The following is a 144,179-nucleotide window of genomic DNA, read 5'->3' as shown; positions in this document are numbered from 1 at the left end:
GAGCCTTTCCTCCCTTCTCACGGGGGGCATTCCAAGTCCAGTGACTTACCCAGACTCACAGGAGGTTGACTCTTCTGTGGATGGATAATTCTTACTTGTTGGCAACCTTCAGTCTTGGAAGACTATGGTATCGCGCTCTGAAAGGTGGTTCTGGCACAGCGTCTAGTGTGGCTGAAAAGGTCAATCCCTTCCACACCGGGAGCAAATGCAGTCTGTCCCTGGTCTGTCTCTCTGGCTATGGGCCTTCCTTCTTTGCCTCTTAGCCTCAGACTGTTGGCCAAGTGTCTCTTCAAACTGGGAAATGCCATGCTGCACAGCCTGCCTCCAAGCGGGCCACTCAGAGGCCAGGGTTTCCCACTTGTTGAGGTCCACTCCTAAGGCCTTCAGATCCCTCTTGCAGATGTCCTTGTATCGCAGCTGTGGTCTACCTGTAGGGCGCTTTCCTTGCACGAGTTCTCCATAGAGGAGATCCTTTGGGATCCGGCCATCATCCATTCTCACAACATGACGGAGCCAACGCAGGCGTCTCTGTTTCAGCAGTGCATACATGCTAGGGATTCCAGCTCGTTCCAGGACTGTGTTGTTTGGAACTTTGTCCTGCCAGGTGATGCCGAGGATGCGTCAGAGGCAGCGCATGTGGAATGCGTTCAGTTTCCTCTCCTGTTGTGAGCGAAGAGTCCATGACTCGCTGCAGTACAGAAGTGTACTCAGGACGCAAGCTCTGTAGACCTGGATCTTGGTATGTTCCGTCAGCTTCTTGTTGGACCAGACTCACTTTGTGAGTCTGGAAAACGTGGTAGCTGCTTTAAATAAAAGTTGGTCAAATACCTCTAATTCTTACTTGAGAATATAGTATAAGAATATCATAGAAAGTAGTACTGTACAGCCCCAAACGTTTGCTACCATATTTGTTTCATATTCTACCTCTTCCTTAGCAGAACTACATACATTAGTTAAACAGTTTCAGTCCAAGTAGTATCCAAATCTAGATTGTTTGGCTTCAACAAGTTTGCTGTATCATGCACCTCAGTCCATGTAAAGCTGTTTGCATTCCCAGCTGTAGGAGCAGCACTCACAGTGGCCTGCTTAAGATACATGTCATGAGCCATCTCCTATCTGAGACTAAACCATCAGCTAGTCCAGCATAAGCTGACAAAGATCTCAGGAATGCCATGTGTCCAGGCAAATCTGGAGATTCACAGAGATCCTGAGATCACCTAGCAAAAGAACCTCACTGATCTTCCAAAGGAACACTTGGCAATAAGATCCCAATTCTCTGATTACTCAGTAAAAGAAGGGCACATCCTTTCTCCACTCAAAACCCCAGGGGACGTTCCTCACAACGTGACAGCTGTACCATGGAGTGCTGGAACAATCAATATCTGTCGCTGCCCCATTGCATGGTCATCTCACAACAGTAAATTAGATGATCAATGTACCATATTCTGGTTCTGGCGGGAGGGGGATTGGGGGCTTCTTGTAGTGGGGGATTCGATTATTAGAAACATAGAGAGGGGGGTTTGCGACGGATGTGAAGACCGCATGGCGACTTGCCTGCCTGGTGCGAAGGTTGCAGACATCACTTCTCGTCTAGACAGGCTGGTAGACAGTGCTGGGGAGGAGGTAGCGGTTGTGGTGCATGTCAGCACCAACAATGTGGGCAAGTGTAGCAGGGAGGTCCTGGAGGCCAAATTTAGGCTATTAGGTAGGAAGCTGAAAGCCAGGACCTCAAAGGTAGCATTCTCGGAAGTGCTACCTGTTCCACGTGCAGGGCCAGCTAGGCAGGTGGAGATCAGGGGCTTCCATGTGTGGATGAGACAGTGGTGTAGGGAGGAAGGGTTTAGATTCATTAGGCACTGGGGAACGTTTTGGGACAAGCAGGGCCTGTACAAGAGGGATGGGCTTCACTTGAACCAGAATGGAACCAGACTGCTGGCACATAACATTAAAAAGGTGGCAGAGCAGCTTTTAAACTGACCCCTGGGGGAAAGCCAATAGGAGCCGAGAGGCATCCGGTTCGGAACACCTCATCCCTATGGGAGGAGGATGGGGAGGTTAGAGAACAACAAGGTAAAGGCAGAGTAGGAGAAGAAATTGGGAATGGTAGCGTGATGGGATGTGATAGATGGTTTGGCACAGTGAGAGGATGCAGGGTCAAAGGAGCTAATAAGCAGCCCATCCTGGGACATTCCATGTACAAATGCTTTTATGCAAATGCCCGAAGTCTCCGAGCAAAGATGGGAAAACTGGAATGTCTGATGACAAGGGAAAACATTGACATAGTGGGCATAACAGAAACCTGGTGGAATGCGGAAAATCAGTAGGATACCACAATCTCGGGCTATAAACTCTACAGGAGGGACAGGGAGGTGCGTGTTGGAGGTGGGTTGGCCATTTACATTAAGGAAGGGATAGAATCCAGCAAAGTAGAGATTGAAGGCAGGTCCAACTCCACCATAGAATCTCTGTGGGTTAAATTACAAGGCCTGAGGAGCAATGTAATACTGGGGGTGTACTATTATCCTTCAGACCAGAAACCGGAAGGGGACCTTGAAATGAGGAAACAGATCAGGGAGGTGACAAGGAGGGACAGGGTTGTAATCATGGGGGACTTCAATTATCCTCATATAGACTGGGTCAATTTGTGTTCTGGTCACGAAAAGGAGACCGGATTCCTTGACGTGCTAAATGACTGTGCCTTAGAGCAGCTAGTCATGGAGCCCACCAGAGGACAGGTGACTCTGGATTTAATATTGTACAGTACTCAGGACCTGGTTAGAGATGTCAATGTTACGGAGCCGTTGGGGAACAGTGATCATGCTGCGATCCATTTTGACATGCACGTTGGGGGAAGAATACTGGGCAAATCTCTCACAAAAACCCTTGACTTCCGACGAGCGGACTTCCCTCAAATGAGGAGGCTGGTTAGAAGGAGGTTGAAAGGGAAGGTAAAAAGAGTCCAATCTCTCCAGAGTGCATGGAGGCTGCTTAAAACAACAGTAATAGAGGCCCAGCAGAAGTGTATACCGCAAAGGAAGAAGGACTCGACTAAGTCCAGGAGGGTGCCCGCATGGCGAACCAGCCAAGTTAGAGAGGCCGTAAAGGGCAAGGAAACTTCCTTCCATAAATGGAAGTCTTGCCCTAATGAGGAGAATAATAAGGAACATAAACTGCGGCAAAAGAAAAGTAAGAAGGTGATACGGGAGGCCAAGAGAGACTATGAGGAACACATGACCAGCAACATTAAGAGGAATAATAAAAGCTTCTTCAAATATGTTAGAAGCAGGAAACCCGCCAGAGAAGCGGTTGGCCCTCTGGATGGTGAGGGAGGGAAAGGGGAGATAAAAGGAGACTCAGAGATGGCAGAAAAATTAAATGAGTTCTTTGTATCTGTCTTCACGGCAGAGGACCTTGGGCAAATACCACTGCCTGAATGGCCCCTCCTGACCATGGAATTAAGTCAGATAGAGGTTGAAAGAGAAGTTTCAGACCTCATTGATAAATTAAAGATCAATAAGTCACCGCACCCTGATGGCATCCACCCAAGAGTTATTAAGGAATTAAAGAATGAAGTTGCAGACCTCTTGACTAAAATATGCAACTTGTCCCTCAAAATGGCCACGGTGCCAGAAGATTGGAGGATAGCAAATGTCATACCAATCTTTAAAAAGGGAAAGAGGGGGGACCCGGGAAACTATAGGCCGGTCAGCCTAACATCTATACCGGGTAAGATGGTGGAATGCCTCATCAAAGACAGAATCTCAAAACACATAGACGAACAAGCCTTGCTGAGGGAGAATCAGCATGGCTTCTGTAAGGGTAAGTCTTGCATCACAAACCTTATAGAATTCTTTGAAAAGGTCAACAGGCATGTGGATGCGGGAGAACCCGTGGATATTATATATCTGGACTTTCAGAAGGCGTTTGACACAGTCCCTCACCAAAGGCTACTGAAAAAACTCCACAGTCAGGGAATTAGAGGGCAGGTCCTCTCCTGGATTGAGACCTGGTTGAAGACCAGGAAACAGAGAGTGGGTGTCAATGGGCTATTTTCACAATGGAAAGAGGTGAAAAGCGATGTGCCCCAAGGATCTGTCCTGGGACCGGTGCTTTTCAACCTCTTCATAAATGACCTGGAGACAGAGGTGAGCAGTGAGGTGGCAAAGTTTGCAGATGACACCAAACTTTTCTGAGTGGTGAAGACCAGACGTGATTGTGAGGAGCTCCAGAAGGATCTCTCCAAACTGGCAGAATGGGCAGCGAAATGGCAGATGCGTTTCAATGTAAGTAAGTGTAAAGTCATGCACATTGGGGCAAAAAATCAAAACTTCACATATAGTCTAATGGGTTCTGAGCTGTCTGTGACAGATCAGGAGAGAGATCTTGAGGTGGTGGTGGACAGGTCGATGAAAGTGTCGACCCAATGTGTCAACAGCAGTGAAGAAGGCCAATTCTATGTTTGGGATCATTAGAAAAGGTATTGAGAACAAAACGGCTATTATTATATTGCCGTTGAACAAATCGATGGTAAGGCCACACCTGGAGTGTTGTGTCCAGTTCTGGTCGCCAGATCTCAAAAAGGACATAGTGGAAATGGAAAAGGTGCAAAAGAGAGCGACTAAGATGAATACTGGGCTGGAGCACCTTCCTTATGAGGAAAGGCTACGGCGTTTGGGCCTCTTCAGCCTAGAAAAGAGGCGCCTGAGGGGGGACATGATTGAGACATACAAAATTATGCATGCGAAGGATAAAGTGGATAGAGAGATGCTCTTTACACTCTCACATAAGACCACAACCAGGGGACATCCACTAAAATTGAGTGTTGGGAGAGTTAGGACAGACAAAAGAAAATATTTCTTTACTCGGCGCGTGGTCAGTCTGTGGAACTCCTTGCCGCAGGATGTGGTGACGGCATCTGGCCTGGATGCCTTTAAAAGGGGATTGGACAAGTTTCTGGAGGAAAAATCCATCACAGGTTACAAGCCATGATGTGTATGTGCAACCTCCTGATTTTAGAAATGGGCTATGTCAGAATGCCAGATGCAAGGGAGGGCACCAGGATGCAGGTTTCTTGTTATCTAGTGTGCTTTCTGGGGCATTTGGTGGGCCGTTGGGAGATACAGGAAGCTGGACTAGATAGGCCTATGGCCTGATCCAATGGGGCTGTTCTGTTCTGATGGTGTCCAGAACCTAATGCTTGACTCCATGCTTTCTTTCTGTGAGACAACAGAGTCTAGGATCAGTCTGTTTGCATAACTTTATTATGGTTCATAAAATATGAGCAATTCTTATAATTTGGCATCAGTCTGCAAGGTTGCTGTTTCCAAGATCTAATTCACTGGTCACTGCCTGTGGTCGGTCTGTGGAACTCCTTGCCACAGGATGTGGTGCTGGCGTCTAGCCTAGACGCCTTTAAAAGGGGATTGGACGAGTTTCTGGAGGAAAAATCCATTATGGGGTACAAGCCATGATGTGTATGCGCAACCTCCTGATTTTAGGAATGGGTTAAGTCAGAATGCCAGATGTAGGGGAGAGCACCAGGATGAGGTCTCTTGTTATCTGGTGTGCTCCCTGGGGCATTTGGTGGGCCGCTGTGAGATACAGGAAGCTGGACTAGATGTGCCTATGGCCTGATCCAGTGGGGCTGTTCTTATGTTCTTATGTTCTTATGTTTAACAGCTGAGCCCTAAACCCCTAGGATAGCCAGTTTTCCCCAAAATGACCCTGTTTTGCCAGCTTTTTGCTTTTCTCTCAGGTGGATGGGTTGTAAAGGTTAATTTCATATGGGGGGGGGAGCTCTGGTCTCCACCCCTTTACCATTAGGCCTCTTCTCTTTCTGCTGAGCCTTGTCCCAGGATCAGATCCCTCCTCCATTTTTCAAAGGCTGGAAGTCTTGGGACATCACCCAGCCCCACTGCAGAACTCTTAGATTTGTGGGTTCATTCAACCCTACTGATCGTATTTTCTTGGAAGTTAGATTAATTAAGTTAGATTAATTCCCAGATAATGGCATTCTTGTCCCCTAAGCCTACACATATATATATATATACTCTGAAGATGCAAATGTCCCTGGAGGCAATGGGACTTTTAATTCCCAGGTAAGTATGCATAGGTTCTGCAGTCTTAGCTCCAAATCCTGTTGAGTAGGTTGGATTCCTGGGTGGCCCCAGACAATTGCTATTCCAAACTTTATCTCTTCATCTGCGACATGGGAATAACAGTTTCTCATTATTACGGAAACACAGGATGGAGCTTGGAGAAATATCAACACTGAGTGGGAGCTGCCAGGTAGGTGCCTTGTAGCACCACCCAGTCATTGCTTTTCAGTTTGCAGTCACTTGAGGAATTGCAGTGCTCCTTCTATACCACAGAAGATACAGTGTATTTGGAGGACATGATAAACTGACCCTCCTCCTTTCACCCCTCCTAGTTCTATTACATTGTGCTGGATCTGGGCATGCACTTCTCCAAAAAGGCAGAAGAGTAACCCTAACATGTGGTCATTTCACAACTCTCCTGCTGTTGTCAAAAAAGATGGATTTTTCATGTTGCTTGTTCTGTTTCTTGACTGTTAAACACAGAGAAATTACAGGTGGGCAATGGATGGGTGAACCCACGCTAAATCATCATGTGAACCCACCATAAAGCATGAATCAACTACATATGACAATCCCAGACTAAACACCCCGTCTGGAAGTGTCTGCCATTTGTCTGCTGAAAGCCTTGAGAAATCCAAAGGGGAGCCAGCGGAAGCTTCTAGTTGAGTGGATAAGGATCGCAGTGTCTCTATTTTTGCTTGCTTCTCTGCTTGCTCCCTACAAACTCAGCCCTTTACCCCTGCAAATGTTTTGCCCCACCCAAATGGCCCAAGTATGTGCCTCTCCCTCCCCCACACCAGGCTCTGCCAAAAAATGCCCAATTGTGCAAAAACAAAGCCACACCTTCTTCCAGCATGTGTCCAATGAAAATAGGCACAGTTACATTAGGATTGTTTAAGAGACTAGCTCCTCACAGTGGGGCAACACGCACTTGGCATGAACAAACCACTTCCAAGGGGCCTGATGGCTGGCATTTTCCACTTGTAGGGTTGCCAACTCTTGAACTAAGCCCGGTTGCTGCCCCTTTGGCAGCAGTTTGATCTGCAGTAAATGTAATTAGTAGTTGATAGTGTTTGCCTCTGTGGCTTGGAAGACTTCACTTGCCAATTTCTGCATATCAGACTATACCTAAAGGGACATAAGCAGATCAGACCAGGTTTGTTTATTTTTTTCTTTCTGGCCACTTGGCAACCCTATACCAAAGAAGTGTGGAAAACTTGAACTGAAATACTATGTTTCCCTCCCACCAAGCTGACATAATTTTACATTTAGTTTTTACAAACTGTGCTTGTGTGAGTCATACAAAGTTAGCTTTCTGAAATAACATCATTTGGTATAATGTCATAACTCAGCTTATATAAATAAAGTTACTGGATCCATACTCAGAGTTAAATGGTAATTGGTACACATGGCCAGCCCCAAGATGTCCCAACACCTGAGGCAGCATGCCAGTGCTGCCCATCTCTTATCTGGTGTCAGTCAAGGTGATCTACTCCACCCACTCTCTGGATTAGGGGACAAAGTGGAAGAGGAAGTGTGGAGGAGAGTGGTGGACTCTTTACTTTTTGCATTCCAGGAAGCAGGAAGAGGAGAAGGAGGAGCAGTGAAGGCAAGTGGACAGATGGAGATGGGCACTCCTGCCAAACTGCTGCCTGAGGCAACCATCTCAGTTGGCCTCATGGATAGGCCAGCCCTGCTGGTACATATAGAGGTCTATCCTATGCTTCGTTGTATAGCAACTACTGGAAAGTGTAAGATAAAGCAATAAGGCCCAGCACTGGTGCAAGGGAACACTTGGCCACACCTTTTGTACTGGTGCAGTTGCTGCCATTAGCATGCTGCATGGATTCAGCTACATGGCTCAGAGAGCTTTTGTGAAACTGAAAGGAGGTGGAATAGAACACATGACAAGCATCCTCCTCTGTGCTTGTAGCCAAAGGCTTTGTCCACACAGTTTTGCAATGCACAGCCCAACTTTTTTTTTTTTTAATGCACAACGATTTCCCTCCTCCTCCTCCTCCTCTCAACCAATATGTTGCTGTAGGTGCCACTGGAATCAGTGTATCATTCATGACACACTTCTGCTCCTGGAGATTGGTGGTGATATTTCTAGCCTCGTCAATGCTCAATTGCTGGTTCTTTAGGTCTTCCTCAATGTGTCTGAGCCACGTTTTCTTCTGTGCTGCCTACTGAACCCTCTAGCAGGCACATTGTTCTCACCAAAGGAGATTCTGTGGCAGCCGACTGGTATTCATACTGCAAACATGGCCAAACCACTGCAGTCTTCATTTCTGGATTTGTACTTTGGCTTATGATCACATCTTATCCAGGTTGCGATGGCAATCTCAATGAGAGACACCCAGCCACTCCACCAAATGAGATCCCAAACCCGGCTGCAAAAGGAGGAGGGCCTTCAAATGCTGATAAAGTTAAGAGGTCCTCAATTCCTTCTGAAATGGTGAGGGGCAGTTGTCCTTCCAGTATAGTGTAAATCTTCTATCTACAGTAAGGGCCCAAAACAGTCCACTTCTTATATCCTGCAGTTAACTTCCATAATATAAGCAGATAATTCAAAAGAACGTAAGTATCAACAATATCAATTTTTGTTGTAATGCAGAATTAATACAGCTAATAACTTCTCCAAAAAATTGTATCGCTGTATATCATGTGCTTGAGTGATGCTTCGGGCAAATTACAATGCCAGCAATTAGATTCTTTAGTTTAGTCAACCCCTTAATATAAAGTCCAATAAACTTTAAACATAATATTTTGTTGAATTATTCGCAATTTCAGATCCATAGATATTGCAGTTATAGTAGTTAAAGCCATTTTCCATTGATTATAAAAGACAGTATGATCCAGCGCTGCATTCTATATCTCTCTAAGGCTTGGATATCATATTTAAGCAACATCAGATATGTATAAACAACTATTGCAGGCTTTTTTCCCTCCATTAAATCAATAAGTATTTCTAAAAGCACAGGAGACTGACATGGAATAGATGGTGCAAAGGGGAAGGGATGTTTTAACTCTTTCCCTAACCTCTTTGCTTGGTTCCCACTTGTGTACTTGCTTGTGTACTTCCCTTGCAAACATGTGAACTGGTTACTTCCCTTCCTGAACACCAGGGGCAAGCAGGCTTAAGCACTTTTTCTCCCCGACTGCTTCTCTGCTTCAACTTTGTGTCCGGCCAAAGCTGCTTTTCTTAGATACTTAGAAGAAGTATCTTTCAGAATTTTGCTATGAACATTGGCCTGTAATGTGTACCTCTGTCCTCTGCCATGAAGCTCACAGGGTGGCCTTAGCAAGTCAACAGCTTTCCTTTTAGCCTGTTGTACATAGTTGCTGACAAAGATTACAAAATCATAGATGGCCACACTAGGCCATTAGTAGAAAAATCCACAGCGTAAAGTAGGGTAATGCTTTTACTAGGATTCTTCATCAGTTTAGAGATAGTAAGAAAAATAGGAGCAAGGGGGATAGTGGGGATATGTTGTAGGCTCTCCAAAAGCAAAATATTGGGTTTTGGAAGTGTTCAGGCAGACTTGAATCTGCATCTGAAAGGTGTGCAATGGTTTTGCTACACAGATACAGGGCTGCCAAAAAACAAAACAAAACTGTGCACATTAACATAGTCCAGTCTCCACTGCTAATATGACACTCACAGGTTAACTTTAGATTCTCAAAGCCAGAGACATATTTAAGGTGTTATAATAGGCTGAAAGTCAGTGGCAGCCAACTTGGGAATGTTACCTTGAGTTGGAGGGCATTTCTCCTCTCAAATGTAGAGTCCCATTCTCTGATCGTATAAACATCCCTGTGTTCAGTTCAAAAGCCTCCCTCCTGGACAGCTAATTGCGGCATTCTCACAAACACAACACTGTAGGTGACTGTGATCCATACAAAGAAAAATCCACAGTTCAAAGACGATGCCTTTATTAGGACCAACCAGAAAGTAACTAGGTACCAAACAAATGAAGCTAAGCTTAGATGTTGTAACCTGCTTTGTCCCCTTGGGATGAGACATGAAATCCGGTCTCATTTGTCCTGATAGCATCTCTGAAAAACGAATCCCCTTTAGATAATCCAGATAATGGGGCTACGTTTATAACACTAAGTGCGCAATCCTAACCCCTTATGTCAGTACTTTCCAGCACTGGCATAGTGGTGCCAATGGGATGTGTGCTGCATCCTGCAGTTGGGTGTCACTCATGGAAGCCTCCTCAAAGTTACCCTGCACATGCCTGATCTCGTCTGATCTTGGAAGCTAAGCAGGGTCAGGCCTGGTTAGTACTTGGATGGGAGACCACCTTGGAATACCGGGTGCTGTAGGCTTATACCATAGTCATTCGAGACTGAAGGTTGCCAACCAACCAACCAACCTCAAAGTAAGGGAATGTTTGTTCCCTTACCTCAGAGCTGCATTGCCCTTATGTCAGTGCTGGAAAGTAGATACTGCGCTGGAACAGGCAGGGCAGGGGGCTTGTGCTGTATTCAGCGCAGGATTGTGATCATATGCAGCTCAGCCAGAGGCAAGGGGAAACATTTCCCCTTACCTCTAAGGGCTCCTGGCCCCAATGGGTCTCCTCGGACTTACCTCCTCTGGAGGTAGCGTAAGTCCAAGGAGAGTGGAGCGGCTTCAAGCTGCTCCGTTCTCCCCGGAAACAGGGGTTGGGATCCAGCATAACCACTGGATCCCAGCCCTGCCTCCTACTGCCTGCCTGCCCACCCCCTGGGGCCGCCCACTGCCCACCTTCCCCCCACCCAGGAATGCCTCCCCCCCAGCTACTTTTCTTTTTTCTGTCGGCCTAGCCAGGCCAACACAACGTCCAAGGAGGAAGTCAACATGGAAGCTTGCATTGGCCTTCACAGGCCAGCACTTCTTTGAGCACCGGTCTGGCTTTCTCCTGAGGAGGCGCAAACGTGCTTTACAGCATGGTTGTGACCCTCCGAGGCCGGTGCAAGCTGAAGTGAATTCTAGGATTACGCCCTAAGGGCAATTCTGAAATGATGAGGGGCCGGCGTAAGTGCCGTGGCACTTTCACGCCACTGGGACAGGACAGAGGCAGACGCATGGACATCGGGCCGGTGGTCCAGGTAAGTCCGTGCCGGCTGAGTCAGGCTGGCGTAGGGGTCTGGGGGAGGCGCAGGAAGAGCACGGAGGTGTTTCAGGGCAGGAGAAGGGCAGGCAGCAGGTAGGCCTATGGGCAAGTGGCGGGTGAGCAGGGGCAGGGCTAGGATCCAGCACTTGTGGATGCTTTTCCAGGCTTTTCCAGTTAGCTGTCAGCTATAAATATTTGAGTTTTCAGACGAGTCTGGTGTGTACCACTGTTCTCTCACCTATGCAATATACACCTGCCATGATTTTGCTGCTGCCCTGTCTGAATCTGAAACAAAATGCCCCAAGAACACTTGGAGAGGTGGGAAGAACAGCAACGAGAAAAAGACAGGACTGCATTTGGTTGGAGGTGACATCACCCGAATTCTCTGGAACACCTGAGACAGCAAATGATGTCAATTCCAGAAGAATTGACGGCTAAGCAACCTTACCTGCATTTTCATAGTTTTGCATGGAGTGGGAGGTGAGAATGGGTTGCCTTCTTTACAAAAAAAAGGGGGGGCTGCAACAGCTAGAGTTTTTTAGCAGAGGCAAAATAAAACTGAAGAAGCTCATGATGAAAGTGTATCCGCAGGAAGGATGAACGTGTAGGGCAGGAGGTCTGGCTCAATTGGTAGAGATGCCGCCTTGTATGCCTGAAGATCTGAGGCTGCCAGTTTGAAACAACCGGAAGTACCTGTAAACTGACGACACGCTGATATACTGATGAGCTGACCCTCGGTGGCAGAGAGGAGTTGCCGTCAAGTGAGGCGAAGGGCCAGAGAGAGGCCAGACCGGGAAGGAATCCAACTGGAAGGAGGAGTTCTATGAAAGACTAGAACTATTCAATTGTAAAAATCCCTACGGGGGTTTAGAACAGCCTGCCTATGTAAACCGCCTTGGATTAAAGTCCGAGGAGAAATCTGACAACCAAAGAAAGGCAGTATATAAATACCTGTATAAATAAATAAATAAATAAATAAATAAACAAACAAACAAACAAACAAACAAATAAATAAATATCTGATGATGAGTAGCGTGATGAGAGAGAAGGAATGGAGCAAATTAGGCACACTTGCAATTAAAAAAAAGAGACATTTGCTGAAATTAATCAGCAGAGTTTAAGAAAGAACAAATGGGTACTTGTTCACACAACCTAGGCCTCTCATTGCCACATGTTATTGTCACATGTTATACTGAATGGATTTCTTTAAAAAAGAATTGCATGGAGGGTAGAATATTTGGTGACTACACAGTAGCCTGAAGCTCTTCCTCCATGTTCAGAGGCTCTATAGTCTACTTATAGCTATAAGATATTAGGAACTAACAGCACAGGATCGCAATCTTGAGTTATTGTAAATCAATTGTAGGCATCTTTCTGGTCAACACTGAGAGGGATAGAAGCTAAATATGCTCTTATCCCTCGTCTTAAATATGAACATTGGGGAAACAGCAGAGAGTTCCATTGTTATTTGTTAGTGTGCATTAGTCCACTTCCCAATTTCTTTAATTAGTAATACATCCCATTCCGTCAATACTTCCCAGAGGCTTTAGATCCAATTCCTAGTGTGACTATTAGTTTGCATTATTCATAGAACAAACCATTTTTCACAAGCCTTTTAATTCTCTATGATGCTGCCCATGGGGCCTTAAAAATGCTGCAGTTTCATGTGACTCCACACACACACACACACACACACTTTGATACACATTCTAGGCTGAGGATCAGAGTCGACACTACAAGCCAACATTTCTCATCTAGAGAAGCATGACATAGTCAGGGAGCAGAGTAGTAAACTATGAGACAAGATTCTATCTAGACTGAGATCCAATGTGAATTTGGACTTGTATACCAGCGGATCTGTGAAGACCCACCAGCACAGATTGGATGGCAGGAGAGGCAAGGAGAGCTGGATGAAGGCAGAATGGGGGTAGGTGAGGGCAGGATGGGGGGAGAGCAGATTGGGTCTGGGAAGGGAGTGAATTCAGTGGCAGCCACCAAATCCAAACCCCATTCCCAGGCTCAATACCACAGCATGGGTCCATGCGCAATTTCGCTGGCACAGATCCAAGTGGATCCATCTGTGCTGCAGAATCTTAACCAGGGTAAGGGAATAAAGGAGACTTCTGTGACTGCCCCCCACCCCCCGCAGGATGCAATGGTGGCCATTTTGGCATCACTGCATCAGTGGGGGGTGGGGAAGGATAAAATTGGGCTGTAAGTCTAGTCTATCATAGCTCCCACTAATTGTTTGGTAGGTGTTAGTATAATTACTCCAAGCATTGCCTATATATGGTGTTTGTGTCCGTGTGTACACACACACACCAATTTTGTATTTTGGGCAGGGTTTGGAATGAGCAACACTGCAATGGGGATTTCACCTCTCTCACCTCTGACCTTTTCCTGTGGAAGAAGAGTAGAGGAGCACGAGGTTGAGGTCTCATCCAGGTCAGAATCCCATGACTTCTCAGGTATTAATGTGACAAATCCAAATATTTGCCATTATAACTCTTTGAAAGTGTTCATTATAACAGTAGTTCTCAAAGAAGTTTAGCACCGGAACCCACTTTTTAGAATGACAATCTGTCAAGAGTGATGTCATGGCTGGAAGTGATATCAAGCAGGAAAAACTTTAACACCACTGCCATATGACAAAATCAAGTCAAAGGCACAATCCTGAAAGCGCACTGGGCTGACACAAGTGCCTTGCGCTGGTCCAAGATGGTCGCAAAAGTGCCATAAAGCATTTTCGTGCTGTCTCTGGAGGATTGAGGCCGACACGAGCCTCACTCAGCCAGCCTAAGAGATGAGACCGCGTCAGCTGAGCTTGGCTGGTACATGGGTCTGGAGGAGCATGGGGAAGGCATTTCGGGGCGGGGGAGGGTGGTGGCAAGTGGGCAGATGGGCAGGTGGGCAATGGGTGGGCCCATTGGTGGGCGGGGCCAGGGTTCAGCAGTTATGCCAGATCGTAACCCCATTCCTGGGCAGCCCTGGGCAGCCCTGGGTTGCTTAGATCTGCACCACATCTTTAGATGGCGCATATCCAAGTAGCCCCATTGAGGCTTCTGCAGCGCAACTTGGGGTAAGTGGAAGCGATTCCCCTGCTCCATGCTGCACCAATTTCAGCCCCAACCTGGCCTTGGATGCTCCAGGGCAGGTTAGGATTGGGACGTGAGTAAAGTAAAAGGTTACAATAAGTATAATTTTAAAAAATTATTTAAAATAAAGAACCACCTTCCCAAGCAGTTGTTGATCTGTTTGTTTTTTTTAAATCCCAAACATCTGCAATCCTATCCTCACTTACCTGGGAGTAAGCCCCATTGACTATCATTGTTAAAAGCATATATACATAGCTTGTTAAAAGAACAGATCTGTAACATTTCCCCCAAATGCTATCACATATCATGGTAGCATCAAGACTAATATACTAAAAATAAATACACATGGAAATGAATGGGGACCCACCTGAAATGGGGTCGCGACGCACCTAGTGGATCCCAACCCACAGTCTGAGAAACACAGTGTTGGAACATCCTTAGGAAGCCCTCCACATGTATAGTTGTATGCAGGGGGTCTCTTTTCATGAGATCAGGAACCTTGTAAATCCTCTGCACACACTGCTATATACACAGGAGCCCCCTAATGCACACACAAAGATCAGAGCCAACTGCCAGGGTGCACCTCCCTCCACCACAAAAGGCCCACTTATTGTACCTTAGGAATGTCTGAAAAAGGCTACAATGTTGTCATACCAGTATGTTCATCAGGGAGCTGTAATCTGCTGCTGTGCCTGTATACTCAGAGGCAAACCCAGGTTTGCCTTGGTGTCGCGTGTGAAATGTTCTTCTCTGAAGATGACTTGTTAGCTTAAAACGGTGTGGCAGAGGCAGTGGTCACCTTTTGGTTTGGGAGTTTCAGATGAGCCTTTTGCTGCTGATACTACTGTCTCTGCCTTGCACAGAAGAAATCTCCAATGGCCTCTGGAGATCATCGCCTCTGTTCTACTTTACCTCAATACTGTAGGGATGTTTGCAGCCTCACCTGGAACTTGCCTTGCGGGGGGCATTGAAAAATGTTATAAAACATGCCCCAACTCCCCCAGTTGCCAAGAACAAACGCATTCCCTGCTGGCCACGCCCCACCCAGCTGCTCACACAGCCGCAGCCAGATGCAGTTTCAAAGGGTGAGCTCAGACCTCCCAAGGAGCAGCTGTCAGGGCTTGCATGATGCTTCACTGATTGATGGGGGAAGAGAATAACCGTTCCACCCCTCCATAGAGAGGCAGCAGCCCACACTTCTCTTACCACTGTCCACTTCATCCACTAGCCCCGTCCACTGATTTTGATTAAATGGCTTTTTGGTTCGGTTTACGTACATAACACTTATGCTTCATAACAGACCTGGGCAATGCGTGGCCAACCACAGTGAATGCAGCCTACCAGTCATGTATCTGTCAGGTGCTTGGTCAGGCAGCCAAGGTGGGAGGTAAATCAGGCCCTTGGTGGAAGGCTATCAGAGCTGGCCTTAGGAGCTACAGAGCCCAACTGGAGCTGTGGGGCCTCATTAGAAACATTTTTGGCGGGACCCCAAGTTCACAGCCAAAGTCTGTAGAATCTTAGAAACATAAATAAAATTTATTACAGACTTTATTTCTCTATGGTAGAATGGAAAGCAATCAAAACGTGCACATAAAACGTGCATTTGAGTTAATGAACCAAATGGATCTAAGCACATTTTAATATAAAATTGCATACAAGATTAGATTGCCCTGTTAGGCGCAGGACCCAACTGGGAACAATTGGTCCAATTAGCTTAAAGCCGGCCATGATGACTATACATGAATGGTGGATATAGTAGCCAACAAATCAGATGAAAACAGTCTGACCTGCTCTTGTGCCTTTACCAGTAGCTTGATTTGCAGATATGAACAGGTGAATCACCAAGTCATGGTTGCGCATCAGGTTGCTGCTAAAGGCACATGGACAGGGGTTGACAACCCTACAGGTGACTGGTCTTTCATTTGGTGGGTCACAAGGTTTGCAAGCCTGAGAAAGGTAGGGGACCCACTGAAGATGAGGAGCACATAAAACCTCCCTCTGGTTAGTTTCATGGTCTTGTCCTGCATTATCCATTTCCCTGGAGCCAGGTTGCTCTAAAGCTTGGTCCAAAGTGAGTTCACATATGAGTTCATCACCCAATAAATACAACAGCAGATAACAATCTGCATGTTTCAAAGAATTTAAAACCAAACAATGCAGTACCGACAGAAATGTCCCTTCAAACCACAACCAGCTACCCAGCGTGGCCCTTCAGTTAGGAATCCAGAGTGGATGGAGAGGAATAGCAAGGGAGAGAGAGAAGGTGGTGCCTTACAGTGAGTCAAAGTCTTTGTCCAACTCGGCCAGCACCACATGCTCTTCAGAGCCTCTGAAGGACTTTTCTAGCTCAAATGCTTAAGATCCCCGAAATGAGGCCAAGGAGCAACACAGGGACATTTAGGGATGTCAACCCTCTTGGACTAGCCTGGAGTCTCCAGGATCAGTATCAATCTCCAGCTGATTACTGAAAGCAATCCTGGAGATGTTAACAGGCCCTCCTTGGCATAATGACATTCAGTGCAATCCTAACCCCTGGGTTAGGCCAGCACAAGTCACTTGTGCCGACCCAGGGGTGTCACAAACGTGTCATAAGGCACATTTGCATCAACTTAAGAGTTGGTGAGGCCAGTGCAAGGAGTTGTGCTGGCTTCCCTGCGCTAGATCCAGACCTGGTGGGGTATGTTAGCATCAACTGAGCTCGGCCAATCTAGAGGACTAGGGGGGGAGGGGGGAGGCAGGGAGGAGGCATTTTGGGGTGGGGGAGGGTGGACAGCAGGTGTTCCTGGGGGTGGGTGAGGAGTGGGAGGTGGAGCCAGGATCCAGTGGTTATGCTAGATTGTGATCCTGTTCCCAAGTGGTGTGGAGAAGCCTCTGGATACTCCAGTCTACTCAGATTTGCGCCACCTTCTGAGGTGGCGCAGATCCAAGAAGACCCATTGGGGCCAGTGCTGCATGACACAGGGTAAGGGGAGAGTTTTCCCCTTGCCTCGGGTTGTGCCGATTCTGGCTCCAAACTTGTGCTGGATGCAGCGTAGGCCCACCTGCCTTGCTTGCCTATTCCAGCGCAAGTTAGGATTGCGCCTATTATGTCATGGGGGGGAATCTTCAGGAACAGTTTCAGTCAAAGTTGGCAGCCCCAGGGGCATTCTGCTTACAGAGTATTGTGTTCTATACCTGAACCATGGTCTGAACGTCTAACTTAGTGGTGAGTTCTGCCACTGACTCAGAAAGTGATCTTGGGCAACTTCCTTCCCCTCTTCCCCACTGCAAAACAGGGTTGCTACTTTTAACACCACTGTTTGGTGGGGGAGGGGTGAGAAAGAGTGAGATTCAACATAACAAAAAGCACACCCTTGAATTCTACATGAATTCATCTGAAATGCAAGCCATGCTGGGTTTTTTGTTTTGTTTTTTAAACTTTCTGTACTGAAATTCCCATTTCAGCCATTAGTAAATATCAAAAAGGTAGTAAGTGGGTGGGGGTAAACTTGACAGTTTACTCAACTATCTTACACAAGTTTGAATGATGTGGCCTGTGACGCAATGTCATTTTACAGAGCCAACACAATCCAGTGGCAAAGCTTTTTCAGGACTGTACCACTTCAGATTGTGAAGGCCTTAGGAATGGACCTCAACAAGTGGGAAACCCTGGCCTCTGAGCGGCCTGCTTGGAGGCAGGCTGTGCAGCATGGCCTTTCCCAGTTTGAAGAGACACTTGGCCAACAGTCTGAGGCAAAGAGGCAAAGAAGGAAGGCCCATAGCCAGGGAGACAGACCAGGGACAGACTGCACTTGCTCCCGGTGTGGAAGGGATTGTCACTCCCGGACTGGCCTTTTCAGCCACACTAGACGCTGTGCCAGAAAACCACCTTTCAGAGCACGATACCATAGTCTTTCGAGACTGAAGGTTGCCAATACAAATACAGTATATACCATGCTAGTCTGTAGTATAGTCTGAGTAAATCCCTGCGTGGATTTAATAAGCCTGCCTGTGTAAACCGCCTTGAATAAAGTCTTGAATAAAGACCAAGAAAGGCGGTATATAAATACTGTATATTATTATTATTTATTTATGTACATAGGAAACTATTTTTGCATGGGCAGAACAGATAAATCCAAACACTTTGAAAGGGAGAAGGGGGATGAGGGTACATGCAATAATAATGATGGACACTCCTCACTGAAACAGACACATTAGAGACATTAGTGTCTATAATGGTTTGTGTGCGTATACAGTGTTCATGTGAGCAGTCACTGTAGCTTAGTAACCCCCCCCCCCAGCCATGCTTCTCTTCCTTTTCACCAAGAGACAACTGACATGACAAGCTGAGATTTCAGCATGCTTCTACAAGCACCCTAAGAGGGTGGGGCAGCGGTATTCTGAATCATACAGAGAATGTTTTACAACCTCTTCACCACAACCACAGTTGAATTCAGGCTGATGAAAAGCCTCAGTTGGAGAGAAACTTAGCAATCTGCCAGAAAACTGGAGTGTCAAAAGTGACAAACTCTAACCCAGCCATTTTCAACCACTGTGCCAGAGCACACTGGTGTGTCATGAATGGTCTGCAGGTGTGCTGCAGGAGATAAATGGGGGAGGGTCATTTATTATTAGGGCCATAGGGGAATGTGAACCCCCCACCAACATCATGGTGTTCCTTGTCAATTGTCAAAAAACTGATAGTGTGTCTTGACAATTTCAGTACCTTGTCAGTGTTCCGTGAGATGAAATGTTGAAAATCACTACTCTAACCGCTCAGGACACACAACACAATTCTTTCTTGCACAGGTTCCATTGAAATGTGCTACTATGGTGTCCCTGCATTTCTCCCATGCACTTCAATGGGGGCTTAAATAGATGCAACAACAGCTCCAGGCTTCAGTGTTCTTGGCAAGCTGCCCCCCATGGGCCTCCTTCTACTTGAGTGAACCCTGAAAAGGTCACTCTGTCACCACCACACAATGACTATAGGCACAGAGGTAGTCTGGGGGATCATCAGTGGACCCTCCATAGCTGGCCAATGATGTCAACCTCTGCGGCTAACCCAGCACAGGATAATTGTCCATGGGATTGTGCCTTTGTGTTCTCCCCTCCTCAAAATGCCAGATTCCATGCCCAACACCAGGTTCTATGCTGCATTACATTGCATTTAGCAGACTCACATGCTTGCGTATTTTCAAACCTTTTCAGCATTCGTGAGAGCTGCAGATCCAACACTGCATTATGAAAAAAATCATTATACAGGCATGTGCCACTTAACAACCGTTCACTTAACAACAGACCACATATGTGATAGTGGTCAAAGCACAATAAAGATGCTCTTAATGAGGCAATTGCATCTCCCATAGCCTGCAGCAGAGTGTCTGTTTACACAACAGAGAGGCTCTTAATGCAAAGAAGAGTCAATCTATCTCCAGTAGCCTGTGCAGCCAGCTAGTGTCTGGCAGGGAGTGTCTGTTTACGCAACAAAGGCAATAAATTGGACTGAATGTTCACTTAATAACCTAATCGCATAATAATAGGGATAGGAGAATATATCCCCATTGTTAAGTGGTGCACACCTGTATTTAATTTTATCACAACATTCCTCTAATGGCCACAGGGAAGTATTTAATTTTGTTTATTATGTGTATATTCTGTCTTTCACCCATTACGGAATTGAAGGCAGAATCCTTGGGGTTCCCAGACACTCACCAAAGCTAGAGCTTCTTAGCTTCAGTCAGGTGATTGTGCCCTGTGCCCTCACACCATGTCCTGGGACATATGCATGTATTTGCTTCATTTTATCCTCACAACAAAAGTAGATAGATAGATACTTTATTAACGGTCATCCGACCAGCTACTCACAAAACAACAAAACAAAATACACAAAATTAAAACCAACATCCCTTTACACATATATAAAATCATAAAATCATCGAACAAAAGTAGGTTTGGCTTAGAGACAGTGACTGGCCCAAGGTGAGTTTTGTGGCTGAGCTGGGATTTGAAACCAAGTATTGTTACTTTAAGTGTGACACTAACCACCATAGCACATAGATTCTCAGTAACCCAAGAAAGTGAAGACATGACTCAGCTGCCAGCAACCAGCGAGTGGTTGCCCAGACACTGCCCAGAGTTTGGTGGTACAAACTGCACCCGATTTTACTGGAATCTATCCCAGGAAAGTGGCAAAGATGAAAAGCTCCACCCAGTCAGCAGCTATCAGACCGTTTTGATAACGACCAATTGCGTTGACTGATTCAATTCTGCACAAGTGTCATCACTATCTCTCCGCTCCTCCCCACCCCCTTGTTGACCTCCTAACAGACTCTACCAGGCAGTTTGCTGGTAGCAACCACAGCATGTGTGTCAAACAGACTCTCACTATTACCAACTCTGGGCAGGTTCACCCACTTCTTCAAGCATGGCACTGTCATTCCTGGAGTGTTTGCAAGCTCCGATCTATGGCAGGCTGGCATAAGGCAAGAGGAAGTGGTAAGAGTAGGTGGTTTGCTCAGGCCTGGGAACCCATCTAGTTTGGATACTCTCACAGGCACTAAATGACACACAAAAGTCCCGGGGGTGGATGTTTACCAGAGACTGCAGCTTTCGCAGCTGCAGCTAGCCAATCTGTCAGTATGCCCTGCTGCAGCCTGTGATCCACCAAATCAAATCCAGCCTTGCACATATTGTTGCCTGCTGTGTGATTGATAACCCTCCTGTTTTTGTAGGCAGCACAAACAGGAGGCTTACGGTGTGCCTTGGTATGCTGCCATACATGCCTGGTGAACTGCCTGTATTCAGCTGGGTAGGTCAGGAGTAGTGCAAGTCTGTTCTGAAGACACCACTGCAAGATTGAGAAGGTCGGAAATGCATCCAGCACATATCCAACTTGGGAGCCCATATAAAAGGGTCAGAGGAATCATTATGCCAGTTGCCCTGCACAAAAGTATGACAACCAGCAGGTCTCTCTTTCAGCACATTTCTATGTATATCTACTCAATGGGCCTTATTCTCAGGAAAGTGTGCATAGGATTGCAGCTTTTGAGTCCTGTACTGTGAAAAACAATGGTAACTCAGGTTGAAACTAAATGAGGAAAAAAAAAAACTTTATAAGGAGAATGAATTCAAGAAAGACTGGCGAAAAAGTGGGGGGGGGGGGGTCAACCACACATGACCCAAGACATCCTAAACTGAACCTTTCAATATGTTCATTTTACTTAAAGGCTGCTGTAGGGAGCCTCAAACTGGATTGGAACAGCAGGGTGTGTGTGTTGATTTCAGGGTTTAAAGAGATTTCCTGAAGTTGCTATTACTACTGTACTTGCATTTATTGTTGCACTATTTGCACAGATTGATTGCAGCTTTCCAGGGTTTCAGAAAGTTTGATCCTTTCCTACCACCTGCGGATGCTTGGGACAGAACCTGGGACCTTCCTGCATGCAAAATAAATGCCCCTACCCTTAAGCTATGATGCCAATTCCAAAGGCTTTGGGAAGGTGATTTAGACCAAGGGTCTCCAAAACCCAGCCCGAGGCCCAGATGTGGCCCGCGGCAAGCCTCCATCCAGCCCGCGGCCAGCCCCTCATCCCCTGAAAGCCTCTGGCCAACTTGACCGAACATGACTGGCGCCGTGCTCTACTTGCATCTGGAGGGTGTTCTGAGGGTCAGAGAGATTGAATAAATCTCTTCCTCTTTTACATAAAAATGAAGACACCGCAAGAGTCCAGTTGGGGACTGCCTGCATCTTGTGTAGTGTAGCCCCGAGTCAAAAGGGAAAAAAGGGGAGATCTCTTCCCAAGGAAAAGAGTCATTTGTTATGTTTCAAGCATTGTAAGTCTTCGCAAGGAGTGATGCTGAAGCCTTGTCAAATGTGTGCATAATTGTATGTGTAACTAGGTCAGATAGGAAGTGCTTTATGGGTAAATAGGAAGTGAAAGGGTGGCAAAATGGGGTAATATAGCAGTGGAAAGAAGGGGCAGCTTATAGTTTGCCTCTGTTGCAGTTTGGAGCCCAATTGCCCCCCTCCCCCGCTATGCAACCCCAAGGTGCTTTTAGCCTTTAGCTTACTCACAGCTCACATTTTGCCTCACACCTAATTGCAAAATTGCCATTGCTGCATATATAGCTGGTATGGTCCTTCTCCTTTCAGGGCTCTCTCCTTGGGAGCTTTGATGGCTCACTTGTTCAAAATGTCAGCCAAAATGGATCTCCACCTCTCTAACAGCTCTAAACAGTCAACCATGCCGGGCTATTCACCAGCAATGTACTCAACAAGAGTAATTTCCATTTGGAAGTACACCACTTTGTCATGTGTGGCGTCCAAGCTCAGTGGATTGGGCACTGGCCAGGGGGCCAGCCCAGCTGACCTCTGCGGCCTCCCAAGCAACCCACTTTATGTGAGGGAGTGGTGGAGCAACACACTTAGCCAAGAAAGTCACTTTGTTGCTAAGTGTAAATGAGCTTCCTCAAAGGTCCCTGTGACCATGTAGGGATGTCTAGAAAGCCCATCCATAGATCCAAAGGGTGGGTGGAGATTGCAACAGAGTGATTTGCTCAAGAGAACAACTGTTGTCGTCCCTGGGGGAGTATGTAGATGCTCCTCTCTCAGCGGCATTGAGGAAAAAGTGTCCACCTGTCCCAACTTCATTACCTTTTTCAGGGCCCAATCCTGATCCTCATGCGCTGGCTCCCCACTGGCGCACTCTGTTGTGAATGTGCCGTAAGGCTTACAAGCCTTACTGCAGGCCTAGCACAGGAGCTAGACCAGTGCAAGCCTGCGCTGGGCCAGCTCTAGCGCTGGGCCAGCGATCCGTTGCCCAGCAGCTTGCCTGGACTGTCAAGAGGTGGAGAGGTGAGTGGGGACATGGGGGGAAGCAGGAGAGGTGTTGCAAGGTGAGCAGAGGGCAGGTGAAAGGCCTGGTGGGGAGGGAGCAGAGGGAGCTGGGGGTGGGAGCGGTGGAGCTCAGCTCTACCAGATCCAGAGCCCCATGTCAGGCAGGGTGGCCTTGATTCTGTGCCAGCTAAAGAGCCGCCGCAAAATCGAGTAGCCCCCTTGTGGGGCTACTTACCTAGGGAAAGGGGATGAATGTCCCCTTCCCCAACAAGCAGGTGGAGGCTGCCCAGCATGCTTTGGATGTCGTGGCAGCCATTTTGGGAGCCCTGTGTGCCAGGCAGCTCAGGATTGGGCTGTCAGCTGCTGGGTAAGGTAAAAGGAGGGTGTGGGGTTTGCAGAGAGAGGAGCATCTATCTTGCTTTTGCCATTCCAAGCCACAAGAGAGAGGTGAAAAGAAAGCAGATGAACACTCCTCTCAGTGCTGCTGAGGGAAAAGCATTCCCTACTTCCTTTTTATATTTTCTGGCCACCAGGGGAGGCAGAGTTTATGCACACACCATAGAAGTGCATGCATGCACCATAGGGCTGGGTTGGTCAGAGCATACTATAAGAGGCCCAGCGAAGGTCCTTGAGACCTGGCTCCAACCCTGCTCTTCAGCATGCATTCCAGTGATTGTCAGGTTCACTCTGTATCTGAGATAAAACTTGGAAAATGAATGAAATCATAAAATATGACAAGATATAAAACGTGAATGTAATTATGAACAAGAACTATAATTCTGAAATCTAAGACTGTGTAGAAAGCCAGCAAACCATACATAAGAAGGAAATGCACAACTATTTCTGCTCTCCTTGTAAAAAAAGAGGACAAGAAAGAGACAAAAAAAGAATACATTGAATAACAGCAGCAGGAGAACATGAAAGAAACTCTGTCATTCCTAAGAATTAAATAACTGAGGCTGCAATCCTAACCACACTTTCCTGAGAGTAAGCCCCATTGAACAAAATAGGACTTACTTCTGAGTAGACCTGGTTAGGATTGTGCCCTAGGTGTACAATCCTAACGGGTCTGGGAGGGTTGCAAACATGCCATAAAGCACATTTGCACCTTCCTCCGAGTAAGCCATGCCACAGAGGCCAGATTTAGCCTCTGAGGCAGTGGTGGCGGCAGCGGCAGCGTGAATTTGCGCCAGCCAAGCTTGGCCAGTGTGGGGGTCTGGAGAGGGCATGGGGAGGGCGGGGAGAAGGAGGGAAGGAGGCCTTTCAGGGCGGAGGAGGGTGGGTGGCAGGTGGTCCTGTGGGCAGGCAGGTGCCAAGCAGGAGGCGGGGCCAGGAACTGCCAGTTATGCTGGATCCTAGTCCTATTCCCGGGTGGTGCAGAGTGGTTTCAGGCTGATCTGTTCTCCTCGGATCTGCGCCACCTCTTTAGGTGGTGCAGATCTGAGTAAACCCATTGGGGCTGCTGCAATTCTCTCCAGGATAAGGGGAATGTTTTCCCCTTGCTCCTGGCTGAGCCTCAGCCAGCCCCAAACTTGCACTGGATACAGTACAGGCCCGCTGGCCTGCCTGTTCCAGCGCAAGTAGGGACTGTGCGCTAAAAGAAATAAAAGCAAATATTAAAAGCAAAAAATATTTAAAATATTAAAAGTAAATATTACAAACATTAAAAGCAAAAAATTTCAATTTGAAATATTCTGCATACAAAAAATATAAGTTATGCTCAGCAAACGTGTTTGAAAAGAGTTAAGCAGAAAAAGTGCTGGCTTACCAAAAACAGGAAGAAAGGGAGGGGAGAATTCTACTCCTCTTTCAATAAGAGAAGATGGCATTTATGGCATCTGGAACTCTGAAATATGGGTAGAATATTTGAGGGATGTTGTATTATTATTTTATACAAATCTGAGCAACCATGTGTGTGTGTGTGTATGTATGTATGTACCTACCTACCTACCTACCTACCTATTTGGAAACCCTGATGGCCCAATATTATGGGTCACTTACAGCACAATCCTAACTGCACGTTAGGCTGTGCAAGCCTTGGAGTGTCACAAACGTGCTATAAAGCACGTTTGCGTCTCCTCATGAGCAAGCCACGCCAGCACATGGAGGTGTGCTGGCACATGGAGACTGAATCCAGCCTCTGTGGCTTCTTGTGGGGCAAGACTTGCGTCAGCCCAGCTGGGCCAGCGCAAGGCTTTGGGGTGGGTGGGAAGGAGGCGTGAGGGAGGTGTTCTGGGGCAGGGGAAGGTGGGCAGCCCCAGCAGGTGGGTGGATGGGCAGCGGGAGGTGGGGCTGGGCCCCAGCAGTTATGCAGGATTCCAACCCCTGTTCCCTGAGAGCTTGGAGTGACTTGAAGCCTCAGGAGGTGGCACAAGTTCAAGGAGACCCATTGGGGCCAGGGTGCCTTACCCCTTATCTCTGGCTGAGCCACTTTGGGCACCTATCCTGCACTGGATACAGCACAAGTCTCTTGGCTTGCCTGTTCCAGCACAAGATAGGATTGCACCCTTACAGAAGCAAATCTAGTGATCTGCTGCTGCAAACCACTTTGCAACGGCAGAAACGTACGTCCATCGTTGCACACAGAGCTGCTGATGGAAATGACCAGAGGTTCTGTACATACACCAGAACCATTTGTACACTCCACCAGCGCAGTGGTAGAGAGGACAGTTCAGGGGAGAACTGGGGCAGAGAGTAGGCTGAACGGTGGGAGGGGTGTGTGATTTGGAGGTGACAGAGAGGGGGGGAATATTGGCAGTAATCACACACACTGAATCCCATCCCCCTTTCTTCACCCAGATCTGCCCCCTTCCTTTCCTCCGAGTTACACCAGCAAAATAGTAAGCAAATGTCCAAGGAGAGCCATTGGTGACCAGGCGGCCTACCAGGATAGCTATCCACTGATACTCTGAAGCTTCCCATTGCCAATTCAAAGGGGTTCACTCTAGTTCCAGGCACCCCTTTTAAGGTCTCTGATGCCTTGCTGAGGGTCTCCACTGCTGCAGATCACTTCAGGATGGCCGGGGATGGCACAGAGACTGCAGATAGCTGAGAACACCCTGTGAATACTGAGAGGTAGGGGGCAATCCTGCTCCTTGCAGATAAGCAAATCTGCAGGTAGCAAATCCATATGTAGAGAGAGATGACTATTTTTAAATGAAAAATGAAAATTAATGTTATGGATTGTAATCTAAGTGGAGGTTGTCGAAGGACATTCCTGTCAGGGATCTTCCCCACCCCATCCTCTTGCAGCAGCCCCCTGAAAACCTTCTCTGAATGGCAGAGGACTCTTAAGAATAGAGAGGCAGAGCCTGGAGTATGAGAGGCTGCAGGAGAAGGAGCAAATAACTGTATACCAGGCGGAAGCACCTTCCACAGTTCTAGACTGTGGGACTGTCTAGAGAAGGGACTGTTCTAGAGAAGAGGGGGGCAGAGAAAATCCCTTGAAGGATCTTCCTTTTGCATTCACTCCATAGGCTACAAACCTATAAAAAGAACTATGAATGTAAGAAGGCAAATGGAACATTGAATTAAACAATGTTTTCCCTTCTTTGGTCATTTTGCAGCAGTTACTATGACAGTTTTATTGCAATTAAACCTTTTTTTTTCTGACCTTGCCAATATAACTCATGGGATTTCAATTAAGAATATGGTAGAACTTAATCATGCATTTCATATGGAAGCAAAAAAAAAATATCTAGTATCAAAAAAGTCATCATGCAGAATTAAAACATGATGCAGTATACATATATGTATTTATTTCCAGTAGGGTTAATAGCAGCATAATATGAGGCTATACATCAGGGAAATGGCAGAGAGGAAAGAGTTAAGCTCCCTTTCCCCCACATCAGTAGTCAGATACAATTCAGAGCTCTTCTTCCTTCATGGTTGACTTTAAGTGAAAATTAAAACTCCATGGATGTCTGTTTTGGCCTTTAGGGTCTTGACTCTTATCTCTAAAAATGATGACATCTCGCACTTATAGTGCAAGCCTACGCATGTTTACTTAGAAGTAAACCTCAGTGAATTCAATAGGACTTGGCCCAATTCTATTGTGTTCAGCACTAACGCTCCTCAACTGGCTCTGGCCCAGCTGTTGCAAAAATGCCATAAAGCATTTTTGCACCAGCAGAAGGGATGCTGGGCTGGTGCTGAGGCCGTCGCCAGTAGGCACTGGGTTTCATTGCTGGAATGAAGTGTTGCTGGAGTGCTAAGTGTTAAGTTTCCCATTGGTGGCTAATGAGGCTTTTCGGGGCAACGGAGGACAGAGGGAGCCACTGGCTTGGTCTATGCCATGCTGCAGTGCCACCCAGATAATCGCCAGAGAGGGTCCTGCAACTGGTCAGCAACTGATCTGGGAGCCAATATGGGGGTAGTTGCCCTATATACCTGTTGTTTCAGGCTTGATTCCTCCATCTGAGCAACTTGTCAATGCAAAGTTGCGATTAACAACCCCCATGAGGTGTTTCCCTCCATCGGCTGCTGCCTGTTGGAACATGACCATCTATCTGACCATGTACACATACACATGCATGCCTCTGGCCCTTGTTTGCTGCTCTGGACAGCATACATACCTTTGGCTCTTGCAACCAGTCAGCTTACAGGCCCGACCCACAGGGCCAGGACATTTGCACCAATATGCCATGTTCAAGTGACATTGGTGAATCCAATCCTATCCAACTTTCCAGCACTGATGCAGCTGCAATGCAGCCCCACAATAAGGGAACAAACCTCCCTGAGGAGGTTTTCATGACTCATAAACTATAAAAATATAGAGCAATAATGCAGACCAGCCTTAAGAATACAAACAAGGGTAACTAATAGCCCAATCCTATTCAGCATTGGTATAACGGGGCCATATGGCCTAAGCTGTATTCAGCACTGAATCACGGCGGACTGGAGGTCTCATTGCAGTAAGTAAACATTTGTTCCCTTACCTTGTGTTGGGCCCCAGCCTGCCCAACTGGGCTACTTGGAGCAGTGCCAGCTAAATTGTTGGCGCAACTCTGAGCAGTCCAATGTAGAGCTTTCAGGCTCAGGACAGGGGTTAGGATATGGTGAAGGCCTGCTTCACTGTCCCCAGCCCCTTCCCCTGAACAGCCCCTCCCCACCCTCAACCATCCTGAAACATCCCCTCCCCATCTCCATTCCACCCTCCTGCCACCTGCCTCTCCGCCACTAGGTACAACCCACTTACCTGTGGGACACTGCAGGCCTTCCTGCCAGTGCTACCTACGTGCAAGTTGTCTCAAACATGCTTTGCAGCATGTTTACAACGGCTAGCACCAGCACCGCACCAGATGCGCCAGCGCTGACAAAGGTTAGGATTGGGCTGCGAGACTCAATTATTGCCTGTGGCAAAAATTTATGAACTTAAATAGCATAATTTTCACCTGGCACCTGAAGAATAATAGGGCGAGAGCTGGATGGGCCTCTGGTATAGAGACTCCTTTTTTTCTAAGTTTGGATTTTATGTTATGGATTTTGTTTTTGCACATTTATTTACAAATAAAGAAGAAAAGAGGGGGAAAGTCTGTTATAATAAAGATCTTGTTCTGCATAGCCATCAGCTGCACCTCTGACAGTGGTGGGGTGTGAAGTAGGGCTTCTACTGAAGACCTGCATGGGCAGCTAGGATTACTTGGGGTAGATGGTCCTCAGATCCTAAATCAGAACCTGATTTCAAACCAGTTAGGGCTCTAAAGGTCAGCACTTTGAATTGGGTTCCAAAACAGACCAGAAGCCAATTAAGATGATGCAGTATCAGAGGGGCTTGATTCAAAGATTGGACTCCAGTCAGAACTCTAGCAACAACATTTTGTACCAGCTGAAATTTCTGGACATTCTTCAGCAGCAGCCTCACACAACAGAGCACACTGTAGTAATCCAATCAGGTTTGAACAAGGCTTGTGTTACAGCGCAATTACCAGATATGCATTTTCCAGGAAAAAATGCAGCTGTCACAACCCCTAAGTTGTGCAAAAGTGCTTCTGGCTGCAGCTACCACCTGGTCATCTTAAGCAAGGCTGAGTCCAAGAGCATTTCCAAAATGCAAATCTGATCCTCAACCAAGGCATTTGTGACTGAAGCCCTTTAGAATTCCTTTTTCAAGTACCTGGGGGTTCTAACTACAATGTAACAAGCTGCAAGCTACAAAACAGTCTTTGGCTTTTAATACTGTAAATAAGTTTGGGTGAGGTAGGGTGGGGTGGAGTATAAAGCAAAGATATTGAAGTTATATAAGAGGAAAGGAGGTGTCTACAATGGAAGAAGACAATGGAGTGGTGGAATGTGGTTTTGCTGCAACAGACTAATTCAGCTTCCCATCTGGAATTTCTCATTATGAAAAGCATCAGATTTAGCTGCATTAAGTGGAAATCCACTAACCTCATGAAAAAATTCCGCCTTCTGACTAATAGTCCAGGATGCCTGGTATAACTGCTTTGAGTACCGTGAGGGAGATAAAGCGGGGTGTAAATTTGTGAATGAATAAATGAATAAAATATTTTCTTGGTGAGAGTTAGTGGTTGCAAGATAGTTGGTGACCTCTCTTGAGTGTTTGCCATCAAAACTTGGAGAAGCCTCCCCCTCCCCAATTTTTTTTTTTAAGGGGAGGAGCTGTTGTAAGGTATTTAAGAGTGGAGAAAACAGCAGTTTGCAGTTTGGGGAATGGGAGAGAACCGAGAGTTGGCTGCCGATGCGATGCAGAGGTGTGTCACTTTATGGGTACACTGGCTCCTCAAGTTACAGAATGTTCGGGTTACTGATGGCCGAGTCAGCGCTTTGGCCCAAGCACAGTACAATTTGTCCTTTAGTGGTGCTTTCGCACAGGAGTTATAAACACTTGGCAGGCAAGAGCTGGGTGTTTCGAGCTTCATACAGTTCAGCTTCAATACAGTACAGTTCAGAACGGAATACAGTACAATACAGTACAGATCTCCAGAACGGAAGTACTTATGGACCAATCCTATCTGGTGGCAGAAATGAGGTTCTGCTAAGCAAGCAAAATGAGGTTGCCAGTGCAGGTGGGCGGAGAGGCCACTGCCTGGCACCAAGTGAGTTGGCAGTGGTGGTGGGAGGAACGGAGGCATTTCTGAAACGGGAGGAGGAAAGGGATTGGGGAGGAGGCAGGAGAGGAGGAATCTGGCAGCAATGGCACATGCTCAAACTTAACCTCTGTTTTGTAAACCTCCCTATCTCTTTTCCCTCCTCAGACTTATGCCACCAAAAATGGTGATGTATGTGCACCAATCCCATAGCAGTCACAGGGCTTAAAAATGATTTTTGCTTACCTCCCATTGTCTTCAGATGGCACCCCTATAAGATGCAGCTTGCACCTTTTGGCACAGCTGCATTGGCACTGGTGGGGGGGGGATAGGATTAGGCTGCTAGCAATTTGTTTTGTTGCCCTATAGAAGTAAATATAGTATATATGCCATGTACTGTATGGCCATCACCTGATGTTTCACTTGCTTATTTGTAAATGAATATTGCTAAAAATCCATTAAGACTGTAGTGATCTCTCCTCTAAAGAAAGTCAAATCCACATAGCACTACCCCAGGACATCTCAGCGCTTAGAGGGGAACACATAATAACACTTAGCATTTGTTCAGTGTTTTTGAAGGTGCAAAAACCATCCCACATACAATGTCAACAGAGCCTTTACAGGTAAGCATTGTTATTCCCACTTTGAAGCTGGAACTGAGAGGAAGTAGCTTGCCCCAAGAGGTCATGGTAGAGGTAGATTTGAACTAGAGAAGTCTTGATTCATAGCTCAGTTTCTAAGCCACTACAATCACTCTCAAGCACAGCCATAGCAGCCTACATACGTATCCCCTTAAGGCAACCATTTCATGCATCTGGGGGATCATTTCATGCATCATGCGTTTCATCATGCAAAAAACAAAACAAAACTTATGCTATAATAAGCAAGGATCTTTGTTGCTTGTGCTGCAACAGACTGACACGGACATTTTCCCTGTGGAATGCTGGGACTCCGAGGTCAGGGGAGAGAGCAGTCTGGCTGTAGTGGGATGGGACACCATTGGTCAGGATGCTGTGGAGTTGGATGTACAGCATTGGCCTGACAATCTGGGAACAAATCTGTTTCATGACCGCAACATCTGCAGCCAAGTTAGTTCATTTCATTAGAGACAGAGAATCCTGTCATGCTGGTCTAGATTACTTCTGTCTGCTCAGGGCCAGAGGCTCTTCTGCTGTACAGGCAGACTGGAGGCCTGCCACCACCCAGCCTGTGGTCTAGCAGGATTTCCCCTGCTTCTCTCAGCTGACAGTTCTTTCACACACAGGAGAGACTTTTAAAGGTCCAGGATTTCACGTTTGTTCTCTCCTGTCCCTGACTTCCTCCACTTTTGCCCAAGAGACAGGGGAAGCCCCCAAAGCTTTTAATCAAAATAGATAAAAGTTGCCGGTGTGATGGCAGATGGGGAACTGAGAAGAAAAGTGACTCGCTTCAGTTGCACAGTCGGTCTCTAGCAGGAGGCATCTGAAACCACAACTCCGGCTGCCTAAACCACAGTTTGATTGTTCCTCCCTAGATACAGTAAATAAGAGCTGTAGCTATGTGGAGGGGGGTGGCTTCAGGGGCTTGATGCCATGTAGAATTCCAGGCCCCTTCCTTGGTAAATCTTTTTTTAAAGAACATCTTACAGAGATACAGTATAAGGAAAAACATGCAGATGTGTGTTCTAGCTCAGCAAAGAAATCAGTCAGTCCCTAGCTTCCAGTGTTCAGTCAACGAATTGCAAAAGCACTAGGATGGTTGACAAGCACACTGGCTCTTGACAAGTATTTTCAAATGTGATCACAGTGAAATTCTTTTAAAATTATATACATGCACTAACAATACAATCCTATGCATGACTACTCTGAAGTACATCCCATTAAATTTAATGGAACTGACTCCCAGATACGTGAGTTTAGGATTGCAGCTTTAATAGCTATTGGGCACAATCCTAACCCCTTATGTCATTGCTTTCCAGCACTAGCATAGCAGTGCCAATGGGACGTGTGCTGCATCCTGCAGTTGGGTGTCACTCACGGAGGCCTCCTCAAAGTAAGGGAATGTTTGTTCCCTTACCTCAGAGCTGCATTGTCCTTATGTCAGTGCTGGAAAGCACTGACATAAGGGGTTAGGATTGCGCCCTTAATGCAAACTTGTCAGAGTGTTTGGATTTAGGCTTTTGCATTGACTTTGTATGCTGTTTGCTCTTGAGCTCCATCATCTCTGGTGTGCTGGCTCCAATGAGCTTGCAGTCAAGGTACACATTCTGCCTCTAAAAACAGGAGCTGTGTATAAGCTCAGTGGCAGTGGCAGACTTACCCAGCCCCACACTTGGGGCTAAGGTCCATGATGCCGCCCCTCTGCAAGATGCCAACCCCCCCTCCCCCACTCACTGCAGTGAAACGGAGCCTTGTGCAACTCCAAGACCAAACAGGAAAGCATTCTGAGGCTTCCCCGGGGTCCTAAACTATACTTCCGGAAAACTGGAAGTACAGTTCCTGACTGTGTCAGGAACCTCAGTGAGGCTTCCCATGCGGTCCTAGAGGTGTGAGGACTCAGCACCTGGGGCATTTGCCCCATTTGCAAAGCGCTAGGTCCGCTGCTGCTCAGTGGAACAGTGCCTGTTTTGCATACAGGAAGTCCCAGTCTCAATCCCTGCCATCTCTAGGTAGGGCCAGAACTACTTCCAGTACAAGCAGACCAAAGTGAACTAGATGGACCAGTCAATGGGCTCAATAAAAGGCAGCAGCTTCATATGGTGTCACAGTGACTGCATGTCTCTGCTTATGGTTCAAAAGCTCTGTCTACACTACAGTAACTGGATGGCCTTTGTCAACCATTTCTGACAAGACAGAATTGTGTGCCTGTACAAGCTTCCATCAATACTGCCTTCAGTTTCTAAAATAAATGTTTGGAGAAAAAAAGAGCTTCTGAAGGAAGTGGTTTTGGGAGCTCCTTGCCAAAAATGGAGATAAACTGTAAAATAAATAAATTTTCCTTGAAAAGAATATGTAGCAGAGAAAACTTTTTCTGGACCTCCACTGCACAGCTACTTTGTCCCTGTTTGAAAAGTGAACTGACCTGTAGGTGAGTAAGGCGTTCTCAAAATCAACAGGCATTTATGACCTACTTTGCAACACAGTTCGCGTAATCCTAACCAACTTTCCAGCACCGAGGTAAGGGCAATGCAGGCCTGAGGTATGGGAACAAACATTCCCTTGCATTGAGGGTGCCTCCAAGACTGCCACCCAACTGAAAGATGCAGCACATGCTCCTTTGGCACAACTATGTCAGCGTTGGAAAGTTGGTTAGGATTTGGGCCTGTATTTATTAACTAAACCAGTGGTTCCCAACCTGTAGTCCGGGGACCTTAGGTGGTCCATGAGACCCTAACAAGTGATCCGTGTGGTCTCAGGAAAAGAGGACGATCACCTTTGATCACTTCCAGTGTCTTGCCAAGTGAGCACTCCCCCCATAAGAACATAAGAACAGCCCCACTGGATCAGGCCATAGGCCCATCTAGTCCAGCTTCCTGTATCTCACAGCGGCCCACCAAATGCCCCAGGAAGCACACCAGATAACAAGAGACCTCATCCTGGTGCCCTCCCCTACATCTGGCATTCTGACTTAACCCATTCCTAAAATCAGGAGGTTGCGCATACTCATCATGGCTTGTACCCCATAATGGATTTTTCCTCCAGAAACTCGTCCAATCCCCTTTTAAAGGCGTCTAGGCTAGACGCCAGCACCACATCCTGTGGCAAGGAGTTCCACAGACCGACCACGCGCTGAGTAAAGACCAACCACTAAAGTGTCAGCTGTGGCTGTAGGTATTCCGTTCTCTGCCCTCTCTAATGGTCCAGTGCTTGCTGAAGTGCCAGTTGAGAGAGGGTTTGTTCTCCACCCTTTCTGGTAGTTTGTGGAGGAGCGCTCACTTGGCAAGATGCTTCCCCATGGACCACTAGAAAGGGCGGAGAATGGACCCCCTGCAGCTGGCATTTCCAGTGTCTCGCTGAGTGCTCCCCCTTGGGCTACCAAATTGAATTGTATTTTTGTGTGCGGTGGGGATGGAAGGGGTTGCATGTGGTCCACAACAATTCCAATGTTTGCCTTAGTGGTCTGCAATCTCCTAAAGGTTGAGAACCACTGAACTAAACTAAACAATGTTGCTATAGGTACTCATGATTATGTCTCAATAAGGTCATATGTACACTATTAGATTCCTTTTCCTCCATGGACATTGTGACTCAAGCTGGGCTGTCCATACTATACCAGGGGAAAAGGGGGATACCCTGAGTGCGGTAAAGATTATGAGGTCTAAGCCTTTTTTATGGACAAATTGGTATGTTATGATACTTTTTATCCTACCCTTCCTCTGCGGAGCTCAGGGCAGCATACAGTATATGGTCAGCTGTCCGTTCCCTTTTATACCCTCAACATTCCTGTAGGTTGAGAGAGAGAGAGTGTGTGTAACTGGTCTCAGGTCAAGAATTGCCTGGACTAGAGCTAGCGGCTGCCCCGTGTGGTGAGATGCTGGAACTGCAGTTGCAGTAAAAGGTTCTCAAGTTCTGGACTGCCCTCCCTTCCCTATGAGGGTAACTAAGTCCCCTTGGCCAGGAAAACTCAAGCAAGTGGATCCTTGCCTGAGCAACAAGGTCTCGGTACTTCTGGAGTGTGCACTCTTATGATTCGTGGCTTGTCTCTTCTTCATGGCTCCCTGCTTGCTTACCAGTCCTGACATCTCACCTCCATGAATGCTGCCCATGGCCAGCAGCACATCCACACTGTGCGTTTTCACAGTAAAATGGAGACTTGAACCCAAGTCTCATTGGTCCTAGTAGTCCAAAACTCTAACCACTACACCATTCTGGGGAAATGAGCTTCAGAGATAAAATAGTACCATACCGACTTCACTGCTAAATTTCAGGAGGAAATTCTTGACAGTCAGGGCGGTTCAGCAGTGAACTTATTGCTGAGTGAGGTGAAGGATTCTCCCTCACTGAAGATCTTCAAGCAGATGTTTCATAGGCACCCCAGGAGATTTCCTGCTACAGAAAGGGGGTTGGATTAGATGACCTTGTGGGTCAGTTCCAACTCTATGATTCTATGAATTAAATTGTAAGCACACTCTAATGAACACCTGTGACACAAAGCCTTCGACCTCAATTACACAGTACTTTGCAATAACGTTAACTGCAGAGGGAAGGGAACTACAGGACTACACCGTGTTCCTTGTCAAGGATCAGAAGGTAGTACAAGTGTCACTTACATCAGTGTTTTTCAAATTGTGGGTCAGGACCTACTAGGTGGGTTGCAAGCCAATTTCAGGTGGGTCTCCATTCATTTCAATGTGTATTTTATTTTTAATATATTAGACTTGATGGTATGTGACTTCATTTGGGAAAATGCAGATCTGTACTTTTAACAGGTGACTATGTTTATGTTTTTAACAATGATAATGAATGGGTTTACTCCAGGGTAAATGTGGATAGGATTGCAGCCTTTGGGATGTATGGGGGAATTTTTTTTTAAAAAACCGATCAGCAACTGTTTGGGAGGGTTAGGAGGGTTCTTCTTGATTTTAAATAAATTTTTATACTTATTGTACTTTTAATTTACTTAATTGTTTGATTTTGTTATATTAAAAATGTTAAAAATTTTCCTGCTTGGTGATGTCACTTTCCTCCATGACATCACTTCTGGTGGGTCTCAACAGACTGTCATTCTAAAAAGTAGGTCCCAGTGCTAAAAAGTTTGAGAACCACTGACTTCCATACATTGGTGAACAAAGGCTGTTAGCACAATTACAAGCAACCATCTTCATAAAGTGTTATATGGACAAGACAGACACTGCAGCTCTGTGGAACCACAGCTAAGAAAGTTTTCTATTGTCACAGATGACCTCTCCAAACTCTAGACTAGATTTCAGAAACTGGGAAGGAGTAGCATTCAGGAGCCTAAAGAACTGGCAGATTTCCCTTTGAAAGCTATAGAAAGGTTGCTAAGCTCACCTGACATCATAATTATGCTCCTGCCCCCCCCCCCCCAAATCTTCCAAATGTAAGCAGAGGGTGAAATGATGCAGTATTTCCTTCCTGAGTCTGCAGACAGTCTGGGATGATGGCTCCAAGCAACATAAATGGGTATGCCACCACAACTTATATATTACAGCTGAGGCCTTCCTTACTATATGAAAGCAAAGAACTTATAAAAATTACTGGTGCTGTCCTTCATTAAGGACAGCTCAGCACATCGCATGACATCACAAGTTCCACACCTCCCCCATGGGAAGATGTGTGACTCCCCCTACATCATCTGTCAACCCAGAAGCATGGAAAGAGGAAGTGAGACCCATTCGTGGTGCAATAGTGTCCTCATTTCACAGGAATGATGGGAACTATAGACTGAGATAGTTTTCAGCATGTACTTGTGGACTGAAGTGGATCCTTCAAGGAAGACACATTAAAAGTTCCAAAAAGGGGGATGTCCAGCAGCCTCTTTCAAGTCCTAGGGTGAACCTGTGGAAATAGTTCCCAAGAAACGTAGGAAGTGATCAAGGGTCATACCATCCACTCTTTTTCTGGAAAGAGGAGAGACAGGCTATCCCACCTTATACTGTCCTTTCAGCTACCTGTCTTTGCAGGTGGATAGCTTTACTGTCACAAGGAAGGAGCAGCAGGCTGGAGTGCTTACTCATGAAAAATTTTGTTGGCTGGGAAGACTCCAGCCCATCATTGCAAGTAGGATGCTAGATTCCCCACCCCCCACCCCCCGCCAGCCACCTAACCTGCCACAATGAACGGCTTGATCCCTTCCTGAAGCACAAATATGTATTTGACTGTACAACACCCAATTGAAAGGGAGCAGGGAAGACTGCACTTTGCTTAATGGCAACATATAAAATGGCTTACTAAAAACACACACATACGTGTGTGTTATATTTTTATGTATTTTTTATTATTTGGAATTATATTTTTAATGTTCATTGTGATTTTTATTTTGGGTTGCATATCACTCCACTTCTTTCTAAAGAAGCAATTCACACAGCAAAGTCAATCACATCGTCAAATTCAACAACAGAAGATCAAAAGAGGAAACAACCTTGATGTCAAAAACAGAAGACAAAACAACCAAAGGAGCACTCAGCTCAGCCCTTCATGGACACAGATATAAATACAGTACATGTAAAACAGGCAGTTTCTAAGATTAGGTGAGAAAGATGGAGTGCATATTTAACTGTTATAGGGATACCACACAGTAAGACCTGTACAGTTATATATAGTCAAAGGTAGTTTCATTTTTGTGTAAGTCTGTCTTTTGACTTCCTTTTGCAAGAAATATGCCATAAAAAGTTGTCTTTTCATTTATTTATTTATTTTGTATTAACACAGACATACAAACATATAACATACATTTAGGAGTGCTAAATACCATATACCATTACTAATTAATCATACTATATCTTCTACTTACTCATCTATTTCTACCTCTTATTGATTTATCCATTTATTTATATAATATACAATAAATTTTCCCTAATACCCTATACTATATTTTCTAAATATTCACTTTCTACCAAGCGTAAACTAACTTCAATTGCTCATTAATATTAAAACAAAATAATCTAATTACCAAAATTATCACCTCAGCTATTTCAACTCCAATCTAATTACACTTTTTTTCTTTGACATAATAACCACATATAAAACAATTCTTCCACACGCTTACATTTCCAGCTATTTTTTTAATACATTCTAATTCATATTTATCAGTTTGATACATATTCTTTTTTTTTTTCTTCAAATAAATTTGGGCCATTGTTATTTGCTGAATAAATCCTCCAGTTTTCTTTAACCCTCAGATTACCCCTCAGATTACCCCTCAGATTACCCCTCAGGGTTCTTTTTCTTTCTTACTTTCCATTTTTTCTCCTTTAATAATTTATCTCTATAATAGAATCTGATAAATCCACACTTTCTTATATAGGGTGTGTTCATTCTTCCAGTTAACTGGGATATATTTTCTCCTTCTTGTTCCAACAAATTTTGTGATTTGTGCACTCCTGTTACTCTGTTCATCTTATCTTTCTTGATCTCCATCAGCGCCTCTCCTTCGTCCTGTTGATCATCCTGTTGATTTTCCTCCTTGTCCGCTTTTTCACTCCCTTGTTTATCTTCTGCTTGTTTCTTCACATCTTCCAATTGTTCCTTACAGACATCTATCTGTTGGGAAAGAGTCTCCAGACTGGCTTGAATCTGCAAGGACCAATTCAACTGTTGTCGCTCCATAACAAGCAATCTCTCCGTATTAATCAAGATTTTCTGTATCCACATTTCTGGAACAGAGTCCATTTTGCAATTTCTCTCTAGTCCACTAGATGTCCACAACATATTATTCTCCTCACTTCCACCACGTCATTACTACTCTGCCATCCACATTCCTTACATACCTCTTGCAGATAACAGTCCAGTGCAGTTAACGGAGAGAAAAACAAAATGAAAGAAAACAATCTCACCATCTCTGGTGCAGAGAAAACAAAGCTCTCTCAAATCTAATGAGAATTATATTTATATCCAATTATGTCCAAGAATAATTCTGGATTTTAGTTCACACCCAAGTTATAGTTGTAATTATAATCCACCACCAATGTATTCCACAACAGAGAAAAAGAGCACTTTCAACCTTCTTAAAAAGTCTCTCATTAATGCCTCCATTATATCCAGGGCTTTTAGCCAAATCAGTCAATCAGAGCCGGGGACAATATTAACACTTGCTTATCTTAAATTTCCAGCTTAAACTTTACACTTCACGCTTTTTTTTTTCTCCATATGGCATTTCAGCACGGAGCCAGCAGCTTGATTGCAGAGAAAAAAGTTCTCTTGGGGAGGGGGGGCGAAGATGTGTTGCTAAAACAAACTAAGCTGACTGAACCTCTCATTTTGTATCTCAGTTTTAAGAGTACTTCACCAATCTTATTTGCGAACATGTTCAAACATGACCGTGATAACAAAATGAACACCTCTGTGATATCAGAATATGTAAAATATGCATCCTGGGTTGTAGGGAAACATACATTTTGAAAGGAGTAGCTGAAATATTCTTTGGAAAAAGTACGTAACACTTAATGTCTTGCTCAATTGGTTTGCCCACTATGCTATTATGAAACCCTTCTGCTATACCTATTTTCATCTGTCAGTTGTCAGATCTAGAAGCAGACAAAATGCAGATTGCAATGAAGGTCAGAAAGGGGCTTGCTTCTCTCCTAGCTACTGACCAAATCACTTTAGAAAGAGTTGCTTCACATCCTATCACAGAGACCTGCTTCACTTCACTGCAATTCTTTGACACGAAAAGCATCTTTTTCTCATCATTCTTTTAATCAAGTCCAATGAAGGAGACACTGAGTTATGGTGGCAAAGTGACCCAAGTCCCTATTTCTTAAAAGAGGATGCAGCTGATGAACCAGCTGAAGCTTTAAAAGGTGTATATCACAAGAAGGACAATCAGGTTAGACAAACTGAGCTTGTCTAACCTCATCTAGTAGCATGATCATATCATGGTTTAAGGATCAGGGACCCCTCACAGGTAAGGAGGTGACAGCATGAGTCAATGGAAAGTCAGTACAAATCATAGGATGTGGGGCAGGAGGTATGACCTGATGGTTGAGCTGTCATCTGCCTGAAAAAAGCTAAGCAGGAATAATTGTGGTCAAGGCTTACAAGAGAGACTGAAGCTGACAAGCTGTTAGAGTGCGGAGAAGTGTGGAGGTCAGTTTCCAAGGAGAATGATTTATACCTTGGCTTATCTGTAGTTGCTCATGCTGAAAGCTCAGAAGGCATACCCAGCAAAAAAGAAAGGATGACCACACCATGAAGGGGATACATCTGGAAGAGTTCTATGAGTTTCTCCTGGAATAATAACTATTTTTAAAAAATGGGTTTGGTGAGAGCCTGCCTATGTGAACCACCCTGAGACTGTAAGACTTTCACTCAGGGTGAGAGTCAATGAGAAAGGGGGTATATAAATACAGGTCTCTGTTGGCAACCTTCAGTCTCGAAAGACTATGGTATCGCGCTCTGAATGGTGGTTCTGGCACAGCGTCTAGTGTGGCTGAAAAGGCCAATTCGGGAGTGACAATCCCTTCCACACCAGGAGCAAGTGCAGTCTGCCCCTGGTCTGTCTCCCTGGCTATGGGCCTTCCTTCTTTGCCTCTTTGCCTCAGACTGTTGGCCAAGTGTCTCTTCAAACTGGGAAAGGCCATGCTGCACAGCCTGCCTCCAAGCGGGCTGCTCAGAGGCCAGGGTTTCCCACTTGTTGAGGTCCACTCCTAAGGCCTTCAGATCCCTCTTGCAGATGTCCTTGTATCGCAGCTGTGGTCTACCTGTAGGGCGCTTTCCTTGCACGAGTTCTCCATAGAGGAGATCCTTTGGGATCCGGCCATCATCCATTCTCACAACATGACCGAGCCAACGCAGGCGTCTCTGTTTCAGCAGTGCATACATGCTAGGGATTCCAGCTCATTCCAGGACTGTGTTGTTTGGAACTCTGTCCTGCCAGGTGATGCCGAGGATGCATCAGAGGCAGCGCATGTGGAAAGTGTTCAGTTTACTCTCCTGTTGTGAGAGAAGAGTCCATGACTCGCTGCAGTACAGAAGTGTACTCAGGACGCAAGCTCTGTAGACCTGGATCTTGGTATGTTCCGTCAGCTTCTTGTTGGACCAGACTCTCTTTGTGAGTCTGGAAAACGTGGTAGCTGCTTTACCGATGTGCTTGTTTAGCTCGGTATCGAGAGAAAGAGTGTCGGAGATCGTTGAGCCAAGGTACACAAAGTCATGGACAACCTCCAGTTCATGCACAGAGATTGTAATGCAGGGAGGTGAGTCCACATCCTGAACCATGACCATGACCTGAATCATGAAACATAAATACAGGTAGTGTATAGTAATTATAATAGCTGGCCAGATACCACAGATAGGTGATTACATCCTTGAACCCCTTCCCAACATTTAAAACAAAAAAACCTGCAATGTGAAAATTAATGCAGCAGGAAGCTGGGCTAGACTAGAATTTTTGTTCCTGATTAGCTAGTTTTTCAACTTGCAGGGAGTTTCTTATATGGAGCAGCATTCAAAAATGGCACTCCCCATCTAGAGTCTGAAGTGTACAGTCCATTTTACCACCCCAGAACTCTTCCATCTCATTCTGTTGCATGCGTAAGCTAAGCCACCTTCCGAAAAAAATTGGCCTATGTGCTACCACTAGAAAAATATGCTAGAATAGCTGGCAGTTCATACAATAGGATGGCTATAAGAAGTCTGAGATTTCAAAATCCTCAGTTGTTTACAGTGCTGGGTGGAGGGTTTGACTGATAGGGCATTTCCGACTTGACTTCCCCAGAAACAGCTGGGAGGGCGGGTAATAGTGAATAAATAATTTCTGCAGAATCATGCTGCACACATATATATGCTACACTCATGCATATATGGTTTGGAAAGGGAAAAGGGGGGCAGCAGTTCTAGCTGTAGAGAAAGCAAATCAAGTCAAATAAGAAGCTGAGGGAAGCAATTGAGTAACAGGCAAAAAACTAATGCATACGCCTTCAGAAAGCATCACAGATGTTGCTAGGTGTGGTTCTACAGTTACACAGAGGAAGGAGAAGACAGAATGCCTTTGCTCTGCCTGCTGCATGCCCTCAAGAGGGATAGTCCCAACTTTACAGCGCTGGGAGGATAACAGTACCAGGATTGGGGAACAGCTGTGAGCAGCCATATAATCCCCCACCAAGTTGACAAGCAGATCAGAGCATATAATAGAGTGGACAGTATTTTATTGCCTTGAGTCAAAATTCTCAGTTTGATGCTATTTAGCAGAGTAGATTCCAGAATGGAAAAAAACCTGTTGCTGTGACTCAAATGTATACAACCGTATGCATTTGGACCAAAACAAATGAGACATGGGAGACTTGTGATTGGATTTTCCTACTTTCTTCTCCTTCATCTTCATCTTCTTCATCATCATCATTCCCTTTAACACCAAACTTAGTCCCATGCCTTTGAATTTGGAAGTGAAATGGAGAGTCACCCAAAAATAAGATAGTGGTTTCTGCAAACAAAAGGAGCTCCCTGGTACACAGAAGTATACAAGTGTATAAATTAAGGGCAAAATAAATTTTTTAACCTGAGTTATGAGCTTGAAACAGTTGAACCATAGGATGCTAGAGTGCATGTAGGGAAGAAAATAACACATATAAAAATGGAGCCAGGAGAGAAAGAGAAAGAATTAGCCTCCGCATGACTGCAACAGTTTATTGTATATATCGAGGAGATAGGAAATGGGGTAATAAAGGGGATGTGTATTATGACGTTAAAAAAAAACTCCCTTCACTGTATGGGGAATGTCAAGGGGGGGAGAATACCATTTCCCTTTCCCATTGGCTAGAATCTCCCCCCACCCCAAACTACATAGCAATTAAGTGCCCAGGTTGGAGGGTAGTAGCTAGCCCCAACCAAAGCACATTAGCACTACAGAGCATGGTAGGAGGCGGCAAAACAGGAAAAGGGGAACCTGAACAGTACCAAAAAGTGCTTCCAAGCTGGCAGAACAGAAGCACTTCTAGAAACTGGGATACATTGCAACATTTTATCACAGGTCTCCACTTATCTTTAGTCTATAAGCTGTTGTCAGGAGCTCTGATTTTGAAAGGTGGTGGGGGTCATAATTCCCACACACACACACCCCATTTTCCTGATCCAAATTGCCCCCTGAAGCATGAATTAAGCCCACAGTGGAAGATGTGTAATACTTGAATGATAGTTGATTAACTGATGGAGGCCAATTTTAATAACTGAAAAGCAAAATTAATCAACGAGATTGCAAGTTAAGGTAATATCTTTTCCCTTTTAAAGGCTATTTTAATGGTAACTGTAACTGCAAGGGAGAAAGAAACTGTTAAAGATGGTCAGTATTTCTAACAATTAACTTGTAAATTCCTATATCTTACACTTCCTTCAATATGTCAGAAAGATACCTGTGCTGATGCTTTAGTTGTACACAGATGTATTTACAGTCTTCAGTTTGTCTACCAAAAGGCGTGTGACAGATCAACTCTAATTTTTTAATCGACTGAAACAACAACAGTTGTTGAAACAGTTGTTGAACAGTTGTGAAAGTTCTTGTTAAAATGAGTTGCATCCAAAGAAAGCCAGTTGAAACTGAAATTAGTGGGGCTTCAGTTAGTCACAACTATGGTAAGTGTTCTCATTGATTTTAATGATACTTAGAGCATGACTACTCAGAAGTACCATATATACTCACCTATAGGTCAAAAAATTTATGCCTAAAAATGGAGCCTGAAATCCTGGGTTGCCTTTTACCTGGGTTAATGCAGTGGGTGCGGCAGGGTCCTCTGGGAGGTGCTGGGAAGCTTATGGAAGTTCAGAGGCTGTCTGGTGAAGTGGGGGGGGGGCTGGAAATGGGCTGAGAAACAGGAAGCAGGTGGAGAAAAAGGAGAATTTTTACCAGTAATTACGGTATTCAGAGGCAGCCTCTTCTCCCAACAGGAAGAGAAGTGAAGGTGCTTCTGGGAACTGTAGTCTGTATGGAATGCAGCACATGCTCCCACAAAGTGTCCCCACAATTCCCAAAAGCCCCTTTGTCTCCCTTCCAGTTTGGAGAAGAAGGGAAATGCCTCCTTTTCTTCTTTTGCTGCTGCCTCTGAACATTCCTGGCAAGTCATTTGCAAAGAATTTCACCCCCACCCCCAAGCTTAGGGGTCTGGTTTTTTAAAACCCCAGGATGGGATCCTCATTTCCATCAGAAACAAGGTCCCAGGCTGCAGTGCACCTTGCTTAAGAATAACACCCATGTAAAGCAGTGGGTCTGCTTCTGAGTAAAGAGGGTTGCAACTGTGCGCAGCTCAGTCCTTGTTGCTTGTTTCCCTGCTGTGAACTGAACTGCATACTCCCAATTGCATGTTTTACGTTGCATGTTATATGTAGAGCCTCTGGCTTCACACACCAGTCACCTTAAAGAAGGATTTGACGAATAGTTCTACTGGTATGTTGTTTACAGGCACTTACCCTGACAGTGTTTACACAAATGTTGTGAAGACCAGAATTTTAAAATTTAATGAACAAAAATGCATCTTATGATCTTTTATTGTATTTTTAATAAATTAGAAACTGTACAGTTTTTAGGTAACAATTACTGGAAGGTTATTTTTCAGGCTCTGGCTTCAGGTAAAATCAGACAAAATTATAGTCAGACCCCCCCCTAAGTTTAACCCCCGACTTATCCGAGGGTCATAGAAAATTCCATGATTTGGGGCTCAAAACCTGCCCTCGACTTATCTATAAGATCAACTTATGGGCGAGTGTCTGTGGCAAGTCCCATGAAAGTATGGGCCTTACTCCCAGGTAAGTCACCACTAACAGCCCAATCTGTTTTCTGGGAGTGCCACTCAGTGTAAACAATGCAGGGGATTTCTCTCTCCTGCACAAGTTTCACAGTTCTATAGCGAAATGCAGTGACCTGTGTACAACTCAAACTAGCTAGCAAAGGGGTAAACAACCCTTGAATAGCTGAGTTTAACATTTCACAGTCTTCTGATATTTGAGGCATATCTGCTTTTCTGCATTAAAACCCTGGAGGCACACATTTCACTCTCATACTGGAAAAGAGTCATCATCTATATGTTCTTAAACAGCTCCTGGAACAACAGGCAGACATTCTCTGTGCAACTGCAGGATAGTCCAGTTAATATTGCCTCCTGGTGGCCCAACCCTTTGTCCAGAGATGAAATTATGCTTTCTGGGCAAGGAAGAGTGATGTTCCTGGGATTCCTCTGCGTTTGTCAGCTGTCACAAAGTCTGCATCAGAGAGAGCTGCTGCTTTTGCCTCCCTATCTTTACTCCCTCCCTTGGGATGATGCTACTACACCCATATATTAGGAAAGAGTTAGGGGAATCAGTGTTCCACAGAGTCTTTCCACTCAGACAAGCATCAAACACAGTGGCTTCATTTTTCATGGCACAGTTCAAACCACTTGGGACACACAGTTTGAAAATTAATTCCCAGGCCCCTGTTGATTAGAGTTTTTGCCTAAGGATAACAGCCCTGATAAGGCAATAGTAATAACTTCAATGAACAATTTCAAATTTATAGTGGACACATCAGGAATTATATCACTCTAATTCACAAACAGCATTTTTGTTAGTACTCCAGGGCCTTTTCTGCAGTGGCACCAATTGGATACATGAGTCCAGCAGATCTCTTCCAATAACTCAGCTACTCATTACTCACTGGGAAAGCCTGGTACTTAGACTGGCTTTAATAGATTTAATTGTTTGTTGTTGCCTATATGTTTGTTTATAATATTATAAGCCATGCTGTGGACTCATTACAAACTGAAATGAGTCAGAAATTTTAAATAAATAGAATTTTTGTTTACATGGTATCACTATGGTAACACTCTTTTCTTCAAGAGTTACGGTAATCTTGGTCTTGGTAGAAACATGCAGGCAGCCATTCCTCCCATGAGTAGGGTTAAAGGTGGCAGGCTGTGTTTGTCTTTGCATGAGGTGTAGCCGTGTGCCTGTGACACTGGCAGGATTTATGAGACCCCATAAAGCCAAGAAGATCACACCCCCAACAGAGAGAAACAGCTGGTTGGTTCGCAGGCCTCAGGGCTCATCCCTCAGCATGGCAGGTTCCTAGCTTCAGCCTCTAACTTTCCAGGTCTCTTGGGATCACTTCTCAAATTACTTTTAAACAGTGTGATTAATGCTGATCCTTCCAGTGCAAAAGGCCCAGCTGCTTCTCATTCACTGAATTGTCAGTAAAGGTACAGCTGACCAATGACTGTGTTTGGAGGTAACCTACATCTTCCTTGCCTGCTTTCCTACACTTGCCCTATCTTCCCTACCTATCCTGTCTGTCCATACTTTGTCATTTGTCTCACACACACACACACACACACACACACACACACACCTCTGTACAGTACCTGACACTCTGTAGCAGCAATTCTATGCACAGTTTTCTGAGTGTGCTTTGCACACTTTTTATTCTTTATAAACATGCATAAAATTGCTATCTGTGTCTATGAAATTAAAGTTAAAATGTAGTTGCTGTAGCAACAGGAGAAGCAAAACAAATAGTGACAAATAGTTTCATTGTTTTTGCTGCAACAGCAACACAGCTACCTTTCTGGTAGTAGCAGAATGTAACACTCATGCTGCCAAAGGCATTTGTGAGGCCCTGTAATCACAGTTCTCCTTCAGACAGCATGGAGTGTAAAAGAGCTTGTTACTTAACTGTTATAGAGCCAATGACTTTATAGTTCTGGCTGTAGATGGAGCATTCTCTCAACCAGCCTTAAAATCAAGTCCCCCCAGACAGTGGCCTGATCTAGACAGAGTAACCAATAGCAAAGACCAGCCAGGTGCACAGGAGGCATGAGCACATACACACACATGCAGAGCAAGCAAATATCCCTCACAGAACAACAACAACAACAACAACAGTATTTATATACCGCTTTTCAACCAAAATGTTCACAAAGCGGTTTACAGAGAAAAACCAAAATAATGAATGGCTCCCTGTCCCAAAAGGGCTCACAATCTAAAAACAGAACTCAGAGAAATAGTGTTCTAAGAAGCTTTAGGGAACTCTACAAAATAATTCCCAACTCCTTCACTAAAATACACTTTCCAAAGTTGTTTAGGGGAAAGCCCTGATCATTTAGCTAGTTTCAAGCCAGTTTACATTTGTAATGAGATATGCCCTCTTAAAAACACACACACACACACACACACACACATACACAACACACACAGAGGCAGCCACTTTGCAATCCTTTGGGGAGAAGAAAAACACTTTCAGTGTTTATTAGGGGTGCTTATCAAACAGAAGGTAATTATGGGTGTTAATTTAGATTAATAAGATACAAAGCTGTAATTAGAACATTCTGTGCTACACTATTAAAATACACTATTAGAAGTATTTTTTGTATTTCTCAGTTTTTTATATTCTTTATGTATCTTTAATGTTGTTTGCTTTTTCTTACTTATTGTGTCTTTCCTTTTTCTTCATTATTTTAAATAAAGAAAATTTTTAAAAAATTTAAAAAGATCAGAAGATAAGTAAAGGCAGACGCATTTTCCTGAACAGCTTGCTCTGCTCTACCACTGCAGTATGCACCCATGGGAGATGCTACAGCATACTCCCTCAGTTCATGCAGGCAGAAGTCAAGCTCAACAGGTGTGTTTGTTTGATGCTCTGGATGATCTGGGCTTGCCTTGGAACCATTTCCAGAATCCTCTCCAGCATGCAGAGATTTTATGATAGTTGCAAGGCAGGGTTCCTCAGCAGTACGACTGGAATTATTAGGTGGCTGCCAAGGATCCAGGAGCCTCAGAAGGGCCCACTGCTGATCCCTGAGACCATGTTTGTGCGCATAGTCTTTGTACATTGGTGGTGGAACAACTCTTTCAGGGTCTTCCTTGCCGAAGTTCCCCTGAAATCTGGAGCCAGGCTTGCTCAATAGACAAGTAAATATAAAAAGAGTTTCAAAAAGCTTGTTACCTTGCACATGCCCAATCTAGTCTGATCTTGGAAGCTAAGCAGGGTCAGGCCTGGTTAGTACTTGGATGGGAGACTGCCGGGGAATACTGGGTGCTGTAGACTTATACCATAGTCTTTCCAGACTGAAGGTTGCCAACCATTTCTTACCTATAAAAAAATGTGAAATGTGTTGTGCACTGCTTTAGTGCTTTCCAAATTACAATATAGTTGCTTTTTTTAAGCCCAGCACTTTGTCCTAATGCTTCTTCTCTAACTGTCACTGTTGTCCCAAGAGAAAGGAACACACTACTGGCAACAATAGCAATTCCTGGATAAATAATAGCCACAGAGGGTTTAATCTGGACCACAGTGTGGGGAAAGGGTGAAACCCCTCCCTCTCCTCCAGCATGCCAATGCTTTAAAAAAAGAAAACAGTGCAACACTGACACAAAGTCATGTCTAGTTTGATATTAAGATCCTGTATAGCGAGATTAAAAAAATCTTCTTCCTGTCCCCAAAGGTGATGAACAGCTTTGCTTCTCCTAATCATTCAGGTAAATACTGCATCACTTTGGAACATCATCATAAACACATTGCCTGTATCACAAAAAGTCACATAAAGATGGTTTATAGCCTTGGGACAGCACAGGAGACCGGCATGAGCAGAGAAGAGTTTGTTCTGCTTAAAATTCTCCAGTTAGGTTCTGCACTTGACAGATTCCTCAAGCGCTCATACTGCTTAACTGATTAATGCTATCAGACCTACTTCTTACACAAGGGCTATGTTTGTTTTGTTTTTCCTCAATGGGTGGATTCTTCATGGTTGTCAGTGGAGGAAAATTGTAAGTTGATTTGTGGAGCTGGAGGAGGCAAGGGGGAGGGGGAGATTATTGCTCTCCTCCACTGCTATTGAGGCAGCTGATAAAATCTGAATTCTTCTCTGGAGGACCAGCATCCTGAAACCAGCCCCTCTAGTGTGGAGAATGGAGTGTCATATGAAGGGAAAAGAGAGACCTCAGTTCAAATCCTTGTGACTGACTTTTCAGAAAAGGAAACTGGAGTAGGAAGAAAGATAGGCAGGATGACCTTGGGTCTGGCCCAAAGCATTCTGGTGCTAGAGGTGGATAATTTTATCTATCCTATTTATTTTAAAGCTCTTTAAAGGCTGTTTTTCATCCAAACGTTTCCAACACAGCTTGCAAAAATATGGTTGGCAACCTTCAGTCTCGAAAGACTATGGTATAAGCCTACAGTACCCGGTATTCCTGGGCGGTCTCCCATCCAAGGACTAACCAGGCCTGACCCTGCTTAGCTTCCGAGATCATGGTATAAGCCTACAGCGCCAGGTATTCCCAGGCGGTCTTCCATCCAAGTACTAACCAGGCCTGACCCTGCTTAGCTACCGAGATCATGGTATAAGCCTACAGCACCTGGTATTCCCAGGTGGTCTCCCATCCAAGTACTAACCAGGCTTGACCCTGCTTAGTTTCCAAGATCCGGCATGTGCAGGGTAATTATTTAAAATAAATCAAATAAAACATAGTAGTGAACAACACTAAAACAGCATCAATAAAACGACAATAATATTACATCACAAGTAGTAACAAAACACTAGAAAAGCAGCAGCACAATTTAAGTAAAACCAGAACAAGACAGGAATCAGGAAAAGCAAAATTAGCTGATAAAGCGGAGACCAGGGAGAAAAGAACGACAGGAACTATATTTTCAACTGATGCCATAAAGATAGCAAAGTTGATGCCAGCAAAATATAAATCCAATTGGCACTTCACCACATACACATTCATTAACATGAGGTATGATCCATCAGGAATTCTCCTGGGCAAACCTCATTGGAATGAATAATATTCATTCCTTATTATCTAATAATATATCTCAAATAATATCTGCCCTTAATATCTCAAAATGGAGCCCCTCTCCTGTCCATTATCGTACCCAAAATCTACCTGCTGAAATGACCATCGCATGGTAGAGCTTCTACCTCCTTCAAGGTGGAACTACCTGGGTTCCACCTTAGGTTGTAAAACAGTTGTGCATCACAGGAAATATGAAAAACAGCAACATCCCTGAACATATGAGCCATCTTTTCTCACTGGACATATCCCTTTGGCTTGCTCTGCCATACTATAAAGCCTTGGGCAGCTTGAACTGCTTGCTCCATTGGAATGCCTGGCTCCCATGTGCTCCAACATGAAAAGCCTGCAATCAGGGAATCTCTGTCAGAAGCTGAACCCAGTATTCAAGCCTGTGGCTTTGCTCATGAGATGGTGGGTCTTGTGGTTAAGACATGGGACTGTCTGCTGGTAGCCCTAGGCTCTGTTCCTTTCATGGACACTCATTACAATTGTAGTGTGATTTCCTGTAAACTCAATGACCCATTTAATTGCTCTCTGCATTCCTGTTTCTCTACTCCTGGGCTTGATGGAAGGTAGAATAAGGGAAGGCAGGAAAACTTTTTTGAGTAGTTCCAAAATACCATTCCTACCACAGCCTATTCAGCCGTGACCTATCAGCCCAAAGATTATTAATGTCAATGTCACCATTCCTTACCCTTTCACTCTGTGATTTTCAATCTTTTTCATATCATGGCGCACTGAAAGGCACGAAAATTGTCAAAGCACACCATCAGATTTTTGGCAATTGACAAGGCAAACCATGCTGTCAGTGGGGGGCTCACATCCCCTATTGGCCCTACTAATAAATGACCTCCTAAATTCCTGTGGCACACCTGTGGACCACTCGTGGCACACCAGTGTGCCATGGCACAGTGATTGAAAATGGCTGTTATTAAGTAAAACATAAGTGAAAGCATGTTCCTTCAGAAGCAGGCCTTCTGGGGCATACTCTCAGGAAGGTGTGCCTAGGATTGCAGCCTATGCAATCATGACTAAAGGTACATTCCAGTGCATGTCTCCTCAGTGCCATTGAACTCAATGGGACTTACTCCCAGGTAAGTACATATAGGATTGCAGCCTATAACTGCAATCCTATACAAACTTTCCTGGGAGTAAGCTCCATCAAACAGAATGGCACTTTTGAGAACACATGCATAGGAATGTTCTGTTAAGTCTCGTTGAAACCAATATTGTTTCTTAAGCAATTAAACAACTGTTATATTAGTATTTTGTTAAATTCTATAATACTTTCCTCCCAATTATTTCCAGGGGGAATAATAGAAGTACTACCGATTCTGGGCTTCCAAAAAAAAAAAAAGTAACGTAATGGGGAACCACAGCCAACAGCCAGTAGGTCAAGGGAGTCACATGTCAAAAAAGTTTGGGAACCACTGGCCTAAGCAATGTAGAGAGGTGTTTCAAGCACCTGCCTCCACTAAACTATGCAACTCCATTCCTAGAATCTCACTGAGGCTTGAATTTCTTTCAAAAATGTTGTAAATCTTGTTTATTTGCTCTGGCCATCAGCCAGTAGAGGACTGAGTCTCATAATATTTCGAGTTTACATCCATGGTTCTCAAACTGTATTCCAGAAACTTATCACACGTCACTCAATAGCACTGATGGAGGACAGGCATTCGACAATGAAGTATACCTGCCACAACTGAGCTTTCCCTAAAAGATGCAGGTGAATGTGAGTGCTTCTGCCAAAGGGGCAGCTCAGGACATGGAAATTTACAATGTCGGTGTGGCTGCATTGTCTTTTGCAAGGGGCCTTTTGATGTTGTTCACAAATACTTGTGACATTGAAATTTTACGAGTGAGTGACGATTTGGTGAGTGAGTCCATGTGTGTAGATAACACCTCCCTAGATCTGCAGGATTAAGTAAAAAGTAGCACAGTATCTCAAGCTGATAATTACTCATTTAGTGTTCTGTCACTAAAGTGGCCTAAACTGATGGTACCTTAACTCTTCCTGCCTGGGAGGGATCAATGAGCAGTTTGGGCAAGCAGAACCAATCCTGAGCTAAGAATATTTCACTGCAGCTGCATATATTGCAGAGGGATGGCAGTTACAGTTGGGTAGTCTGCCACATGTCCAACTTGAGCCTCAGTCCCTTCCTACTTCTGTAATACAGAGAGAAGTGTCATGATCTATCTATATGGCTGTCTGAAGATTGCCAAATAATTGTGAAGTGGTTTAAACACATTGAACCCAATCCTATCCAAATTTCCAGCACCAGTGCAACCGCAATGCAGTCCCGAGGTAAGGGAACAAATGTTCCCATAACTTAAGGAGGCCTCTGTGACTGTCTCCCCACCACAGGATGCAGTGCATGCCCCACTGGCACGACTGCACCAGCACTGGAAAACTGGAAAGGATTGGGCCCATTGTCTATACATTGGAACACAAAAAGGAGTTTTGTTGAAACCTCTGGCTGCCACAGCTAGACATCCTAAACAGTTACAGAGAAATAAGTTTGCATAAATATTTTTAAGGAGAAGCTACAATTTACTCTAATCCTCCCCCTCAGTAGTGGGTTTACAGCCCAGAACAGGCCTCCTTGGATGCCTAAATCTGGATGAAGTGTCCGCCTTTCCCTTTCAATGCATGACCCTTTATTAGAGGTTTGTGTAAAACTCCAGCAATGTGTTGAGAACTGATGCATAGTCCTACACCAGTTCATCCCTTGGGAGAAAGGACTGTTGGGGGTGTGGGGGCTACTTGATCTCAAGGCTAAATATTTCTCTCTGAGCTCACCCTGCCCCCCAGAAAAGGTTTTTTTACAGTTCTCTTTCCCAGACTGCTCCAGTTCCACAACATCTTATTAGAGTGAGTAGGAGGGCTTTTGGCAAGGAGGAGTGGGGATTGATTGTCTCTCTTTTTATGGTGGCAGATACTGTGGGCTGATTGGGTCCACTGCAGGGAGCCTCCCAGGTAATGAATGGATAATAGGATTACCTGGAAGATCCCAAGGGATGCTGCCACCTGCAGAAGCTCCATCTATTTATATCTGTTAGTCTGACTGTCCTGACAAGAGACTGAGGTCATTGGAGGGCCTTGACCCAATCAATGATCAACGCAGGAGGAGAGGGGTTTCACTTTATAGACATGGCCTGAGGCCTCAGGCTCCCTGCCCCCACCAATTTGCTCTGTTGGGAGTGAGGGGAGAACCAGCAGCAGGGCATGACAAGAGAAAGATGAATAAGCACAGTCATCAGGTAACTATGCTAGCGGTAAAGGACTGCAGAGTAACGTTGACTTGTGCTGTTTATAAGAGGAAATCTTCTTCCTCTTTGACTTTCCATTCCAGGAGAAAGATGTCCTGACAAAAAGTACTCTCCCTGAGCCAAACTGGGTGAGATATGGTGATAGGTGTTCTATGATTGAAGAGAGAGGGAGAGAGTATGTGTAAAAAACTTATGGGCACCCCTCTTCACATACCTCAAGATCTTGGACCACCCCTGAATATAACTTGTAGGTAGATGTGCAGAATCTATCAGTCAGTATCTCTGAGAGCACATTTAGCCAAATCATATGGCAGAGTCCTTGAAATGCAGTGCATCTGAGGAGTGGTGTTTGTTAATACCTCTCCTCTCTCCCACCTGCCATGAAAAAACTCTCTATATGCAGAAATATAGGGGGCTAGGCTATAATCATTCTCCCTAGTGGTAGATTTCTACTAGCAAAGGAATGCTGATGTGGGGGACCATTGCAAAACATCATCCTCCAGCTGTAGAATATCAGGGTACACTGTCATAATCACACCATGATTTGATGAATGTGCTGGTCAACTTTTGAACACATACTGCCACTTCCCTAATATGTTCATTGTGTTTGTTCCCCTGGGGGCTGGGGATAAGAATAGGCCCTCAGTTTGGCTGTACTTGTCGTAAGAGGCGACTAAACAGCCACCGGGTAGATGGGACTCGTCAGCCTGGGAAGGCAGCTCATCTGAGAGAAGGAAAACTCTGATCCCAAACCTCCACTGCCTTGTGGCTACATCCAGTTATGGAAAAGGCTTCAGGAGTCAACCTCGAGGCAAAATCCGGAGCCGGAGTCCCTGAGACAGTTCATGGCTGAACACAGTCACGTTCTGGCAACTCCTGCGACGCCGCTGGAACCAACTGTATTGGCCTCTGCCTTTCCATTGGACCATTTCAGCGATGTGGAGAGGGGGGATTTGCTGCATGGGTAACAGCCTATCCTCCATACCTGCTTTACCCAGGCTTCGCGCACTGGAGAGGACACTCTGTTCCAGAACCACCATTCAGAGCGTGACACCATAGTCTTCCAAGACTGAAGGATGCCAACTCTCATTGTGTTTGACCCATTGAACTCACTTGGTCTGAGTAGACATGCATAGGATGTGCTGATATTTACACTTTGTGCACAAGCATTGCTTTTGGTCTTGGGTTAGGGAGATTTAAGGCATGCCAGCAGGAGTAGAGACTTATTTAAAGTAAAGATCTCTTCTCTGGAATATCTGATCTCTTCGATAAAGGCATAAATTACACTTAACACATAAGTGTGTGTAACAGTAGCCTGGCAGCAGCTTTAGATGAAGAAAAGCCACTTACAGTGGGGGTGACTGGGGGCAAAGGAATGGTCGGGAAGGGGGTCACGTAACCGTTTCCAATTCACTATTTCCCCAATCCAGATCCCATACTCAGGGAACTCTGAAGTTGGCCCCTCAGACTTTGGTATCTCTTCTTGAGATCTGTGTGAGGGGGACCTCTTCCCCTTTATCCATTTTGTAGTTGTGGACCACAAATAGTGGATTTCAAATGGGATATCCAGGGCTACATTAGCCTCTTCTTACTTTTGTGCATGCACAAAATGCACCCATGTAAACTTTCAAAAACTGATATTGGAACTGATTTTAAGACAAGGGCCTTAACCTGAAGAAGTCCTTGGCAATCTGTTTTGGAGCAGGGAAAAAAAATTCAATAATTGTTCCGAAATGAGACCCATGTCCATGAACTGAACCTGCCAGCTGTCCACCTACCAAATGTCACTCAGAGTCTAGATGCCTGTCCGCCTCTCCAAACACATCAGAGCCACCTTCACAGCCCTAACTGGATTATATCCTTCCCAGAAGCCAGCCTATTTTGCTTAGTCCCCTTCTATAAACAGCTCACTTTAGACTTTCTTCATTTTTCCAAATCAAATTTATTTCAGGCACATTTGAAGGCATTGTGCCAGTTCTTGATTTCATTAGCCGGGCCCATGGCCCGCGGGGTGGAAAGGCCTGTCGGCTCGATGGAGATCTATAGTCCAATATCAGCCCAAAGAGCCATAAAGGCAGGTTCCCGGCAGAGAGATTACGTAGGGGACAATCTACTCCTGGCTTCTACGTGGTGTGTGATGGATTAGCATATAAATCCTCACACCACACATCAGGAATTGGGGGGGTGAGGGGAATAATTCTTTGGTCAGGCCAATTTATAAGCCTGGAGAGATTTCTAGGGCTGCCAGCTAGTCACTTGCCTTCCAAGTTCCAACCAGTAAAGGTTAAGAACATAAGAACAGCCCCACTGGATCAGGCCATAGGCCCATCTAGTCCAGCTTCCTGTATCTCACAGCGGCCCCACCAAATGCCCCAGGGAGCACACCAGATAGTATAAAATTAGGTGACAGTCTCTGAGGCTCATAAGGCCTCTGATAATTATGTGAAACTGCCTTATCCCAAGTGTGACCATTGTCCATCTGCATCAGTATTGTCTATGCTGACTGGCAGTGGCTTTTCAGGGTTCACACAGAGATCTCTTCCAGCCCTGGAGATGCCAGGAGATTGAACCTGGAACTGTATCCATGCAAAGCAAGTGCTCTACAGCTCTGAGCTACAGCCAAATGCCCAGTGAGATTTGCATTCACCTCATTGGGGGTGGTTGGATTCCACCATTACCCAGCTCTGTGCAGAGGAGGAATTGCAGGGTGAGCCCCCACATCAGTCTGATGGGGCATCTCTCCTATTTCTTCTATGGAAGACCAAGTTGTCACCACTGACTCCACCTCACCAACCTGAAGTTGTGCTAAGCCATCCCTAGTAAAGAGGAAGAGGGCTAGAACAAGCTTATCACGCACAGTTTCTTATGGTTATTGGGTATAAGGCCTCAGGAGTGAGGCAGGTCATGGGAATGGACTTGGGGAAACAGTTTTACTTTTGCAGCAGAGGTCTGTGTGAGTAGGTTGAGCTAGTATTATCTCCTCAGGCATCTGAGCAGCCCTAGAACCAGGTGAACCAGTAACCAGAGACAACCCTCAGTTAAATTGTACTTGTGGTTTTCCCCCATGTTCTGCCTTAGGCCATTCCAGCGAGTTGTGAACAATCAAAAGTGGAATGGTTGGAGAAAGTGTGCTGTTGTTCTAACATACCTAATAATTCTGACAAAATCAAAACCACAAAATTTCATGCTGTTGGTACTCTGTTCGCCTTTTATGCCCATGCTTGCTGTTCATCCTAAATAGCTTGTAGCAAGCAGGAGAGATGTGCATCTCCAGACACGCAGACATGCAGTGAACATCAATGAGGGAGCTGCAGGTCACACCCTAACCTAGGACGAAATTATGGTGAATTACATGATGGCACCGTGACCTTATTCTTATTGGACAAAGAATTCAGTACCTCCCCAAATCATAGCTTTTGTTTTGTTTGTTATTTTTGATAAATTTCTACATAATAAATATAAGCCTCCCAGAAATGAGAAGCCTCCCTCAACCATCACCTCCACCACAGAAATGGCAAGTCTCTAGCTCTGATTTACAATCTCTGACTTATAGATCTGGGGGGCGGGGGAGGGGAGGAAATTTAACATATTGATTTTAGCATGTTTATTCTTGATTGCTAATATAATTTACCTTCACATTTGTTACTGAGTTAATATATCTGGGGTTTTTCAAAATACAATTTCACATGAAATGTTCAAAAGTATTTGGAATTTAACAAGTCAAATTTGACATTTGGCCAGATTTTGTATTTTGCAGAACATCATTTCAATGGCTTTCATCATGAAGGCATTTATGGGTGGGGCCAGGGTGACCAGATGTCATAACCGCAAAAGAGGACAAGACACCCCAAAATGTAGGGCATCCAAGAAAAATGTAGGACATAACCAAACAAAAAACACTCATATATTGGTTTCATGTGGTTAATTTAAACACTATATTATTTTAATATTAAGGTTAAAACTATATACATATAATTTATTACATAAAATGTGTTAATTACAAGAAGGCTGTGCACTGCCTGCAGGGACCTGCTCACAGGGAAAAGGACATTTAATTTCTTTTCTAGGACATGAGGCTAAAAAAAAAAAAAAAGACATGTCCTGGAAAAGAGGAAAAAGGTCATCCTGGGAGGGGCTCAGGCCAGAAATTGATAAATCTCATAGGGTTGGGGGGATGATGGTGCCCCTGAAAGTGCTCCAGTGCTTCTGTTATCTTGACAACAAGGAACACCCTGGTCTGATAATGTGAACAGCTCCTGTTCAAGATCAGCTACCTCCATCTCTGGGCTTGATGCCTGTTAGCTCAGGCTAGGATATGCAGGATAGGTGTGTCATACATACCTCTCTTGCCTCATATATACCTTGTGCAGGACACCAACCAACCATAAATCACTCAGGCTGACCTCCCATTTGCCTGCAGAAAGGGTGAAGGTGAGATCGGTCCAGCATGTCCCATCTGAAAAATCAGAAGAGTAATACTTCTGCAGGATTCTTACATTTCAGATTTTCTTCCCTGCTTTTTGGAGAGTGCCATGATCCTGTAACAATGAAGCCGGAATGCAGGGAGCTTTGGAATTGTCCTTATGGCACTTCCACAAGCCTCTGAGAGTGTTTTTCAGCCTCTCTTACCATATCTGTGCACATGTGTGATCGCTATTAACATGTGCTTGAATGGAAAGCAGAAGAATGCAATTTTAGAAATCAAATTCACATTCTCTGTAGTCCAGCATTCAAAGTACAGACATGCAATAGGGCAGTAGTTCTCAAACTTTTAGCACTGGGACCCACTTTTTAGAATGAGAATTTGTCAGGTCCCACTGGAAGTGATGTCATGATTGTAAGTGACAGCATCAAGCAGGAAAATTTTTAACCATCTGAGACTGCAGTCCTGCTCACACTTACCCAGGAGTAAATCCCATTGACTATCATTGTTAAAAGCATATACATAGTAGCCTATTAAAAGTACAGATCTGTCACATTTCTTCAAATGCAGTCACACGCCACGGTAGCATCAAGTCTAGCATATTAAAAATAAAATATTGAAATGAATGAGGACCCACCTGAAATTGGCTCACAACCCACCTAGTGGGTCCCGAACCACAGTTTCAGAAACACTGCAATAGGGAAAAATATTCAAAGTGTCTTTTCTAGAATTGGACTTTGATAAAGCTGTACTGGAGACAGTACAGGAGAATGGTTTGAAAGAAACCATTATACACATCCCTTAATAGAGGTGGAATAATAGAGGTGGAATAATCCCTTAATAGAGGTGGGCAGGAGGTCTGGTCTAGAGGGTAGAGCCTCCGTCTGCCTGAAGATAACATCCACAAGGTCGCCAGTTCGAGGCCACCGGCACCGTGCGACCTTGGAGCAGCTGACAAGCTGAAGCCGAGCAATTCCATCTGCTCTGAGCGTGGGAGGATGGAGGCCAGAATGTGAAGCCAGATCAGAATGAAACACCTTGAATGTAGTCGTTCTTGAAAGAAAGAACCTTCTTTGAAATTGTAAAAATCCCTATTTAATAGGGATTTAATAAAGCCTGCCTATGTAAACCGCCTTGAATAAAGTCTTGAATAAAGACCAAGAAAGGTGGTATATAAATACCTGTTGCTGTTATTATTATTATTATTATTAATAAAACAGTTTTATTTTTCCACCAGATTTCAGTGTTTTCCAAAAATTAGAAGTGCAGAAAGTGGCGTTATGTATTTTTATTCAAAATTTGCAATACAATTATAAATTATAATCTCATTAAAAGTGTACTAGGTAGGTAATATAGGTTTTATAGTGTCAGCAGATGCAGTCATTGGGTCCAATCCTATCCAACTTTCCAGCACCAGTGCAGCTGCAATGCAGCCCCAACATAAGGGAACGAATGTTCCCCTATTTTGAGGAGGTCTCTGTGACTACCTCCCTACCACAGGATGCAGTGTATGCCTCATTAGCATGGCTACACCAGAACTGGAAAATTGGATAGGATTGGGCCCATAGTCATTACCCATGCATACCCACATTAAATAATAAATTGAAAACCAAATAAAATGGTTTTATTTTTTCACAGATTGTCGGGGAGGGGTGTTTACAAAAATGAGAAGCACAGAAAGTGGCATTACATGTTTTTATTTAGTTAACACCATTTTCTCCTACCTCTACCCATAAAGTACTTGAAGTATGTACTTTTTTTGTTTGTTTCACAGTCATATGTGGTCAAACAGGTTTGGCAGGTTTTTGAAATAAACACAAAAACCCTGCCAAATTTGTTTACTGGAGGCAAGAGTTGGACAAGTATGCACACATAAGTATCATGATCCTTCTACCAAACCTTTTCCAACTTTTGGGGAAAAAATGAATGCCTGCCTCAAGGCTTCTATGAGAGAATCATGACTTGTTCTCTCCCTATTCAGACTTGGCTGCTTCCTGCTTATTTAAATTCTTAGATGCAGCCATGAATCCTCAATAGGAATTGAAACACTACTGGCAGACACGGGCGAGGGGGACTGGCAAGGCATAAAAAAGGATGTAGGGAGGAACTTGTCCATGTCACTAGCTTATTCATGGAGGTGCTGACATTCAACATGGAGACACAGGTCAGCTCTTCTGCAATGCCAAGGTTTACTTGACTTTTTAGAGTCATCAGTGCACCAGGAAATGGGGTTCACATGGAGGGAAGTTTCGTGCCAACTCACTACACGGCACAGATCTTCTTTGGAGTGCAAACCACTTGCAGATGTGATTGGAAGGCAGGGAGAAGCCACAACATCTGGTAAAGTTTGGAGAAGGAACAAGCAGGGGGCTTGAAGGACTGGGTCCTCTTGTGCATGAAGCAAGAAGCAACCAACAGTCCTGATTTACAGATTGCCAAGTTATTTCATTTTGGATGGACACACTCCAGAAGTTCTACTGCATATCATCATCTGAGCCACATCCACAAGCTATGGAGAAGTAGCCATGTCATTTTAGGATCCTGTTCCTTCTGCAGTTTTGACAATGGTACTCAGTCAGTCTTCTCTCACAGCACTGTATTAACTCAGCCACAGCCTGTCTTCCCTTCTCTGAGAGACTGGAACTGCTTCAATAGGACAGTGCTGCAGAGAGAACAGGAAGCATATGTGTCTCCCTTTCCTTCTACATTTCTGCCTAGATGGCAGAGGTATAGTGGGGAGGGAGCAGAGTTCCAAGATTTCTACAGCTGGAGCACTGATGCCATCAGCAGGAGGCAAACTGAGACATTTGTCTAGAGCAGCGATTTTCAATCTTTTTCATCTTAGGGCACACTGACAAGACACTAAAATTGTCAAGGCACACCATCAGGTTTTTGACACTTGACAAGGCACACCATGCTGCCAGTGGGGGGCTCACTTCCCCACTGGCCCTACTAATAAATAATGTTCCCCCAAATTCCTGTGGCACACCTGTGGACCACTCACGGCACACCAGTGTGCCACGGCACAGAGGTTGAAAATGGCTGGTCTAGAGACATATATTAATATTGAGTCCATTATCTTTCACAAGGGCTATCCAAGAGTTCTTGTAGTTCTTGTAAATTGAGGTTACATTCTTAGGCAAATTTACCTGGGAGTAACTCCCACCAAACGCTGTGGGACTTACTACTGGGTAAACATGCGGAAGCTTGCACACTTCTATTTTTATTTGAAAATAAAATTACAGTATAAAAATATTAATTGCTATACCTTTGATTTTTAAACTATTACAACTGACTGCAAGACTCTGGGATGAAATGGGTTTCAACATTGAGTTTTGTTGTTCTTAGTCTTGGTGGGGTGTGGCTACGGCAGGGTGTCATGATGAGCTCCTGCACCTCGGAATTTACCACTGCGCACTGGAAATAGAATCTTTGCATCTCCCCAGGGGAAGAGGCAGCCTCTGCAATGTCATTGCATCCCAGTGACTTCTCTCAACTGACTCCTGCTGTCCCCTCCAATATAAGGAGAAACAATGTCATCAAAAATTGCTCAGCAATGCCATATAAATGAATAAATAAGGAGCTACTCTATACTGAGCAAGTCCTGCTATGGTGATGGGCAGCTGCAACAACTTTTCCAGATTCCTCCGCTCAATCCTGTGTCTGTTACCCTGATTCTCTCAACTTGCAATGCTAGAGATGTACCTGCAAACTTCAATACGCAAAGTGCCTTGCGCTCCGTCCCCTCATTGTGCCCCTCTCTTAGCTGAAGAGGCCAGCAACAGAGTTTGTCTTTGGCATTCTACGTGCCAAGGTTGTATGCCCTCATTGAGCTGTGGGAACTAGTAGGTTTTTGTGGCTTTGAGGGAGAGTCTCCTGGTAGCATGATAAAGGGCACCCTAAAACCCTGGAACCAGGCCTGGAGAAATATCCACTGCGTTCTAGGCTGAGAACCAAAGTACACTCCACCAAGCAGAGTCACTGAGGTAAAAGGCAACAGCTCTCTCACTAGAAACTTCCCTGCCAGTAATGCAAATCTGGGGGGGGGGGGGTGTCTAGGGATCCTGCCTAGCTGTCTTTAAACAAGCACTCAGGCTCAGTACTAAGGCACTGGGGAGTAATTCATTTGCATGCATGTCAATGAATTCATCCATCATGTGCCACAAACCAGCCAGACTGTAGGAATCCACTGAGCTGTGCCTCTGTGTGTGTGTGTGTGTGTGTGTGTGTGTGCTACATTGAATTCATATGTAGCCTGCTTAGGGGAAATCCAAATTATGTCACCAAGAAATTGGAAGCTGGGGTCAAAATCTGAGAAGGCACATTTGTGGCTGAAGAACAGGCAAAGGAAGATGGGAGCTGAGGACTGTGGAGGACAGGTTGGGCCAGGCAGTGGAGTCCATTATGAAGATGTTTGCACTGACTGTTGGCTGTGCAAGGTTTCAGACAGGGATCTTTTGCAGCTGTACAGCGGATGCTGGTGAACGAACCTGGGACCTTCTGCAAGCAGGAGAGCATGCTACCACTGAGCTATAACCCATTCCCTCTAGTCCTTCCTCCTAAAAAATTAAAGATCCAGCCACCTTATCCCCCTAGACAAATCTTTTCTCAGTGTTCAGTTGTTGCTAACAGGTTCTCTAGAATTGGAGCTGTGCCTTTCCCAGAGGGTGTACTGTATATCAGTGCACCTCTCCCTCAGCCAATCAGAAAGTCAGACTGGGAGCCTACCAGGGCCTGGGAAATCCTGCAAGAGACAGTCCACTGCTTGGCAGGCCTCTGGTTGAGCCCTCTGGATGCGGAGGTCTTGATTCTATGAGGCTGTGCATCTGATAAGATGAAAGAATTACAACTGGGGAGCTATCTAGGAGAACTGAGAATTACAGAATAGACCTGACCTCTGAACAGTAGCTTGAGCACAAGAGGTGATGTAAGAGCCACTGCTAAGTACATGACACATATGGGTTGCTGCAGGGACACTGCCAGGTTGCACTAGGTTCAGGGGCAACCCATGAGGAAAGGCGAGTGCAGTCAGGTAACCTCTCTCCCTGACCAGACTCTCCCACCCCCACCCCCACACATTTTCCCCCACTCTCCCCATGCCTACTTGGGAACAAGCTAATAAGCAGGTGGGTGCTTGTTCCCAGAGATGTCCTGTATCTAGCAGGACCCTTGGAGCTGCTTGCTTCGTCTGAATACGGTGCAGCATTTGCCTCTTCCTTCCCCCACCTCTTGGCCAAATCACACTTGGCAATGGAGTGACATGGTCTGCCAAGCACATGCCTTTGCTGCTCCCTATTGTAAAAGAGGCTACTGCAGGACTTTTGAAGTTGGCTGGATGAGTCTTCAGGGCACATGGACCCTTGGACACTACCTGATATGGCCAACCTCTGATGCTGCCCATGGGTTGCAGCTCGCCTTCTCCACCTTCCATCCTTCCCTCTCTCCCTCCGTCTTCCTCCTAGCTGTGTACACAAGAGCCCTGCCACCACCATGCCGAGAACGTTGAGGAAGAAACCACAGCTCATGAGCAGCACCTGCCGTGCCAGAAGCAGCAACACCTCTGCTTGGGTGTTGCTTCCAGTGGCATAGTCCACACAATGCATGAGCCACATGAGCCCCAGCACATTTTGCAGTGTCCCCGAGAATGCCAGGGCACCAAAGAACTAGCATTTCTGGGTGCAGATCTGTCAAATCAGGGGTATCCCAAAATTGGTAACATCCTGAGTAAATTGATATATCGGGGCTGGCCCAGAACATCCTCACAACTGAGGCAGCAGACAGCAGACCACTGCTGCCTCTCCTTGTTCCAGTCCCTGCGTCTCCCACTCCCTGACTATAAAAAGAAGAGAGAGAGGCAGAGTGGAAGAGGAAAGCGGTGGGCTAGAGCATTAGTTTAGTCCACTGCTCTTCTTTGTCCTCACCCTTTCACAGTCCTGGAGTGGGTGGAGGACACTGCAGTGGATATGAGGATGAGGATGGACATGAGTACCCCCCACCAGTCTGCTGCCTGAGATAACTGCCTCAATTGGCTTCATGAATGGGCTGGCCCCAGATATCACTGGAGTGCTTGGAGCTCCTGACAGTGTGTGGTTTAGAGTTCATTTTCATGATTTGCCTTGAGCTAGTAGCTCTGTGAGTACTGGAAACTGGAATGTGCTTGCTCTCTTCTTGTAGCACACACTGGATTGCAACAGGACAGAGATAGGCAACTGGCAGCTCTGAGGGCTCAGTGTAGACCCCAGGGAACTCTTTTCTGGACACCAGAATCTGAGGGACCCAGATCTCAACAACCTCCTGCTTTTTTGACACAGAGGCTGGCACATCTCTAGATGTGGCTTGCCACCTCAAATGCCAGGAGATCTAGGATTGGTCCTGAAGGTTTGCAACTGGAAAAGCTGGGAATGGAATTTGGGAACCGATGTATAGACTGTATGCTCTGTTCCACTGAACCAAGTCCTTCTTCAGACTGTGGCTTGGGCTCTTAATGTATAAACTGCTTTGCCTTATACCAAGTTGGTCTATTTAGCCCAGTATTTTCTACACTCTCTGGCAAAGATTCTCTAAAGCTTTTGCAGGATCTTTCCTGGTCCTGCTACCTAAGATTCTTTCAGCTGGGGACAAAAGACAATTGCTGTAATTGAGAGCTGAACTCCCACCAAGATGGTGCGGCCTTGCACTGTGCGTGGCTTTTTATCGAGGAGTGGTAAGGCCTCAGACCACAGAGTGGTGGATTGACAAGGGTGCCCACTACACACTAGTCATTTCTACCACCAGTGGGCCAGAGTGGAGATTTTATAGCCCACCACTCTCCTCTCTTCCATACATCACTTCCTCTTGCTCCATTTTAGGCAGGGAGCAGGAGCCAAAAGAACAATTGCAATGCTCATACTGGCAGGTAAGAGCAAAAAAGCTGGGAGTAGGCATGCACTTCATGATGGGGAACGATGGTACTGCATTGCCTCAGGCACTATGGAGCCTTTGGTTGGTCCTGCATGTGTGTTTGTATGATGATCTACAACTTTTGGGTTTCTCTCAATGCTCTAATTTTACTCCATGTTGCTTGCAGTGACTGATGTAAAAACTTAGAAGCTCCCCCTCCCACCCACGCTAGCATTCAGAGACTTTTCACTTTACACTAGGAGTATTGTCCTATCACTCATTCTAGATCTGCCCCTGTAGTGATGGGAGGGAGATACAGTCCTGGGGCAGGGGAGAGAAGGGACGCTCCAGTTCCAGAAACACAACTTAAGGAGACCTGTCTCCTTTCAGTCTTCTCTAGCTCCAAAGCTCTCAACAATTCTTGCCTTGTCCAGGCCTCTTGGCTGGCTCTCAAGTCAAACAAAGTCGATGGCTGGTTACCGCAAGCTGAGGTGATTCTGGGGGCTGCAGGACCAAGCCAGGCGACACAGAAACAAGGGGGCTATTGAGGGAAGGGGCCTTACCCTGGTGAGACAGAAACATTCATCTTGGCAGATTGCACTGACACGGCCTGAGGAGCGATGAGACACGTGGCAGGAATGGGCACCACATGCTAAGAGGGAAGGTGAAAATGGGACTTGCCCTTGCCAGAGCTCTTGAGAAGGGAGCAGAGAAATAACAGAAGGGGCCTTTTCTTTTCAAGTACCAAGGCTGGCTCTGCCAAATAACTATTTGGGCCTCAACCCTTTGCAAGGGTCTGGGCAGGCATTGGTACTGCTACAGCAGTGCCAGAACCTTCCTTGGGAACTGGGGCTGCATCCTTTAATCAATTAATTAGTTAACATTTCTGTGACCTGTTTAAAATGTGTTCCCAATTGATCAGGCTGCAGATTTTAAAATGTATATTTTTAAATCAAGATCTACAAGTGCCTTTATAGAAAAGGCATTCACCCTTCTTTGTCACACAGGAGGAAATTAGGGACTATGTGTAAACAGACTTCTTCCAATAGCTCATTTATTTACTTACAGCTCAGCAGAAAAGCCCACTGCACCGTAAGTGGGGAGTGGAAAAGTACAATGTACCTGAGGCCTGTCTTCAGTGTCTTTTATTCCACCCAAGCCTAATACTGTTCAGCTGCTCCCCTGAAGAGCTCATGGAGGGCCCGCCACTTACATAGTCTTCTGCTGCTAAAACAGTTTCTGTTTTTCTTCAGCTCTCTCACCTGGTCCTTTTCATCCTGAACCCTTCTGAACATGCCTCCTAAAGAGACAGTACACAGCTGGAATACTCCTGCAAAGGAAGTCAGCTGTTGAGACCATGTATGAAAAACCACACACATGCCCCAAGTGCTTGTGGACTTCCCAAAGGCGCTTGATTTGCCATCAGGAGAAAGAGGGTGCTGGCCTAGTTTGACCCTTCTTCATGCCCTGTTTGAATCTCCATGGCAAGCCCATCACAGGCATCTGTTGCCTCTTAGAAGGCTCATCTTTTTAGCACGGCACTGCAAATTTTATTTTCTGTTTGCAGTGGCATGTCAAAAGCTACATGGAGCTAGAAGTTCACAACTGGCAAGCCATAGGCTGAGGTTGAGTTGGCATGTGCAGGATTTCACCATGGTTACCAAGTAATGAAGTAGTTTTAAGTGGGCCTGGCTCTTGAAAAGGAAGAAATATAATGGGAGAGAGGACAACTGTGGTATTCACTGGCCTCTAGTGCTAAGAAATAGTCATTACACTTGTTGGGGTGAAAAGGAGAATGACACTCTTGAATAAAATACTATAACTACTACGGGTTAAACAAACAAATGCATCACCTCCCAGAAATACAGGGCTGATGTATGCATGAAGGAACAATACAAGGGACACACAAAACCATGATTCTTCAAGTATCAGACAGGGCTCACTAACTAAAAATTAGTTTCAGCTTACCAATGGTCACTTGTGTTTTGTGTTGCCCCCAACTCCATGCTCTCAGAAATAGTTACTTCTGTTTAAACCATTTTTGCTCAACCCACAGGTGTACACATTTGGTCCCTGTTATATATATGCAACATTGGGCAGAAATGGACAGACACTCATAGGGGAAAAGATGTAGTACCCTTACAGCCCTCCTATCTAATTTTCCAGTGCCGGTGCAACTGCACCAATGGGGTGTGCACTGCATCCCGTGGTGGGGATGCAGTCACAGAGGCCTCTTCAAGGTATGGGAACATTTGTTCCCTTACATTGCGGTTGCATTGCAGCTGCAACGGTGCTGGAAAGTTGGATAGGATTGGGCCCTTAGTATGGTCAGGAGCAAACCAATCATTATAACTTGACTTAGGTAGACATACTGGTAAGCCAAGCATTAGATTGATGACAATCCATTGCAAAGAGTGTATAAGACTTCAGTCATATCCTTCACCTTGCATACCAAATGGACCAGTATTTTTTTTTTTAAGTGGCATATATGCACATATATGTTCTGCCTTCATGTTACTCCAAAATAATTCACTCAGTGCTTTGGAGATTGGAAGAAGTGAGAAGGAAGAGTGTTGGTGATGCACAGGTACTGGCCAATAGGCAACCACCACAGTCAAGGTTTTATTCATTTAAAACTAAAGCATATTGGAAACTTTCAGAACTGTTAAATTTCAGAACTTACCTCAGTGCAAAAAAAAAAAAAAATACTTGTTTAGATGGCAGCCACAGCTCTATGAAACCATATCTGCATCTGTGATGAGAGAGCTCCCCTTGCACCCTTGTTTATCCCCATCTGCTTCCCTCTGATATTGTTGCCATTGCAGGAAGACCACATAGCCAGGCAGGTGCATCATTTTGTAGATTGCTCATCTTCTTCAGCTGACAAGAGAAGGACAGACCTTAGCCTGCCCACCTGCCATGAGCCAGTCTTTCCAACCCAGTTGGAAGGCAGGTAGGAATGACCAAGTTGTCATAAACATCCAGTTGGCTAAAATTGTAACCTCATTGAACCAAGGTCACTTAAGTCCAAGGAAGTTTATGTTTGTTCTATCCTGGCTCCCTTAGAGTATATCTGTATGACCAGTTCCACCTACGTCTGGAGAGGTGTAAAGGAATCCAACAATGGATACCTGAAGTAAGTACAGTTAAGCATCAGCAAGTTAGATAGATGTGGAAACTACTGTATCTTGATTTAAGGGTTTATCTGTAATTGCTCATCAAGATTCACAGCTGGGTATACACCAACTCCCAAGGAAGAACTTTGTAAGCCTGTGTGCTCTTTTTCTCTCCAGCTTGTATTCTGTTCCTCCCCATTTTAGTAAGCTGTTTGTTTTAACTGTTCATCTGCCTGTAGTCATATGAACTCAGAGCTTTGTCAATGTCCTCCTGGACCACTGGTTACATACTACAGTATAAGATTTGGTAGATTCCCCATGCAACTGGGAAGGAAGCTTTCAAATTTGGTCCTTCTTTCTGTCTGGCTTTTGTCTTTGTAGTGATAGCAATAAACGCCTGTTTTAGCCCTGGAATAGGGCAGATCTGGGGGAAGGGAGACACTGACAACAGGGTTCCCCACCACACAATCACCAGAATCCCCTCTCTTACTTTTAAACAGGTCTTTTCTATGAATGTGCTTTTAAGTCCTTTGGGGGACTTAAAACTATTGTTTTAATAGTTTTAATAACTGTGAGCTGCTTTGGGTGTTCTCAAAACAGAAGGTGGGGTATATATATTTTAATGAATATATTTTCTCATCAAGAGAACTGTTACAATGAGGATGAAGCTGTTTACTTGCAAAAGTACTAGCAAACTCAGTTCTGTTCCATCTCTTTTCAGGAGCCCTAGAAAGGAAAACTCTGGGATAACCACATTGGGTTACTGAACAAGAGCAGGAGAAAATTAAGCCATTTCTGCTAAACATTGCATATACGCAACAGGGACCAAATGTGTATACTTGTGGGCTGGACAAAAATGGGTTAAGATATGAAGAACACCTGCATAGTAACAGAACTCAGGCAAATCCTCCTGAATAACCTCAACATGAATATGCGACATTGTTGGCTTTTGTTCATGCAGTCACAGCCATGGATCAGCTGGCACTGCAATGTAATCCCCTGTGGCTAGATCGTATTTCAAGGACTTCCTTGCATTTTTCACCTGAGGAGTCCTTGCCTTCAAATAATGGGCTAAACCCTGCATGTCTAAAGATTTGGACATAAGGTAGTATCCAGGGACTGTTAGGAATATAAGGAGTGGCCTTATACTGTACTGAACCATTAGTGCACAGTCATCTAGGCAGCAGCAGAGAGGTCTTTCCCAGCCTTGCTACCTGAGATTGAGCCTTCTGCTGAATCAAACCCTTTAGTCTATCTAGCCCACTCTTGTCAACACTGGTAGCAGTGCTCTTGGGCAGTGTTTCTCAAACTGTGAATCAGGACCCATTAGGTGGGTAGCGAATCAAGTTCAGGTGGGTCCCCATCATTTCAATATTTTATTTTTAATATATTAGACTTGATGCTACCATGGTACGTGACTGCATTTGGGGAAATGTTACACATCTGTACTTTTAACAAGCTACTTTGTTTATGCTTTTAACAATGATAGTAAATGGGACGTACTCCTGGGTAAGTGTGGGTAGGATTGCAGGCTAGGATTGTTAAAAATTTTCCTGCTTCATGATGTCACTTCTGGTCATGACATCACTTCCAGTGGGTCCTGGAAGATTCTCATTCTAAGAAGTGGGCGCCGGTGCAAAATGTGTGAGAGCCACCGCTCAAGGGTTTCAGTCTGGGACTGAACCTGCAACCTTCTGAACATGTGAAAGCAGGTTCTCCACAGCTGACCTATGTCCCACTGCCATTCATGCCATGCAGCTTCAACAACGACACATGCTCATTTCTCTGTTAAGCAAGTATTTTATTTCTCTTTAAATGTATTTATTGCACTTCAATATTATAAACAAAAAATAAATTATCTCTGTTTCTTCCTTGACGGCCTCTTTTGTAAGTCTTTTGGACTCCCAGCATCAGCAGCAGCAGCAACAAATAGAACCCTCTCTATTTTCCCTTTGCAGCAAATATAGTCCAGTTTAGGGAGGGAACTCTTTTATATATCTATAACATACTTTTTTCTTCTAAATTCCTAAGAAAAGTGCAATGTTTGGTTTTTATTTAAAAGCAGTGTTGAACAGCAGCAACAGTGCCCCTCCCACCCTGCAAAGAACACACAAGTATCCCCCATATCATGCAGACAGGAGAGTGATCAAAACGTGCCATGAGAGCTCCTGTAAATGGGATGTAAAGATTTGATATGTATCAATGCAGAGAACAGGGCAGGGCAACTCTCAGCAAAGGTGGGATGCTATGGGATACTACTGGGGAAAAGAGGGAGTCCAAGCTCCCTTTTTGGTCACATCCCGTACAATTTTTTTAAGGTTGGCTCCTTTTTAAAAATCTACATGGTCTGGGTGTACAACCACTGGAAGAAACTTGTTTTCTGAATTACTGGGATCTCTGCGATCTACATACTGTAGTCTGTGTGTAATTCATGCTTGCAATTCCATCATGTTCCAAGTATGGAATTTGGTACCTAGTACAGAATTCAGCATTCTGAAAATCTCAGCTACCTTTTTTTCTGTTTTGTTTGAGAAAATCAAGTTTTTAGCCCTCATGGCCAAGACAAGGAGATATTCTTGGAAATGTTGGGCTTCGCTTAGCAGAATCCAAAACCCAACATACATGACAATGGCAGAGCTACTTCATCAAAAGTGATTGTGCCCCAATCATGTGTAAAGTCTGGTGGGGTGCAGTTTAGTGAACAAAGGAGTTGCAGGCAGCACTCACAATTTTTTTCTTCACAGCTCCCAGGTGGTTTTGACCTAGTCTGTATCAGAGTTTGCCTTGGTGCTTTCACTCTTACACACAACATGTGTTTATATGCAAACACACTCGGAGATTTACTTAGCAAACTTGCATTTAAAGAGGTAGTTCTGCCACCATCATGTGTAGTTTAGGCCTCAGAAACTCAAAAGAGGGCTGAGCAAAACTTCCAGAGCTCAAAGGGCAATGCTTCCATGCTCTGCATCACTTCTTGTATTTCCCCTACCACCCCCTTCCACAGCTAGTGGAAGTTGGATAAATTGTGCAGAATAAGCAAATACTGTACATAAAAATATGTTTCATTTGCATATCTTATTCAAGTGAGAGATTTGGGCATTTCTTGGCACAGAAGGATTGCTTTTTATTTTTAAAGTGCCAAGTACACACAACCTTATAGGTAAGGAAGGGGGATTACTGAAACTAGCACTAATAGGTTCCATCCTATCCCCTTCTGGGGAAGAGAGTCTAGTAATTATTAGGTAAGGGTGATTAGTCAGATGCCTGGGGTTATATATGCAAATCTGGAACAAAAGTGGGGTAGAGTCTTACAAAGGCAGCTTGCAGACAGCAAGGATTCTGGGATTCTATGCTCTGTCCTGGAACAGGAGCAAGACTGAGAGGTCATGCAGGATCAGGTGCTCAAGTGCTGGGCAGGAGCACTATACACAGGTTAAACCTTCAGAAAACAAACACCATTACCTGGAAGAACCAAGAAGATTGGACAGAATGGTATTAGGAGTGTTTGCTTAGCCCTTGCTTCCCAACAGCTGAATAACTTTTGCATATCTTCCTCCACTTCCCTTGGCATGGAAGAAGTCTTAGCAAATCTGAACTTTCTTCACCACTTCCTTGAATTTTCCAACTGCACTCATGCTCACACTCATGCTCCTCCCATTGGTACTGCCCTTTTGTGAAACTGACCAAATGACCTTGGGCTCTTCACAGCCTTCCTCCATTCCCTGGCCTCCAGAGCATGCTATGGCCATCTTGGAGAACCGAGCTTAACCTATGAACCAGTGGAAGCTCCTTTGTGTTTTTCCTGTTGTTATTGTTTGAGACATTTACAAAATATATACTACAAAGACACAGATACCCACATCAGACAAGACAAAGAGGACTATGGCCCCATTTGCTCAGCTGTAAGGGAAGGAGGAGTTAGAAACTGACCAACTTAAGTAGTTCTACCCACTAAAATCTATACTATATATTGAACATCTTATGGAACTGTGCAGCTCCTAGCCCCATATATGCTTCCCATTTTTCTGGGAGACAGCAACAAAGGTATAGAGGCCCAAAAGCCTAAGACTTGGAGCTACGGTAGCATGCAGTTTAAGGACAGGAGCTGAAGTTGTGATGGTCATTTCATCAGGGTATCTTGGGTTTTCCTGTTCCCGAGAGCTACCAATAATTTTTATTATTTACAGTGTTTATATACATAAGAGAACCTTGAGACTACACATACACACACACACACACACATATATATATATAAAAACACACACACACATTTAGAAACACGGTAAAACGCGTGTCCAGTTCATTTGCTTGATCTCCACTAGCAAATAAATGATCTTCAATCCACAGAGCACCGCAAAGATTGCGGGCCGGGAAAAGCGCCCTTCCTCCTGTACCTGATCTCCTCACCGGTGAGGGATCTGTTCTAGCAGATCCCAGCAGTGATGGGCTCTCCACCCTTGCCGGATCCCTTCTGCTCCTCTTCTTTCATTATCTTCTTCCAAAGAGCAAAATATAGTCCAGTGAGTTAGATTTGCTTGATGATTGATTCTCAATTCTTCTTCCCCAAACTCTGAGGGTTTCAGCGGCTGACTGGTTCAGCAGGCTTAAGGATTGATTCGGAAAGCAAGGAGCTTCTCTGAATGTTGGTTGTTGAGGGTCCTCAGATCAGGGAGACGGAGGAGCAGCTTGGGGAAAAGTGTGGAGTCATCTGGATGCTTCTTAGTTACCAGAGTTCTCAAGGCTCGTATTAAAGTCTCTTGCAGGATCTCAACTGCATCTACATCAGAGATGCCAGAGCGATCTGAAGCCCAGAGCAAAGGTGTTAGATTGCCAGAAATAGGAAAGACATGGAGAATAGAGTTTTCCGGGAGGCCTATTTGCCCAGAAATATATTTTAGGAAAAAATTTGAGACAGCAGGCCACACCAGGTGTCATCATCAAGAGGGATAACACCATATCACCTGAGCCTCCATTCTTTAGTCTGCTGTGGGCCCAGCCACCTCGAACTCTCACTGATGACCATGTTTTCACCACTCACCAGTGAGAACACAACTCACCACTCACCAGTGAGAACACCAGTGACCAGGCCTGGAGAGGAATGAAGATTGCCAAACCGAGGTGGTCTGGAGGTAGGCTTAATGTTGCATTAAAAACATTAATGTTGCACTAAAGCGCCTGGAAAGTCAGGGGAGATGTGAGTATGTCATGACACCACCCCAAACTTCCAAAACGCCAAGTTCATGCAAGTGTCAAAGCAGGTGACACAGGTCTTTGGAATGCTTTTGGTTGCAATATTTACTTGACCATCAATATCAAACTCACTTATCTTTACTGTGCTCAAAAATACTATAGAAAATAGACACACCTTACAATTGCAGTGTAGATACAAAAGACAATTCAACATTTATCTGTAATCTGTGCTTTAAAAAGAAGTGAAAATTTTGCCCCACCATGATTAGAATTCTGCACAAAGAACTAATTTCTGCAACTATGACTTTTTTTTAAAATTCTATTATTCATAATTTATTCTGATTCTCCAAAACAGAGAAAAGAGAGACACTGAAGCCCCACTATTGACTTTTGGAAATTTTACAGCCCAATCATATGCATGCCTATTTAAAAGTATAATTGAACTCAATGGGGTTTACTCCAAGGTAAGCTATATAGGTTTAATTTCTACCCTTGTTTGCCAGTGTGGGATCTCAGATTCCATATTGAACAGGTCAGACTTTCAATATGGTTACTTTAAGCGTTCTGAAACAGGGAGGAGTTCTATAGACTTCTTCCACCCCACAACTGCAGGGACATCCCTTAACAGAAGCTCCTGTCCAGGACAAGATGTGGCAACGCCACCCAGAACCCTAGCCCTATGATATTACCATGATACGGCACATGCTTACCTGCTGAGACAAGAACCACAGCCATGAAGAGAGCCATTTCCTGTGCATCCAAGCCCAGCGAGCTGAGTTTCTCACTGAACTCAAACATGGCATCCAGCAATGAGCCCATACCCATGGTACGTAGACTGCAGAGCGAGTATGTCTCCCCACTCAAGAAGGTCACCACTTTCTCCTTGGGGCTGAAGAGGGAGGAGAAGCGCACCATCAGCACCTGAGAAGGGATAGGAAAAAAAGAGAGGTGTAAGACATTGTCAACTTTGTCAAATATTCCAGCTACTTAAGAAGTCCTGCATAGCTAGTAACAAACATATTTCTAAAGCTAGGCTTTGGACTTGCCTGTTAAAATATCCTGTTACCAGAGGTGAGAAATGCATGAAAATCACGAGTGTCTTTTAAAAAGGGGAAACACAGATTGAACAAGACATGATGTGCATGTGCAACCTCCTGATTTTAGAAACAGGCTATGTCAGATGCAAGGGAGGGCACCAGGATGCAGGTCTCTTGTTATCTGGTGTGCTCCCTGGGGCATTTGGTGGGCCACTGTGAGATACAGGAAGCTGGACTAGATGGGCCTATGGCCTGATCCAGCAGGCCATAGTATGTTCTTATGTTCTTAGCATGAGCAGCAGATGCCTCCACTACCCACCACCACCTGGCACTTACATTGAATAGGCAGCACCTGAATTTTACATTTCTGGGCAAGACTGCCAGTGCCAGACCTTGAAAAGCACACCTGCATGGCACAGAGAAGTTTTTCTGTCTCTATAGTACTATGATGGGAGAAGCTGCATTTTTAGCATCTTCCAGCTATATAGGTATTGAAGGTAAAAAATATCAATATGCTGACCCTTCATGGGAGAATGTTGCTAAGTTATGACAGGGTTCTTTAACCCTAAGCTGTCTTGTGTGTGATAGCTTAGCACACCTCTGGCTGCTTAACACACCTCCCCTAAAACCATACCAACAGGGCTACTTCTCTTTGTGATGGAAATTTTCATTTCAAAGAAGAAAAGCAATGCTCTAGTGCAGGGGTGCTCAATAGGTGGATCGCGATCTACCGGTAGATCGCGAGGCAAAATGAGTAGATCGCGGAGTGCCGACCCCCCCCCCTTCAGGTGCCTCTGGGAGGAAACGCCGGGAGTAAGGCCCATTGTACTCAATGAGGCTTACTCCCAGGTAAGTGTGGCTAGGATTGCAGCCTCACAGCCTAATCCTAGGCATGTCTACTCAGGAGTAAGTCCTGTTATACTCAGTGGGGCTCAAGGTACACCAACATACATTGTACACATAAATGTTATATGTTATGATGGCGCGAACATTGTAAAAAAAACTCTGGTAGATCTCCGGGCCTTGCTGGGTTTCAAAGTAGCTCTCGAGCCAAAAAAGTGTGAACACCCCTGCTCTAGTGCTTGTAATTGAGAAGGAAAGCATATCTGCAAAGACCATATCTTTGCTCAGTCCATTCTTGTCACTAAGATTCTGTGATTCTGTTTACACGGGGTTTGGACTGTCTGGGTGCAGAATGCATCCAGCCACATCACCACAAGAAATATGCAGTTAGTGACTGACCTGGAAAGTGCCTGCTTTGAGTAGCATTACTTGGTCCTGCTGACAGAGCGACTGGAAACCTGGGATGCTCTTAGCAAACTCCACCACCTCCTTAACAGCTGGCGTGAAGCACTGTGAAAACTCTTCCCACACTTGCTGACTGCTCTTGCCATTGCTGCAGTATGGAGTGGCGTTCAGAGGGCAGGCCTGTGGGCAACAAGCATATCAACAATGAAAGGAAAGCCAGCTCAGTCAAATCAGAACCTCTTGCAAAAAAGGAGGGACTGTTAAGAAACAAGCCATGCCACATATTTGTGTTATTTATTTCTGAAATGTATTCCCACTCTATTTTATATAATCCCCACCACTTTCTACAACAAAATTAGGCTCAGAAAACAACTTGTAGAATCCAAATGCATAGCAAAATCAACTGCAATTAAAATTGACATAATTTTAATGTTGCAACTTGACATAGTCAAGTTTAAAAGGGGATTGGACAAGTTTCTGGAGGAAAAATCCATTATGGGTTACAAGCCATGATGTGTATGCGCAACCTCCTGATTTTAGAAATGGGCTATGTCAGAATGCCAGATGCAAGGGAGGGCACCAGGATGAGGTCTCTTGTTATCTGGTGTGCTCCCTGGGGCATTTGGTGGGCTGCTGTGAGATACAGGAAGCTGGACTAGATGGGCCTATGGCCTGATCCAGTGGGGCTGTTCTTATATAAAGAGAATATAAAGAGAGGACAGCCAATCCTCCTATCCTTGTACACACAAAACTGCTTATCTTAGCTGTTTTCCTTCCAGTCATGAGGTCACACTGGGAGAAAAGGGGCTTTGAAAGGGGGCTTTGGCCAGGGAAAAGGATTCAATACCTCCATCTATCCACCCATCCACCCTGCTTCCTTTCCTCAGGACTGGATTTCAAAGCAAACAATGCCTAAGAAATCAGACATGGGGAACAGGAAGCATTTTAGTTCTTATCATAAAATTAAATTGTCCTAAATCAAGTAGGCAATTTCTTTTAAAAACCTGCCAGAATTCAGGTGCCCAGAAGACATACCTCTTGTACAGGACACCTTAATCCCAGTTTATGGGAACAATTTGCAATTACAAAGCAGCATGTGAAAGACTGTTTATGGGCAGGGACACTCTTTATAATTGGTTCTCATGCTCCAGGGTTGAAGGTCTGGAATTTTAATGATGTTCCAGAACTGGTTCAAATTAAAACCTGTCCTGAATATAGGAAGGGGACAGTGACTCACAAAGTTCCTCTGGATGATCAATCATGCCATGATTTCAGATTGACATTAGCCCTTATTAATTTCTTATTATTTCAGTTAGATAAATTAGTACCCTATCTATACTGCAGTCTAGTTTAACAATTCCTTTTCCCCAGGCAACTGAACTCTAGGAGGTAGGCACTAAGGGCCCAATCCTATCCAACTTTCCAGCACTGATGCATCCATGCCAATGGGGCATGCACTGCATCCTGCAGTGGGGAGCAGTCCCAGAGGCTTCCTCCAGGTAAGGGAATATTTGTTCCCTTACCTCAGTGCAGTATTGCAGCTGCCTTGGCACAAGAAAGTTGGATAGGATTGGGCCCTAAGAAGTTTTAACAGAAGTCTCAGTACCCTCATGAACAACAATTCCCAAGATTCTTTGGGGGAAGCCATGACATTAAACTGGAGTATACCCACAATCAATTTGTTGTGCAATAAATGTACCTAATCTGAAGGAGCAAACTGTAATTTTGTAGTAGTGTTCCCTGGAAAGTGGAAGGGCAATTCTAAATGCTCCATCCATAATGTTCATGGTCTCAATTTAAGTATTCCTAAAATATATTTGCTACATTATTTGTCCTGTGGGTTCCGGGAATGGTTCACAGTTTTAAGTACAGTAAGTACAATAAATGAACAAACAAAATAAATACAGTTCTGTTGCTTATTACCCCTGCGGTTCCACCAGTTTGCCACAGAGGGCACTCCAGGCTTTGGAAATGAGATTTTTCTGTAGGAGATCTTGCTGCAGAATTACCAAGGAAAGACCTTGGTATGATTTGCAGCCCTTCTCAACTGCACTCTTCAGTCAGTACCCAATTTCTAAAATAAGACCTGCTGAAGACCCTGGACATTGCATGATGTCCCCTCAGAGCCCCATGTCCAAACTGCTATCTGTCACATCTGGAAATAACAGAACACCCCAGGCAGCTCCATTAGAGCAAGATGGAGGCAGCCATGCACCTGAAGGAAAGCTTCTGGACATGGAGGTCCCATCTCTAGCAAGCATGGCTTGTAGCCATTAATACATCTAATCTTTTTACATATACATAGTGATGCCTGTCACAACATCCTGTAGCAAGAGATGCCTCCGGTGTCATCATGAGGTACTTACAATGCCTCTGCTGGTGGTCCCACGCCAGGGACAGCCCCTCTGGGGATTTGCCTCAGGATAGCCATATTCAAAGGCTGGGTAACGGCCAGCGTTGTGCAGATAGCCAGCCTGCTGGGCTTGGAAGATGTCATTGCCAAAGCACCGGGGACTGTTGTCCATGTAACTGGGTGGCTCCTGAGAACCATAGTTGGACAGGCGCAGGGTGGCTGACTCATACTGCCCGTAGCTGTAGGAATTGTTCACCTCCTGTTCGTTGTAGTTGGTCAAGGAGCAGGCCTCGCTCCTGGAGGGTCCATTGTGCTTAGTGAGGTGGTCTTGCCCACTCACAAAGATGTCATGGTAGGCCTTTGAGATGGCACTGATAGCCTCCTCTTCCTGGGCAGTTGGGCTAGGTGGGGCATCTGACTCAGGGCTCATGACAACGTCCATCGGGGCTTCATTCAAGCTGTTCATGTAGCTCTGCATCTCATCAAGCAGCCGCTGCTTCTCCCGCTTAGGAATGCGCCCAAAGCGCACAGCTGTCAAAGGAAGGAAAGGAACACCATCAGTCTCTATGAAATAACCAGCAGACAAGTTGCAACAAAGGACTTCAGCAAGCACAACTTTTCTCACAACCAATGATGTTTCTGGAGAAGTTGAATCCGGAGAAGTTGAATCAAAATTTTCCCTTGAATTGAAGCTGACAGCCCTGTATATTGAAAACCTGCTGGTAGGCAGCTCGCTCTCGCTCGCTCGCTCGCGCTCTCTCTCTCTCACACACACACACACACACACACACACAGAGTGCAATGCTGATTGTTAAGCAACTGGGGGTCTGATGGCAGTTTTTTTATTTTTGGCACAATTCTGCCTTCCAAAAAGTGATGAGGGTCATATCCAAACCCGCTTCATCCAAGGAGCCTCTGCAAAGCCAAAATTAGCAACTGGCTTCTGGGTACATCCATCATGTGCTCAGGAGAAAAGTTGCGGCCATTAATCAAAGGATACTGTCTGCTCGCTGGGCATGAGTGGCTCCTCCCACATCCTTTGTTGCTCTAAAACTCCAGGCTCAGAAACATAAATCAACCCAGGGCTCCATTTATCAACCAGGGATTTGCTGACTCCGTGCCCTGTGAGAAAGCAGCAGCAGCTAGCCAAATGTTTCTGCCTTTGGGGGTGGCTTCAGCTTTGCACCACTGGGAACACTGATGATACAGCCTACTTGGGCAATTGCCTTCTCTCTCCTCTGGCCCTCCCCCTCATTAACCAGCGATTTTAGGGAATGGCACCAGGGTTGCCATTCCCTTAGAGAGTGCCTTTTACAGCACAGGTAATAAAGGCAACTGCTCTGTCTGCAGTCTTTTTAAGGAAAGATACACTGCACTTCTACGTTTTTTGCTGTTGCTCAGTTCATTTGAATGCACTTGAAAGAAAAACCACCAGTTTGGATACAAGATACATTTATAGCTCTAGATTGGGATCTATAATGGCTTCCCCAGAGTCTCCTGTCTACCTTAAATAGGTTCTGGCCCTGCCCAGATGCTCACCATCTCTTGACATGCCCACCGCCAGGCACTTCTTGAAGCGGCAATGCTGGCAACGGTTGCGATTCATTCGCATGATCATGCAGTTTTCATTCTTCACACACATCTTGTAGTTGATGTTCTGCTGTATGCTCCGGCGGAAAAAACCCTGATTGGTGGAATCAGAGAAGGGATGGTCAGTGCACAGGAACTAAGGTGGCTATTTCAGCGGAGTTAATTTTTATCACAAGAGGTGACGGGGCTTAAGCCTACTGTAAAGCCTAGAAGTTCTGTTTTCTAATTTTATATGTATGGCACCCATACTCTGGTTGCTTAGTAGTGATAGTGCTTGCACTCTGCATATGCTCAGATCCCTATATGTTCCAGATGTTTTTTGGCTGACTCCTGCCATTCAAAGGGCTCTGAAGCTCTGGCTCAGATTGTACTCCGAGTTGCAGTCTGATCCTCTCCTAAAGCATCTAGAGATGTGGATTACTAAATTCAATTGATAATAAGGTTTAAATATCAATTTAATATAACTAATTGATCTAGCAATTAATCTAATTTAATCTAAACACTGCAGTCCTAAGTATGAGCAACAAGGCCATCACTGGATAGAAGGAGGGGGTCTGTATAGGGCAAGGACCCTTGGAGAGTGTGGGGGGATATGCAGTGTCTCTGCACACTGCACTCCCCTGCCCCAGAATCCCTGGCTGTGGGGGCCAGGCCACCCAGTCCAGCTTTTATCTTCACACAAGCATCATTACAAATGCAGCACTTAACTTTCCCAACTAGCAATAAACAGAAATCATTTGCTTGCATAGGGAAAAACAAAGACATTATGCAGGCAGAGACACTGCTACAGTAGGATAAAGCCACACCCAGGATTTTGTGTCTTGATCTTAGAGTGTTGGGAATTGGCGCTCTCTCTCTCTCTCTCTCTCTCTCTCTCTCTCTCTCTCTCTCTCTCTCTCTAACTTTTAACACTCCTTTGGCAGTACAGGTATTTATTATTCATTTTATATATTTGTATCCTGCCTTTCTTGACATTGTCACCAGCAAGTGACTTACAAAAAATTTTAAAAACACAAAAATAATAGAAAACAATGAGGGGCATCAAATATTCAGTGTAATTAAAAGCAGCAGAATAAAAATAGAGAAAAATATGATGGCTGATTAATTCAGAACTGGAAATGCTCCTAGATTCAAAGTCTTTGCACATGTCTCTTTCTAAGTGCTGGTTGGAGATATTGTTAATTCTAGGAAATTCCCTAGTTAGGTCTCCCCCACAGTCCAAGAGGCCAGTTTGGATAGAAGGCAGTGCAGGAGGGACCAAATAGATTTGGAAGAAGAACTAAGAGCCCAATTCAGTCCCACGCGCGCCAGCTCACCACCAGCGTGCACTGTCTCAAACATGCTGAAAGGCACATTTATGAGCCTTACTGTGGGCCCAGCACTGGAGCTAGCCCAGCATGAACCCCTGCTGGGCCAGCTCTGGCACTGGGCCTATGGTCTGTCGCCCAGCACTCTGTGCAAAGCACCTGGCGAAAGAGAGGTAGGATGGGGCAGGGGGGAGGCAGGGGGGAGGTGTTCTGGGGTGGGTGGATGGTGGGGGAAGGTGTGGCAAGGGAGGGAGTGGAACTGGAGGGGGGTGGCTGCAGCTCAGCTCTGCCAGATTCAGAACCCCACGTCAGGCCATGTAACCAGACATGGGACTGATTCTGCTCCAGCTAAAGAGCTACCGCGGAATCAAGTAGCACCATTACAGGGCTACTTCCCTTACCTGGGGGAAGGGGACAAAAGTCCCCTTCGCCCGAGGAGCCACCAATGGCTGCCTGGTATACTCAGGATCCTGCAGTAGCCATTTTGGCATAACTGGAGCCCTGTGCACTTGGCAGCTCAGGATTCAGCTGCCCATCACCCCTTTATTCTTTCCTATCCATTTTTACTCCTAACCCTCTATTTTGCTAAAGAGTACAGTATAACGTTCCAGTGCTGAATGCAAATAGGGAGAAGAGTAGGGGAGAATCTAAATTACTCTTGCGAGGCATTTTAGAAATAACCTAGTCAGTGCAGCACCAATCTGGTGCTTTTCGTGGCAGGGGCCACCCCCTGCCTACTGCTCTCCTGACCCAGAAGTAATTGCAGTGACGTCATCGTGTCACCACAATTACTTCCATGCCACCTCTTCCTTTTTCCCCTTTAAAAAAGGGGGGGGGAAGGAGACGTGGTCTGGAACCATGCCGACAGTGGCTGTTTTCTCACAGCCATTATCAGTACAGTTCCTGGCTGATCTGAGAGCCACCCTCTTCTCCTCCCCTTTAAAGAAAGGAGGGCAGCCCTCAGATCTGCTGCAGAAGTGCAGCCACTATTAGCATGGTTCCGGACTGTGCGACAAAACCAGTGGTGGTGGGGGGAGTGGGTTGTGGCACCACCCCTCAAACCTGGCACCTGGGGCATTTGCCTCCATTGCCCTCCCCAAGGTACACCACTGAGTCAGTGAATGCAGAATTCACTCTGGAGAAGATCCATTATGTAGACTAGAGTCATGCTCAAGAGTCAAGAGTCAATGCATGTAATGTATTCTGAGTGCTGAATCTATTGGGTGCTGAATTCAGTGTCCTGAGATTCTGAGTGTCTATCTTATTTATTTTATTAAAAAGTGACTACAGAGATACATCTAAATATATAAAAGGGTTTGGAGCTACTTGCTCAGTAAGGTATAAAGAACCAACAAAAGCATGTAAAAACAACTGTATGTGTATACACAAACCCATTCTTCCCACTACTACTTATCTCTGGCTCTACCTTACCTTACATCCTTCGCAAGCATGGACACCATAGTGAAAACCTGAGGCGATGTCACCACAAACTTTGCAGAGCAGCACCATACCACCTGCCTCTGTTGGGAGAGACACAAGTTGTGGTTAGCTCTCCATCAGGCCCTGTGCCCACCTTCAGTTCCCCCTCCCAGCATCACTTTTAGAGCAACCACTCTTGGAAACTGAAGTTATTATTATTATTATTATTATTATTATTAACAGTATTTATATACCGCTTTTCAACTAAAAGTTCACAAAGCGGTTCACAGAGAAAAATCAAACAACCAAATGGCTCCCTGTCCCAAAAGGGCTCACAATCTAAAAAGATGCAAAGGAATACCAGCAGACAGCCACTAGAACAGACTGTGCTGGGGTGTTCCTATCCCAGCACACCAAAAAACTCTAGAGATACCTTGGGGGCAAACCATTCTCATTTTCTCCCATCTTTAAAATGGAGTCATGAATACTCCAAGATATTGTAAATTAAAGGAAATCTTGTCATCAGCCCCAACCAATTGGGACAGGGTGGGTTTTCACGTTCCACTTAACAAGGCAGATTCAACAATAACCGGATTAATAAGGAGTGGCCCCCTGGCCTTGCTCTGTTTGAAGCTCAGCCAGGGTGTTGAGCAATGGGCAATTTTTGGTCGATTAGTTAAGGGAGCATGCAGGAGTCTCTTGGGTCTGCCTGAGGAAATAAGAATATTTAGCACTTCTGTAAAATCTGGAGAGGGCTCAGAGTGCTTTGCATACCTTATTTTGTAATCCACAACCCCATCATATAGGTCATACTTATTATCCCATTATAGCAGAATGTGGGGACTGAGGCTTAAGAAAGTATGACTTGCCTAGGGCAACTGAAAAAGTTCATGGTTGAGAAAAAATCTGAGTTCCTGGCTCAGGTTGATTCACAATCTAAGCTAAACTAACTTTCAGTGCCCAAACCCTCTCTCACGCTGGAGCCCAAGTTTCCCACTATTCTTGCTTTTAATGCAGAAAATGGGACCCTCTGCCTTTTACTTTGCCATTGGCCTGCTTTTGCCTCCATTCCTCTCCCCCTTTGTTAAACAGAGAGAGTGGCAGATCACATGTCACTTACTGGTGAAGGTGCTGGTGGCTCCATTGGGTTTGGCAGCAGACACCCTACTTGGTGCTGGGGGTGACTGGCCCTTGCTGGGATAGCGAATTCCCTCAGGGAACTGGAAAGCAACCTTGGGTGAAGAAGGAGAGCTGGCTCCTTGTGGCTTGATGGCCCCAATCTCCGTGAGGGTCAGTTCTTCCAATGAGGAGGGCAGAGAGTGCTGGGGTGAAGGCACCAGATATCCACTGGGTGGGCTGCCTGGGGTGGGGCTAGAGCCAGCTGTTGAACCCACATACAAGATCACGCCACCTGGGAGGATGAAAAGAAATGGGGGGGAGGTCAGCCCTGGAAAAGCATAATGCACGAGAGAGGCAATTCAAATAATACTTTAAAAACATCACCACACCTGGGTTGGAACAATGAGGTCCTCTAAGGAGCATTCTGTAATCGGAAAACAAAGCAGCAAGCCAGAATCAGAATGCTGCACAGACTGCAATCAGAATGCCACCTAGTCCAACCCCTGCCCAGATGCAGGACTGATGCACACACTCTACAGCAGCAGAAGCAGAGAGCAGTTGCACTGAACAAATGTGGTTAGAGAGCAACAACTGAAGATGACTCCCACAAGGAAGTCGAGATAGACACTGCAGAATCCCTCCCTCAGAATAGCTAAGTGGATTGTTCCACTCGGTCAGGCCTGTATTGTGGCCCACCAAGTACAATCCAGCAGAAAATGCTTTGGGTATCATCTAGTGTCACCATTGCCCAGGGCCAGATAAGAAGCAAAAGCAGGCCTGGTTTGTGCAACCCATGTTGCAACTTCACAGAGTTCCTACATAACTCCTGTCCTACATAAGCCAGGGGCACCATTGATTCAAATAGATATAGGTCACTGGAGGCTTCTGCAGAGCACTCACACCCAGAAAAAAATGGGATATATTGCAGCTATCTGCCCCATCAACACATCTCCTGCCGCAGATTGCTGATGGCCCCTAGTCCTGAAAAGTGTGAAGACTGCTGATTTAGTCCAATCCCGTGCTGCCAACCAGTCCAACTTTTCCTTGCAAATCTCCACAGAAGGTAATTCTTCCATCTCTCTAGACAGCATGTTCCCATGCTGAACTTCTCTTACAAGGTGAACTTCACCACAATGAAAGCAATAGAAAAACACCCAATTGATTTTAATGGAGCTAAAGTGCAGTCTTTTGTCCCAAATCTTTGTGTGATTTAAAATCACATTTCCACATCCTGTCCTTGCTCTCCCTTTTCCTGACAGTCTCATAAATATTTGTGTCAATGGTCTGACCTGCCAAATCCTGCATATGCAGGGCAGAAGAGAGGAAGAAATGAGGAAGGTGGCCTTGAATGAGTTCAGTGCCACTGAAAAATCTCCCCACAAAACTTCCCTTTAGTCACAGCACTGATCCATAGCGGTATGGCTAGCAGCTGTGTCTGAAGATGTGAAGCTGCTGACCAACTGAATGTATGCAGCCTCCTTGTGGTTCCAAAACTACAAAGCCAGGGAAACAGCAGGAATGTGGTCCAAGAGACACGTGCTGTGCAAAACTAGGGCAAACGGATGGCACAGATACACAGGCATAAAACCCAGGCGGCCATCTGAAAGCCATTCCAGCAGGCAGAGACAGCGCCAAGACCCCACAAGAGGCCACTGCAAATGTCAAGTCCCAGATTCCTTTGGCTCACTTGCCCAGAGCAGGCCCCCCAAAGGGGACATTCAGAAAACTCACTCCATTAACTGCCCCTTAACAGTCTTTACCGCCTTGTCCTACCAGAGGCCCACAGTGGCACTTACTCAGAGCCAGGGGACTGTCAGGAGGTGATTCAGGCTGTGTGCAGCAGCTGAAGCCAAAAAAGCAAGCCAACAAAGAACCTTGTCATGCAAGGCTTCTATTGAGAATCTGCACTTATGTAGATAGGGTCTCTTGCTGCCTCCTGCCCCACCATCTGCAGACAATGGCAGCCTGTAAGTGAGGAGGTCCTTCCATTTCCTCATAAGAGCCCTGCTGAATCAGACCAAATGCTCATCTATGAGCATCTTTCCTGTTTCCCACAGGGGCCAAATAGAAGCTCTTGGGAAGTTCACAAGCAGGACATTAAGGTAACAACAGTCTCCTGTCCTTGCTCCCTCGCCATCATGACCAAAAAGCCACTGGTTAGATTTGTGTTCCATGAATTTGTCTTGTTCCCTTTTTAAAGTCAGGAAGGCTAATGCCCAGCACCACATATTCTGGCAGCACAGTCCATAAGTTAATTATGAATTCTGTAATGCATGTGTACTTGAGCATGAAACTTGGAGCACAATCCTATGCTTGTCTACTCTGAAGTAAGTCCCATTACAGTCAATGGGGCTTACTCCCAGGAAAGTGTGGCTAGGATTGCAGCCTCAAGCACACAGCTATTCTCTCTGTGACCACCTTGATGAACAAGGTAAAATGTGCATGAATCAGTAATGCTAATGTTCCAATATGACTGAATGTATGCTGTCACATTGCCAGATTTATAGACAAACCCTTTTCAGGGTGGGATTCACCAAGGATGGTTTGAAAGGGATATTCTGAAGACCCCCACTAGACAGTTCTCCTATTACCATCACTCTAAGGATCTGTAGCATGTGCCCTGAAACCACGGAGAACCATCACCATAAACATTACTGAGTTAGGGTCCAATCCTACCCAACTTTCCAGTGCCAATGCTGCTGTCGCAGTGGGGCGTGTGCTATATCCTGTGGTGGGAAGGCAGTCATTGAGGCCTCCTAAAGGTAAGGCACATTTGGTCCCTTACTTTGGGGGCTGTGTTGTGGCTGCACCAGCACTGGAAAGTTGGATAGGACTGAGCCCTAGGCAGTCAATGGTCTGACTCAGTGTCAGGCAGAATTTATGTTCCAAACTCTTTTCACCTTTTCTGATACCCATTCATTGTAACTTTCTACTTTGCTATTTCAATATTTCTCCCCAAAGCAGGGGTTTGCTCAACTGTGCAAACACTTTTGTGAAGCAGACCACACAGAAGCTAACAGGAACTGCACCATCTCCCCTGCCCCATTCCTGTCCTTGCCTTGTGTGCCTGAACTTGCACAGTACACACACTCGCATGCGACCTACATCTGGAATGGAGATGTACTTTCCAAGCAAACGTCTCTGCACTCTTGTTCTCTTCGTCTTTTGGTGACAGAATGAGTTTAATTTGCCACAAGGACCAATCATCGTCACTCAGTTCTGTCCTGCAAAAACCCCTGGCTTCAAAAACATGTGCCAAAAATAACAGCCTCTCTCTCTTCTCTTTTTTTTTTTTTTTTTTTTGGTCATGGGCATTGTGATGCTTATAAGGGCAACAACAGCTTGTTCAAGCTGCAAGCTCTGCCAGTTTTAAAAACAATTTTGGACCTGGGAAAAGATTATCCAGCAACACTAAAAGCCTTTAGCTCAGTGGGACATCAGGCTTCAGGGGCATTCTGGGCATTATTCTTTTGCCTGCTCTAGAACCCCATTTGATCCTTGGTCTTGGTCTAGGGACCATAAGGATCTCAAACTTATACCTGTCAGCCTCCCCAAGCTGAGGAAGTAATTGTCCACATCTCTCAAAACGTATTACAAACAGGAGGTAGATTCAACTTGATTCATCACCTCCTGTCCTCAGCAAGTCATTCAAAAGAAAAGGTAGGGAACTGGGTGTACCTGAGCCCACATAGACTTGATGTGTCAGACTGTGTGCCCTTGATTTCAATGTCAGTACTGTTGATCAATCAAGCTACTATCCTTTCTTCCATTCCCCCCCCCCCCAAAAAAAAAAACTCAAAGGCCACTTTGACATTCAAAAGAAGCTGCAAGAAGTACAACTGACTTGAGTTTTCTCTCTTTGCATTTCCAGGTCTCGGCTGCGAAAGCAAGGGTCTCCCCTGTACAGAGATGTAGTGAGACATCTGGAGAATGTGAAAGCACATGCAAAGATCTCAAGTTCAGTCCCCAACATACCCAGTTAGAAAGATTTCAGCCAGCAGGGTTGGAAAAGGACTCTGCCTGAGGATCAAACTAAATGTCACATTAACTGCATAGTTTGGCCTTGTGAGCTTGCTTTTTTTTCAAACTTAAATAGCAGCCACAGTGCATACTTGTGTCATCAGTACTGCAACATGGGAGAGGGGCTTTAACACTTCCACTACTGTTCCAATCCAGATCCCCTACTCCCATGACTTCCCTTTCCCTATTGAAAGAAGCTCCTGTTGGCACCTGGTGCTGCTGCCAGTCAGGGAAAGCAATATTGGGCCAACTCGCCCAATGGCTAGATTCATATCTACAAGTTGAGATCTGGAAATGTGAGCCTCATTTAATCTTCCATTTCTTCTTCTGAATGCTTGCAGTGGCTTCCAGGTTGGGGAGGCAGGAAGTGCCCAGCTGGTCAGTAACATCCACAAAAGAAAACAACTGGTGGCACTTGAATCAAGATACAGTGGGAGTGCAAGACTTCCCACATTAACTTATTGCTCCTCTATAGCCAGGCCACTGACCTGATGTTTTCAAAAACACCACTGCAAAAGGAGCTATTTGGGGGACCTGTATGCAGCAGACACTGGATAATCCACTACCTGAGCATATAATCATTCATCAGGCTTCCAAAAGCTTTCTTTTAAATGATGCCATATATTAGTGAAGTGCCTGTACTGCATCCAGGTGTGCTGGGTGGCAAAACAATGGAAATGACACGGTGGGAGGAGTCAGGTTATCTGCTCCTGAAGAATGAAGCAAAACAAGGGTGCTTCTTTCCAATGCACCCCCACCTCCCTCCAAAAAACTGAACAGTAGGGCAGGGTCAAGGTAAATAATCAGTAAATAAGTTGTATTCACCCAATATAAAACAACAGTTTTCAAAAATACCATCAAAATAAAAAGCTCCTTCTCAGCCAGCAGTGCCATAAGAACAGCCCCATAGGCCCAAGATCAGGCCATAGGCCCATCTAGTCCAGCTTCCTGTATCTCACAACGGCCCACCAGATGCCCCAGGGAGCACACAAGACAACAAGATACCCGCATCCTGGTGCCCTCCCTTGCACCTGGCATTCTGACATAGCCCATTTCTAAAATCAGAGGTTGCACATCAGGAGGTTGTGCCACTCCTGCAGTTTCTTAAATGCCCATGTACATGACTTTGAGCCCAAACCTATGCATGCCTACTCAGAAGCAAGCCCCATTATAGTCAATGAGACTTACTCCCAGGTAAGTGGGGACAGGATTGTGTGATTTGCTCCCACCCTCTTCCTAAAGAACCCCGGCCCCCTTCCTTGCCCCACATCCAGCCAAGGAAACTGAGCCACTCTTCACACTGTGGGGATTGCCCAGAATCGCCCCACTGCTGGCAGGGAATCTGTGCCAAGAAGCACAAGCTCTGTTATTTTTAGCGCCCGCCTGCCAAGAGCTGGAGGAGCGGAGGGAGAGAGCTCCGGTTCCCAGCGCCGCTTCGCCTCCCCTGCGGAGCGGAGCCTCCAATCGGGTCAGCGCCTCACGTGTCAGCCCCTGGCTGCTGCGGAGCGAGTGTCAGGAGCGAGCAACGTGCTGGAGCGCAGCCAAGGCGGGCTGGGGAGACACCTGACTCGCTGCTCACATGGCCCGCGCGGCACGGATCAGAACGCCGACTGCAGGCGGCGGCTCTTGCACGCGAACCGCAGGGAGCCCGGGAAGGCTGCGAGGGCGCGGGTCGACTCTCAGCCCTGTTTGCAGGGCAGCCTATGGCGAAGAATCACCGCCCCCGCTCAATGAGGGACCCGTAAAGCAGATAAAAAGGCAGTCTCTGAGCATGCGCAGAGTGTACCGTCTGTTCACGTAACAACCACCACATGTGTGGGGCTAGGGAGCTGAGGCTGCCATTCTATCTACGCTTACCTGGGAGTAAGCCCCATTGATTGTAATGGGGCTTACTTCCAAGTACACATGCATAGGATTGGGCTCTAAGGCTTCCAGAAAGCCTAGAATGAAAAAGGAAGGCATCTGAGGCTGCAATCCTGATCACATCTACCTGGGAGTAATCGCCATTGACTATAATGTGGCTTACTTCTGAGTAGACACGCACAGGATTGGGCTCTGAGGTTTCAGGCTGATTACAGGGGGAAAAAATCACATCATATCCTCTCACCCAGCATAAGATGGATGCAAAGCACTGCTTGCAGTTTCTCAGCAAAAGAGAGGCACTCTGTTCATGCTCATGAAGTGGCAGAAAGCCAGGGTGAATGTGCCTTGCCAGAATTCCAGTCAATCCTCTCCCTTCTGAGAAATGTTCCTTGACAATACCAGCCCTACAGTCCATCCATGTGCAAAAAAAACACATGCAGGACAGGAGGACTGCACCATCCTTGATCTGCACACGTTCAGCATCAGGTGAGAATGGGCTCTCTGCCATTGGAATGTCACCTCCACTATTCTATGAATTCTCATTAGGTAGCCTTAGGCAAGTCATCCCCCATTCCTCAGCTGCAATATGGAGATAATGCTACTTACCTTACAGGGTCTTTGTAAGGACAATATCAAGGTAACACATGAGAAGTGCTTTGCATACTCAGAGATCGCTTTATAAAAGTATTATTTGCACTGTCGAATTACACTCGGTCTTTCATGAAAGACTAGGAATCCTCTGTGTGTACAGGCCCTACATGCCTCTAGTTGTATGTGCTTGGAGCCCATTCTCTAAACTCATGGACATCAGGGTGGAGCTGGGGTCTGCTCATGCAATCCCACTCCCCTCTCTCTAGGGCAGTGGTTTATAAAAGTATTGGGGTGCAATCCTTAGGGCACAGTCCTAGGATTGCAGCCCTTAGGCACAGTCTAGGATTGCAGCCTTAGGTGCAGTCTTTAGGATTGCAGCCTTAGGGCGCAATCCTAACCCACTTTCCAGTACCAACATAAGGGCAATGCAGCTCTGAGATAAGGGAACAAGCATTCCCTTTCTTTGAGGAGGTCTCCATGAGTGCCACCCAACTGCAGGATGTAGCACATGTCCCATTGGCACCGCTATGCCAGTGCTGGAAAGTGGGTTAGGATTTGGGCCTTAGTTAATTAAGTAAGGGTGCAGTCCTAACCCCTTATGTCAGTGCTTTCCAGCACTGACATAAGGGCAATGCAGCTCTGAGGTAAGGGAACAAACATTACCTTACTTTGAGGAGGCCTCAAAGGATGCAGCACATGTCCCATTGGCACCACTATGCCAATGCTGGAAAGCACTGACATAAGGGGTTAGGATTGTGCCCTAAATAAATAAAAAGTGTGCCCCATACTGGTTAGAGGCACTGTGCTGGAGTGAAGGACAGTTATTCTCCCCCGCTACATAAATTGCATTAACGCCACCCTTAGCCTGACATATTTTATGTTTGTTGGGGGGGACACCATGAGAAGTTCCCCAAGCCATAGGAATGCTTCCCTGATTCTATTTTTCGGTTTCTAATCTGCTTGGTTTAGAAAAGCTGTTTTCAAAGGTGTACTTGGAAACCCTCAGGCTCCTTAGAAACTTTTCATTGCATGAACAGTACAGTAATGGCTAACAAGCTGCTCAAAAGAACTGCAATGTGCAGATGCTGGTGAGGGGCCATAGCTCAGCAGTAGAGCTTTGCCTTTTGAAAGTCCCAGGTTCAGTTCCTGCCATCTCCAGATAGAACTGGTAAGGACGGCGGGGTCTGAAATGGTGGGGAACTTCTGCCTCTCAGAATATTGAGCTAGGTGGACCAACTCTCTGACCTCAACAGAAGGCAGCTTCATTTGACTGTTGAGGCTGCAGTCCAGGATGCTTTCTCAGTCTAGTCTCAGGGGCAGCGATGAGGACCCATGGATCAAGCCACTCATTGCACAATGTGAACTAGACATGCCCACTAGAAGATGCCACACAAAATCATCTGTGACACATAGAGATTCTTTGGCACAGACATGTTGAATATGAAAAGTGTTCTGTAATAGTAGGAAGGCTGAAAATCACTGGTTTAAAACATGGGTGGTAGAATTGTGCCATGTGTGCAGGTGTCTATGTGGCAGGCCTGTAGGCCTAGCAGAGTCAGGCCTGTGCTCCTGCCTGCTGGCAAAATCACTTCCTTGCGAGTGGCAGTCCCTCATATTTGTAGCCTGGACAGATGGAGCACTCTCAAATGAGTTTTTTCTTATTCTTTTTTTTCATATCCCACTCTTTCAAGGTTGGCAGTCACTGGCCTGGAATAATACTGAGTGTGCCCTTTTCAGTCTGTTCACCCATCCCTGATAATAAACACCAGTTCATATGGAGTTTTCCTTCCCCTTGATATTATTCAGCCCCAGCTGCTTCTGAGTTTCACAGAGTCTGTGCCACCATCAATTTGAGCACCCCCCCCCTTCATCCCACTGTTATGTACTCCAGCAAAATGACTGGGCCACCAGGGATCCAAAGCTATTGGATTACAAGTTTAGAATTATTGAACTGACCAATGCAAAGAGGAGGAAGCACACACATGGACTGGAAGCATGCAAAGATCAGTAGAGCAGTGGTTCCCAAACTGTGGGTCGAGACCCACTGGTGGGTTGCAGCCTGATTTTTGGTGGGTCGATAAAGGGTGATAGAAAGATCAGATAACTAACTGCCTCAAACCCTGAGGCTATTCAAAAATCAGATACTGTAGTTGCTAATTATCCTACAAAGAGCTCAGCTTCTGCAGTTTGCAAGCATAAGGAGATAAATGCTTGAGGGTCTTTTCTCTCATTCTTATTACTTATAAATACAATATCATTTCTTTCTAGATCCCCCTTTTTAAAAGTCTGGTAAAGCTAGGTGGGTCCCAATAGAGTATCATTTTTAAAAGTGGGTCCAGGTGTTAAAAAGTTTGTGAACCACTGCAGCAGAGTGTTGTCATCAAAGGATGACCAGGAGCAAACCAAAGCACACTAAAAAGGTCGGTGTAGTGCTCAGACTATGGCAGAGACATGGGAGCAGAAGGCAGACCTTGTGAATTCCAGCAATGAAGAGAAGAGTTCATATGAAAATGAACTAAAATAAAATCTCCAGTGCCTTCACAACTGCCAGCTCATCCAAGCTCTTCCATCCTCATGCAACTTTCATTTTACAGAAGCTACTTGCAGCTGAATTGACAGACTCAGGCACAGCAGCAACCCCCACTGCACACCCCTCCCCTCAAGAGTGGCATTATTAGTGAATCCACTCTGTGCTGCCTCATCTGTCAGCACCGTCACAGCTTCCATGCTGCTGACACTGCAGTTGGTTCCTCTGCAGTGGGGTGGGGGGAGGCAATCACAGCCACAACTGGCAATCCTTGAACCTCTAGCAAACAGAAAATGGATTTCAGCTGTGCCACTTTACATGTTGAAGCAGGAAAAAGAACTGCTGCTGTCTGCATTTCCCAGGGACTACAGAAATCAATCCAAGGCACCCTCTAGAACCATTGAGCTGGAGACAGCTGCTGCAGTCGCTTGTACTTGGTGACCTGAATTCACCTGACAAAGGCAAATTCAGCAGCTCTTAGCAGTTCCTGTGCATGTTTATAAGGCACTTCAGTGCTGTCTTTGAGGCAGTCAACAGCTGGGGGGAGTCCTGGTGTTTTTCAGAATCTAGGCCAGGAAGTGGCTGGCTGCCCTCTTCTTTTTGAAGCAGCGCAACCCAATTCTCCTCCTGCTGCCACAGATTCAAGCAATGACCCTATTTTGGGCCTGCTTATCGGAATCACTTTGTAGCTGACTTTTTCATAAATTCTCCACCTCCCTCGATCTAAGTAAAGATTGCAGTTAAGCAGGAAAGAAAAACTGACTCGTGTTTTGTTTGCTCAGCAGATCAATTGGAAAGGCAATCCCTGGTAATCTTGGACAGGGGAATCTAAGCAGCCCCATTTCCTTTCTATCTCCTGCCTTAGAACCAACACATCTGGACTCCAGGTGATATCCAGTAAGGGGAGAAATGACTGCCTAATGAGGAAAAGGCACTGATGCTTCCCTGCAAAATTGTCAATAAATAAGATTACCCAAACATGGAACACAGGTCTAGCTGGGGTCTTAGCAGAAGCCTGCCAGGAGACACTAGCAACTCGTGCACGCTTTAATCTGCCTGCACGTTCCTTCATCAGTGGAACAGGGGTGGGAGGGGCAGGAGAGGAAAGCGCAGCTTGGTTTTTTGGCTTTAAGTAGGTTAAACAAATCAGAGTGCATCCGTGGGCTTGCTGGAACTGCAGCCGCGCTCCCAGAATAGGCAAAGAGCCTGGGAAACAAAGATACTGAATATGATCTCAGATATATTTGTTTGCTTCACTTGGGGGAGGAGAGAAAGGAAGCAAATGAAATGGACATGGGGACAGAACACAGATGGGGTCAAATACCCCTCAGATGAAATACTGAGTACCATCTACGTTTCCAGGGTTTGAGGTCTGTTTTGTTTTTTACTCCAGGTGTCAGATCAAAGTTGCAAGATAAAGAGATGTCCGTCCGTCCCCAAAAGGTAGCATCTGTTCTATAAAGTTGTACAGAGCGAGAAGATTTCAGGAATAAGAGTTCCCCATTATATGCATTTGGGTTTGTTATTAAACCAAGATGTTTAGAGGTAGGGAGAATTCAGTTTAATTGTGTCTGATGAACCTGTCATTTGACAAGCCCCCTGATACACTGGGTGGAATTTTCACATGCCAGTTACAGTTCACATGCCTGTTTTCACAAAACAGGTTAAGGAGAGTGTAATTTACATTGGAGAAGTGGTGGGAGAACTTAACCCTTCCCCTACCCACTGCTTTTCTGATGGATCCCCCCCCCCCCCGGCAGAAATCCCCATGGGGTTCTAGATGCATGTTTCTGAAACCCTGTGGGGGGCGGGAAACAGGACAGCATCTGTGAAGGTTGTAGAGGAAAGAAAAAGTTGAGGTAAGGGTTAAGACCCCATTCTAAAAATGTCTTTGTCTAGAAGAAGCAGATACTATTGTGTAGATGTTGGTGTAATATATAGCTTAGTTCTCAGCAACACACGCACATACCACTTGTTTATATAATGTATTTTTTACTGCACCATTCCTCCATGGTTCTCCTTCCCCTACCTTTTAGCCTTCCAAGAAGCCAGCGGGGTAGGTTAGGCTGAGAGAGAAAGTGAATGGCCCAAGGTCACCTATGAAGCCATATGGGTTGACAGAGATTTGAACCTGAGTCTTCCCAACTCTGCCCCAAGAGTCAGGGTTCAGTACTATCCAACTTTCCAGTACTGATGCAGCTGTAATACAGCCCCAGGTAAGGGAACAAATATTCTCTTACCTTGAGGAGGCTCCGTGGCTGCCCCCCCCGCCCCGCCACCACAGGATAGAGCACACAACCTGTTAGCATGGTTACATCAGCCCTGGAAAGTTGGATAGTTTGGACCCTCAGTCTAACCACTATGCCACACCAGCGCCACCATGGCCAAGTCACTGACTTTTATCCTGCAGTCCACATCTGTCCTGCAATCTACAGGCCTCACTGTTTCTGGGCTAAGGTGTGAAAACTGCAGCTTTTTACACACCTCAGTGTTAAAAACATCTCAGTGGCTGTCTTTTGTTCAAGAAGGAAGGTTTGGTTCAAGGGGTAACAGCGATGAAAAGGGAGAGCTTTGCTCACCCATCACTCTTTTCTTCCTTTCTGCATGCCGGCAGTGAATCTTCCTGGCTGCTCTACAATCAAAGGAGTGGCAGGTTCACACCCTGCCCAAGTCTACTTTTGATCCAGGCACAGTGCATCCTGCCTGCTGCAATACATTTTTAGTTCGGCCTCAGCCTCCCTGGCACCTGGGAAAATGCTGCAGCAGATGCCTGGAGACAGAGAAGTAGGTCAAAGTCACTGCAACAGGAGAAAGGGCAGAATGAGATGGCACAGCTCCGAGCTAGGAGGAGGGACTGTTTCTGCAGTAGAACTAGCATCCCATTGGGCTGCACTCAGCGCAGGGGAAAGTCCCAGAAATTAGAAACAACAGCTGAAGTGCTATGCATACTTACCCAGAGTAACCCTGTGGAATTTCTGAGTAAACACACAGGACTGTGTCCCAATTCCATGTGAGTTTACTCAAAATTCTACAGGCTTATGGATAGTCTATTCTCCTACAGCAAGTAAACACCAAGTTCAGGGAATCTAGACAAGGGCTGTTTTGTGACCCAGATGAGATTTGCTTGTTGACTGATAGACTGCTTTTCTATCCTGCTCTTCCTCCAAGGTTTTTTCACCTACTCCCTTTTCAGTCTATCAAGACGACACAAATGACTAACGTAAGGATAATAAAGAGTCTTTCGGCAACTTAAAGACTAACAAATATATCTGTAGCAGTTCTTAACTGGCAGAAAAACTGAGAAGCTTGTGTTATCCCTGCTGACTGCAGTGGCAAATGGTCACTTTGCTATCTTGTCTACATTTAATCTTCACCAGAAGGATACCTCTTTGCATTTCATGACCATCTGGTTCTACTGTTTACAACCTTTTGTATATATAGACTCGCCAGCTGACCATGCATCTGACAAAGTGGGCTGTAGTCCATGAAAGCTTATACTTCCATCAATGAGTTTGTTTTTGTGGCAACAGACTGGCATAGCTATGCTTCTTTAGTAACAGGTGGGTGAGTGGATTTTGTAGACTTATTTGCACGGCTAAACATACAATATGTACTTACTAGGACCATCCCTATTTTTTACATCTGCCCCTGGTAAAACATTGTCTCTGTTTAATTTCTTGGAAAATGTTGGGGACACAAATGCATTTGAGTTCTTTGATTTCAACTCCTTTTCCTAGTCTCTGGATATTAAATATTCTGAGGGGAGGAGGGAAAAGAGGTGTATAGTGCACATGAATATAAAAACATGCAGATAGATACACAACACCAGTGCACTGCTGCAGTTCCCTAGAGTCCCAAGGACACATGATGCAGCCACTTTGCTAGAGCTAAGTAGGTCTCAACCTGGTCCGTGTTTGGATAGACAATCAGCTGTAGTTTGGTGGCCCAGGAGCGTTAGGGCTCTCTACTGTAGAATACTCAGCACACTCAATAACCTACAGTTCTCATGATTCTTTGAGGGGCAATCATGATGGTTAAACTGGTATCAAACTAACATAAGTTTATAGTGTACATGTATCCAAAGTGTGTGCATGTACCCTGGCCAAAGTATCAACTGGATGATCTGCTCCTACTCAGCAGACAACAGGCATATACACTGCAGCTACCTCCATCTCACCCAACCCCACTTTAAGACTTCTGTTCCCAGCTCTCCCAGTTAAGTACCAAAAATACCCCTGGGGGGGGCAATATACCTTGTACACAGCAGGTGGGAAGATGCTTGCTCTTGAAACATTTGAATGGAAGACACTTGTCATGTCTACATGATCATGCCCTAATCCATGTCTATTAGGTGCCCGCATGGCTAACCAGCCAAGTTAGAGAGGCTGTGAAGGGCAAGGAAGCTTCCTTCCGTAAATGGAAGTCTTGCCCTAATGAGGAGAATAAAAAGGAACATAAACTGTGGCAAAAGAAATGTAAGAAGGTGATATGGGAGGCCAAGCGAGACTATGAGGAACGCATGGCCAGCAACATTAAGGGGAATAATAAAAGCTTCTTCAAATATGTTAGAAGCAGGAAACCCGCCAGAGAAGCGGTTGGCCCTCTGGATGGTGAGGGAGGGAAAGGGGAGATAAAAGGAGACTTAGAGATGGCAGAAAAATTAAATGAGTTCTTTGCATCTGTCTTCACGGCAGAAGACCTCGGGCAGATACCGCTGCCCGAACGGCCCCTCCTAACCAAGGAGCTAAGTCAGATAGAGGTTAAAAGAGAAGATGTTTCAGACCTCATTGATAAATTAAAGATCAATAAGTCACCGGGCCCTGATGGCATCCACCCAAGGGTTATTAAAGAATTGAAGAATGAAGTTGCAGATCTCTTGACTAAGGTATGCAACTTGTCCCTCAAAACGGCCACGGTGCCAGAAGATTGGAAGATAGCAAATGTCACGCCTATTTTTAAAAAGGGAAAGAGGGAGGACCCGGGAAACTATAGGCCGGTCAGCCTAACATCCATACCGGGTAAGATGGTGGAATGCCTCATCAAAGATAGGATCTCAAAACACATAGACGAACAGGCCTTGCTGAGGGAGAGTCAGCATGGCTTCTGTAAGGGTAAGTCTTGCCTCACGAACCTTATAGAATTATTTGAAAAGGTCAACAGGCATGTGGATGCGGGAGAACCCGTGGACATTATATATCTGGACTTTCAGAAGGCGTTTGACACGGTCCCTCACCAAAGGCTACTGAAAAAACTCCACAGTCAGGGAATTAGAGGACAGGTCCTCTCGAGGATTGAGAACTGGTTGGAGGCCAGGAAGCAGAGAGTGGGTGTCAATGGGCAATTTTCACAATGGAGAGAGGTGAAAAGCGGTGTGCCCCAAGGATCTGTCCTGGGACCGGTGCTTTTCAACCTCTTCATAAATGACCTGGAGACAGGGTTGAGCAGTGAAGTGGCTAAGTTTGCAGACGACACCAAACTTTTCCGAGTGGTAAAGACCAGAAGTGATTGTGAGGAGCTCCAGAAGGATCTCTCCAGACTGGCAGAATGGGCAGCAAAATGGCAGATGCGCTTCAATGTCAGTAAGTGTAAAGTCATGCACATTGGGGCAAAAAATCAAAACTTTAGATATAGGCTGATGGGTTCTGAGCTGTCTGTGACAGATCAGGAGAGAGATCTTGGGGTGGTGGTGGACAGGTCGATGAAAGTGTCGACCCAATGTGCGGCGGCAGTGAAGAAGGCCAATTCTATGCTTGGGATCATTAGGAAGGGTATTGAGAACAAAACGGCTAGTATTATAATGCCGTTGTACAAATCGATGGTAAGGCCACACCTGGAGTATTGTGTCAAGTTCTGGTCGCCGCATCTCAAAAAAGACATAGTGGAAATGGAAAAGGTGCAAAAGAGAGCGACTAAGATGATTACAGGGCTGGGGCACCTTCCTTATGAGGAAAGGCTACGGCGTTTGGGCCTCTTCAGCCTAGAAAAGAGATGCTTGAGGGGGGGGGACATGATTGAGACATACAAAATTATGCAGGGGATGGACAGAGTGGATAGGGAGATGCTCTTTACACTCACATAATACCAGAACCAGGGGACATCCACTAAAATTGAGTGTTGGGCGGGTTAGGACAGACAAAAGAAAATATTTCTTTACTCAGCGTGTGGTCGGTCTGTGGAACTCCTTGCCACAGGATGTGGTGCTGGCGTCTAGCCTAGACGCCTTTAAAAGGGGATTGGACGAGTTTCTGGAGGAAAAATCCATTATGGGGTACAAGCCATGATGTGTATGCGCAACCTCCTGATTTTAGGAATGGGTTAAGTCAGAATGCCAGATGTAGGGGAGGGCACCAGGATGAGGTCTCTTGTTATCTGGTGTGCTCCCTGGGGCATTTGGTGGGCTGCTGTGAGATACAGGAAGCTGGACTAGATGGGCCTATGGCCTGATCCAGTGGGGCTGTTCTTATGTTCTTATGTTCTATTATACATTCACAACCTTGGCCACTCCTTCAAACTTTTCAGATGTTCACTGGGAGACATGAAGTGGATAAATGGCAAACTTGGATGATGTGTAAATCAGCCCAGAGTTTTTGGCCACATCACTAGGAGCATTATCTCATCAAGGAGCATGAGAACATTAATAAACTGATACACAATCTGATTGGATGATTCAGTGTTCTGGCAGGGCTGTTTCATAGAAGATGCCATGGTGGTGGTAGCCAGACCCAATCCCCGCCTATGTGTTTACACAGCAGTTGCCTTTACAGCTTCAGTTTACAAATGACAGACCTATGCTTCATTGGGGCTTTGTTGGGTCCCTTTGGGAGAAAGGCAGGGTATAAATAAAGTAAATTATAATAAATAACAGGGGCAGCTTTAGAGAGGGTGAGGTGGGGTGCAATAAGGTTGGTTTGTGCATTTGTGCCCTTTGAGTGGTATATAGCTCATGGGAGTCTAGGAGGTAGGTGCAAATATGTGCCTTTGGGAAGAGAAGACACACCACATCTTCCCAGGGAATGGGGATTTTGTGCTGCCTATAGGAGATATACCAGCAGCAACATGGATTGATTTTATTTTCCAACTTTTCTAATGAATAAGAATCTGCTCCTCCCTGCTACCCCTTTGCAGCTCAAGTTACAGTAGACAAAATAAGCGCAACAGGGATTTCATACCTTTAGGAAATGTGTAGAAATGTTTTAATATACCAGAGCAGGAATAAGAAAATCTGGACTTGCCAAAATTCCTCTTCCACATACAATTATTCTTCTCTACTGCCATTAAAGGTACAGATGCCTCATTGACTATGGCCTCTGACTAACAATTAAAGCACCAGCTCCAGTTGTAAATCAGTTACCAAGAGAAAAAAGGTGCTTATTTGCAAAAGAAAGTTCAAAAATAATTGCTTTCCTTGTTTGCATGCATTCTGTAATTCACAAAGAAGTCAAATTGTATTTACAAACAAAAATAAAATGCCGTTTGTTGCTTCAGAAAGTAACTACTGAACATGTGCCGATTAGTAGCAACATTTCAGTTGCCTGAACTTCATTGAATGTGTCATCTTGGATGCCTGTGGGCACAGTGCCAAATACCAGTTAATTTTCACCATGCAACAAGTGCAATGTACAGAGACCACCTATTGTTACAGCCTGGAAGTCTATAAATGAACAAGGATGTGCAAACTAGATTGTTGGCTGTATATAAGTCCAGAACAACATAGTGTATGAGACAGGTATTCAAACACTGATAAAATGCAGAAACCAATGCTTGGACAAATACAGGCAATATCCTCAGTAGACAGGCCCTCCATTCACACAGACTTCATTCATTTCAATGGAAGTGAAATTCCTACATAGTCCTGTGAAATGAATGGGGAAGTCACATTGTGCTTGCAGAATCCCTGGCATCACAGATTACTGGATCAAAATTATCAGGTTTAGTTTGTATAATCCCTTTTTGAAGGGGGAAGAGTCAAGACAGTCTGTGAATAGCACTTATTCTGTACCAAACAAAACAAAACAAAAACCCCACTTTTCCTAACTATTCTTTGTTATGGTTGGCAACCTTCAGTCTAGAAAGACTATGGTATAAGCCTACAGCACCCGGTATTGCCGGGCGGTCTCCCATCCAAGTACTAACCAGGCCTGACCCTGCTGAGCTTCCGAGATCAGACGAGATCGGACATGTGCACGGTAACAGTTGAAAAAAAGCCCCCATACAGTGGATAACAGGATAATAACAAGACTGCCCAATGGAGTAGAGCAGGGGTATCTAAACTTTTTGGCCAAAGGGCCACATCAAATATCTGGTACAGTGTCTAGGGTCAGAAAAAAAATTAAATATAAAATTTAAATAGATACATTAGAGATGGAACTTAGATGAATGAATAAATGAATGGGTTCAGTTGTCCAGGACTTCTCCAAGCATGAACGCAACCCAAGAAATACAGCACACACTTTTTATTTTTTAAATTTTTTTAATATTTTTCAAAAACAAATATAAACAAATATAAACAAACACACAACACAAAAAAAATAACACACAAAAGAGGGTGCAGGAAGTCATATATCATCATATATCACTAAAATGAATAAATCATTACATATCTTAATCAATTTCCTCTTCTAAATTTACCTCTTAATATCATTTTTCATTCATCATTCATCTATCATATCATATCAAATTATATATATAATACAATCACCTAAATGCCCTATCATATATACCTTTCAGAGCGCGATACCATAGTCTTTCGAGACTGAAGGTTGCCAATACAATACCTATCATATATTTCTAAAACTTCATTTTCAACCAAGCATAAAAAGGTTTCCATTGCTCAATTTGAGTTGGTTTTTGTTGGTGATCCAAAATTTCTGAAAGTCTGTCCATTTCCACCACATTCATTATTTTCTCTTTCTCTTCTTCCTCACTCTCCATGGAACATGTCTCAAAATTTTAACTTTATTGTCATCTGCTACCCATTCCTTTTCCTGTGAAGTCTTCAGTAATTTATCTCTGTAAAAGGTTCTGATGAATTTCACATAAGTTTCTCAGTAATTCATGTTTTCTCAAATAAAAAGTTATTGTTTAGTTAAAGCATCCACGCTGGCTTGGGTCTGTACAGATTGGTTTATTTGTTGCTGTACCATTGCCAACAGTTTTTCCATATTATCGTGCATAGTCTGTTTCCAGTCTTTCCCTTTTGATTCCTTTTGTATTAATTTTCCAAGTCTCATCTCCAATGCTGGCAAGCTTCGGGCTTTCGCTGTTCTAGCCACCATCTTTGTTAATGTTCTTTAAGACCACTAGATGTCCTCAGTGAATTATCTTCCTTGCTCCACTTATAAACACAAATCCAGTTCTTGCAATGTCTTTTTAAGTCCACTAGATGTCACTGGTACACTGTTCTTGTTTTATTTTTGTTTCTTATCTACTGTGTTTATACTTGTAGCCTTGGCAACCGCATTCCTCAATCTGCAAGAATGTCAAAACATCCAGCTGCACTCCCAAAAGATAGTAGCAAACCAAGGCAATAAACGCTCCGATGCACAAACTTAAATCCAAGGACAGTTAATTTATAATCCACTGAAATTCAAAGTTGCAAAGATGTAATTATATTTTCAGATAACCATAACAAGCTTGGTAAATCTCTTCTACGATTTCTCCTCACACTGATAAGCAGCTGGGGGGAATCTCCCCCCTTCTCTTCTTCTCACCAAAATCAGGTGATTTTCACTCTCAAGAAAACCAAATCAGGCAATCAAATTACTCAGTCCATTTGATTCAAAATGAATTCTTCACCATTGTTGCCAAGAAGGCGAAATCTGCTGGGAAAGCCCCCCTGGCTGGGCTTTATCTCCTCAGGAATTGTGCCATCACATGGAGGAGTTTGTCTCTCCTGACAAATAATCCTCGAATCTCCTCGGATCCACAGTTTTTGGGGCAAAACGGAGTGCCTTTCAAGAGTCTGCTCAGTGCTGGCTGGCCCCTCCCCCAATACAGCACACATTTAAATGGACCCCCATTCCTTCACCCCACAAGCACAACTCTGGTTGTGTTTGGTCAACTGGGCCAGAGGTGCTCAGGGGATCAGAGACTGTCCACAGGCTGGATAGAGGCTCGCCCTTGGCTGTATCTGGCCCCCCGGGCCAGAGACCCCTGGAGACCCCTGGAGTAGAGTGAGAGATGGTTCAATGAAATACAGATAAGTCTAATTGTCAGATAATTACACAAAAGGGCCTATTCACTGAACGTTCTGGGGATGTGGTGTGGGTAGGTTATCCATTCTGTTTTTCTACATGTACTTAAAGCATTATCCCAAGTGCACATAGTATGACCAGCTCACCACTGGCTGGGAGCCACCTTGGTAAGCACTGCTTGTTCTTTGTCTAACACACATCTGCATTCTGCATAGTATATTTAAGTCATGCTTCGAACGAGTTTAGTCATCATGAATTTACCCAACAGTTCCTGAAAACTGCAGTTAGGAAGCTGGGACAGCATCTTTTTGTTTTTAACTTTATTTTGATGGAGAAGGAAACTATGATTGCTAAATAGGTTTGAAACTATATTAAATGTATATTTATGGATGTGCCTGTAACCAAACATGCCAATTTTACAACAAGCAGGAATATTCCCAGGCAATTACTGCTTGATTGCTGCTGTAATGGCCAGAATAGAATTGCCTTGATGATTACTAGTGTGACTGCATTTCACTTTCTTTCATGAACCTCTGGCTATTGAGGGCTGGGCCAACCAGTTAATGGGAGTCATTGAAGGTGATTATGGGGCTCTTTCACACAAGTAAGGAGCCTCTCAATCTGGTGGTTTATGCAAAGATCCCTAGGAGCAACTCAGACTCCCCAGACTGCCTGCTTCTTTTGCTTTTAGAAATAATGTTGCTTAAGATGGCAAATGGCATTCCTATACTATTCTTCCCAGCAGAAAGTATTTATAAGCTGACTTTTTTTTTTTAACTAGGGTGCCACGAAGGCTTCAAAGAAATGAATCCTGTACAAGAGTGGCATCACTAGAGGGTGACATCAGAAAAAACTATCAGAGAGATGACACCTGGGTTTTCCTGGGACCTCAGTTGGCCTCAAAGAGAGTGAAAGACAGAGGCCAGGTCTACTAGGCAGATAGACCTGGGCTCTAGAGCCTCCTCTGCTGTGGTTGACAGTGGGGGAACTTTGGTCATAGGTACAGCTGCCATACCAGTGCCATGCAGGTAGACTTGAGATCCAGGGACTTTTTTGGCCATTGCCACACCCCCCGCCCCACTCCTGTTCTACCTGCCCCATTGCCACCCACTACCTTCCCCATTTTGCCTCCTTCCCTCCACACTGGTGACACCAACCTGTCATGAATATGTACAGTTTAGGCCTAGGTTAGCATGTGAAGCCTGAACCAAATTAAGTCAATAACGGAGAAGTGGCTAGCAGTTCCTAGCTGCAGGAATGTGAGCAAACAAACAAGAATTACAACCCATTGGAATGTTTAACACCTCAGTAGACTGAGGGGCACCTGATCAAGCGGAATGGAATGCAGCGATGGATCTCCAGTGGGGAAGGATAAGAACTAGCTGCCACCATGTTGTAAACTTAGGGGGGTTTGGGGTGCTTAGAGTTCTTGGTTCTCGAACCCTAAAGCCCTCAAGGCTCCCCTGTCCAGTAGTACTGCCATCACCCTGTATGTGCCAGTGCCTCAGTCCAGGGACACTGAGACCCTCTAGGCTCAACTCTATCCCTTGCAGGCACTGAGCTCTTTCTCCAATTAAAGCTTCAGTCCTCAAGTTACTAGACCTCAATGGGCACTTGGTAGCTTGCTGAACGGCTAGGCAGGATTCTGAACCTTTGTTCCCAACAGACAATGAAACCACTTGGTAAAAGAAATTTTAGTTTATTAAGTACATAAGGTTACATAAGGCCGCAAATGCTAGAGGCATAAACATCTAGGAAACATACCAGCAATAAAATAATAAAGCTAGCTGGCTATCTCTATTAATCCCTATCTCTCACCTGGGTCAGTTACTCTTGTAGATCTCTTAGCTCCAGGCTACCTGTGAGGCCAGATGCCCATGGTGGACAATGGAGCTCCCAGCGTGCAGGATGTTGCACCCAAAAACTCTGCCCAAGAAGAAACAGACACACCCCTTGGGGCACTCATTATCCTTCTTATGCTAATAGTACTGAGGTGACTTCATACTTATTTAGACTGTCCAATCTGAATCTTTTGAGGACAGAACCTGGTTGCTAGCCCTCCTAGTTCTTACCCCTCCCCACTGGAGATCCATCGCTGCATTCCATTCCGCTTGATCAGGCACCCCTCAGTCTACTGAGGTGTTAAACATTCCAGTGGGTTGTAATTCTTGTTGTTTGTTTACTCACATTCCTGCAGCTAGGAACTGCTAGCCACTTCTCCGTTACTGACTTAGTTTGGTTCAGGCTTCACATGCTAACCTAGGCCTAAACTGTACATATTCATGACACAACCATAGTGATGACACTGTGTACAAGGTGGCCTTGAATTTCATATACTGCTCAGAAAAGGAACATAAATTCAGATATGCACCAGCTCAATAGGTGGCACAAGTCCACATCGATCCATGCAGGAGGATCTGGGTTTGGATACAGAGTGGACTAGCACCAACCCCTCCTGGGCCCAATCCTCCCATCCGCCCCATCTCCTCCCCATTGCACCCCCTCTCCACTGTCCCCTGCCCCTGCGCTGGATTTCCCTACTCTGGCAGGAGTCCCTATGGCCACTAGTGTCAGCGGGGAGGCTCTGGCCTTCCTGTCAGCTCATCTAGGCCTTGCACTGTTGCAAAGCATTTTACGACACTTTAGTGACAGCATTCGCTAGTGGAAACACATGATCCACCAGCACAGCATTTAGATAAGATTGGACCATTAGTCCAATATTTAGAGAAGTAGATTACAGTACTTAATTAGTAGTCACAGAGTTAGGGTTACCTCATGGAAGCACGGTGGTTACCTAATAGGGAGAACTCAACAAGTGAATCTTTCCCTGATACGAAAATGCAGGAAGGAGTTTCACTTATGCTTATTATGCAGCTAGCAAAGACATGGGTCCTTTATCCATGGAACAGAAAACAGAAAATGGCAATCCTATCCATACTTGCAACAGGACACAAGTCAGAAACTGTACTCAATTCACAATGTGCCCATTTAGGTTTCTGGGCTATAATTACATATATTATCTGACCTATTAATTATTATGTGACCTATAATTTGACCACTGTGAACATAATTGGTCTCAGTCTTCAGTATGTGAACCAATTCTATCTTTCCAGTTGCTTGTATAAACTAGATTTACACTAGTATTTCTCTCCTGTTTCAGAATGGCAGAACGCAAGCTTTTTGTTGTTTGATTCTTTTTACACTATGGTAGAGTTTAAACCTACTTACGGCCCAATCCTATTCAACTTTTCAGCACCAGTGCAGCCTCAATGCAGCCCTGAGGTAAGGGAACATATGTTCCCATACCTTGAGGAGGCCTCCCCACCACAGGATGCAGTGCATACCCCATTGGCACAGAAGCACCAGCACCGGAAAATTGGACTGGATTGGGCCCTTAGTGTGCAATCCAGAAGCGATGTCGAGCCAGCACAGTCTCCAGGTGCCGGCTCCCAAGTGTCATAAACATGCCATAAGGCACATTTGTACCACATCTAGGAGTTGGCTGGGCCGGGACAGAGATCTGCGCCTGCACCCCCAGGCTGAATCTGGATTTTGCACCGTCTGGCAGGCAGGGGTAAGTTATGCTGGGCGACACAGGGGTTGGGAAAGGGTGGTGGGAGGGCATTCCATGGGTGGGGAGGGGGCTTTTTGGGACAGGGGGAGGGCGGAATGGGAGGTGGATCCGGCCTGGGAGGGGGGCAGGATCAGCTGCAGAAGCACAGGCTGGATCCTAACCCCCACTCCTAGCCAGGGCAGCCTTATACGGGCTGCTCAGATTTGTGCCAGCTAAATCACTGGTGCAGGTCTGAGTATCGCCACAAGGGTGGCTAAGGCTTTACTTGGAGTAAGGGGAAAATATCCCCTTACCTCAAAGTGACCTCCGGCTGCCTCATGTAACCTCCAAGGTGACCTGTGCTAGATACAGTGCAGGCTGCTGTGGTCTGCCTGTTCTGGTTTAGGTTAGGTTTGGGCTGCCATTGCACTAGGGTTGCCACAGATGCAAAGGAGGACAGGGCTTCTGTACCTTTAACAGTGGTGGGGTGGAAGTCTAGCTGTGGGCCGAGCCACATCTACTGAAATGCCCTGACATATACAGGAGAAGAGGTAAAACATGAATCCTTTGACTTTCCAGATGCTCAATCTGGCTTTGGCTTTGAGTCAGTGTTTGATCACATCCTCTGAGAGTTGGTACAGCAGGTTGCAACTCAAAACAGAGAGATACCCACACCCCAGGCTGGTCAGGGTGGCATGGAATTCAAGCCACACACCTTGAACTTCATGTGAACTGATTGAGATGAAGGCAGCCTTGTAAATGGAATCCACTTAAGACAATTTGCCAAGCAGGACACTCCTATCCCATTCCATCAGTTTTCAAAATAGCACACCTGAGTGCTGCTTCATACACACCCATCCATGTGCACCGTCCTTGGCAACATCCTCTGAGTCACCTCAGAAATCTTCCTCAAGCAGTGATTAACTGGTGAAAACCTGACTGCACGTGCAGTCAGAAGGGCTGCAATGCAGGATCAGAAGAATGCTCAGTCAGCTTAGTGCCATGCAAACAGGGATCACATGCAGGCATATCCAGAATGCATCCAAGAAAGGGATCTTACAGGACTGTCACTCCCACCCAAGAGATTATGGAGATGGATGCTAGTCCATGTGTTCAGCTAAAGGCAAGAGCCAGTCTCACAGGTGACCTTAAATGCCTTACAGCAGGGCTGCGTGACTGGCAGTCTGCAAGCAACTTTCAGCAATTTTAGCTAGCCCATCAGTACTACAAAATGCTAATAAAGATATGATTAAAACAAACCCCAGCACCACCAAGTTTTCCCATAGTTTTACTTATATGGAAAAGAATAAAATGTTTTCGGTTTGAAAGAATGACTCCAAATGACTGGGTGGCATTACAGCAACATTAAGCTCAACTGTGAAATGTTGCCATGACCTAGTAACACATCTCCACATGACCTTGCGCACTCGTCTCCAAACTCCGGCATGCTGTCACTTTCTAAAATGCTCTTTCCCATTGCAAATGGTCATGACAGAACTCCTTCATTTCCTAGAAACCAAAATGTTCCCTGGAACTAGAGATGCCCTGATTATTTTGATGTAATCTCACTCACATTATCTGAATACAATACATTTGGTGACTTATTCCTCCAATGGGTGGCTTTTGAGGGGTGGTTCCATTTAACCCTCATGATGACTCTTGAGGTAGTGTAGGCTGAGAGAGATGTGTTAACTTGCACAAGCCCAATTGTTTCACAGCTGAGATGGTTTCCCTGGTCCAAGATAAACACTCTAGCTAGCCACTATGCCACATTGGATCTTTCGGCCATCAGGAAATGACTGGGGGTTATCCCTTTGGTTTAACAGGAGATCTATTGCAAGCTAATGCTATGAAATGCTTCCCCTACATGGCACTCCAAAAGCTCCTTACAGATGATTTAGCAGGAACGAGAGCACACAGGGCTGTCCAGGCTTTGCATTTCTACAAATCAGGGTCATACTGCCTGTGATAATGAAGCTGAGGAATTCCCCTATGCAAGTCTTCTTTTCATTCCAGAGATCTGTTACATACTGAAGAAACCCAACATCAAAGACCTTAGCCAGGTTTTTATGTAGTCTGCACTAATGAAATAAAATCTGCACCAAGACAAAGTAATCTAAATCAAGAAAAGTTAAATTTTTAAGTGTGCATAAATTATGCAAATCACACATATTTGCATTTTTTGCTTTTGTATTATCTATTCTGCTTCTGGAAAGCTCCACTTCCTGACCTCTGAAAATCCCACCCACCCAATCTTGCTTAGACCTTCCCCCCAGCTTTTGAGATTTCATCTGGCACTGCCCACACATGATGGCATGAAGCATTTAATTTATTTATTTATTTATTTATTTATTTTATTTAAAGAAGCCCCTGAGATTCTCAGCAGTATGTTGAACTCTATGCCAGGTACCAACTTCTAGACTACTGTGTTGCAGTGGTGGAAACACACACAGCTCTGACTGTAACAGGGCAGAGCAAGAAATCTGCAGGTAAGAAGACTCAGATTCTGTACTTGACATTTTCAACTAAGATTTCAAGCTGGGAAAGACTGACTGCTCTACCTCTGAAACCCCAGAGCCACTGCCAGTATGGGCTTGATGGTCAGAATCAGTATATGGCAGAGTCAAACACCTCCCCCATATAGCTCTCTGCACTGGACCACCTCACTGGCTTACCTGAGGGCAGTGGCTGACCTGATCTCCTTTGACAATTCTGTTTGAATGCTAAATCATAAACCCAACTACTTCCCATTCTACAAATCTGCTACTACCACCATCTCTCACACTGCACAACATATGCAAGACCCGCTGACCCCACCTAGCACACCCCCCCCCCCACAAGCTGTGCAGTGAACCAGGTGGTCTCCAGCATTTTCTCCTTCCTTCCACACCAAGCTAAGGATAAAAGGGCAATGAGCAGTTTCCCAGAATCATCAAACAAATGTTTCCATGTTTGTTTACTTGAAGGTGCAAACCCAGCAGCACCCATGTGATTCAAACCCATGGCATCTGTCAAAACCAATGGTGACTATGTTCAGTGCCACACAGGTAGTGGTTTCATGTCCATGCAACCCACTCACCCCACCCTTCATGGAGAAAGGTTTGCAGCCCCCCGCCCCAATTATATCCAGTATTGCACCAATGATTTTGTCCTTGCATCCCCATGCATATCTCAGGCTGCTCTGTCTTTTGCCTGTGAAACGATCACTCCATTATTAACCCAGGACTGGTGAATCCTGTCTACATTTCTATGTCCTTCCTCGTTCCACGGGGGGAAAAAAACAACCAGAAACGCCTTTTCCTAAACCCACCCGCGATTCAGAAACGCACGCCTGGGGAAAACGCCAAGAGGCTAAAGATAACGCCAGGGGTTTCAGGGGAATGAATTAAATCCCAGGCTTGTGCCTCCGCACGCCTTCCGGTGTTGGGCTCTGCCGTAGCAACCAGCGAGCAATCCTCCCAGCTCCAGCTACGAGGCAGCAGGCAAGGCGGCGGGGGGCTCGAGCAGTTACACCACGGCGATTCCAAACCCTGCAAACGCCTGGAGCCCAATCCTATGCCTGTCTACTCAGAAGTAAGTCCCAGTATAGTCAATAGGGCTTACTTGTGTGCATGATTGCAGCCTTAGAGCCCAATCCTATGCTTGTCTACACTACACCAAGCCCCACTGTCTTCCATGGGGCTTACTCTCAGGAAAGTGTGCATAGGATTGCAGCCTTAGAGCCCAATCCTATGCCTGTCTACTCAGTACCAAGTCCCACTGTCTTCCATGGGGCTTACTCCCAGGAAAGCGTGCTTAGGATTGCAGCCTCAGAGCCGAATCCTATGCCTGTCTACTCCGAAGTAAGTCCCAGTATCGTCAATGGGGCTGACTTTCAGGAAAGTGTGGTTAGGACTGTAGCATTGGAGCCCAATCCTATGCTTGTCTACTCAGCAGCAAGTCCCACTGTCTTCAGTGCGGCTTCCTCTCAGGAAAGCGTGCATAGGATTGCAGCCTTGCGACGGGGGGTATGCATGCAAACCCCGGGCACGTCGCCTCTTTCCAGCCCGAACTCCCTCCCTCCGCCCCAGAAAGTGTTTGCAGAGCGAGAAAGAGCCTGACCGGAATTGTTGTCCATGCTGCGTCCGTCCTCAGTTACACCTGGCTCGGGGTGGCGAGGCGGGAACGGCGTCGAGGGCTTGGGCGCGCGCGAGCCGGCTCCCCACAGCAGGCAGGAGCTGCGATTGGGCGCGAGGAGGGCAGGCAGGCGCGCGCTGAGGGAACCCTCTGCGGCTTTCCCCCGCGGGCGCGCGAGAGTGTGTGTGCGCTGCTCGCTCCTGGGCTGCCGCGTTGCAGAATGGGTCGAGGCAGGCAGCCTCCTGTGACTTCCACGTGCTTTGCAGCAGGGCTCGGTGGAGGCTCTTACCCCTCTTCTCCCCTGCCTGCTTGCGTGTGTGTCTAGAGATGGATGGATGTGGGTGAGGGTGGCTGCTGCTGCTGCTGGTGGTTCAACCCGGGGATCAGCCAGCCAGCAGGGAGCGGGGGAGTGAGCGAGCGAGCGATTGGGGCGCTGGCGTGCCTTAGTGGCTGGCTCATGTGCAGCCTGCATGTGACAGAATCAAAGGCATGCCCCACTGACACACATTTCAGGCAGCCCGAGCGATGACATCAGCTCCCGGGCTGCACATGGGCAGCGGCAGGCGGGGCTTCAGCCGGGCTTCACACTGCAGCAAGATGGGGCGGGGGCGGGAGGAGGAGCAGAAGCAGAGCCCCCGCCTGGCACGGTCCCATCTGGGGCACAGGCAAGCGGCGGTTCCCAGGCCGTTGTCCACACAGAAAGGGGTCACGCGTCCTCCTTTGCCAAGGAACGGAGCCCGGCCGCTGCTCCCGGATCTCAGCCGGGAATGAGAGCCAAAAGGACGAGGCGTGATCGGCTCAGGCTTTGGGCAAAACATGGACTCTCAGTACATGCTCAGAGGCACTCTCGCCATGGTTACTCCGCAAATCTTGTGAGGGTAGTCACCTCAAACCCCCCTCCCCGCCCTTCATCCAAGGGGAAAATAAAAGAGCGGGAAACAAATAAGGAGAACACTCCGGGAAGCTCCACCTGTTGGAGTTCTGCCTGCCGTCGTGCACTCCAGCGATCGGTGGGGGGGGGAGAGGGGTGCAGTCTTTTACATCCTGCCCCACTGCCCTAGGTGCATGCTCCAGCCAAGTTAAGGATTTTGACTTCCCTTTAATGTCAATGAGAGGAGCATGGTTTCAGCACAGAGCAAGTCTACTCAGAAGTAAATCCCATACAGTTCAATCAAATTTACTTCCCCTGGGGGCTGGGGATAAGAATAGGCTCTCTGTACTTGTCCTAAGAGGCGACTAAACAGCCACCGGGTAGATGGGTCAGCCTGGGAAGGCAGCTCATCTGAGAGAAGGAAAACTGATCCCAAACCTCCACTGCCTTGTGGCCACATCCAGTTATGGAAAAGGCTTCAGGAGTCAACCTCGAGCCTAAATCAGGAGCCAGAGTCCCTGAGGCAGTTCATGACTGATCACAGTCACGTTCTGGCAACTCCTGCGATGCCGCTGGAACCAACCGTATTGGCCTCTGCCTTTCCATTGGACCATTTCAGCGATGTGGAGAGGGGGGATTTGCTGCATGGGTAACAGCCTATCCTCCATACCTACTTTACCCAGGCTTCGCGCACTGGAGAGGACACTCTTTTCCAGAACCACCATTCAGAGCGTGACACCATAGTCTTCCGAGACTGAAGGATGCCAACAAGATGTGTTACACATCCTATGCACACTTTCCTGAGAGTAAGCCCCGTTGAGGATAATGGGACTTACTTCTGAGTAGACAAGCGTAGGATTGGGCTCAAAGTCTCCCTTTGAATTCAAGTGAGACTTCAAAGGTGCTTCACTTTTCTTAGATTGTGCCCACCATATTTTGAGTCCTGTTTGGACACTAGGACTCAACTAGACTAGCTGTTATTCATACAGCATGGTCGGTGTTTTGGTGGCTAATATCATCCAGTGGTTCATAAACCCAAAACAAATGCACACCTTCCTGGGAATAAGGTGCATTTAATATACAGTCATCCACTGCATAACAACCTTTTGGTCAATGACGGACTGCATATACAAGGATGGTCCCATAAGATTATAATGGAATTGAAAAACCTTTTGGTTCTTGTGTAGCTATGTAACCTTCTGTATCTGTAACCAGTGGGTAACCACCCAATTTTTGGTGGTGGGTTGTGGACTGGAACTGGCTGTGATGCCACAAAGCTTTCAGGGGTGCTACCTGGCTGCTGCAGCCAACAAAGTTGGTTGTGGCACTAAAAATATTGGGAAGCGTTGGGCTATACCAGGGGTGCTCAATAGGTGGATCGCGATCTACCGGTAGATCGCGAGGCAAAATGAGTAGATCACGGAGTGCCGACCCCCCCCTTCAGGTGCCTCTGGGAGGAAACACCGGGAGTAAGGCCCATTGTACTCAATGGGGCTTACTCCCAGGTAAGTGTGGCTAGGATTGCAGTCTCACAGCCTAATCCTAGGCATGTCTACTCAGGAGTAAGTCCTGTTATACTCAGTGGGGCTCAAGGTACACCAACATACATTGTACACATAAATGTTATATGTTATGATGGCGCGAACATTGTAAAAAAAACTCTGGTAGATCTCCGGGCCTTGCTGGGTTTCAAAGTAGCTCTCGAGCCAAAAAAGTGTGAGCACCCTGGACTATACCATATATAGCCTAGGTGTGTAGTGGGCTATATTACCTAGGTTTGTGTAAGTACACTCTATGATGTTCACACAATGATAAAATATCCTAATGACACATTTCACAGAATGTCTCCCAGTCATTAAGTGACACATACCTGTAGTGGGGCCTACTTCTTAGCATTTCACAGAATGTCTCCCAGTCATTAAGTGACACATACCTATAGTGGGGCCTACTTCTTAGTAAACATGTTTAGAGTTACACTGTGACGCAAGCATATGCCAGCCACAAGAACTGAGAGTTAGAACTGGGAGTCTTGTAAATGAATTTTCAGTTTCTGCTCTGTTCATCCAGAGGGCTCAAGGACCACAGGAGATAACTGCCAGGTAAAGACTAAAATGTATTTATGCACTATAAAACCACACCACATCTGCTTAATATTCTTCAGCACTATATCAGCCACAATTCTCATGGGAGCACTATGCTTGAGAAAGACTTATGTAAAAACAAAGTACTGCGCCAGACACAAAACCAGAGTGTCTCACAGAGGACATGCTCTCATTAGTATGTGCATGCAATTTGAAATGGCCCAAAGCTTATTTGAGGTGCAAAAAAAGCTCAGGTCTTTATTCTCAGGCATAATTTAGGGGCATCACAAGTTAAAACATGTTGCACAAAAGCAACACTGTATGGGAGACAAAGCTGGCAGGAATATGTGGCAGTTTGTGATCTGGGGTAGCTCAACATTTCTTCTCTAGGGTGCAAAGGTGTGTAAATTTTCTGATCCTAAGGCTGCAATCCTAACCACACTTTCCTGAGAGTAAGCCCCATTGAACAAAATAGGACTTACTTCTGAGTAGACCTGGTTAGGATTGTGCCCTTAATTGAGCTCTGTTGCTTATACAGCTCTGCTGAATAAGGCACTAGGAACCTCCTGAATAAGGCACTAGGATGGCCCTGTGAGTTTCAGTACAAAGAAGGGAGGCTTGAAGTGCTTGCAGAAAATGTTAATGCTCAGATGCTATGAGGGAAGGGAGATCTGCAACTGGGCATCTTAAATGGCCCCAGTTGTCAAATCTCATTTTAGGAGCTTCAGAGAGAGCATTAAGGGCATAATAATCCAAAGGAATCTGAGTGTTCTTAAATCCCAGTGAAATAAATGAAATTAAAGACATTTGTTTTGGATACTGAAAAACAACAGTTTCTTAGGCTGCAATCTTATGCATACTTTCCTGGGAGTAAATCCCCTTGAAAACAATTACTTCTGAGTAGACAAGCACAGGATTGTGTTCTGACTCACTCTCCCTTTCTTTCCTTCACAGCCACAATTATAGGTCTGATGTCTAAATACAAAACAGATTCTGTTTTTAACTGAGGAATTATTAAGTTTCCAATAGATGGAATAATAGTTAAAACTGAGAAGAATGCAAACCAGGGAGTCAGGGCACAGAGAAAGACCCTGTTGAATATGAAACTAGGACAACAGCTATTAATAGGACTCCACTTCTATTTTGAAAGCACAAGAAAACTGGGACAGTGCGATGTACCATTAATGCATTGCCAAGACCAAAGTTTAAAAAGGGAGACTGAAGGCAGAATGTCAGTGGTGGGTTTGGAGATGAAAATTAATTTATTTAATTTATGGCCTAAGCATCCTATGTTTGTTCTGTTCTAGAAATCAGGCTCAGGAATCATGTGCTCAGTTTCCAGCATGAACGCACAAGAACATCAGATTGAATTAAACCAGGGAAATATAACAGTTATTATTTATATAGTGCCATCAATGTACGTGATGCTTTATGCAGAATGAAGACAGGTCACTGCCCCAAGGTGCTTACAGTCTAGACCAGAAGTGTCAAACATGAGGCCCACAGATTGGATGCACCCCCCAGAAGCTTTGTATCTGGCCCACATTTTAATTGGGCTCTCTCTGAGCCACTTTTTCAGAGTGTTCGTGGCAGTTTGCAAAAATGGAAGGGAGAGACAGAAGGAGGCCTCAGAAGGCAAAGAACACTAGAAGAATGGGCAGATCAAAAGGGCTGAAAGAGGAAGACACTACCAAGGTGCTGGGAGAGCCCAATTATCACATGGGCTGCCCTTTCAGTGCTGAGGCATCACTTCGCAGACCACCTCTTAGCTGTTGGGCTGCAAAGGGACACTGTGGCAGTAGCAGCACTGCAGGGCAGGGCAGCCCATGTGATAACTGGGTTCTCCCTTATCTTGAAAATATGATCAGGATTTACACATTTTCTCATCTTTGCAGCTAATGGGTTTCTATGTAAGAACCAAGTGCTTCTTTATGGCCATTATCTGCTTAATGAGGTCACTTTCTGCTTAATGATGTCGCTTCTGGCACCAACAGGCATCATCAATGCTTGAAATGAGTTTGACCAGCAGCATAGCTGAAAGGAGTGCTCCCCCAGCTTGCTCACCATCACCACCCTCCCCACCGCACACCCTCTTTAAATGGAACCAGAGCTGTATTCTGGTTGTGCTCGGAGGGTGTTTTGAAGCCCACGGAGGCTGTGCACTGCCAAGGCATAAAACATCACTTCAGGTTCACCCCCCCCCCAAAAAAAACATAAGACCTCCCAAAGGCCTCAGAACACCCTCCAGTTGCAATCAGGGGGCACAAGGTTTAGCAGAGTGCCACCTGGGATGCTGTGAACCACTCACAGCTATACAACAGAGTTTGATACCTCAGTATGAAATAAGTGATTTAAATATTTAAAGGCTCCTCCTCTGAGCCCAGAAAAGTATCCACTCGCAGAGAAGGCTGCTTCCTGCATCTGTGCATGTTTTGCTGTTCTTGTCTCCTTCCAATTAGCCTCTGCTGTGGGTAGTCATTGTGCCCTGGCTCAGCACCAAGCCGGACTGGAATATTCAATCTCCCAATCTAGTAATACAGCACAATAATGCAACTTTTGAGGGAGGCTGCTTGTTGCATCTCTGCATGACTCACTCCCAGAGCAAGAGACATACCCAGAATAGTGACACATGCAAATGCACAGTGGTGGTTTTTTTCTTATGGGGCAAGAAATTTTTACTCTTCCATATATTCAAAAATAAATTTTTGGGTGTAAGAATGAAGAGGTTTCAGAGTGAAATGTATCTCCAGTTGCAGTTCAGAGGTTATCAGAAGGTTGAAAAACACTGGTCTATAGGATCTTTTATTGTTCAAGGCCCCAGCAATGGAATTTTGGAGTGACCTTGGTCCATGTAGTTAAGAACATAAGAACAGCCCCACTGGATCAGGCCATAGGCCCATCTAGTCCAGCTTCCTGTATCTCACAGCGGCCCACCAAATGCCCCAGGGAGCACACCAGATAACAAGAGACCTCATCCTGGTGCCCTCCCTTGCATCTGGCATTCTTGACATAACCCATTTCTAAAATCAGGAGGTTGCGCATACACATCATGGCTTGTACCCCGTAATGGATTTTTCCTCCAGAAACTTGTCCAATCCCCTTTTAAAGGTGTCCAGTGCTCTAACAGTCTTACTCTGTTACTCTTGCTCTGATCTCCCAGTCTTACCTGGAGATATCAAGGAATTAACCTGAGACCTTCTGCATGCAAAGCAGGTGTTCAGCTAAGGTCTAATCCTGCCCCCATTTTGGCTTAGTCCTTGCCTGACTGGCCCACTCCCCAGTCCAAAGGTTTCCTCTCCTATCCCCTACCAATTCCCCCTTTCCTGTACTGTCCCCAGTATTCCCTACTGCAGTCAACCTGCAGGTTACTCAAGGAAGAATTGTCTTCTTGGGTGGAAATGCATCTCCCAACTGAGGAGAGAGAAGGACTTTAAGTATTATTCACAGCTACAGTACTCTCAGAAGTAAGCCAAGCCCCTGCAGGGTTTGTGGCAGTTTGGAATTCCACTGCCTCTTCCCACCCTCTCCATGTGACCCAGATTCCTACATGCAACTGTGACTTTGTACCAAACAAACTGCAGGCAGAGTCACCATCCTTTTGGATATAAACAAAAGGAGCTAGAATGTTTGTTGCATCACAGATTTTTCTGTGATTTTCTATTATCTCAACACCAATACCTATATATACAGACCCAGGGTTCTTTCTCAGCTATCCAGCTGAATTGATTCTCTGGCAAGTGTGCAGATGGGTGTGAGATTTCTCCATCTATGATGCTTGCAATTCTGTGCAGAGGTAGGGTTGCCAGATACAGTGGGGGACAGAGTGCCTTTACCTCAGCCGACCTTAGAACCCAATGCCTGTCTACTCAGAAGTAAGTCGCATTAGAGTCCATGGGGCTTACTTCCAGATAAGTGTGAACAGGATTGCAGCCTTACACATCTGTGATGGGGGGGCGGGGGGAGTCAAGCAGGCGTTGGGCCACCATAGCTCTTTAAAATGATTGATCAAGCCTTCAATCTGCCGGGCGTGGGGGTGTTGTTTTGTTTTCATTTATCCAAAAAAACACCCCGCTTATCCGAGCTGGAGGGGAGGAGGAGCGATTAGTCGAAGAGCTTGAGCTGCCCTCAATCCTCTCCCCTGATCCACCCGCAGGAGCAGAGAGAGGCGCGACCTCCCCAACTCCACTTAGCAGCAGCACGTGCGCCGGGACTGGAGTCCTTTCCCTGCAGGGACCGCGGCTCCTGCGCCCGCCCGGCCCTGGCTGGAAGGACGCGGGGTCGGGGCAGGCAGGCAAGCAAGCTCCGCTCTCCAGCTGTTCCAGTCCCCCGACTCAACCTCCGGCAAGCTGGATTGCGCTAATTCCCCCAAGCGCTCCTGCTGGCACAGATCCGCCCGGGCAGCGCAGGATTAACGCGGCCCAGCCATGTGCCGAAGGGGTGGGGCGCAGCGTGACTTCCTCGCCGCACATGGGCTGGGACAATGTGAGGTCGGGCGAGGAAGGCAGGAAGGGGAAACCACCAGCACCGCCGCCCTCGCGGGGAAGCTGGAGCTGGGACCTGCCGCGCTTGTTCCGGGGAAGCGAGAATTCCCCAGGCCCAGAGTGATGCACGCCAGCGGGCTCATAGCTTGCATGTGCAAAGTGGGGGCGTCGCTAGAAAGGGGCCGGGGGGGCCACAGCATGAGCAAAGTGGGGTTGTAGCTAGAGGGGGGCCGGGGAGGTCATAGCATGTGCAAAGCAGGGCTGTAGCTAGAGGGGGCTAGGGGGCCCCACCCCAAGTCAACAGTTTGCCCACCCTCACATTTATGGGTCTTTGATGTTTCTCCATAGTTATCCTTTCATTTTGCATACATTTGTATGTATACCTGAAATATTTGCCCACCCTGAAAAAAATAGTCACCCACCCACTTCTAGAATCCTGACTACAGACCTGCTGCAAAGCTTCTACCTTTCAAGCAAAATACTCGTAAGTCCTCCTGGCTACCTGCAGAGGCAGGAAAATACCAATGGGTAGTGTAGTGGTTATCTACACAGGCGCTGAGCTTAGCCTTGGTAACATGGCAACCGGAAGGCAGGCAAACCTGCTGCCCCCCCCCCCACTGGCACACCAGAGTGGGCCAGTTGCTGAGTCTTTGCCCAGAGCCTGTAAACAAAGGATGTTATGAAGAAGCGCATATCTTAGGAATGTGTATTGCAGTCAAGCCAGAGCCAGCAGGTTTCTTAGCAGTGCAGATTTCAGCAACCTTCAGTAATTTTCCCTAGTGTCATCATGTGTTTTGAGAATGAATAAAAGTCTGAGGAAGCTAGCTGGGAGGACGGACTTCTCTCTCAATCTCATACCGTCCTACTTCCGGCTTAGCTCTCCCTGCATCAACCCTCTGAATGTCTGCTGTGTCTCTCATTGCTCTGACTTCTTGCTGCTCGAGTTCTAACTTTCAAACCCTCAGAGTGCTTCTGCTTTTAGCACTCTTCCTCAGGCACCAAGGTTCTAAACCCTGGGTGCTTCCCAAGTAGCATTGTGCTGCAACAGGGTAGCTTCCCCCCCCCCTTGGATAATAATCTGCACCTGTTGAATTCTGCCTGGTGAGAAACTGTTAATGGCACAGACGATCTTCCAAACACAGACATGGTCATGGATGGCAGCAGTACGGTATTATTATCTTTATTGCCAGCTAGCTGCACATGAGTGCAGCTAACATTCTTCCAGGAAATCTCGGAGCACTACTCTTTAAGGACACACCTCTTGGCTGCTTTCTGCCAGCTCTCCTGCTTCAAACAGCCACAGTATAAGGGCAAATGCAACAGGTATCATTTTGCCCATCTCTGTGCCAGGGAAGTGAGGCCAAAAAAGGTAACCTTAGGCAGCAATCCTATCCACACTTACTTGGGAGTAAGCCCCACTGACTATAATGGGACAGTTTTGAGTAGACATTCATAGGATTAGGCTCACACTTGGCCCTGTTTGAGAGTGATCTCTTTCACTACAGGAATATCTTTTTCAAAAAAAAATAACTGAGTATTACCATGACATGGTGGTATCCATCTACCTTGTATTTACTACCTTCTTCTAGTGAGCTTTTATTTTTCAGCAGAAAGCCAGATCTGGCCATTTTGTCTTCCCAGAAGCCAGCAGCTTCACAATCCTCAAGGGAGATTCAAGGCCTGCCTCCGCTCTCACTCCTAGAGGCACATTTTTGGCAGACTGGAGATAATTTATTGGGTGTGTGCGGCCTGTTACACATGGTTGCAAGTTGCGCAAGTTCAGCATTTTTTTTTTGTGGGGGAGGACCTTTTGTGGGAGAAGCCTGCCATTCCAAGAAGTGAAAGCTTATATGAACAGGAAATATGTAGATTATGAATTCACATGGATTGTTCATATTGAATTCATGTGAATGGCTTTCCTGGATCAGACCAAGCATCCAGTTTTCAGTCATGGGCAACCAGATGTCTCTGAGTGTTTATAATCGGGATCTGAAGCTGACAGAGGGTTCTTCTTTTGTTTGTAGTTCAGCATCTAGCAAGGAAAGTGGCCTGTATATGTTGGAACCATGGCTTAGTGGTGCAGCGCATGCTGTGCATGCAGAAGGACACTAATATCTAGGTAAGACTGGGGGGGGGGAAACAAACTCTGTATCTGAGACGCTGAAGAGCTGCTGCCAATCATTCAGTGTTGTGAAGACAATACTGAATGAGATGGACCAAAGATCTGACTCAGTAAAAAGCAGCTTCTTACACTCATCCTGACAGGTATAAGTATTGCTTCTGTGTATGGGGGCAGGTGCAATAACTATTGATAGTTCTCACCTGTGAATTTAACCAGATTTCTTAAAGCCATCACCACATCTAATGGCAGTGAATCCTGTGTGTTATTTACAATAAAACATATATAAAATTAACACAATGGCTTGCTTCTGAGTAGGCCTGCATAGGAGTGCACTGTTTATAATTACATTGCATAGAAATGTAATTCTTCACAGGTCCTAGAAGAGTGAGGGGCACTCCAATAGGTGGAACACCACCACCCTGGGACTCATCAGCAAAGTTATGAGTTCTGGTACTAGCTTACACTGCCACAAAGATGCACAGTTGGAAGGTACTCTGCACAAGTAGATATGGTAATATAGTGAGCAGCTTACATAACTGCTTTCTGTGTCCCTCCAACCCTCATTTGCCCCATGGCTCATGATAGCGCCTCAGCTCTCGTTCATCTGCCCACTCTTCACCATTCAGTTGTCTCTGTTTCTCTTTCTGTGCAAGTTCCCTTTTGCTTCTATAAATCTCACTTTCCAAGCTCTCTTACATATAGCTGCTGATCTTCTTCTGTCCCAAGTTATGCTACTGCTTTCTTCAGTAAACTGCAATCATTCCTCCCAAGCAGCTGTTGTGCTTGCTCATGAAACTTCCCATCATTGTTCCCAGGCTCCATATAATTCATTCAGTAAATGCCCCTTTGTAGGATTGTATCTCCCAGAGAGCAATCAGTGTATACAGTGTGTAGCAGAGTCAGCTGGGCACTGTGCTGGGAAGCTCACAGATCTGTGTTCCTGAACTGTCAAGTACAGAGGAGCTCCTGCTGAGTTGCAGAGGAGTTTGTGAGTGCTGCTCCTTCTCTCCTGGTCCCCAACAATTCATTTTTACCATATCTTTTGTTATGGGGCCATATCTTTTTTACATGCTGTTGGCAGCCTTCAGTCTTGAAAGACTATGGTATTGTGCTCTGATTGGTGGTTCTGGAACAGCATCTAGTGTGGCTGAAAGGGCCACACTTGGCCTTTTCAGTCTTTTTTACATATGGGGCCATATATTTTACAAAGGCTGAGGAATGGCCAGCAAACACTGGCTCTTATTGGCCCAGTCCCACTGGAGTGAGACATAGGAACTGGTCTTTTAATGCCCCCCCCACACACACACACACACACAACCCCGCCCCAGCAAAGGCAGCAATACAGGGTTTGTCAGAACCCTCTCTTCATTATGCATTTCAGTCACTGAGATCACCAGGTCTCTCACACTCCCTGCAAGAGCCAACACATAGGCTCACATAGTCTCAAACAGGAGTGAGTGGTTGGGGTGTTTAAGGAACTGTCCAGTGGAATGGACATGAGAATATCCTGTCCATTCCTAACAATCCTAACCCCTTATATGTCAGTACTTTCCAGCACTGACATAAGGGCAATGCAGCTCTGAGGTAAGGGAACAAACATTCCCTTTGAGGAGGACTCCATGAGTGACACCCAACTGCAGGAGCACTGACATGGATTGCACCCTTAGTTGCTGTTCACCCAGAGGGAAAGAGAGTTAAGGAAACCTTTCCTGTGTCTTGGTTTATATGGGAGGAAAGTGCAGAGGTGTATAATGGGGAATTTGGGAGCTGTGAGAAGACGTAGCAGATCAGATAGGTCCCACAAGCTGATAGTTGCTTATCCTTTCTACCGCTGTGTTCCTCCTCAATACCATTTCAGCTCCACAGGGAACTTCCTAGAGATCTCAGAGGATTATCATTTGATGGGATTATGGTGAGGAAGAGCACTTCAGAAGTGCAAGATACACTACCAGAATCAACATGTCCTCACCCACCCAGTCTTAATCTAGACCACTCTCATCCTCCTTGGTTCACTTCCCTCTTACCCAAGGTAGCAAAGCATGCTGGGATATAAGTAGGCCTCATAATGAGAGCTAGCCAATTACCTCATGGAAAGGGATGTACTTACTGGAGTTTGGACACCATAGTAGCTTTGTTGAGCCAGTCTTGCAGATTTGAGGTCTAGAGGAGAGAGGTGTCCAGGAGTACCAGCCAGATGGATTACTTGGTGCTGAGCCGTGTCCCAGGTCTCCGACAAGCTGGGCAAGAGGGGGTGCAATACCGGGAAGGAGGGCGGCAAGGAGGAGGAGGGCAACCTGGGCAGGGGGGAGGAGGGCAACAGCTGAAGCTACCCCAGGAGGGGTGAGGGTGGCAGCAGGGAGTAGGGGGGCGGTATCCACTGGAGCAGCAGCCTGAGCGGCAACAGGCAAAAGGGCAATAGCAGCAGGAAGGGCGGCAGCAGACAGAGCAGCAAGGCAGTGGGTAGCAAGCAGGACAGGGGGGCCGAAAACAGCCAGGGCAGCACATGGGGCAGGGTGGGGGGCAGCAGCTGATGCTACACATGAGTAGGGCTGCTGGGGGAGGGAATGCCCTCCAGAAGTAGGTGATGGCAGGGTGGGGAGCAACTCACCCTAGCTCTTTGCTGCTGGAGCAAAAGAAATGCACCCAACTCAAAATCCCCATAGCTCCTGAGAGCCTTCCCTGCTCAGAGAGGATTCCAGGACATGCACAGGGCCAGCAGGCCCACGGGACATAGCTGACTTGGCTGTATTTATAGCTCCCTAAGGCCAAGAGCACTGGCTCCTAAAGCTGTCTGAGCCAGCACGAGGACTCTGCTCACCAGGCTGCTTAAACACCAGGAAGAGCAACTGTAGGGATAAGCAGACTCACTGGCCCTCCATTTGATCAGGCCAAAGCCCAGCAGGCCTTGTCACCTGAAGGGACAGGGGGCTCTGTGCCTCTAGCACCTGTGTAATAGAAATCAACAGGTGAGGTACAGGCTCGGAGTGATGGGAAAAGCCTGATGGGTAGGGTTGCCAAACCTTCACTACTAGTCTGCAGTTCCATGAAAAAACATCAATCTTCAAGTGACCACTGAAAGCAATCCTGGAGATTTTAACAAGGCCTCCAGGAATTTCCACCAGGTTGGAGAAAAATCTCCAGGTATAGCTTCAGTTAGGGTTGGCAATTCTACTTACCTGATTATTTTTCCTTTGCTGTTAAAGGAATGGAATGTTTGTGTATAAGAGGTAACTCTGGTACTGCTGGGATCACCCAGCCGGTGCCACAGGATGAAAATATTGATTCTGTTCATGGAGAAAGTATCACATTGGCTGTTACGACTAGTTTAATTTCATGGTTTACTAGCTCCAAGAGAACTAGACACGCAATCTCAAATACACCATTCTTGAGACATGAAGGCAATGTTGTGATTTAAAAACTCTTGTTCTCATGTAAGTAGATAACATTCAGTGGCTGCAATTTGTTTATTATTTTATTGATAATGAATAATTTGTTACTTGTTTATATATCCCATTCTGCCCCAGATACTAAGGTGGGTAATGAAAGCAACTCCTCCAGCAGAACAGAATAAAAATTAATGAGGTTTATGAAGATTTCACCCATCTTTTCCCAGCTTGCTGAGTTCCAAATGCCAGCCAGCTCAACCCTTGGTCATATAGGTTGTAAGATACACATGCTTCTGAAAGGTGCTAAAGCTTGGGGTTTATTCATTCATTCATTCATTAGATTTATACTCTGCCTTTCTCTCCGAAGGGCACCCAAGTCTGCAATGGACAGACACTTCTATCAAGTCTGCAACAGAATGGGGGGACAGAAGAAAAGCCACCCAAAATGTCTCTTTTCACACTCTTGCTAACCTGATTCATAGATGATATCATTACAGACCAAACATCATGATACATTGGGGCTCTTGACAACTTATACTTTGAAGATCTAGCTCAGTGGTGTGAAACACATTTCATACAGCAGGCCAAAGATAGCAGTCATGGTGTCTGCTAATGGTTGGAAGTGATGTCATTAAGTAGGAAGTGATGTCATTAAGTGGGTGATGTGCAGAAATAAGCACTTATTTCTCAAGTAGGAACTCATTAGCTGTAAATGACAGAAAAGCAAATATGCAAATCTTGATAATATTTTCAAGATATGGAAAAGCCAATTATCACAGGGGCTGCCCTTTCAGCAATATTTCCTAATATTTCTAGTATTTTCCCTACTGTGTGGAGCAGTTAATGATCTGAGCAGTATGTAACCACTATCATCTTAAAATGGGCAGTGACTTTTCTGCTCTCTAGGCAATGAATGAGGTGCAGCTCATGCATCACAACTACAGCAGTCAGGTGGCATATTTACATAGAATTGTCAGACATGACATACAGTATTTCATGATCACTAGGCACCACTATTTGAAACTGACAAAAAATATCCTCCATCTACTGAGTGCTGGGTACTCTTCGTAAATTGTAACAGATCTCTGAAAACACAGATTTACAGCACAAGCCTATGCTTGTCTAAAAAGTAAGTTCCATTGTGTTCACTGAGGCTGCAATCCTAACCACACTTTCCTGAGAGTAAGCCCTATTGAGCAAAATAGGACTTACTTCTGAGTCGACCTGGTTAGGCTTGTGCCCATACTCCTATTAAATTTATTTTTTATTTAGCGTATGGCATATAATACATGGACTTGTATATCAATTAGACTAGATCAAATGTCAGTGTCCAGTTTGTCCAGCCATTCAAGGACAGTTACCTTCATTGAAAAAGTCAGGCCATAGGCCAGTATACACCCTCAGTTTGCAGCCAGACACAATGTGGTATATGGTCTGGTGAGAGAACCCGCACTCACACTGTGGGTTAGATACTAGCCCCCATTTAAACAGAGTCGTGACTAACACCATGTAGGATCCTGTTCAAAGTTTTCCAGTGCTGGCAAGGTAAGTCGAAACCTGGCACCTTAAGTGTAGGATTGTCTCTATATCTACTCATTTCTGGGCGTTAGATATTTGATTTTCTCTGTAAACCGCTTTGTGAACTTTTTGTTGAAAAGTGGTATATAAATACTGTTGTTTAGCTTTCCATTTAGCTTTCCATTGGGCATTGATGTTAAAATTGTTGTGCGAGTGCCAGACAAAGCTTCCTGGATTTAGGCCTACCGATTGATAGAGGAAGATCAGTATGCACTGGTAAAAGTGGGTTTCTGGTGATTTTTCTATATTCTTTCACTAAAGCCTCTTGTCTCCATAGGGTTGCTGGTGCTATGTGGCTCAAAACAGGGAGCCAACAGACAGGAGTGGGTCTTCTACAGCCGCTTATGATCCTCATGGTTTCATTTAATCTGGCATCCATCTTGCTAGTATGACAGCTGTCAAGCCATACTGGAGCACAGAATTCTCCTGCGGAGTAGATCAATCCTAATGCTGATGTTCTGAGAGTAGTGGCTGAAGCTCCCCATCTTGTTCCTATTAATTTCTGGAGTATGTTGTTCCGGGTATTGATTTTTGTTCTCAAGGTGTGACTTATAAGAGACAGAACTTCTATTAAAGTGTATGTAAGATTACATCCTTAGGGCCCGATCCTATCCAATTTCCAGTGTTGGTACAGCCATGCCAGTGGGGCATGCTCTGCATCCTGTGGTGGGAAGGCAATCACAGAGGCCTCCTTAAGGTATGGGAACATTTGCTGCCTTAACTTGGGGCTGCACTGCAACTGCACCAGTGCTGGAAAAATGGATAGGATTGGGCCCTTAGACTCTAAATCAATGTCTGTTACCAGAAATGCCAGCCCTACCTGGGTGAAGCCAAAGACTGAAGCTGGGAGTAGGACCTCATCCTTATTAAACTTCCTTAAAATGTTGTTTCTTTCTGGGTGGTACTAATGAAGATATTGCTATATTGTGACTTTTTGAGGTTCTCTTTTTCTGCTTCCCAGTCCAAACCATGTCTAATTTCACAAACCTACACCTTTTCCCCCCTCGGATAACAAACCCCTTATCATTTTGGTAGCCCTTCTTTGCACCTCTGTGCAAGGAACAGGGTTCTTTGTACCTTTCCCCACAATATTCTTTTGGAGAGGGGGCAAACAGAAGTGCACTTCTATCTGCCTAGCATGCACCCCTGCCTCACTTCCATCAGTGATCTGCACTCTTCTGGTTACCAACCATCACTTCTATCAGCAATCTGCACATACTGCAGGGCTTAGATAAGAAAAGAAAGAGATAAGATAAGATCCAATAAGAGCCTATGACAACTTCCTCACAGTTCATCAGCTGAGAGCAGATAATGACCTAATTCAACAAGCCAATTCAGGAGGGTGTTATGTTTTGACACCCCTGGCCTAGACATAAATACTCCTGACAAATTTCTCCTTGCCTCTTGCTGATGATATCACTCCTGGTCTAGGTGAGATTCCAGAGCTCTGCTCCTCCCCTAGCTATACCCCTGGTTCTACCTCAGAAGAGCAAAGGGCAGTGTACATGCCTCCTCCTTTCATCCTCAAAACAATTCTGTGAGGGAGGTTAGGCTGAGAGAGAGAGAGAGCGCAAGTGGCCCCCCAAATCATGTACCCCCCAAATCATGTACCCCCCAAATCATGTACCAAGTTTTGCAGCTGTGTTGGGATTCAAACCCAGGTCACCCTGCTCAACAGCCAACAATCTGGCTACTTCACCAGACTGGATTTCTCTCTCTCTCTCACTGGTTCCCAACCTGTGGTCCGTGGACTACAAGTGGTCTACAAGACCCTGAGAAGTGGTCTGTGAGATTTCAGGGGAAAAAAATTGCCTTCTATTGCTTCCAGTGTCTTACTGAGTGAGCACTCCCCCATGGACCACCAGAGAGGGCAGAGAAAAGACTACCCGTAGCCAGCACTGAAGTATCAACTGCAGCTGTGGATGGTCCATTCTCTGCCCTCTCCGATGATCCATGGGGGAGCACTGGCTTGGGAGACACTCACCCATGAGCCACCAAAGAAGTTGGAAAATGGACCACTCACAGCTGCAGCCAGCAACAAAAGCAGCATTTGACAAATCTCTATAAATAATGAATCTAATAAATCTTCTATAACAATTGCAAATTCAATTGTATTTTTTGTGTCCAGAAGGTGGGGGTTTCATGTATTCCACAATGATTCCAATTTTTGCCTCAGTAGTCCGCAGGCTCCTAAAGGTTGGGAACCACTGATGTATATGAGTGACAGAAATGCAGTATTAAAAGTGTGCTTGTATTAGGTTTTTGAACAGGTGATGGCCATACAGGAAGTTGGGTTTACAATCATAATTCATTCTTCCTGTGGTTTTGTCTTTTTGAACAAATGTTCTATCTGAAGCACATTTTTAGTCATCACCCGTCACTTTTTCCAGATAATTGTATACTTTTATTTACATTTTGACCTCTCCTTCTTATATGGAAGTCTCTTTGGTTAATGAATGGCCACAACTTCCTTAACAGATTCCTCTTCGGTGACCATGAGCATCTATGGCACTGCTGTCAACTGTGCTGCTATGGCACAGTTCTCCACAAGTTTTATCATACTGAAATTCCTAAACAACCACCCTGTGAAGAAGGTCAGTGTTATTATTACCCCCCTAGTGCACCTGAGGCGGAGAGAGAACAGCTTGTCTAAAACCACCTAGTGAGAGTTCATGGCCGAGGCAAGATGTGAAGTCCTGATTTGCAGCTCACTCTTTGAGCCACTACAGAACACCAGCTCAATAAGTTCAATGTGGTGGAAAGACTTCTGAGAACATAGTTGTTTCCAACGAACCAGCACAAAATTGTGCCTGGTCTACAATATCCTGAACCCCTTACAGTCTCTCTGTAAAACATTTATACCCTGTTACGCCACTATCACACCCTCAAGATGATTTACAAAATCAGAATAAGACCACTAAGAATAAAAGGCAAATAAAACTATCAAAGCATACTATCCAATGGAAAAAGCAGCATTTGAAAAAGTTGAATGCCCTAGCTGAAATTAAGCCTTGTTTTGGCCAGCAGGGCTATCCTGATCTCATTTCTCCCCCCCCCCCCTTATTCAGCAACCACTGCTCGTACCATGACTAAACTCTTTTGGAGCACTGGCTGCAATACAGGCCTAGCAAACAATTTAAGAGAATGCCTGTGTGGCCCCCCCTCACCTGGAAACAATGTAAAGGAGGGGCACACCACAGAACCCAAGATTTGAGCACGCTTGTCATGTCACACTCCACAGGAGGATTCTAAATATATCTGGGCCACAGCATAAAACTGGGTCAGGCATGAACGCTAGAGGCTGCTGCAAAAACAGGCTGTGGTTGGGGAACTGAACCTTACCTAACCCCTTCCTTCCTTTGCTCCTAGTGGCTTCCAAAGACCCAGTACACACTGTGCCTGGACTGCAACTTCCTGGACCCTTGCTGTTACTGCTTGCCATCTATTGCTTTAGAACAAACCATGTGCTACAAAATGTTCAGAATGCACAAAAGAGACAGTTCAGGACATGGCTATATATATATCAAATGGACACGACAGGCATGAGTAGTGTGAATGGGGAGAGGAAGCATCCAATCACAGTGGAAAGGCAGCAAGGTGAGGCTAAGGAAGACATTGCTACACAAAATTCACAAGGTCAGAAATGGAACACCCTCATTAGGATGAATGAAAAACAGCAATGCTGTATGCAGACTTTCAGGTTCCACATAATCTGTTCTCAGGTTGGATTTTCAAAGGCAAGAAGGATGTTTCAGCGTGAGGGACAATCTGCAAATAAGGGCTTGACTTCTTGTGGTGCAAAGTTAAGCCTGCTCAGCATATTGTTTCAGGCTTTTTCAGTAAGATGGTAAGGGAGAAAGATCTGCATTAGGTTCAAACAGTGTTTTGTGTTGAAATCTCAGGTTACCCAGAGGCATGCTGGGAGAAAAAAATATTATAATGCATACTGTACTCATGTTATTGTACACTTATTGGACACAGCATGAACACATATTCTTCAGGGGAACTTGCTTAACTGCATCAGAGTCAGGAATTAATTGGGAAGAGCTTCTTTTAGTTGGAAGATAAACAGCTTCTACTGACTCTCTGCCTCTCAAAACAATCCATAAAAGATACAAGATACTGATAGAAATGGTAACAATTCTACACATATTCACAGAAAACTGAAGGGAGTGAAAACACTAACTCTTCATAAAGACAAAGGTGGGAATTTGGATTGCCATTCTCCCCAGTGTCCTTCTTCATGCTCAGTCATGGAACTTCCACCAACATGCATGTGTAGTGATGGGAAAAGCTTCACTTGCTGGATTCCTGTCAGGCACAGCTCTTAAAGCCACTACAACTTGCCAAACAAAATGCTGTGATACTCAGGATGTCCAGTTCACAGGGTTTTTAATGGTTAAGTGCATTTTTAGCATAATCAGTAGTATGGGAAAATTAACAGCATCAACATTACCTATGCAGATGTCTTCTCAGACGGATTCACAGCACAAGTCCACTGTATGTTAGGCAGTTCAAATTGCCACTTAACTCCAGAGAGAGTTATATAGCCAAAATCTCCCAATGCATTTTACACCTAATATTAAACACAAGAAAATTTTACAAGGTTGACCTAGCTTTCTTAATTGTGTATTTTCTGCCACCTAGTGGACAAAAGTAGAATTTGGCTCTGTAACATTAAGATCTCATCATCTCATTAGAGAGAGTATTTGGCTCAACTCAGGTGAGCTTTATAGCTGAGTGGGGATTTATATCCAGATCTCCCTGGTACTAGACCAGGGGTGCCCAAACCCTGGCCCTGGGGCCACTTGTGCTCTCTCCCTCAGGGAGCCCCCAGTCTCCAATAGCTCTCTGGAGATTTGTTGGAGCCCACACTGGCCTGATGCAACTGCTCTCAGTATGAGGGCAACTGCTTGACCTCTCACGTGAGCTGTGGGATGAGGGCTCCCTCCACTGCTTGTTTCACGTCTGTGATGCAGTAGCGGAAGCAAAGGAAAGGTCAGCCTTGCTTTGTGCAAGGCCTTTTATAGGGCTTGAGCTATTGCAAGACCTTCATTCATCCATACAAGTTCATCTTTAATATATTCATTTATGTAAATTATGTAAATTTATTCAAATTTTAAATGTAAATTAATTACCACCACCCCCAACACAGTGTCAGAGAGCTGTTTTTGGCCCTCCTGCCAAAAACTTTGGACACCCCTGTACTAGACCAAAACTTTAAATAATCACTCCACTACTCTGGCTTCCATGAGACAAAAGTCTGGAATGTAGGGTTGCCCATGTTGGCAAAGACAAAAGTGGGTTATTATCAACCCTAGCCCAAGGCATAGCCAATACATGATGCACAGGCCAGCAGGCGTCAGGGAGGTTTTCCTTCAGTGACTTGCTGAGCCTGTTTAGGAAGGCCTGCCTCATACTTTGAGCAGCAATGGTTTTAAACTGATGGATTCAGCAGTAGAGTACATGCCTTGCACGAAGAAGCTCCCTGGTTCAATCTCCAGTCAGGGTTGGGATACAACCTTCTCTGCTCCAGGCAGCAGCCTGGAGAGCTGCTACCAGCCAGACAGTACTGAGCTGGATGGCCCAACAGGCTAGCTCAATAGAAGGTTGTTGTATTTGCTCACATACATGTACTCACAATGCATCAAGAAGAGGGAAGTGAGAGCACACTTTTTTCCAGAGGAGGAAACAGGAACACAAGTTTTTGCAGTGGGCTTTCAAGATGGAATGGCGGGGGTAGGGCATACATATGCCTCAGATCACAAGCTGTTAGCTTTGGGGGAACCTGAGGATGCTTTAAAGACAAGCACTGTCTGCCTGAGTGTTTGCCTGCTACATCAAGCTCACCTTGGGCACTGTGAACACATTGGTTGGGGGGGTAGTATAAAAATACCATAATCCTCTAGCTACAGTTATGCATGTTCTGGTAGGAGTAGGAGAAGAGTAGAGATAGAGTACCAACATGGCACTGCTTGCTGGAGCAAGACAGGACCAGAACTGGGAGTGGGCACCGTTTGGGGCAGGGAGAAGACTCAAGATCACAGGGCATAGTCTCCAGCAATCACTAGAAAGGCAAACTTGCCTCCACTACTGGAGAATTACTGAAGAAAGACTTCCGTTCTACCCAGAGGCTGTTACATTGGGGCTTTTTGGGAACAGAGAGGTTAAAAATACAATAATAACAATTATCTGGCATTTACTTGCAGCAAGCAGGATAAACTTGGCTAGACACAAGAGAACTAAACACATTCCAAGACAATTAGAGTGGCTGACCAAAGTCTGGGATATTATTCTTATGAAAAATGAACATAGTATGTTCATATATGCCAAGGGAAATCATAACTTGGCAACCTTTTTGTGCTTTTGGAGCATCAACTTAAAGCAAGACACATACATTCAGGATGCCATGTAACAGACAGATACAGTAGACTGAAGTGAGAGAAGAGACAATACTACTTCAGACTGCAGGTAGGGGAAATCACATTTTTAAATGCTCCCCTATGAAAGAGGAAAAAGAAACACTTCCTGCAAGTAAAAGCTACATTGCATGGAAAGAGATAAATGATAAAATCTTTTTCCACAAGGCTTTTACTTGAGATTTTTTGATTCCTTTTTAATGGGAGTATTCAAATTGTAATTCTCCTTTCTGCAAGTCTGAAGTGCTACAATTCACTCTGAAATCATAAGTAGGGTGTTTGGTTTTGGTATTTGCAAAACAAAATGAAATAAAGCTAATTTTAATCAATAAATCAAAATAAAGCAATTTTTAAAAATACAGTACTGTATTGCTAAACATCATCAATTTCACCCTGCCCCATGCTGACAGGTCGTTTCTTGGCCTCTTCCACATGCCTTCCATTGGCTCATCCAGCATAAGGCCCGCTGGGGTGTGACTCATAAGAACAGCCCCACTGGATCAGGCCATAGGCCCATCTAGTCCAGCTTCCTGTATCTCACAGCGGCCCACCAAATGCCTCAGGGAGCACACGAGATAACAAGAAACCTCATCCTGGTGCCCTCCCTTGCATCTGGCATTCTGACATAACCCATTCCTAAAATCAGGAGGTTGCGCATACACATCATGGCTTGTACCCCATAATGGATTTTTCCTCCAGAAACTTGTCCAATCCCCTTTTAAAGGCATCTAGGCTAGACGCCAGCACCACATCCTGTGGCAAGGAGTTCCACAGACCGACCATACGCTGAGTAAAGAAATATTTCCTTTTGTCTGTCCTAACCCGCCCAACACTCAATTTTAGTGGATGTCCCCTGGTTCTGGTATTATGTGAGAGTGTAAAGAGCATCTCCCTATCCACTCTGTCCATCCCCTGCATAATTTTGTATGTCTCAATCATGTCCCCCCTCAGGCGTCTTTTTTCTAGGCTGAAGAGGCCCAAACGCCTGACTCCCCAAGTGGACACAGGTCACAGGGACAGCTTCTGGCCTAGGCCTGACCAGGAAAGCCTTTGTCACCCTGTTGTCATGCTACACCAGCATGAATGGACCTGGAAGGTCATGGAAGATGCGGCTTCCAGTTCAGGTCAGAAGCAAGCATAGGTGTGCCTCTGCCAGTGTTGCGGGGGCAACATCCAACCTTGGCTGTATCAAGGAAGGTCACAAAGAGGCCTTATTCACCCCAACACCATGCCAAGTCAGCAAGAAGCTAGGACCAGCAAGCTTAGGTGCAACTCTGCAGGTGCTCTCAGGTAGCTCCCAACCTTACCCCTACTACCACACTAGCAAGTTTAGGTGCAAGTTTGGGCTTGACTCTGCAGGTGCAACCAGTGTGCCTCATTCCAGACCAAACCAGTAATAATCAGTACTGTTTTAAAAAATTAAATGAAAACCTAGGTTGTATTTTGACTAAAAACACAAAACATCATATTTTGTATTTTTATTCAACATATTTAAAAAAATCCATTTTCAAATGCCCCTAATCATAAGTCAAAAAATGCAAAAGTAATAGTGGGATAACACCATTATCAGGATAAAAAAAGATGCATTGTGCAAGTTTCAAGTTCACCAGAACCCTTCTTCAGGCTGGATGTTAAACCAAATAAAATAAGGGGTGGGAAGAAAAACTGATGTTCCTGGGCAACAGGGTTAAAGGGTTTAGGGCCCAATCCTATCCAATTTTCCAGCACCCGTGTAGCCACAATGCAGCCCCAAGATAAGGGAACAAATGTTCCCATACCTTAAGGGGACCTCTGTGACTGCTGCTCCATGACAAGATGCAGTGCATGCCCCATTGGTACAGCAGCACTGGCAATAGAAAATTGGATAGGATTGGGCCCTTAACCTGCACAGAGTGGGTACATTTATAGCCCAATTCAGTTTAGAAGCTGTGCCAACCCATGGATGCCAATGCAATGTCTGCTATATCCTAAGCCCATCCAGGCAATTCCACACCAGTACAGCCCTCCCAGTAACACTGGTGCAGCTCTTTCCAGCAACGCTGAGTCCATGGAAACTGTAACACAGCCCATCACCAATGGAGCAACATCCTGACATCTGCATATCTTTGGTGTGATGACCAAAGAGCCAAAGACTGCATCCACAAAGCCCCAATGCTGGCAGCTAGAGAAGTGTGCCAGAGTGAACGGAGCAGGGCGGAAAAAGTAGGGTCAATGCTGGGAAGATGCCCCCCTGCCAGCCACTAGGAATGAGCAACACAACAAAAGACACCCCCACTAACCATGGAGAGGTGCGCCAAGGGCACCAAACACACCCCACCACCCTGTTGCAGAAGTTACAGTGGCATCAGCAAAGATGAGGCAAAAACAAAGACCTGCTAGAAACCCCTACACTCGGGGTTCAAGTCCTCTTACCCCACCCACACAAACACCTCCAAGGAATACCTTTTTGATCACAACAAAGGGCAGAAAGACAGGTCCTTTGTAAGAGGGCAGTCAGGCATAACAGATACAACTACCTCTCCATGACAAGGGTTTGAGTCCCTGTGTGGGAATTCACTATCTAGAATGGAGTTTTCTAGTGTTTTCCCCTGCCCCATTGATCCTTATGGAGTTATGCTACCTACACAACTCTGTCCTTAGCGTAAGGGTTTTTCAGAGTCACATAGAGTCACATCCATCATCTGAGAACAGGGTAGGATACGGCACACATCAATGCCTCCTCATTCCACCCACGTCACCCTCCTCCTTCCACTAGCATCTGAATTATGGAGGTGCAGTGTCATGCTAATCTGTGGTGCATGCATCAGCAGGCGCACTTCTGCGCCAGCTGGGCTGTAGTTGCATTCGCATACACGTTATGCCCACATATCTTGAGGATAAGATTGGGCTGTTAAGCAGGCACAGCTGCAATCCTAAGCACCCTTTTCTAGGAGTATACCTCACTGATCACAGTGGGACTTATTCCCATGTAAACATGTGGTTAGAATTGCTTTGTCAGTTAAATGACACCATGCTAGGTGCAAAAAAGAGATAAGGCTATGGACAAAGTCTACCAGGAGATACTGTACCATTATAGATAGCACCCATACCTGGTCCAAACCATCGCCTTGGTAATTCACAACAGACACATGCGACATGCATTCTCCCCAAGAGCTTACAGTTAAATGAAAATAAATATTACCATCAGGGCCCATGGGAGGGGGTAAAGAAGGTAATTTGTACCTGCGTCTGGGAGCCAAAGAAGAGGGGCCCAGAAATTTCCTGGGATCATACATTTTCCAATCTCACCCTGACTCATGTCCCATGTGGGATGCTGGGGGGCTGCCACAAACCGAAAGCAATGGGCATACATGACCCTCCTTAACACAGTGACAAATCTGGGAGGAAACTGGCCTGCTACAGTAGCTCTTTGGCTAGTGGATCCACTTACATGGATGTAATGTAACTGAAGGAGTGTAGAGGAGCTCAGGGACACATCTACGGGACTACAGCTGCTGCAGAAGTATTTGGTGCAAACAGGATACTTTCCATTCTAGTGTGAGCCTTAATACCATGGTGCTAATTTCCTGCAATGATTTGCTATATTTAAAAGGGCAGGAGGTCTGGTCTAGAGGGTAGAGCCTCCGTCTGCCTGAAGAGAACATCCACAAGGTCGCCGGTTCGAGGCCACTGGCACCGTGTGACCTTGAAGCAGCTGACAAGCTGAAGCCGAGCTATTTCCATCTGCTCTGAGTGTGGGAGGATGGAGCCCAGAATGTGAAGCCAGATCGGAATGAAACACCTGAATGTAGTGGTTCTTGAAAGAACCTTCTTTCAATTGTAAAAATCCCTATTTAATAAGGGATTTAAATAAAGCCTGCCTATGTAAACCACCTTGAATAAAGTCTTGAATAAAGACCAAGAAAGGTGGTATATAAATACCTGTTGTTGTTGTTGTTATTATTATTAAAAGATTTTAGAGAGAAATTTAAAAGTGTGTTTGGTTTTCTGTATTACTGTATCTAGCTGCCAACATTGTGTGGGTGGGTAAACAGTAGACCTAGGTTTCAAAGGCTTTTCCAGCTGTTGCCACCCTCCCCGGCCCTGTTTTGCCCCCTCCCCATCCTGCCCACCCCCTCACCACTCTCCCATTGCTCTGTTTTTGCCACTTCCTCTTGGGGAAGGAGTCCAAATGAAACATTGTACCACCTGATAAAATTTATCTCAGAGACCCTGTCTACCTTCTCATTGTGGGTATAAACCCATGTTTTGGCCACCAGGACCACCAAGCTGTTAAACATACAAGACTGGGTGCCAGCAAAGACAAGAAACCTCAGGGAGAACATAAGAAAAACCCCTTTGGTTGGATCAGGCCAAAGGCCCATCTAGTCCAGCCTCCTGCATCTCACAGTGGCTCACCAGATGCCTCAGGACCCAATCCTATCCAATTTTCCAGTGCCGGTATAGCCGCGCCAATGGGGCGTGCACTGGATCCTGTGGTGGAGAAGCAGTCACAGAGGCCTCCTCAAGGTACTGGAAAATTTGTTCCCCTACCTTGGGGCTGCAATTGCAGCTGCACCAGTGCTGGAAAGTTGGAGAAGACTGGGCCCTCAGGGAGCACACAAGAGACCTGCATCCTGGTGCCCTCCCTTGCATCTGACATTCAGAGACAGCCTACTTCTGAAACCAGGAGGTTGCACATTACGCATCATGGCTAGTAACCTGTGACTTTACCTCCATAAATCTATCCAACTCCCCTTTCAAGGCATCCAGGCCAGATGCCGACACCCCATCTTGTGGCAAGGAGTTCCGCGGACTAAATTACACGCAGATGGACTCCTTAGGGGCGCCAATTAAAAGCGGTTTGATGGCACAAGGAGCTGCACAATCCTATGCACGTCTACTCAGAAGTAAGTAGTTCCATTGTGCCCAGCGGGGCTTACTCCCAGGAAAGTGTGGAGAGGATTGCAGCCTTAACGTTGAAAGCCAGGGGAATGCGCGTTTTGCAAAGACCACCTGCAGGTGCAGGTACAGCAGCAGCAGCAGCGCGCGCCCTACAGACAGCGCTCCAGCTGGTACAAACGCCGCGCGCCACGCCAGCGGGCTCGGCAGCGCCAGGAAGAGGCGAACGTTCCGGCGCCACGTGACAGGCGCCTCCAGCTGGTCGGCTGTGAAAGCGGAAGCGGAAGCGAGAGGCTGGATATGCAGCGTGCGCCCAGCCTAGGCGGGCAGGAGTGGAGCCGAGCAGCGCGGGACACCCAGGCAGGTCGGTGAAGGGGCTGGAGCGGCTCAGGCGGCACTCCAGGGGGCTTGGCCGTGCAGGAGGAAGCCAGGGACGGGGTGGTGGCTGGTCTGGCGTGCGCAAGGGGAGCTGAGAAGGGAAGGAAGGCTGCAGTCCTGTCTACATTTACCTGGGAGTAAGCCCCATTGACTGTAATGGGACTTACTTCTGAGTAGGCAGGCATAGGATTGTGCACTGAGGTTGCCATCCTATCCACACTTTCCTGGGAGTAAGCCCCATTGGCTATAATGGGACTGACTTCTGAGTAGACAGGCATAGGATTGGGCTCTGAAGCTGCAGTCCTGTGTACACTTACTTGGGAGTAAGCCCCATTGACTATAATGGGACTGACTTCTGAGTAGACAGGCATAGGATTGGGCTCTGAGGCTGCAGTCCTGTGTTCACTTAACTTGGGAGTAAGCCCCATTGACTATAATGGGACTGACTTCTGAGTAGACATGCATAGGAGTGGGCTCTGAGGCTGCAGTCCTGTCCACACTTACCTGGAAGTAGGCCCCATTGTCTATACTGGAGTGTACTTCTGAGTATAGGGTTGGGCTCTAAAGGGGTCCAGCTGGGAGTTCCCCTTGCAAGAGGCAGGGTCAGGAGGTGGAGGGAGGGTCTTGCGACTCCCTCCAGTTCTGTGTTGGAGTTCACTATAGAGCTCCAGGGGGCCTCTCAGCATTTAGTCCTTTCCTTTTCAACCACTGTGCCACAGCACATTAGTGTGCTGCAAATGGTCCACAGGTGTGCCACAGGATTTTGGGGGAAGGTCATTTGTTAGTAGGACCAATGGAGGATGTGAGCCCCCCCTTCCCCCATGGCAGCATGGTGTGCCTTGTCAGTGGTCAAAAACCTGATTGTCAAAAAGCCCTGACAATTTTAGTGCCTTGTCAGTGTGCAATGACATCAAAAAGGTTGAAAATTAGTCCATCTCTCTCCCTGAAGCAGGAAAATCCTTTCCAGATGAGGGTGAGAGATGTTTCTGAATCCATTGATGCCTGTAGGAAGCCTCTGAGGTGTAATGACGGCAACAGATACGTAAGCCTTGGGTGGAGTGTCTGTGTGGGGATTCTTGTGCACAGTACTTTTTACTTAACAGCTGCTAGCCTGTAGGTGATGACTCTTCTTTTTGGACTTGTTTGTAGTTTTGGGATTCTCTTGGTTAGGAGGAGAAACTGCTTCCAGCATCATTGCCTCTTCACCTTCATAGTGTATGGTATTCTGTGGCTGAGCTGTTCTTGTTTGGGAATTGATGTTTTACTTGCAGTACATTTCTACAAGTGTACCTTAATGATTTTTAGGTACTTGCCTAAAGGTACTTGCCTTTAGGTACTTGCCTTGGTGTTTGCCTATTTTTAAATAGGATGTGGGGTTTTCAAGTGATACATACTTTGGGAAACATTTTTTAAAAGATGAGTAATTTTAAGTTTCAACACACTTTAGTTTGCCAGACTTTTATGCTTTCCTCAGCTGGACTGTAAGAAATCAATAATGCCACTTTTAAAGATCTGTTTAGATTTACATTCTGTTTCTTTGAAGCTGGGGTGAGAAAATGATTTTATCCCTTATGTGGTAGGTGGCTTTATTTACAGCTGAGGAACTGAAGCTGCTTGCCCAAGGCCACTCAATTTGTGAGTCAAATGGTCTAATGCCAGCTTAATTCCCAGGGTATTGGCTAACGGTTTATGAAGCTGGCAAAGAGTTGGGTGTAACTCAGAAACTTGCATCTGATGGGCACTGGATCAGTATTAGTAGTGGGTGTCCATGAGGAAAAATGTTTGCAATTCCTCCATGAATGGCTACTGTAATCTTTATTAAATTAGTATTAATAATGTGTTAAAATATGCAAGAGATACCAAACAGTTTAAAAGCTAAGAAAAGCATACCTAATTTTTTAATACAAAACAAAGACAAAGAATTAAAATATCTGTCTTGTATTGTTGAATTTACACAAATGACATTTCTAAAAACCCATAAATTGTTTATATGGTCTTCAATAATCTGCTTCATGTTTACTCTGCCTGCTCATGTATGTGTGTCAATGCTGAAGTTGTGAGTTTTCCATTTCTGGTTTTCATTGCTTTTGTGTGATGCTAAGGTGAGGTGGTGTTGCCGGATACTGTTCTGGCTTGGGTTGGCATAAGAGCACAGAGAGTGTTGTCTGAAAGTTGCCTTTCAGGATTGTTCTAATGATGCCACACCATGAAGTGAGATTTTGTTAATGGCGTCTCTCTCCTGTCCTGACAGTAAAGTTCTTGAAGAAACTCTAATGATGGTTTCCAGTAGAGTCTCTAAGAGACATCATTGTAGACCAGCAGAACAGTGATGTTGAAACCTCTCAAGTTGTGGTGGTGGTAGAAATCAGGCAGCTAGTTCAGCTGGTAGTTCTTGTTTTTTACCTGTCATGCATGGAGCCACTGAAATTGTATTAAAGCTAGTAACCTATAGTAACCTTAAGATCACATGACCTTTCTTTTCAGTTAGGGCAGCCTTAGTGTGGAGAGAACACAAGGGTCCATCCTGCATCTATCCACTTTTGCTACTTCTGCCATATCCCTCTGTGGGGAATAATTGGTTGTCTGCACAGTAAAAACAGCAACAGTTTGGTGAAGAAATCAAATCTTTGTAAGATAATACTTTGTGTTAGAAAAGTCATGCCAGTTGCAAGTCAGTGGTTTTTGTTGCTACAGACTAATATAGCTACCCCTCTTGAAGTTTTAGGCACGTTAGGTAAGTGTAAAAGTAATGTACACTGGGGCAAAAAATCCACACTTCACACATAAGCTAATGGGGTCTGAGTTGTCTATGATGGCTCAGCAGAGAGATTTTGGGCTGCTGGTGGACAACTCAATGAAAGTGTCAACCCAATGTGTGGCAGCAGTAAAGAAGGCCAATTCCATTCTAGAGTTAGTTAAAAGGGGGCTTGAGAATAAAACAGTTAATATTAGAATGCCATTGTACAAATTGATGATACAGCTGCACCTAGAGTATTGTGTTCAGTTCTGGTCCCCACATCTTAAATAGGTTGTAGTGGAATTAGAAAAGGTGCAGAAGAGAGCAACCAAAATGATTACTGGACTGGAGCACCTCCCTTATAAGGAAAGGCTGCAGCACTTGAGGCTCTTCAGTCTAGAAAAGAGGTGCCTGAGGGGGGACATGATTGGAACACAAAATTATGTAGGGGATCAGTAGAGGGATGTTATTTTCCTCTCACACAACACCAGAACCAGAGAACATCCACTGAAATTGAGAGTTAGAACAAATAAAAGTATTTCTTTACTCAGTGTGTAATTAGTCTGTGGAACTCCTTGCCACAGGATATGGTGATGGCATCCAGCCTAGATGCCTTTAAAAGGGGATTGGACAGATTCTGGAGGAAAAGTCCATCACAGGTGCCGTGATGGGTATGTGCAGTCTGAGATTAACTGGTTGCTCATTATGAAGGCTGATAGGAATTTTTTTCTGTCATCCGAATTGGCCATGGATGGCAGTTTTTTTGCCTACCCCAGACTAGGGAGGGAAGGTATATTCAGTAGGTTTCATGCATTAAAAATTGGTCACTGTGTTTAATAAAGTAGCACAAGTTACCGGTAATCCTAATTCCAGTCTGGTGTCTTTGCTGGGGGGTGTGAGCATAAATATTATGCTAGATGCAGGGAGATGACACCAAGATGCAAGTGTCTTGTGTGTGCTCCCTGAGGCATCTGGTAGACTGCTGTGAGGTATAGGAAGCTGGACTAGATGGACCCTGGGCCTGATCCAGCAGAGCTGTTCTTATGAAGGCAGTAGTTTAGCTTACCAATGAGACTTAGTAGGCTTAGGGCATAGTCCTAACCATGTCTACTCAGAAGTAAGTCCTATTTTGTTCAGTGGGGCTTACTCTCAGGAAAGTGTGGTTAGGATTGCAGCCTTATTTATATGCAAGTGTCCAGAAAGGTCACTTCATCATTCTCCCTCCATGCATTAACATTCCAGGCAACAGACTAAATTTTGGTGAGTCCCAATATGCATACAAGGGTGAATGCAGTCTCCTGTATATTCATTCTGTCTGAAGCCCCTCTCCCCCACTACTGTGGTCGGAGAGCCAGGGCTTGAATGCCCTGCATTGCTGTCCATCCTCGTATACCTCATTTCTCCACATGGAATCTAAATTCAATGCACTTGCTCCTGCATTTCACCCTTTGCTGTGTCAAAGCTTGTCCCCATATTCAATTTTCAAGAAGTCACAATAAATCTAAAGACAAAATATGCCAACCTTGAAATAAATCAGAAATTAAACCTCTAAATGCTTTTCTTTTTTACTAGCTAGCTTATTTGCATTCTTGTCCTATTGTCTGTGCCCAACATCTGATGCTCAATAGTTTACTTGCTCTGAACATAGAAATCTCATAACAAGCATAATTTGGTCCTATGTTTGTAATTTCTGTTCCTTTGTAGCAGAAATGAGCATGGGTGACTTGACAATGTGAGATTAAAAAAAATGCAAGAGTGCATACTAAATATGGCTGCAATCCTAACCACACTTTCCTGAGATTAAGCCCCATTGAACAAAATAGGGCATACTTCTGAGTACACCTGGTTAGGATTGTGCCCTGAGTATAACATGGAGCAAAGCCTCCAAGGAGAGGAGTATGCTGCAGGTTCTACCCCTCTTCATGTACTACCGAAAAGCCATCTGCTACAACTGTCCTGCCCCTGTCTCACATGTTACTCTCTTTTTCAGGTGCTTCGGGAGCCAGTCTTGGGAGAAGCGCATGATGATTTGAAGCACCATGCTGGTCGCTGCCTATGTTGCCTTTGCTTTGCTCCTGCTGTTATGCATTGGCTTGGAGTTGTCCGCCTGCCGGTCCAAAGTCACTGGCAGGTCTTGCTCCAACCCAGCTTTCCTGCGATTCCAGCTGGACTACTACCAGGTCTACTTCTTGGCTCTGGCAGCTGACTGGTTGCAAGGGCCTTACCTTTACAAACTATACCAACACTATAACTTTTTGGAGGCTCAGATCACCATCATTTATGTCTGTGGTTTTGCCTCCAGTGTGCTCTTTGGGCTGGTCTCCACTTCTTTGGTTGACCGCTTAGGTCGTAAAAAATCTTGCATCCTCTTCTCTATGACTTACTCTATTTGTTGCCTCACAAAACTCTCCTGGGATTATTTTGTGCTGATTGTTGGGAGGATATTAGGTGGACTGTCGACTGCCCTGCTGTTTTCTGCTTTTGAAGCGTGGTATGTACATGAGCATGTGGAACGTTATGACTTCCCAGCGGAGTGGATTCCTGCCACTTTCTCTAAGGCAGCCTTTTGGAACAGCATCATTGCTATTGGAGCTGGAGTGGCAGCCAATGTCTTTGCTGAATGGCTGGGCTTGGGCCCAGTGGCCCCCTTCATGGTTTCCATTCCCTTTCTCATGATGGTTGGTATCCTGGCTATGAAGAACTGGGATGAGAACTATGGCAAGAAGCGGGCACTTTCCAGAACTTGTATGGATGGCTTGAAGTGCCTCCTCTCTGATCGTCGGGTCCTGCTTCTAGGCACCATCCAGGCCTTGTTTGAAAGTGTCATCTACATCTTCATCTTCCTCTGGACTCCTGTTCTAGATCCCTACAACCCACCTTTGGGCATTGTCTTCTCCAGCTTTATGGCAGCCAGCATGGTGGGTTCGTCACTTTATCGCATTGCTACGTCAAAGAAATATCACCTCCAGCCCATGCACATTCTTTCTCTGTCAGTCCTGATGGTTTTCTTTTCCCTTTTCATGCTGACTTTCTCTACCAACCCAGGGCAGGAGAACCCCTCCGAATCCTTCTTGGCCTTCCTGCTCATTGAGCTCTCTTGTGGGCTCTACTTTCCTTCCATGGGTTTTCTCCGGCAGAAAGTGATCCCCGAGAAGGACCAGGCAGGTGTAATGCATTGGTTCCGTGTCCCTCTGAACCTGCTTGCCTGCCTTGGCCTTCTCATCCTCCATGACAGTGACTACAAGACAGGCACCAGGAACATGTTCACAATCTGCTCAGTCATGATGGTAATGGCTCTCCTGGCTGTTGTCAGCCTCTTCACTGTGGTTCGTAACAATGCAGAGCTCAGGATGCCCAGTCCACGAGGTCAAACTGAAGCCACTTCTCCTGAGCTCTGATCTTCTAGTGTGTTGTGAAGCCTTCCTGGGGGAGAGCTATCTGGAGCTAAGCCATTGCATGGCTGTTCGTAATAGATCAAAGGTCTGGTGGTGTATAGAGCCATGGACTATGCAAAGAGAACACTGAGCCTGTGGTGAGTTCTGTGTCTTTTTCTACATGGGAGAAACTTTTCTCTACCCTCACCAATAATGTTGGTCCAGGTCAAACAACTTGACTGAATCTTTGTCAAGCATAGCTTTCTTCTTGCCACCTTGGAGTTCTTGGTTCCTGAAGCATCTGCAAGTAAACCTGGGGGTTGCTTTCTACTACTGCACCTAGTGGTGGTTGAGAGAGGATAAATGGTGACAGGTGATGGGTTAAAAGGACACATGGACCAGAAAGTGAGCAGTGGGGTTGATAAGACTGATCATCCTTTATAAGTATTGAACTTGATCATGATATCGGTCAAATTCCGTATTGTCTGCCCTGTGCTTTTTAAAAAATAAAATAAAACTTCTCTTCTGACTCAGTATTAATTTGGGGGATGTGGGGCCAAGACTGGAAAAATATTTCATATTTTAGAGCTGAAATTTTGAATTTGCAAGTGCAGGGAGTTGTTTTCTATGCTCCTGGCCTGTGAACAGTTAGGATTTTTGCAATTTGAACACCATCATTTTGGCCCTTTTGATCCAACCCAACTTTTGGAAAGATAGGATAAAATGTTTTGAATAAAGGCTCTGAGATTAGAAGGGGTAGGGTGCGATGGAAGAAGATTTTTTGAATGCTCAATTGGTGAGTTTGTACATTATATTTCTGCTTGAAGGAGCCAGGTCTTTGTATATATAACACTCTAAGAATATGAAGAGCCCTTCTGAATTGGACCAAAGATCCATGTAGCCTAACATTCTTTTTACAACAGCGTGCAATACATTCTAGGAAATGCTCAAGGAAGGTGTGAAAATGCTCTCCTTCTCGTTTTCCGCCCAGAATTTTGAATTCAGAGAGATACTGCCTCTGAAAATGTTTTGTTTTGTTAATAGATTGGAAATGGAACTATCTTCCATGAATATGTCCTGTATGAACATAGTGTGGTCACATATTGAATGCAGATCTCATTTCTAGGTTGAGCTGATTTGAGGTTGAGTGATCGATTCAGCCTTTTGATAAATTAAAAAGGTACCTTAATTTAACTAACAGATTTAAAATAAGCACAAAAGTAATAAGCACTGAAATATTTTTGAGGCATTCGCTCTTCTCTCACACACCATTTTAGAAAATGTTGCTTGTTGTGACATGTTTGCATTATCTAAAAGCAAATGTGCATGCTTTATATTTTAATAACATTTTAATATGAATCTAATTTTTGTTTTGGTACAACTGTGTCTGTTCACATGCAGGTTTAATGAGTGATCAAAAATGCGTATGATAAACTTGAATTGGCCAACACCCTATCAGTTAGTGATGAACTTGTTCTCTTACTCGTATTGTTGTTCCAAGGTACAGCAGTTCTAGCTAATATGATCAGTCCTGAATTTCTCCCCCTTGCTTTTTTCCTTATCCACACTTATTGTTATAAAGTTTTCCCATGGTGCCTCTTTAGAAAAGCAGGATGCATTATAGCTAAAAATGGGTTATATTTATTACACTTTTTCCTTTCCTCCAAGGAGCTCGGGATAATCTATACCAGGAGCAACCAAACTTTCTTAAGATAAGAACCACATACAATAAATTTCAGACGTTTGAAAACTGCAAGAGGAGATGTTTGAGAGCTGCAGTATTTAAGAAGCACTTAAATTCTTAAATATATTTACTCACCATGAGCATTATGTTTTAATCCAGTGGACTGTCAGTTTACACTTGGTAAATTATAAACCTTTAAAATTATTTGCCTTTTGTATTAATTGTGATGCAAAAAGGAGTTCAGCCAGCATATTTCTGCAAGCCTTGGATTCTATGTCAAAGAGCCACGTGTGGCTCCTGAGCCACAGTTTGGCCACTCTGGCCTATGCGGTTCTTCTCTCAGCCTTTGAATCTTCACAACAACCCTGTGATATAGGTTAGGCTCAGAATGGCTGGCCTTGCCCAGTCAAGTTCCCCTTCATGGCCATATGTGTGTTTGAATCCAGGTCTCCTAGTCTTGTCATCAATTTGAAGGGGGAAAAAGTTCTAGCTAAGAATGTGTCCATCCTTGTAGATCCCAGTCCCCACTTTCTCTGCCCCTATATACTGTCTCCCTATTAATATTCCATAAATTTCACCTCTCTTGCTCTGTATCACTTCTGCGCACCTTGCATAGCTCTTAACCTGCTGTAGTGTTCCTTCAGGAAAGCAATTTCAAACTATTTTTTCAAACAGGGAGACATTTTGACCTTCTCCTTTCCCAGCCTCCTGTTGTTAAAAAAAGAATTTGACTTCCTCCCTCAGTTTTTTTCCAAGAATACTTTTTGGCAGAAAGCTTTCAGCTTCAAACCAAAGGGTG

At 45.5% G+C, this 144,179-nt stretch overlaps 2 protein-coding genes, 1 long non-coding RNA gene and 1 pseudogene across 3 annotated transcripts; 3 read left to right on the top strand and 1 right to left on the bottom strand.

Annotated features, from left to right (window-relative positions):
• The first annotated feature begins 10,315 nt into the window (after positions 1–10,315).
• Positions 10,316–10,433, top strand: LOC136643024 (5S ribosomal RNA; annotated as a pseudogene).
• A 58,628-nt stretch (positions 10,434–69,061) lies between these two features.
• On the bottom strand, positions 69,062–109,771 carry LOC136641632 (nuclear receptor subfamily 1 group D member 1-like). The gene is made up of 8 exons (XM_066617598.1): positions 109,374–109,771; positions 82,527–82,817; positions 81,419–81,507; positions 78,630–78,774; positions 77,104–77,621; positions 74,732–74,917; positions 73,163–73,373; positions 69,062–72,063 (listed from the first exon to the last, which is right to left on the bottom strand). The coding sequence occupies exons 1-8, from the start codon at positions 109,387–109,389 to the stop codon at positions 71,867–71,869; spliced, it is 1,653 nt and encodes a 550-aa protein (XP_066473695.1). The 5' UTR covers positions 109,390–109,771; the 3' UTR covers positions 69,062–71,866.
• LOC136641633 (uncharacterized) lies at positions 108,772–124,815 on the top strand. Its single transcript, XR_010793898.1, has 3 exons — positions 108,772–108,845; positions 118,846–118,940; positions 124,185–124,815. It is a non-coding gene; the product is annotated as an uncharacterized lncRNA (long non-coding RNA).
• A 10,704-nt stretch (positions 124,816–135,519) lies between these two features.
• Positions 135,520–142,247, top strand: MFSD5 (major facilitator superfamily domain containing 5). The gene is made up of 2 exons (XM_066616942.1): positions 135,520–135,571; positions 140,313–142,247. The coding sequence occupies exon 2, from the start codon at positions 140,362–140,364 to the stop codon at positions 141,718–141,720; it is 1,359 nt and encodes a 452-aa protein (XP_066473039.1). The 5' UTR covers positions 135,520–135,571; positions 140,313–140,361; the 3' UTR covers positions 141,721–142,247.
• The last annotated feature ends 1,932 nt before the right edge of the window (positions 142,248–144,179 follow it).

The sequence above is a fragment of the Tiliqua scincoides genome, chromosome 2 (genome assembly GCF_035046505.1).
Source record: "Tiliqua scincoides isolate rTilSci1 chromosome 2, rTilSci1.hap2, whole genome shotgun sequence".
In the NCBI taxonomy this organism is placed as follows: Eukaryota; Metazoa; Chordata; class Lepidosauria; order Squamata; family Scincidae; genus Tiliqua; species Tiliqua scincoides.
This window is presented reverse-complemented; position numbering and strand designations above follow the sequence as displayed.

Excerpts from the sequence above, each read along its gene's own strand:
- LOC136641632 (XM_066617598.1), bottom strand. Across the intron at positions 78,775-81,418 it reads ATGCTTGCGAAGGATGTAAG|GGTTTTTTCCGCCGGAGCAT; the intron begins GTAAGGTAGAGC and ends TCCACCAATCAG. Across the intron at positions 77,622-78,629 it reads GGTGGGCATGTCAAGAGATG|CTGTGCGCTTTGGGCGCATT; the intron begins GTGAGCATCTGG and ends TTCCTTTGACAG.
- MFSD5 (XM_066616942.1), top strand. The coding sequence starts at position 140,362 with ATGCTGGTCGCTGCCTATGTTGCCTTTGCTTTGCTCCTGCTGTTATGC.